The sequence below is a fragment of the Diabrotica virgifera genome, chromosome 9 (assembly GCF_917563875.1).
Source record: "Diabrotica virgifera virgifera chromosome 9, PGI_DIABVI_V3a".
NCBI classification, from domain to species: domain Eukaryota; kingdom Metazoa; phylum Arthropoda; class Insecta; order Coleoptera; family Chrysomelidae; genus Diabrotica; species Diabrotica virgifera.
This window is the reverse complement of record NC_065451.1, coordinates 92,655,589-92,762,212: the sequence shown is the minus strand read 5'-3', so window position 1 is coordinate 92,762,212 and position 106,624 is coordinate 92,655,589. Positions and strand designations below refer to the sequence as shown.

The window sequence follows — 106,624 nt, the reverse complement described above, 5'->3', positions numbered from 1 at the left end:
AATATAAAATAAATTAGCAATATCAATTATTATTTATGAAAATTTTGACAATAAGTAAAAAAATATAGCATCAATAACCCATTGCCGTTGTGCTTATTTTTATTTATACAGTGAGTAGAACTTGCTACGATTTTCATTTAAAATTGGTTATAACTTTGTAAATACCATTTATAACATAACAAACCTTTATATTTTTGTAATGGAGAAGTTAAGAAGATTTTGAATATAAAATAAAATACAGAGTGTTGCATATAAAAAAACATAAGTTTGGTCTGCCACTATGTTATCGAATACCCTGTAACATTCTAATTAATTTTTTAAATGTGAAGCTCAAAGTTGGCTAAAATTTTTGTTATTAACTTTTATTGCTATCTATTACTATAACGGATCAACGGAGCATTACCCCACTAATCAATCACCCTGTATAAGTTTTCAAGGACTTTTGACACTCGGTAATAATGCAATATTTCATTCTGCGTTCAAATTTCAAAAACACTTATTAGTTTTCTCAGGATTCGAAGAAAATTAGTGTATTTAAATAAAACACATTGACGCGAAATTTTGCGCTTTAAGCGCAAAATCGAGATGATCGATTTCTGGAGGTGGATCACGAAACTCGATTATCGACTTTAGTCGATCGAGTTAACTCGATAATCGGGAACTTTGTTTCACGACATTCGATAAATCGACTCGACTCTACCAAAATCTCTCGACAATCCTAAAGGTGTCGAGTTAACTAGTTTTGAAGGTTATGCTAGTATTATTAGTGTGTTTTGGACGAAATTAAATTTCTTTTTTATATAAAAACTCTATATTTGTAATTATTTTCTATAAAAACTTAATCTTATATATAATCACAAGTGCTTTGGACCAAATTTGTTAATTTCTTAATAAAAATCACAAGTATGCTGCCAATTGTTCGAGAACATTTACTGCAAATTCAAAGAAGGCAAGAAAATCTTGCATTGGTTCGTATACGTGGACAACTCAGACGAAATCAGGAACCATTTGAAATGCCTGAAAAAAGATTTATAGAGTTATTCAGACTCTTTAAGGACTTAGCATCAATACTCATCCAATTTGTAAGCCATCATGTAGCAGAGAGAAAAGTAGCTAGAGGAATAACTGTAGAAAGTATAGTTCTGTGTAGTTTACGTTTTTACGCAACAGGGTCATGTCAAAGGTGTTTGGGAGACGAGTTTAATTTTGGTATAGCCCAGAGCAAATGAATCTAATAAAATTCCCCACTGTTTTGGGGTTGGTCTAGTTGACATTGTTATTGCAATTTAAATCAACCGTAACAACAATAACGACAATTTTAACCCTAAATAACGAAAATAAACGTTTTGAACGAGTCTTCGGTTGCCTACATAAACTGAACAGAAGTTAGGTACAATCGAGAAACTCGATTTTCTACTCGTTCGAGGTTCGTGAACAACTCAATAGACTCGATAATGAGTTAAGTCGATTTAGTCGAGTCGACTTTCGTCTTTCGTGATCCGCCTGCTGGTCTCATCGTGTTTTAGAAATCGGCATCTAACTTCAGTTGAACTGGCACATCGTCTAAGCGAAGTAAGAAATGCGGATGTAAGCAGGTGAACAGTTCAGTCAAACCAGTTAGAAACTATCAGAGAATAGTTGACCAGCGCGAGTAGAGGAGACAGCACTGATGACTGTAGTATGTTCTTGCACTGACCAACTGTTTGCTGACGATTTCTGACTAGTTTGACTGTTGGTTGGAACAGACCTTTCATCGACGAGTTGTAGAGGGTAATTTATTATCAAGGCCAGCCTTATCTCCACCACTATCCACAGAACATCGCAGAGCTCGCCTTGCTTTTGCAAGAGAACAACATGAAAACTGGAGTGATGCAGATTGGAATAATGTATTGTTCTCAGATGAGTTCAGATTTTGTCTGGACTCACTAGATAGCCGAAAAATGATTTGGAGAAGACAAGGAAAGCGATATTTTTAATGCAATATGGCGAACAGAATAACTTATAGGGGGCTCTGTTGATCATACTAATTTAGTTGTGGATAAAGGTTCTATGACGGCTGCAAGATACATAACAAGTATTTTAGATAAGCATGTGTTACCTTTTGCTCCTTTCATTGGACCTAATTATATTTCTGTGGGCGACAACGCGCATCCTCAGCGTGCAGAAATCGTTAATCAATATTTAGAAGAGGTGGAAATTGTCCGTATGAAGTGGGTCAGCTGGCAGTCCCGATCTCAATCACATAGAACATCTATGGGATATGATGGGAAGACATCTTCGAGCACGAGTACCTTGTCCAAACAACTTGACTGAACTTGGAGCGGTTCTTCAGGAAATATGGGACTAACTGGATCAATTTGATATCCAGAGGTTAATTACCTCAATTCCGACACGTCTACAAACTATTACAAGGGTCCGAGAGGCAAGCAGTGGATATTAATTTATTATCAATATTTTTTTTAATTTCAGAAAGTTTTGAATATTTTTCTATTTTCGAATTTTGGCGTATGTCTCTCTAAATAAATGATTTTTTTGGATAAACTGTAAAAATTATTTTAACATATACTTTTACATCTATAACTACAGTTGAGTTCCTGAATCTTTACCCGCGCGTCATCATTTAAAGCATACGAAATAAGTCGATGATAAGTCGGAAATTGAAATTTACTAAACGCAACAGCAAGTGACAGTAAGTGACTTGCTGTTGCGTTTAGTAAATTTCAATTTCCGACTCATCATCGACTTATTTCGTATGCTTTCGTATGCAAACGTTTTCATTCTTCATAAAAAAATACCCGTGGATCGATTTTTTGCACCTGAGTGTATATGCGCCCTGAGCTTCGCTGGTGGCGCTCTTAGCGGATTACTAATTCAACTTTCACCGGTAATTTTTAAATTTATTATTTAATTGTTATCGCTTAATATTTACAACGCAAAAAAGTAATTAAATTGTAATCGATTTTTTTAAGATTTTGCTAATCATTTTGACGTTCTATAGGGCTTTTCATCGATTGTCCTTTGTTTCGAGCTTCTGTCATGTGTCACATAATTTTAATATATCTACGTCATACGTCTTTGGTTTGTATCATTGGTATTACCAATAACGTACGACGTAGATGTATTAATATTATGTGACACATGACAGAAGCTCGAAACAAATGACTGTGAATGGAAAGCCCTATTGATAAAATATGAATTTCTTACTTCGGATACCTTCACAATTATCGTGTAGATGGCGCCAAGTATTACATATTACGGAACCTTAAAAAAACTTAAATTCAGTATTTAAAACGTAAGTATATTTAAGGTAAAAATATATACCACAGCTTTGACCAACTAACATTTTTTATAATTAATGTTTTTAATTTTAATTTTAAATTAATCACTTTGACATTTATGTCAAATTTCCAGTAAACGTTTACAGACTTGCCACTATTGGCGCTCGCGAATTTGTAAATATCCCCTCTACGTACGAGCTCACAGCGTATAGGTATACAGTGATGAGCGCGCTAATAACCGGCAAAATAGCTCAAAAGATGGAAAACATAATACACGAAACAAAAAGAGATGAAACTAGTGGAGGTGAAAATTATCGTTATAAACGTCTAAAATAACATTACATTACATAGTTTCCCAATTTTAGACGTATCAGAGGACTATCTGTCAGAACTGTCACTGTGACAGTAGAATTTTATAAAATACTCCTGTCACAGACGTCTAAAGGTGGGAAACTATGTAATGCAATGTTAATTAATACGTTTATAACGATAATTTCCACCTCCACTAGTTGTATCTCTTTTTTTTTCGCAATGTATTATGTTTTCCATCTTTTGAGCTATTTTGCCGGTTATTAGCGCGCTCATCACTGTACATATACATACATTTTTTATACTTACCTCAATGTTTTCGGAGTGTGCGTTTATGTATGTATATACAAATGCAAGTGTGAATATAAATAATAAAATATACCTAAAATAGCTTTATCAATATGCAACTAAGTCATATTAAAAAAATGATTTTTTATTTATTTCCTTAGATTTTCGCAAACTTTTTGTCCGACATAAAACTTTTTGCGTTACAAAATACAATAATTTGTAAATAAAAAAATCAAAATTACGTTGCTAGTTTTATCACCAGCATTTTTGTCTATATCTTACAGGTTTTGAACGTCTGACTACAAAAACGTCCCATGAATTTTGTCGGACAGAACTTCAAATCTATTTTTTTTAAATTTAACCAACATAATTCCTGTCATTTGGCATGTTCTACGTTTCGGACCCAACATTTTTGTCGGATAAACATTTTTTCATATATTATATTATAACGTTGGCTATTGAATAAACCTAAAACCAACATACTAGTTTTCACAATCATAAACTTGTCAGGATGACACGTTTATCATGTTCCAAAATTAAAACTTCCCCTGTTCCTGTGTTCCCATACCTCAAAGTTTGTCCGACTTGACACCGTTAAACTATGAACTTTCTAGCTTTCTTAATAAACTTTTCTTTGGTACGCGGGATCAATGACTAAAAGTGTTTATTTGCTGTTCAGATATTTTATTAGAAAAATTTCTATAAAATAATAATTGCCACTTTGTAATTAGTTTAAAACTATATAGGGTGAGGCAGATAACTGGCCTATTAGAAATATCTTGAGAAGTAAAGACAACAGAATCATGAAAATTGGAATGAAGGGGTTTTGAAGGATGATCTATTAAATGAAAATATTTTCATCTCTTTGCAACTTCCGGTTATACCGGAAGTTGCTTATAACTTCGTTTTTTTAAATGGGACACCCTGTATATCTTTACATTTTTGGATTCTCTTCGATGTCTTCTTTCTTAAAATATAAGGTTTTGTAATATTATATAGGGTATTTTAAAAGATAATTACGTTTTTTTATTAATTTCGTAGCAATATTCACACCCTGTAGAATTGTAGTAGTTTGACATCTAAAACTCTACTTACATTCAAATGATTTTTAATATACTCTACTATTGTCAAGAATCATTATTATAGCTAAATTTTTAATTTTAGTATACAGGGTTGGTCGAAACTCGGAATGAGTATTTTCTGAGTTTTCTTAAATGGAACACCCTGTATTTTTGTATTGTAGTGAAATGATATTTTATAGTACTTTTTTATTTCTTAAGCATTCCCTATACCTAACTGCTTTAATTTGTGAGTTATTGATGATTCAAGCTAAACATTAATTGCAACAAAAAATACGTAAAATTTTATTAGGTTGGCCGTGAAAATACTCAATCCTAAATAATTTTTCAGAAATAAATACATATTAATCCAGACAGGTCCTTAAAATTACCAATAATGGTTTAGCTATCGAAATACCTACTTAGTTAAGATTGTTGGTGCGATTAACAATTAAGCACAAATTAAAGCAGTTAGGTATAGGGAATGCTTAAGAAATAAAAAAGTATCATAAAATATCATTTCATTACAATACTAAAATACAGGGTGTTCCATTTAAGAAAACTCAGGAAATACTCATTCCGAGTTTCGACCAACCCTGTATACTAAAATTAAAAATTTAGCTATACTAATGATTCTTAACAATATTAGAGTATATTAAAAATCATTTGAACGTAAGTATAGTTTTAGATGTCGAACTACTACAATTCTACAGGGTGTTAATTTTGCTACGAAATTAATAAAAAAACGTAATTATCTTTTAAGATACTCTGTATAATATTACAAAACCTCATATTTTAAGAAAGAAGACATCGAAGGGAATCCAAAAATGTAAAAATATACAGGGTGTCCCATTTAAAAAAACGAAGTTATAAGCAACTTCCGGTATAACCGGAAGTTGCAAAGAGATGAAAATATTTTCATTTAATAGGTCATCCTTCAAAACCCCTTTATTCCAATTTTCATGATTCTGTTGGCTTTAGTTCTCGAGATATTTCTAATAGGCCCTTTATTTGCCTCACCCTGTATATTACTACTTGCCTAATAGTTATCAAACCATTAATTTTTTAAGAAAACGATAAAATTCCTTTTTATTTTAGTAATCTTATCTTATTATTTTACGTACTTTTAAATGAAATTACATTTAGATATCGATAATTTTTGTATTATTGATAACTTTAATAGACATAATGACTTTGATTTTGCTACAAAATGGATAAAGTTTTGGTTATTGCAGTCTTTTCATTTTTTACAACATGGTAAGTTTATAATTTTATTGCATATTTATATATAGGGTGTTTCATTGAAAAAGGGAAATACTTGAATGGAGAATAGAAGTCACTAAGGCCGTTCTAGATATACAACATTAATTTATTCCCCACCGATTTTTATAACCGAGTTACAGGGTGTTATATCGATTTTGCCCATAGCTTTCTGGATCAATAACGTTGGAACCACCTTATATATTTTTTTAATATTTTGTTACAAATAATATGTCTCACTTAGAACCTGAACTACCCAACTGCTAATCACAAACAGAAAATCCAGGTGAGGATTAACAAAAAATATAAATTCATTATGACTTTCAAACAATACCCTGTACATCGAAATTTTCAAAATCCGTTTGCATATTTAAAAAGAGCACAAAAACCCGAGTTTAACGGTTCACTTAAATTTTTTGGCTATACAATTAATGACTCAAGTTTGAAATTAAATTGAAATTTTTAAGAACGAACTCCTAGATTAAAAATGTGGTATAATTAACTTTTAATAATTAATTATTAAAGTTAATAAATAAATACTGATTTTAAAAACAATCAATGCTTATTTTTATTACATCGAAACGACTCACTTAGTAACAACGAGAAAAATTCAGGTCTCGATTAACAAAAAAATATAAAGTAATTGTGACCTTGAAACAACACCCTGTATTGTGAAATTTTTAAAATCCGTTTATAGGTTCTCTTTAATATTTGACGCAGAAGATTTAATAACTTTAATTTTTAAATTAAATATATTGAAAAAAAGACTAAGCTTTCACTCTAATGGCATATAAAACAACATAATGCCATTCTACACCCCACCAGAATAAAAACAATGGGAACCTTCTCTGGTTACACCTCCGAGGCTTCTACAATTTGCAAGCCATACGGATGCTGAGACTAAGGAAGATGACGGAATTCTACAATTTACAATTCACGTCCCATCTGCTCAGCGCGGTAAAGTTCCAACGAAAATGGTTCCCTTCATACTCCACACAGAGTAAATGTAAATCAAAAATGAATAACCATTTTCAATTTCGTTGCAAAACGAAAACACAGCCGAACCATATTCTAGTCCAATCAGAGAGTACTGCAAGCACCCCTACCGGTTTCGAAACTTATTAGTCTCTCATCAGGAGGCACATATGCTGCTCTCCCCGATCCAACCAAAACAAACCCCAGCGTGCAGTCCCGGATTGCAACGAACGAAATGGCATAGATGCCCTAGCGGCAACTGCTAGCAAAAAGACTAATCTTTCACTCTAATGGCATATAAAACAACATAATGCCATTCTACACCCCACCAGAATGAAAACAATGGAAACCTTCTCTGGTTACAACTCCGAGGCTTCTACAATTTGCAAGCCATACGGATGCTGAGACTAAGGAAGATGAGGGAATTCTACAATTTACAATTCACGTCCCATCTGCTCAGCGCGGTAAAGTTCCAACGAAAATGGTTCCCTTCATACTCCACACAGAGTAAATGTAAATCAAAAATGAATAGCCATTTTCAATTTCGTTGCAAAACGAAAACACAGCCGAACCATATTCTAGTCCAATCAGAGAGTGCTGCAAGCACCCCTACCGGTTTCGAAACTGATTAGTCTCTCATCAGGAGGCACATATGCTGCTCTCCCCGATCCAACCAAAACAAACCCCAGCGTGCAGTCCCGGATTGCAACGAACGAAATGGCATAGATGCCCTAGCGGCAACTGCTAGCAAAAAGACTAAGCTTTCACTCTAATGGCATATAAAACAACATAATGCCATTCTACACCCCACCAGAATGAAAACAATAGGAACCTTCTCTGGTTACACCTCCGAGGCTTCTACAATTTGCAAGCCATACGGATGCTGAGACTAAGGAAGATGAGGGAATTCTACAATTTACAATTCACGTCCCATCTGCTCAGCGCGGTAAAGTTCCAACGAAAATGGTTCCCTTCATACTCCACACAGAGATCGGGGAGAGCAGCATATGTGCCTCCTGATGAGAGACTAATAAGTTTCGAAACCGGTAGGGGTGCTTGCAGCACTCTCTGATTGGACTAGAATATGGTTCGGCTGTGTTTTCGTTTTGCAACGAAATTGAAAATGGTTATTAATTTTTAAATATATTGACATTTTTAAGAACTCTGATATTAAAAACCACGTAAAATTAACTTTTAAAAATAAATTAATACAGTTCATGAATAAATACACATTTTAAAAATAATCGATACTTATTTACTAGATTGGACTTACCCACTTAGTAATAACAAAAAAATCCAGGCCCAGATTAACAAAAAATATGAAGTAACTGTTAATTAGAAACAACACCCTGTATATTGAAATTTTCAAAATTTATAAGTAGAATTGCTTATAAATAGAAAAGAGAAGAAGACGTCTATGAAGTGATGATCCTCGATATTGTTGTAATTTAGCATACATTCTCTGTTTGAGAGTTTTTCGTGACTTGTAATATAAACAGCTTCTTTAAAAAGAAAAAACACAGAAGATGGACCTGGGAAAGTCCAGATGGAAAAACAAGGAACGAAATCGACTATTTCTTAACAAATAAAAAAGAATTATTTAAAGACGTAAATGTGTTAAACCAGTTCAGCACAAGCAGTGATCACAGGTTAGTAAGAGCTAAAATAACGATATCGATCGAAAAGGAAAGACTCAAAATGATAAATAAGAAACACCCAAAGAAATGGGTAAAACCAACTAATATTCAGGAGTTCGAAAAATATATTAATGATACATTGAAAGATACAACAACAACAGACATTAATATACTGAACAAGCAAATAATCACCACAATACAACAGGCTCAAACTAAATACTGTCCAACAAACCAAAAAGATGAAAAACTAAGTCAACCTACTAAAACCCTTATAGAACTAAGACGACAGATGAAAGGAGATACAAGTTCCAGCAAAGAAGCGCTAAATCAAATAAATAAGACTATCACAAAGTCAATAAGAAAAGACATAAGAAACTACAATGTAGAAAAAACAAAACAAGCAATAGAGCAAAATAAGAACATGAAAGTTTTGAAGAACGTAAGCGTACAAAAAGGAAAAATAGAAATCAACAAACTAAGAAACAGAACTGGAAAAGAAACTATAAACAGAGATGAAATATTAACAATAGTCGAAGAGTTCTACACAGAGTTATACAAATCAAGAAAAAAAGATGACAATGCGCAACCTCCAATTACAGTAAAAACTGGAGTATTAAATCAAGGATCGGATTTAATGCCCGATATAACAAAATCAGAAATCAAAGCGGCTCTGAAAAAAATGAAAAATAATCGAACCCCAGGTGAAGATGGAATAGTATCAGAAGCACTAAAAATTGGAGGAAATATACTACTTGAAAAAATTAAACAACTTTTCAATATCTGCCTTCACAACGCCAATATTCCAACAGACTGGAACAACGCTACTATGATTCTATTACACAAAGCAGGAGACAAAGCCAATTTAGAGAATTACAGACCGATTAGCCTCCTCAGCCATTTATATAAGTTATTTACGCGAATAATAGTTAAGAGAATGGAAAGAAAGTTAGACACTTATCAACCAAGAGAACAGGCAGGATTCCGAAAAAATTACGGAACAAATGACCATCTACAAAGTATAAAAACCCTGATAGAGAAAGTAGTGGAATACAATAAACCCCTAGTTCTAGTTTTTATCGATTTTCATAAAGCCTTTGATACAGTTGAACTTAGCAAAATATTACAGGCGCTTAAAGAATGCAGGCTAGATTATAGGTATACAAAATTATTACACAAAATATACTTACAGGCAACAACCACTGTCAAATTACATACTAACAGTAATCGCATAAAAATAGAACGGGGGGTTAGACAAGGAGACCCAATGTCACCTAAACTTTTTAATACGGTCATAGAACATGCTTTCAAGAGTTTGGATTGGATGACAAAGGGAATAAAAATAGATGGAGAATACCTAAACAACTTACGTTTCGCCGATGATATAGTCATAGTAGCTGAGGATCTAGGTATGGCAAGAGAGATGGTACAAGAACTCGTTGTAGCTACAGAAAATGTTGGTTTAAATATAAACATCTCAAAAACAAAAATAATGACAAATTTGGTACCCAACCAGAACATCAGTATTGGTGGGTAGGAAATAGAACTCGTAGATAGATATAAATACCTGGGACATGAAATTACGATTGGCAGGGATAACCAGACTCATGAGCTGAAGAGAAGAATCGGTCTTGGGTGGGCAGCATTTGGAAAACTGAGAGAAACTTTTAAAAGTGAGTTACCCACATGTCTAAAGAGAAAGGTATTCGATCAGTGCGTCCTCCCAGTCTTGACGTACGGATCAGAAACACTTACCTTAACTAAAGCCTCGGCTACCAAACTAAGAGTCACGCAGAGAAGAATGGAGCGGTCAATGTTAGGAATAACTCTGCGAGACAAAATCAGAAACGAAGAAATCAGGAGAAGAACAAAGGTGACTGACGTCATCGAGAGGATAGCCAGGTTGAAGTGGAGATGGGCAGGACACGTAGCCAGAATGACAGATGGGCGATGGACGAAGAGGTTATTGGAATGGAGGCCAAGAGAAGACAAGAGAAGCGTCGGTCGACCGCCTACAAGATGGACTGACGACTTAAGAAAGGTAAATAAAAACTGGATGAGGGCGGCGCAGGATAGATGGGGTTGGAAACGAGGGGAGGAGGCCTATGTTCAGCAGTGGACTTTTGAGGCTGGATGATGAATATAAACTTCGTGAATATACTGTGACGGGTAGTGCTTTCAAGACGACAGACTCAGTAAAACACAGGGTAAAACAAAATATGTACATCAATGTAATTATGTACAGGTCAGAAAGAAATAAATATAAAATACAATTTATTTGTCGCCACGTTGCAGCGAAGTCCTCCCCCGAATAGATGTCTGTAAAAGAAAAGCAAAATTAATAATAATCCGAAATATTCTTACACCTCAGTGCAGTGTAAGTTGCAAAACAGTCACGCGATTAAAATATATAAATCTATCGGTAGGTCGCTCACTTCTAGAGTTGCACAAGTTTGACTTGAATGTTTGAACTTGACTTGAGTTTGACTTAATTTCAAGTCAAACTCAAGTCAATCCTTCTGACAAATAATTCAAGTCAAGTCAAACTGGTCAATCGTATAAGTTTGAAAATTCAAACTGTTTGTCAAACTAGTTTGAGAGAGTTTGAAAAATAATTTATTTAGTAGATATACTTTTTTGTCGAGATAGATATGTTAGTTGCCAATTAAGATAAGAAAATTAATAATACAATGAGTGCCACATAAAAGTAACTTGATATAAGAAGCGATTATAGTTTATCGAATTATCTAAAACTAGTTCTGTAATGTAGCCCTTTATAGGGAGTTTAACAAATATACTTTTTATAAAGGATTTTAGTCGTTTTTTGTAATATAGGTATGGTATACAGCCAACTAAAGAAAACTTTTTCCTCGTGGATATGGTATATACTCGACTTAACAAGTTTATTTGAGCAGTTATACAGGGTGTAACGAAAATACAGGTCATAAATTAAATCACATATTCTGAGACCCAAAATAGTTCGAATGAACCTAATTTACCTTAGCACAAATATGCACATAAAAAAAGTTACAGCCCTTTGAAGTTACAAAATGGAAATCGATTTTTTCGAATATATCGAAAACTATTAGAGATTTTTTATTGAAAATGGACATGTGGCATTCTTATGGCAGGAACATTTTAAAAAATAATTATAGTGAAATTGGTGCACCCCATAAAAATTTGATGGGGGTTTTGTTCCCTTAAACCCCCCAAACTTTTGTGTACGTTCCAATTAAATTATTATTGTGGTACCATTAGTTAAATTTAATATTTTTAAAACTTTTTTGCCTCTTAGTATTTTTTCGATAAGGCAGTTTTTATCGAGTTGCGGCTTCTTTTTTAATATGTTTACATAAAAATTTTATAGGGGTTTTGTTCCTTTAAACCCCCCAAATGTTTGTGTATGTTCCAATTAAACTTTTACTGCGGTACCATTAGTTAAACACAGTGTTTTTAAAACTTTTTTGCCTCTTTGTATTTTTTCGAGAAGGCATTTTTTATCGAGATATTACTTCTTTTTTAAAATGGTTCAAAATATACCTAAAAATGTAAATCATAAATAAATTTTCATATTATTACCAAGTCTCCATAATCCTACTTAGCCATATACAAATATGTGGTGGATTTGACAAGTATTCAAAATATCTCGATAAAAACTGACTTTTCGAAAAAGTACTAAGAGGCAAAAAAGTTTTTAAAATATTGTGTTTAACTAATGATACTACAATAATAATTAAATTGGAACGTACACAAAAGTTTGGGGGGGTTTAAAGGAACAAAACCCCCATAAAATTTTTATGAGGTGTCCAAATTTCACTATAATTTTTTTTTAAGATACTACTACCATTAGAATGCCACATGTCTATTTTCAATAAAATATCTCTAATAGTTTTCGATATATTGGAAAAAATCGATTTTCATTTTGTAACTTCAAAGGGCTATAACTTTTTTTATGTGCATATTTGTACTAAGGTAAGTTAGGTTCAATCGAACTATTTTTGGTCCCAGAATATGTGATTAAATTTATGACCTGTATTTTTGTTACACCCTGTATAATTATTACATACATATTATATAGTATCATTATGGTTATGGTTATAAAATGCCTGGTACTCGTGTGTATTTCGCAGACGTTCATCTGCGACAGGAAGAGAAATAAGTTTATTTAGACTTCCTAAGAATAATAACAGGTAATTGTTATTGCTTTGTAATTGTTGCATATTAGCTATTAGGTATATAATAGTCTTGATTTGACTTAATTATTGGCTTTAATTATTTGAATTAATATTATTGATAATAAATAGATAAAGATAAAGAGATATCTATCCTATTTTTACGAAATAAAAGAAAAGTATGTAGGTAAAGAGTTCTATTTATACACGAGAATTTCTGATTTAAACGACACAAACAAAATAATATTCAAACTAAAAATTGTTGGAGGTTACTTAGGGTGACCAAACGTCCCGAAAAAACGGGATTGTCCCGTTTTTTAACGATTTGTCCCGGGGTCCCGAAAAAGTCTCTCGGGACGCAATGTCCCATATTTGCATTGGGTTGATTTTATGTATCTGATTTATTTTCTCTCTTTAATTCTTCTTCAATCTCGCCATCTGTTTCATTCTTATTTCTGTTTCTCTTGTTACATTGTGGCCCAGTATTGTTCTCATTATTTTTCTTTCAAATTTCAGAAGGCACTCTTCCTCTTTCTTGTTAATCGTCGTTGTTTCCATCCCATATGTAACAACAGGTCTTATTAAAATCTTACATTATAAGTTCACATGATACTTAGAGCCTTGTTTCTCAGCAGATTTCTATTCAATCTATATGTTTTTCTGCCTTTCAGAATTCTTTCCTCTGTTCTCTCTCTCCCGGCTTTTCCTATTGTTACTCCCAAGTAGCTAAAGGTGGATAGAGTTTCAAGTTTATTGTTCTGTGTTATTAGATATTTCTTAGTTGTGTCGTCCTTCCCTATCGTCATGTATTTTGTTTTGTGCTGGTTTATCTATAGTCCTATTCTCTTCGCTTCTTTATCTAATTTTCCAAATGCTTCTATAAGTGTCATCTTCGTCTTCGCTATGATGACTAGATCATCTGCATATGCTACTAGTTGAAGTTGTATAATCCGTAATAATGTTTTTGTTTGCACAGTTTGTCCTCCGTATGATTACTTTCAATATAAGAATAAATCGTGTCGGGGAGATAGAATCACCTTGTTTCACGCCTTTGTTTACATTGATTTCCTTAGGAGTTGTTCCGTTGAAACTGATCCTTGGTATGGTGTTCTTTAGGCTCACTGTCAGCATGTGTCTAATCTTTCTGGGATTCCAACATTCTCTAGCTCCTCCATCATTTTCGTCCGAATGATTGTATCAAAAGCGCTTTTGAAATCTATGAATATTAGGTGCCCTTCTCTGTCGTATTCTCTCGATTTTTGAATTATTTGCTCCACTGTATGTATGGAATTAATCGTCGTTTTCCCAGTCTGAACCCGTTTTGATATTCTTTTAATATTCGTTCAGCGCATGATTTAAGTCTCATGTTTAGTATGTTTGCTAAAATGTTATAATATGGTGTTTAATAAAGTCATTGGTCTGTAATTCCCGCATTCCTCCCGATCTCCTTTTTTTATACAGTGATGAGCGCGTTAATAACCGGCAAAATAACGCAAAAGATGGAAAACACATTAAGTTGTGAGATAAAAATAAATGAAACTAGTGGAGGTGGGAGATTTAGCGATAAAAACCTATAAATTTATATTCTACTTATTATTTACCACCTTTAAACGCATCGGACGAGTTTGGCAACTGCCACTGGGAGAGTGGCAGTTTTAGTTGGCATACCCCTCTGATACGTCTAAAGGTGGAAAACAATAAATATAATGTAAGTTTATAGGTTTTTGTCGCTAAATCTCCCACCTTCACTAGTTTCATTTCTTGTTATCTCGCAACTTAATATGTTTTCCATCTTTTGCGTTCTTTTGCCTGTGTTCCAATCGTCTGGTAGTCTGATTTGTCCATATTTGTTGTATTAGCTGATTTATTTGTTTATGGAATTCTGCTCCTCCTGTATTTTATTAATTTCACAACTATTTTATCTTCTCCTGATAATTTTCCGTTTCCTAGGATTTTAATATTTGTTTTTGTACTTCTGTAAAAATTTCTACTTCGTCGTTATCTTTTACGGCCTTACTTTTTCATCGCAGTGTGTTTCCTTCATACTAAATAGCATTTTTTTGTAATACCTATTATTCCCCTATTCTGCTGATCTGTTTGTCTTCAAATAGGGTTTCTCCTTTTTGGTTTTTTTAGTCCTCTTGTGTTAATGCTTAAAATTATTTTCTGCCGGTCATTCTTCTTCTTTTTATTTATTGAGTTGGCTTTGTTTCTTGCTATTTTGTATTTTTCTGACGGGTTGTTGATCCTTGTCATTATGGCGGAGTTTTTTAGTGTTCTGTCTGTTTCGCAGTCGTGATCGTACGTAAATTACAGTCAAAGGTAAATTGAAAAGGATATATAGGTCACAAATTAGCTAAAATATGCTTCTATTTTAAAAGATGTTATGTTTTATTTCCCATGTTTCAATCGTCCCTACCTGTTTCGGTATCGTCCCAAACCCTCCTTGGCAGTGGCGCACCCAGGAGGTGGGGGGTTTGGGGGTTAAACCCCCTTTACCCCAGGGCATATAAAAAATATAGTTATGAAGAATCGTAGGAAAATGTAACTTGTCTTTCACAAATAACACAAAAAAGTCGGTGCCCAAGTTTTCAAGTTTATGATTTGGTCACCCTAAGGTTACTAGATTAACAAAGAAATCGTTGGATGGTTTTTTTTATCATACAAATCTACTTTAACGAAAATTTATGAAGGAAGAACAAAATATTATATTTTTAATAGAGTAGGTTTAATAAATTGTTTGCGACTTTGCAATGTCGTTTTAAAGAATTAGTTCACATTAGTTCAAATAAATCAGTATATTTATTAATTAATTCTGCCTCGACTACAGATATTTTTCTCTTACAGAGTACAGATTAGTAGAGTACAGATTCAGACCTATCCAAATAAGTCAAAACAAAAGTCGGTAATTGGAAATAAACACGTTGCGCAATATGATATTCAAACTTCAAACTGTTTGAAAAAGTTTGATTTCAAGTCAAACCTAAAGATATCAAAATCAAGTCAAGTCAAACTTTTTTACAAAAAAAGTTTGGTTTTCAAGTCAAGTCAAGTTTGTTGAATAAAATCAAACTAGTTTGACTTGATGCATCTCTACTCACTTCGCTTGCTACCGTTTAATTATGAGCGGCAAATTACTTCAACACGGTACACCTTGCTGCTCAAGTTGGCTTGCCTTAGCTTGCGAGATCACGTCACTACGGTGACTCGCTACTCAAGTATCCCTCTGCCTGTGCTGTTTCGGAGAAGTAGAAATGAGTGGGGCATCTGCGGGGACTGTGGAACTCGTACGGTTCTAGTGTTGGTGCGTGTTCTCGGCGTATCATTACAATACCTTGCTCTCCATGTATGGAAGGAATAATTGGTTTTTATCGTTTCTGAGAATGTTGTGCACTTTCCAGATTCTGGTCTCTTTGTAGTTGGTAGGTATAATTTTCCCATGAATGATTTCAGGTTTATATAATCTTTTATCTATCCTAACGGTTTAATCCGTTTCACCTGATTTTACTGATGAGTTGAAAGTTCTGTTAGCTGTTTGTCTTATTCTGTTTTTCCCTTATGAGCTGATTTAGATTCTTACTAATGTCTTTAAAATACCTCCAGTATATGCCTGTACCTCAGGAAGAGATTCAGTTGTCTCTATTTAATCTTCTTTCTGTATATAGTATTCTTTCAAAAAATTTAAGTTTTGTCTTCTTTCGCCTTCCTTGTTCCTACCATCAAACAGAGAAATGTGGGGTTTGATTTGTCACCAATATTGGTCATGTAACTATTATTGTCAATGTTGTTTATTCTTCTCTGACAGTCTAGAGCAGTGATACTCAACCTGCGGCCCGAGGGCCGCATGCGGCCCTCTAGAATTTTTTATGCGGCCCGAAGGCTAACTAAAGGGCCCTGTTATCAAACTATTTGTCATATTTCACGTGTTTTCCAAATTATTTGATAGTATGCCGATGTTTGAGGCATGTTTGGGCGTGAGGCAGACAATTTAATGACTTTAATTTTAAATTATATTGAAATTTTTAAAAACTCTGATTAAAAAGGAAGGTATTATTAACTTTTAATAATATATTAATAATCATTACAGTAAAACCTGCCATATCCGGATCAATGTGGCGACAGATATGAAAAAATCCGGATATCAAGCAAGACCACTTATTTTATAGTCTCTGAAAGGTTTTCTCCTTCATACATTCCAGTAATCAACGCCGTCAATAACTTTCGTTGATAGACACCTTTTATAGATTCTATAATACATTATTTCACCATCTTTTAGTTCTTTTGGGTCGGGATGAGAGGGTGCATTGTCCAACAGCAGGACTGCCTTTCTCGGTAGATTTCGGTAGATCCGGACGGCAGAACCGTCCGGATATGGGGAGGTCCGGATATGGCAGGTCCGGATATGGCAGGTTGTACTGTACTTATTTACTACATATATTACTACATTGCAACGACCCATTTAATAATCACAAGAAAAATTCAGGTCCGGATTAACAAAAAAAATTGAAATAATTGTGACCTTTGTATTATCTGTATATTAAAATTTTCAAAATTCGTCTGCACATTTGAAAAGAGCACAAAAAGCTAAGTTTAATTGCTCGCTTCAATTTTTTGCGCAGATAATTTAATGACATTAATTTTGAAATTATATCGAAATTTTTCTTTTGGAAGTTCGAGTTCTTAAAAATTTCGACATAATTTCAAAATTAAAATCATTGAATTGTCAATTGCGCAAAAAATGGAAGCTGCATTAAAGCTCTTTTCAAATAATGTGCAAACTGGTTTTGAAAATTTCAATATATGTTGAGTCAAGGACACAATGGATTTATAATTTTGTTTACTCCGGACCTGGATTTTTCTTGTGATTAGTAGTTGGGTGATTTGGGTTCTAAATGTGACATATGTGTACCAAATATCGAAAAATATACAAGCTGGTTCTAAAGTTATGGGCAAAATCTATGACACCCTGTTACTCGGTTGTAAAGTTGGTGGAGCAATTAATTTAGTATGTCTAGAACCGCCTCATTTACCTCTATTAACCATTCAAGTATTTCCGTTTCTCAATGAAACACCCTGTATACTACTTCATCTTGATTGCGGCCCGCAAGCTGTGTCAATAGCTACTATGTGGCCCAGGAAAGAAAAAGGTTGAGTATCGCTGGTCTAGAGACATGTATTGTGCGTTTGTTTTTTTTTTTGCAAGGAATATAAAGATACCAAGGTAAAATTCTGTATTAAGAAGAATCACCTTACCAACATTATACGTGAACTGCCATAGCTCAGCAGCAAGATATTGACTTCACAAGCTAAAGCGCCGGAATTCGAATCTCGGCACCAACAACGACATTTTTGAGTTTTGTAATAACAAAATCGTAGAATCTGACACTCGCAAGATGTCACTCTAGCGCGGTAGATTTGTTATTACAAAACTCTCAATTTTAAATTTAAAGTACTTATATGTAATTAATAAAGATTGTTGATATCTTGTCCGACAAATTTACAGGACCTCGATTTTTGATTCTTCGCCCAGATAGCACAAGTACGTTTTATGGACATCCAATGGACGTACATCTGTGTACATTGGAACTTCCAATGGACGTCCCGCTAAGGTACAATGGACATCCGATGGACGTCCAACGAGCGTGCAGATTTCACAAAATTGGACGTCCATAGAACGTCCGCTACAAACGTACAGTGTACGTTGTTGAAGCTTTCAGTGTACATCTTATGTACATTCAATGTACATCTGATGTACATTCAATGTACGTCTTATGGACATTTTTGTAGGGCACTTTTCAGAAAGCAATCTATTGTTCATAATTTTTTGAATACATACATAGCAAAAAGCTTTTAGGTATAGAAAATAGTTCCTATAATACTAAACTTATACTTTAAAATATTACACAAAATACCTGTTTTATTTCTCTTTATTATAACTTTATTATGTATACTTTATTATAGGAACTTCATTAATGCACGACTGCACTTGCACGATAAACAGCAAACACAAAGATATCACAGGGTGTATTATATTGTATGTAATAACTTAATAAAGACAAAATTCAGATAATGGCGCCCTATGAAGCATGCACATTAAAAGAGGTTTATTTCTGTTTTGTTCTGATTGTTCTGTTTCCTTCCAAACATTATTTCTTAGAACTTAGAGTCAGTACGGTTGTATATTGCAAGCGGGTTTGCCATTCTGTGAATTATCTTAAATAAATCCTCCTTCAGTATTCCACAACAATTAATAGCGATAATCCCCTAAAAGTACCTGCCTAATACTACCTTTTACGACCGATAGCGTGAAGAGCGACAACGTTGTCAAGAGTATTCTCATTTAGTTTGGCGGGAAATTTAACAGTTACAAAATGCACATTTAAGATTTAAATTGGTAGTGTTTAATTATTGTTAGTTCTATAATTACCGATGCGCGATGTAGCTCCGTTATTCTGAAAAAGTTTACCATCGTTTTATCATCATCTAATATTATATAGGTTTAATTAAAATAATTTTAGTGGTTCAGTGTTTTAATTCGATGATGAAAAAATATGTGACTATATTTATTAGAAGCTTCTTGTATTCTACTAATAATATTGCTTTGATTAAAACAAGAAGCTATATATAATTACTGATAAATAATAGTCGCGTTTTGTGTAAAATCTCCATGGACCACAAATGGATGTCCAATGTACGTTGAAATCAAACGTCCAATGGACGTCGCGTAATGGACGTACATAGTACGTCCAGTTTTGGTCCATGGACGTTTGGACTTTAAATGTACGTTATATGGACGTCCATCGGACGTTGTGTGCTATATGGGCGCTTCGTTATCGAACGTATTCGCTTCATATCTGTTCAGTGTACAGATAGCGAATGATTGATAACGAAGCGAAGGGTCACAAATCGAGGTCCTGCCGCGTTTCGTTAGTCCGACAACGTAATTAATGTCCGACAGGTATATAATTTGACAAATAATGACATGATTTCGAAGTCAGTTAAATGATATAACACCCTAGGGCGTTATTTTAAAAAATAACGCCAAAGGGCATTAAATTTAAATAACTAGTTAAATACTGTCAAGTAGATAAATAATAACCTAAGTAAAACGATGGTTATCACAGTTACGTTACGACTATTGCTAGTAAATGTACTTATTTAAAAATTAATTAATTCAAAATTCATTCAAAGTTTTTGCATACAAATAATAATTTAGTCGGACATTAAACGTTGAGGGCACCACGGGTATTATAGATAATAACGCTTTCGGTAAACGTATATACGTCGGGCCATAGGCCCTCGGTATATAGACCATTGACCTCAAGCGTAATTATCCTTATAATACCCTTGGTAGATTAATAACTATAATGACGCGGGACGCGGAAACGCGTCCAACCTGTGCTCTACTTTTTTTCAGAAACTGATAGACTCACTCAAACAAAGCAGTTAAGATCATTTTTAAGACTTTTGGAATCCTCTACCAAAATGGACGATGTACTGTGGACTAAGTATTTTCAACGAAGATTAAAATAATGTTTTTTTTACATTCTAGCTTTGCTGACAATGACAGAACTTTTCCTGAAACATTTTCATTTGGAGCAGCAACAGCTGCATTCCAAATAGAAGGAGCGTGGAACGAAAATGGGAAAGGAGAAAGCATCTGGGATCGTTTCATTCATACAAATCAATCAAGAGTCGTAGATGGTAGTAACGCAGATATTGCATGTGACTCGTATCATAAATATACAGAAGATGTGGCTTTGGCTGCGAAAATGGGTTTGACACATTACAGATTTTCCATTTCTTGGTCAAGGTAAGTCTACTTACCCAGAAAGATAAATAAAAGTAAGTCTTTTCCAAAGCTAGAAACTCCGTGGTTCTGTACAGAGGTGAAAGAAAAGTGGAAGGAAAAGAAAAAAGCTTAATTGAAGTACATGCCAAATGAGACAAAATAAGCGTACGAAGATTACAAGAGAATAAAAAATGAAAGACATGTTACACCTGCGACCATTGAAATGTTTACACTTTACACCCTTACATATCTAGTAGCCGATTTTTTCCTCGTTTAAACTCACTTTTGACGTCAAAGCCACGTTAATTGCCAGTGGTGGACCTAGAATGGATTTATTAAAATTAAAAAATCAAAATAAAAGGTAAACAAGTAATTGGAGTTCGTAAGTCCTAGGTTTTCACCCAAAGTGATCGAAAGTAGAACCGGAAGTCGATATTTGAACTCTTTTACTAAACTTTCGGTCATGATTGTTTAAAAGGAAGTGACTTCAAAACCGGAACTAAATTCAATTTTTCAGTACGTTTTGATTGATATATTTCATGTACTATTTCTGCGGCTATAATATGGCACTTCCAGTTAAAATCTTTTAACCGGAAATTATATAAAAACCAAAAGTATACATTTGTTGTCGTCTTGCTAAGAAACGTCGAATAATATATCGCTTATACTATTTCGGTGACTTTAAAACGGTACTTCCAAGTGCAACTCTAAAACCGGAAGTCCGCGGTCAAATTTGTCATCTTTATTAATATCCTTGGGTTATAAGCTTTCATTCGACACCTCATTTGTCATTATATCTGTATTAATAATAGAGGAGTTATATTCGCGGACGGGCGGACAGACGGTCAGGTAGTCATGAAACCGGAAGTATACATTTGCTATTGTCTTTTTGAGGCGCGTCGAATAATATATCGCTTGTAATATTCCGGCGACTTTAAAACAGTACTTCCGGTTGTATTTCTAAAACCGGAAGTCTTAGGTCAAATTTCTCACCTCTAGTACCATTCTTAGGTTATGAGCTTTCATTCGACACTTCAATATATTGTCATTATACCTGGTATAGTGACGGAGGAGTTGTGTTCACGGACGGACAGATGGACGTGGATAATTCAACGTTTTCACATTTTTTCAAAATTGGGTGAAAACAATAAATAACAAAAAATAAATCAAAATAAATGTAAAAGTTCTCTCTTTTATATTATTTGGGACCGGCTCTGGAACATTCGATTGCGGCGACATCTAGTCTGCTAATGCTTCCACTCTATTCAGTGGAACCTTATCGAACATCGAGAACCGCCCTGATGTGTGTGGAAGCTATACCGTTCGGTAGGTGGCACCAATAGTTGTTGACTAGGTGGCTGGCAGACAGGTAACTACGTCAGGCTGGCTCCAGGGGTGGGCAAACTGGGCAGCTGCCCAAGGCGGAAAATTTTAGTAGGCAGCCAATCTTTGTCTACCAAGGTTCTATGAAGTGAGGAGGGGGCGCGCGGTCGCAGATCTTGCCCAGGGCGGCAAAATCCCTAAGGCCGAACCTGAACTACGTACCTAACAATAAGTAGACAAAACCTATCATCATCAACTCGTACTCGTCCACTGCTGGACATAGGTCTCCCTCAGCTCTTTCCATCTTTCTCTGTTTTGTGCGGCTTGCATCCAGTTGCCGACAATACGCTTCAGTTCGTCAGCCCATCTGGTTGGTGGTCGTCCTCTGTTCCGTAGTGCTTCTTCTCGTGGTCTCCACTCGAAAATACGTTTTGTTCATCGATTTTCTGACAATCTGGCGACGTGTCCTGCCCAATTCCACTTGAACGACGCGATTTTTTCGACGGCGTCCGTTGTTTTTGTTCTACGACGTATTTCTTCGTTTGGGATTCGGTCCCTCAGGGAGACACCCAACATCTGGCGCTCCATAGCCCTCTGAGTTATGCGAATCTTGTTCACTACCTTTTTTGTGAGTGTTAATGTTTCCGCTCCATAAGTGAGTACAGGCAATACACACTGGTCAAAGATTTCCTTTTCAGGCATATGGGTAAGTCCGATTTAAATACATAGCTCAGTTTACCAAACGCTGCTCAGGCTAATCCTATGCGACGTGGGAGCTCGCACGTCTGGTTATCTCTTCCGAACCGAATTTCATGTCCCAAGTACTTATAAGATACAGTCTGCTCAATATCCATTCCATCAACAACAATATTACGAGTTAGCACCAGATTAGTCATTATTTGCGTCTTGTTGATATTAATCTTTAGTCCGACCTCTAAGGAAGCCTGATATAACTTGTTCAACATTATTATTGCATCATCCATACGATCGGCTATAAGGACGATGTCATCTGCGAATCTCAAATGACTGAGCTTCTCTCTATTTATATTGATACCATATTCGTTCAGATTTGCCTTCTTAAAAGTGTGTTCTAAAAGGGTTGTGAACAGCTTTGGTGAGATGGTGTCCTTGCCGTACTCCTCGCTGCATACAGAATTTATTAGTTTGTTGATCAGAGAGTCTTATGCTACCCGTTGCATTGTGGTAGATATATTTTATCATGTTAGTGTAGCGATGGTCTATTCGGCATTCTGTCAATGCTTTTAACATTTTCTGCTGGTTTATGGTATCGAACGCTTTCTCGTTGTCCACGAATATTAGTGCCAATGGTTTGTTGTATTCCGCCGACTTCTCTATCAAGTTTTGTATTACCAGTAAGTGGTCGTTAGTGCTATATCCGGATCTAAACCCAGCTTGTTCTCTAGGCTGATATAAGTCAGACAAAACCTATAGATACAGACAATTAAATAAGATAGGGAGATTCACTAAGCTCTATGGTATTTGACCTAATCATGGACAAAGTCATGTCGAGCTTCAGTAAAGGAAATGGATACATAATGCGGAACAAGAAAATTAAAATTCTGTTTTGTATCAATTTTATTGTTTACAAAAGTTATTGTACGCTATATCAATCTATCCATGTACCTTTAACAGTATGGCCTCCACCAAATGTCAAAGTTTGGAAGTCCAAATAGTTGAAAATGGCAAGTGTGAACTTGCCGAAACGTCGTCAAAAAAATGGTTTTTCTAAAAACCAAAATTATTCAACGCGGAGTCAAACCCGGCAAACCACAGAACTCTTATACCTACCTATAGCTCCCGTGGAAATTTCAAATATAACAGAATTAATCTCTATACGGGGAGGAAATTCTACCAGACATCAGAAGGTACGAAAAACTACGATCGAAACGAAGTACGTTGTAATGCAACCTAACGTTTTTCTTTTTTCTTTAAATGTTTTCTTGTTTAGAAAGTAATCGATTATTAAGTAAAACAAACATTCAACAATATTTTGCTTATACTGAAACTCATTTTTAGATTATTGCCAACTGGTTTCATATCTCCAGTAAATCTCATAGCCATATCTTACTACCAAGATTTGATCCGTGAGCTCGAAAAGTATAAAATAGAACCTGTAGTGACGATTTACCACTGGGATTTGCCTCAAATGCTACAGGAACTAGGTGGTTGGGAAAATTCAAAAATCGTCGATTACTTCGTTGATTATGCAGATTTGGTATTTGCAAGTTTTCCATCTGTTAAACATTGGATTACATTTAATGAACCTAAACAGGTAAAGATCAATTTTTTAACAAAATACTGAAACTAATTAGTAGTTAAAATGAGTGTGGATAACGATTCAGGTAAACTGTTTACCCAGGTATGAAAATGCCAAATGGGCGAAGTTTAGGAAAATATTCCACCAACGCACCTCAGTTTACCCACCTGAATCGTCATCTTTGTGTACGTACTCTAATACATGGTGTAAAACAAAATAAAAATATACGGTTTCGTTTTGATTCAAATCGAGTCTCTTTCCATCCCCTGACACGTGTTTCTAGGTTTACCCGTTATCAAAAAGGCTTTGCAAACAGGTTGATTTGAACCAAAACGCACCGACTGGTCGGTAACTATATTTATATATTATGCCGGAGTATGATTAGTACTTATACCAATAACATGATATGGCAGTGAAGCCTGGGTCCTGAAAGAAACATCCAAAAACAAACTCGACACATTCGAAAAGAAAGAACTGAGGAGAATACTAGGACCTGTGAGAGAAAACGGAATCTTCAGAAGTCGATACAACAACGAGCTTTATCAACTCTATAAGGAAACACCCCTGTCAGACTTCATTAGAATACAAAGATTGCAATGGGCCGGACATGTGATAAGAATGGGAGAGGATAGGCTACCAAAAAAGCACTGAATGATAGAATGCAGAGAAAGAGACTGGTTGGAAAGCCAAGAAACCGCTGGGAAGACACAGTAAACAGCAACTCACAAGCCCTTTTAGGAGTCCGTGTATGGAGAAGAGCAGACACAGACAAGCAAGGGTGGAGGCAAAAAATAAAGGGGGATAAGGTTCAATTTGAGCTGTAGTGCCGTAGAAGAAGAAGATGATGATGATGATTAGAACGTTAAGAGCGTTAAATATGAGGTTGATCAACTGCTTAATATTCCCAATACTGACCTACGAATGTGAACCTTGGACCCTGAGAAATTCGGAAAGAAGAAAGATAGACGCCACTGAAATGCTCTGTTGGAGACGAATGCTAGGAATTCCTTGGACCGACCATAGGACAAATAATTCAATTTTAACACGTTGGCGGACAGAACGTCTATAGACGTCTAATTTTCATTGACGAAATGTGACAGAACGTCTGACAAAATTTGTAAAATAATGAGTTGTGACAAAAAATCGGTGTCAAAAAATGTCACGTTATATAATATACAGATGCATATTAAATATGACAATATGTCTATTGTCGTCGTCCACATGTTTACAAAAAATATTAGAAAACTCATTGTTTCCATAAACTTTAAGCGCTACTACAACAATTTCCCTATTCTACTTTGCAAAATACATTAGTGTCACATTTGCTTACATATTTGACGCACTGTCCGTCAACGTGTTAAGAGAGCTAAAAGTTAGCCAACGACTCTCTAGTAAAGTCCATCTCCAACAATTAAAATACTTTGGACTGGACATGTTATGAGAGCACACAGAAAACATGGAAAGACTCATTATACAAGGAAAGATGGAAGGCCGAAGATCTCGAGTAAGATCCCCAACAAGATGGATCGATTAAATTACAGGAATATGCAAAAGACCTATGCATGAGTTAAAAGAACTGACCAGAGACAGAGATCTTTGGAGACTGGCAATACACGACATCATGTCGACCACTACACACCTTCGGGAGGGTCAGGATTGAAGAGAGGGATGAGTAGAACGAGCTCGAACGGGGACAGATGAAATGAGTGTCGATAACGATTCAAGTAAACTGTTTACCCAGGTATAAAAATACCAATCGGGCGATGCTTAGGAAAATATATTACACCAACGCATCTGAGTATACCTATACTCGGTATTAGAGTACAAAATGATGTCGATTCAGACGGGTAAACTGAGATGCGTTGGTCGAATATTATCCTAAGCATCGCCCGATTGGCATTTTTATACCTGGGTAAACAGTTTACTTGAATTGTTATCGATGCTCATTTCATCTGTCTCCGTTAAAGGTCGTTCTAACCATACTCCGGTATAATATTTAAATATTTACCGACCAGTCGGTGCGTTTTGGTTTCGAATCAGTCTTCTTCCAAAGCCTCTTTGGTAACGGGTAAACCTAGAAACACGTGTCAGAGGATGGTAACAGACTTGAATTGAATCAAAACGAAACCGACTATTTTTATTTAATTTATAGTTAACCTTTTACGTCAAGTTTTTCTCCAGTTAGTCTAAGTTGTAGCTTCGCATTTGTTCGGATTGAATTTTTTTTCAGCATCTTGCTTGAAACGGTCCCCTTTTAACAAAATTGCATGCTGTCAAGATCAAAAAGTGGTCAAACATATTTTAAACGTTTTTTTTTTATTTTATTTTCCTAAAATAATTTTTTTGCAACGAACAAAGTTTTTTTATATTGTTTGGATCATTCCAAACAGAAAAGATCTTTAGCATTTTTTACCCTCAAAAACTACAATATGTGAAAAACTGAAAATGTCAAAGTTGCCAAGGTAGGTAGATATTATGTAAACATTTATTGATGAAATCCCAAAGAGTTTTTTGCAATACAATATCGGAAATCCCTTTGTTTTTTAATTTGCTAATCAAGCGGGCGCCACACTATTTTCAACCGTTGCATGTATATGTAATATGCGTAAATACATTAAAATAAATTACTGTCAAATAGTCAATGGGCAACATTGTGAGCATGTGCTTAATTGAATTAATTAAATTCAATTATTATTTGATTACTTGTTTTTTATAACTTTGTTATTTTTTATTATCGTGTAAATGGTAGGGAATAAAAATTTGAAATTTTGCAGTTATGTATAACTTTATCAAAATAGCTATCAAAATGACAGTGTTGTCATTTAAGAAAACCAACGATAACGTCATATCTCTAAATTGGGACACCCTGTATACATTATTATTGTATGCCAAAAATGACAATTTGAAATACTAATCGACGGCTATACGCTCTGAGCTTCGCTGGTGTCGCTCCTGGCGGATTACTAATTCAAGTTTCACCGATAATTTTTAAATTTATTATTTAATTGTTATCGCTTAATATTTACAACGCTAAAAAGTAATTCAATTGTAACAGATTTTTTTAAGATTTTGCTAATCATTTTGACGTTCTATTGATGAAATATTAATTTCTTACTTCGGATACTTTCACAATTATCGTGTAGATGTCGCTAAGATTAATAGATTAATTTATAATTACATATTACGGAACATTAAAAAAACGTAAATTCAGTATTTAAAACGTAAGTATATTTAAGGTAAAAATATATACCACAGCTTTGACCAACTAATATTTTTTATAATTAATGTTTTTAATTTTAATTTTAAATTAATCACTTTGACATTTATGTCAAATTTCCGGTAAACGTTTACAGACTTGCCACTACCGGCGCTCGCGAATTTATAAATATCCCCTCTACGTACGAGCTCACAGCGTATAAGAATTTTTCAAAAAAACAATTAGTATTTGAATTATTGAATTTATTCCAAATTACAGGCATAACTTTGTTATTTTTTATTATCTTGTAAATGGTAGAAAATAAAAATTTGATATTTTGCAGTTATGTATAACTTTACACACCCTGTCAAAATAGCTATCAAAATGATAGTGTTGCCATTTAAGAAAATCAACGATGACGTAATATCTCTAAATTGGGAAAACCTGTATACATTATTATTGTATGTCAAAAAGGACAATTTAAAATACTAATCGAAGAGTCTGAGTATTTTTCAAAAAAAACGATTAGTATTTGAGATACTGAATTTATTCCAAATTACAGACTCGCTCTGTATATGTGCGGAAAAATATTCTGATTCATTTTTTTTTCGCCATCTTGCTTGAAAAGGTTCCCTATTAACAAATTTGCATGTTGCCAGGGTCAAAAATGGGTCAAACATTTTTTAAACATTTTTTTAAACGTTAAATGTTTTCCGCATGTATATGTACGGATATTATGTATTCTTTGCGTCACGATATAAGAAATTTGACCTGACGCTGGTGGGATGTCCCTACCGATTTAGTATCATAATAAATAGTTGACGTTACTAATCCCTCAATTATCTTTGCGACGGGTGGCAATAGTTTTGGAATGGCTACTAGGGCCGTACTTTATATTATTTACAGAACTGACTCGTTACCTACCAATGCAAATAAATTATTAAAATTAAAATTTCTAGATGTATTAAAAATTTTATTTGCTGTAGACGAATTCGTTTACTCATCTGAAATTAACTTGCTTGGAATCAATTACAAACGATCACAAACAATTTTTATGTCCAATGCGCTCATTACGTGAATTTTATGGAGTTAGATTATAATGTGTTTTATATCGTTTTCACTTTAAACAAAATGGACTTCCGATAAATGCAGCTTTCTATCTTTAAATAAAAAAATTAACGAATCATTAGAAAGAGCATTAGTTAAAGATAAGATATACCTCTAATTATTATTCTATAGCTTTACACATAATTCTCGTGCTTATAGGTATTTAGGTAAAATTAAGTATCATTTATTTATCCAGAAAACATACATTATGGAACATTATGAAAGGGGGGCAAACATATTTAAGTTTGACATTTGCACATTCAGGCAGTTATTTTCTTGCATTTAGATAGAGGGTTAGATCGCGACTATTCAAGTAAAATGTCTGAAATCGGTAAAGCTAGTGCTAAGTGTAAAACACGTGTACATTTATCTGATAATGCCAAAGAAATTATTAGGAATGTTTATCAAACTGTGAAAGAAGATAATCCAAATCCAGAAGACGGTAAATTCCTCATCAAGACAACATCTCGACTGACAAGGATGCCATATACAACAGTGTGGAAAATCGTAACGAATAGAATTCAACCTCGTAAAAAGCGGAGTGACGTTTCTACATAAAAAGCAGTAAATGAAAAATACGCTGAGGTAATTAGAAGAGCAATTTACAATTTCTATTCAAAGAACCTAGTTCCAATGCTTAGTATGATCTACGATCAACTTGTTAAAGACTATTCCATTAAAGACTATTCAACTTTATCAAGATTTTTGAATCAGATTGGTTTTCGATACAAGAAAATTAATAAGCGATCATCAATAATGGATTCCCCTCGTCTAATTAAATGGAGAAATGAATATTTGGATGCTATATCTAAATTTAGATATGAAGGAAGACCGATATTTTATCTAGATGAAACATAGTTCGATACCCACGATACTGATCAAAAAGGTTGGACAGACGATTCTATTAAATGTGCACCCAATTATCCAATTAATAGAGGTCAGCAAATAATTATTCTGAACATTGGATCCAAAAATGGCTGGCTTGGAGGGGAAAGTTTTTTACTATCGGCAAAAAAACATTAAAGATTCAAAGCTGGACTACCATGAAAATATGACGAGTAGCTTGGTTAAGGAATGGTTTGAAAAGAAGGTGTTGACAAATTTGCCTCCAAAAAGTGTAATTGTAATGGATAACGCAACGTATCACAGCGAACAAATTAGAAAAATCCCCGGTGTAGGTTCGACAAAAAAACATATCTGATTCTTTGTATGACAATGATTTGTACTTTGAAGAAACATATACAAAAAAAGAAATGTTGGAAGTTCTTCACACAAAATAGTATAGTATAGTTGATCCAAAAGATGGCATAACCCAGACATCCAAAGTGAAAGTTATCCTTCAACACCAAATTGTTCTATATGGTCCACACAATGTCCAGAAAAAAGTCACACCATTTTGAGCGTCGGGTTTGGGGGGGAGAGGGGGGAGAAATCGGTAAATTCGTAGTTTTTAAGTTTTTCGCCAATATTTCTAAAACTATGCGGTTTAGCATGAACAACCTTCTATACAAAATTGTTCTACATTAAATTCTAAATAAAAAAGGCCCTATGCATAATCTTTCTAAAATGAATGGTTCCAAAGTTACGGAGGTAGTATAGTATAACTGGTCCAAAAAAAGACCTAACCCAAACATCCAAAGTAAAAGTTTTCCTCCAACACCAAAATGTTCTATATGGTCCACATATTGTTCAGTAAAAAGTTACACCATTTTGAGCGTCCGGTTTGGGAGAGATATGGGAGAGAAGCCGGTAAATTAGTAGTTTTTTTAGCTTTTTAATTGTTCTACATGAAATTTAAAACAAAAAATGTTCTATACATAATTGTTATAAAATCAACGGTTCCAGAGTTACGGAGGGTGAATAGTCGAGGTTTCCGATAATTTTTATATTTTTTGGGCAATATTTATGATATAACTATACCAAAAACCCAGACATCCAAAGTGAAAGTTATCCTCCAACACCAAATTGTTCGATATGGTCCACATAATGTTCAGAAAAAAGTCACACCATTTTGAGCGTCGGGTTTGGGGGGGAGAGGGGGGAGAAGTCGGTAAATATAAAAAGTATTGAAAACCTCCAATCTTCACCCTCCGTAACTCTGGAACCGTTAATTTTATAACAATTATGTATAGAACCTTTTCTGTTTTAAATTTTATGTAGACCATTTTTCTATAGAACATTCCTTACGCTAAAGCATAGTTTTAGAAATATTGACGAAAAACTTAAAAAAAAATTACTAATTTACCGACTTCTCCCCCATCTCCCCCCCCTCCCAAACCGGACGCTCAAAATGGTGTAACTTTTTACTGACCAATACGTGGACCATATAGAACAATTTGGTGTTGAAGGAAAACTTTTACTTTGGATGTCTAGGTTAGGCCTTTTTTGGACCAATTATACTATACTACCTCCGTAACTTTGGAACCGTTCATTTTAGAAGGGTTATGCATGGGCCTTTTTTATTTCAAATTTAATGTAGAACAATTTTGTGTAGAGGGTTGTTCATGCTAAACCGCTTAGTTTTAGAAATATTGACGAAAAACGTAAAAAACTACGAATTTGCAGATTTCTCCCCCCCCCCCCCCCCCCCCAAACCGGACGCTCAAAATGGTGTGACTTTTTTCTGAACATTATGTGGACCATATAGAACAATTTGGTGTTGGAGGATAACTTCACTTTGGATGTCTGGGTTTGGGTCTAACTATACCATACTGAAAGTGTTTGAGAAACAATTTGTTATAGACGAATTAGCCAAACGTGATGGTCATAATGTATTGCGATTACTTCCTTACTACTGTGTCTTCAACCCCATTGAATTAATCTGGAGCCAACTTAAGGAAAGTTTACGGCGAAACAACTGCTCTCCCAAATTTAGTAGCGAATCGGTGTCACATGTTGTAGAAGAAATAAAAAAGATTTTCCCAACACTGTGGCAAAATTGTGTTTCACATGTTATAAAAACGGAAGATCATTACAGAGCATTAACCTCACATATTAAACCAATAATTATAACATTAGATAACAATTCTAGTGAAGATGACAGCGATAGTGACATAGAGTTGTAATTTGTATTTATTTTTTTCCGTCTAAACTTCAAATTTTATTTTTCTATGTTATTTTTTATTATGTTATCTTTTTTAATTCTGATTTTTGCTACCACTCTTTTAATCTTTTATTGTTATTATCATTAATTCCCTTAATTTCTTTAATTTGTTCATTTCTCTTATTTCATTGTACATAATAATATACCTATAACTACATAGATATAAATACGTAATAAATATAATGATATGATACTTAAATTTATATTTATTATTCCAACCCCATTAAAACATTATATCTACTTGAAGACTTGAATTTTTTTTGTTAAGGGGATGGGTACGAACTTTCGGCTTTAAGCCGTTACGTTATTACCGAGGGCCGAAAGTCCCTGAAAACTTCTATATTGTTTATTTTAATTAGTTACAGGGGTGAAAAACTAAGAGAAAATTTAGTGTGATTTTTAATTTCAAATATCTCATTCAAAAGAAACTTTTAATTCATTCCAAGGGACTTTCGGCCCTCGGTAATAAAGTAATTTTTCATTCTGCGTTTAAATTTTTCAAAAATACTTACATATTAGTTTTCTCAGGATTCGAAAAAAATGATTACATTTAAAACACATTGAAAATTTTGACAGGAGTCAAAATTTTGCATTTTGTCCCTTTCCCCTTAATTTTAGCGAATCCGCTCCTGGAGGGTTTGTTGTTTGTTATTATGATACTAAATCGGTAAGGACATCCCACCAGCAGCGCCAGGCCAAATTTCTTATATCTTGACGCAAAGAATATGTACTTTGTACTTACATGCAACAGTTGAAAATAGTGTCGCGACCGCTTGATTAGCAATTAAAAAATAAAGGGGTTTTCGATATTGTATTGCAAAAAGCTCTTCGGGAGTTCATCAACCGATGTTCATAGAATATATACGCACCTTAGTAACATTGAAATTTTCAGGTTTTCACATAGTTTTTGAGAGTTAAAAATGGCCGATTTTTCGAACCCGCTTATTAGAGTACCGGTTATAAAAATATTCCGGTTTATGGAATATAAATTCCAGGTTCCGAAACTTTTCCATTTACTTCTTAATAAATTTATCCGTTTATTGGAATACGTATTAATAAAACAATACCTCTTATTAGAATATTTTTCAGGTCAACGAATAAATTTTTACCTACAATTTCGAATTTCCTAAAAATTTAAATTATGTCTTGTATTATGGTTTCTCGCCAAGTGCTTTGAAGGCCTGTAGTGCTGTTTTATTTATACTATTTTGGTTTGTCAGATAGGCAATACTTTATTGCGTTGTTATGAGTACCAATTCAATCGTTTACCAATAAATTCAGTCGTACAATAATTTTCTTTGTGTACAAACTATACATATTGCCACCCACTTATCTGTTTTAAAATTTTTAAGAAACAGTTCGCCCATCCTAATTGCTTGTAAAGTTATAAAACGTTTTCGGGATGGCCAAACGAGAAACTACGGACGTGTTGGTATAAATTTGTCTTCTGCAGAGCCTCCTTGACAACGTGTAGACCTAGAAATAGTACTATCGGGAGATGGCAAGAGACAAATTTGATTCAAAACGAAACAGTAGATTTTCTATTTTTACTAATGCCATACTCTGTATTAGAGTACAAAGACTCGATTCATACTGGTTCTCTGAACCGGAAATTGGAATATTTTCCTAGCGGTGCCTTTTAGTATTGTCATACCTGGGTTGAACAAAGAACTTGAATCCAGTTGACATTAATTTCATTTTAATATTTCTAGCTTTTAGCCAATCTCTAATAAGGCGCATTTTCTATGTTAGGAGGTAGATTACTTAACAATTCTAACCACTTTTTGTAGTTGACAAAATTTGTAGTTGGTCTGTTTGGTTGTACGGGTTTTTATAGCCCACTTTTCGTTCCATTAGTCCAATCATTATTGAGACTATAGCTTGAAAGTATATACGTTTCATCAGTAAAGGCAAAAAAATGTTTCGTTCCTAATTTGTTTAATCTTTCTTAAATACTGTAATCGTAAGTGTCTTATGTCATGTTTTGCCATCAAAAGTTTTCGATTATTTCCTGTTTTTTTAAGGAACCTGATATTACTACTTTCCAAACCCATACTTTCTTTGTCTAATTTATAATCAAACTCTTCAACAAACTATTATCAATTTTATTTATGTGGGTACTTGTTTTTCAGTTATATAAAAATTAATAATTTGCCGACGTAACAGACCTTGTTCAACTGTTTGTAATTTTATTTTTGAAGAATTTTTCCGGCTCTTTGCATGGTTTTCGATGCTACACATAGAAACTTCTGAAAATGAAGCCCACAAATCACAGACTTACTATTCTTTTTATTAGATTATTTATCACATTACCTGTTATACTAGCCACACGCTCTTATACTTTTTTAAAATCAATAATAGGTTTATCAGCAGCTGCTTCTCGAAGAAAATTTTAGCACAGAGTGCATTATTTCACGAGCTCGAGCATTCAAAAATTTTCACTTCACATTACACTATTTGATCCATTTTTCGATTAAATCAACAATTACAAGTAGACAAGGCGGAAACGGCGGGTTCGTTGGGAAAAATATTCCCATGAGATATGTTTGCATGATTACATTCGTGAGACATCCCAGAATAAGGTTCAAGAAGTCGCCCACGAGAAAAGTGGGCCAATTTTTTTTTAACAATTTTTTTTTAATCAAATTGCAAAAATCATAATTTTTGGCCCGGACTAATTTTTTTTAGGTTTTTTGGACCATTCTGGACAAAAAAGGTCTCTTATAATTTTCTCTAAAGTGGATCTTTTTCGAGTTATAAGCTAGTTAAAATTTGAAAAACGCGAAAATAGCCATTTTTAAGACTTAGTAACTCAGTCAAAAATTATTATTTTGAAAGTCAGAAAGTGACTAAATCAAAGTTTAAAGTCGCCGTTACATGATCCTGAATAAATCTGTGTCATTAATTTACTACTAAGCTGCTATTTTTAATTAATAACAATGAGTGGTTAGATCGTATTGACGCTGCTGTAAATGTGAGTGCGAGTAAGATGCACAATTGGACTGCTGGAATGGCTTCTCTCTCGCACTCAGCATTTACAGCCCCGCACACGTGCATGGCGCTTATTATTATTACTTAAAAATTACAGCTTAGTAATAAAATAATGACAAAAATTTCTTCAGGATCTTGTAGGGGAGGCTTTAAATTTGATTTAGTCATATATTGACTTTCATAATAATAACTTTTAACCGAGTTATTAAGCCTTGAAAATCGCCATTTTTCGTTTTTTTCAATTTTAAATTGCTTATAAGTCAAAAACGATCAACTTTAGAGAAAAATTATAAGAGACCTTTTTTGTCCAGAATGGTCCAAAAAATTAAAGAAAAAATTGTTCGGGCCAAAAATATTGATTCTTTCAATTTGATTAAAAAAAAATTGTTAAAAAAAAATTGGCCCACTTTTCACGTGGGCGACTTCTTGAACCTTATTCTGGGATGTCTCACGAATGTGATTATGCAAAAAATCTCATGGGAATATTTTTCCCTTCAAACCCGCCGTTTTCGCCTTGTCTAAAGATTTAAAATCACTGTTATTAAAAATTGAGATTTTACGCAAAACTTGTCAACGTCGCCAAAATCAATCACAGTGAAACCAAAGAATATACAGGGTGTTTCATTAATAATTGTCCATATAGTAACTGGAGAAACATTAGCACAAAATACGAAGATTTAACCTAAAACACTTAAATAAAATGTGGTTCCTTACTGAGTTACAAGGTGTTTTATGGTGTTACTATTCGACATATCCTTTTCATACTTGGCAGAAAGTATGTGTACTGTACAAGATACTAAATTAAGTTAGACAAATGTTTATGGCTATTACCAGAGGCGTACGACGGGGGAAAGTGAATGGATGACCCTTTCCAAATTCTACGGCACTGGCGAAATTGCTATTTTAGTTCAATTTTTGGATTCTCCAATACTTTCCATGAAAATAATATACTCTTAATTCGTAACGATAAAGTCATTAGTTTTCGAGATATTTGAAGTTAAAAATGAAACGACACAGTTATTTTGATCAGTGTATTGTGTCGCTTCATTTTTAATTTCAAATATCTCGAAAACTAATAATTTTATCGTTACGAATGAAGAGTATGTTATTTACATAAAAAGTATTGCAAAATCAAAAAATTACACTAAAATAACAATTTCTTCAGTGGCGTAGAATTTGGGAAGGGTCAACCAGCCACTATCCCCTGTCGTACGCCTCTGGTAGTAGCTAGAAACGTTTATTTATCTTAATTTAGTAGGGTGTACAGTACCTACACTTTTTGCCAAGTATGATACGGATACGCCAAATAGTTTTAAAGTACTGGGTACAAATAATTTTTAAATTTTAATCATATGAATCATATCATAAATTAATCAAAATAACTGTGCCGTTTCATATTTAACTTCAAATATCTCGAAAACTAATGACTTTATCGTTACCAATGAAGAGTATATTATTTACGTAGAAAGTATTGTAGAATCGAAAAATGGCACTAAAATAGTAATTCCTCCAGTGGCGCAGAATTTGAGAAGGGTCAACCATTCACCATCCCCTGTCGTACGCCTCTGGTAGTAGCTAGAAACGTTTTTTATCATAATTTAGTAGAGTGTCTAGTAGTCGCACTTTCTGTCAAGTATGAAAAGGATACGTCGAATAGTTTTAAAATGTTGAGCAAAAATAATTTTTAAATTTTTAGATAAAACACCCTGTAACTTAGTAAGGAACTACATTTTATTAAGTGTTATAGGTTAAATCTTCATATTTTGTGCTAAGGTTTCTCCAGTTACTATATGGACAATTATGAATGAAACACCCTGTATAGACGTTAATAGAAGGGTACTGCCCTGTAACGTTTCAGCATAGGATTTTGTGTTCCTACTGAGTAGGTGCATGTGGCCTGACAACGACTACGGTATTTTCAAAGGACGAATAGGTAGGAGAAGTATATTTATATTCTTTGGTGAAACTATCCACATAAACAACTAAGCAGTTCTCGATCAACTGAGCGCTCTGTGCCGTAATTTAAAATTTGCTAGTGCGCACACTATGTTCACTTGTTCACATCTGTTCCTATTCTGCTTCACCTGCATCAGTTGAGGTGGACGTGGTAGACAGCATTACTTTTTTATATAGCTGCAGCAACCATATTATAAATTGGCAACAAAATATAGCACAAACCTGGAGTCAGAAATATACCTTTCTTTACTTTTTCAAGTCTGGATCTGACTACACTTTTTCTGCCTAGTACCGTACTACGCCTACACCCTTTGAATTTGGTAGTCATAAATCATAAAGGGTGCACTGTGATGGTCAAAGTCTGCATACTCTCAGCTGCTCCACATTCAGTAGTTCCCCACATTCACAAAATGCGTTGTTATCGGTGTTTATACTTTATTTCATGAGGTTCTATACGGTTGAGTATGTGAGGTGCTTATGTGGTTTAGTGTCCATTAGGTTCTCCAGTCCAGGTTCATTTCATTAGATAGTTCTAGATGTAGGGAGAATAGTTCGGGTGGTTCGACGCTGACGTTTCTCATAAATATTTTCTTTGATTTATGCTGGCTGGTTCCTAGTGGTTCGTCAAATCCGTATAACTGGTGCCTCTCATCTAAAGTTTGCCTGAACTGCTCCATATATTGCAAGGCACATCTACGGTCTTCTGGTGATGCGAATCCTGCTGTCCGGTATAGTAGGGATATAGGGGTAGATTTCTTACAGCCGGTAGTTATTCTAGATGTTTCATTTAATGCAGTGGGGACTTGTCGGGCGTGTCTAGATCTACCCTACACATGATAAGCATATATACGGTATAAGCATGTTCTCCTGCTGAGAAACATAAGACCTCAGCTGTTGACTTTTTGTGAACTAGTAGTAACCTTTTGTGTTGTACTCTGACAGTGAAGATTTAATTTTTAGGTGTGTCGAAGTGGATATGGTAAAGGTAACATGGCTCCTGGTATAGCACGAAGTGGAACAGCTGACTACATGTGCAGCTATCACGTCATTAAAGCACATGCCGCTGCATATCACAAATATCAAGACCGCTATAAATCTCTTGGAGGTAGGTCTCATTACTACAATTGTTGCTTTCTTTTCTTTTTCTTGGCTAGCTTTAGAGCTCGGAGGGAGTCTTCGCCGCATCTACTATAGCCCTCCATATTCTACGATCTTGCGCCTCCATTTCCAATTGTTGTACCCTAATCCTAGATAAATCAGATTCATCATCATCCTTTCATCTTTTCTACTATGGCCTAATGATCTACCATTTGGTCTCTTAAAAAATAGTGTTTTTAACACTCTGTCTTCCTCTGATCTTATCACATGACCTGCCCATTTTATCCTGTTAGCATTTATATATCTGACGATGTCTTCAGAACCATACAGAGTCACAAATTCAGAATTACGGCGCTTTCTTCACTCTGCTGTCAATTCATTTCTTTGAGGGCCAAATATCATTCTAAGAACCTTTCTTTCAAATACCGGCAGTTTATATATTTCCTGTTGATATACTTCCATAATGTGACAACTGGGCGAATAATTGACATGTCATATATCCATAGATATAATCTTAATTGAGGTTGTGTTTTTAGCAGCTTAGATAGATCTTAATAATAATGGTATGGTATGGTATGGTATGGGGTAAAATGCATCTATTCACCGCAGCTATTCTGGCTGAGACCTCCTTTTCTATGTGATTGTCAACTGTAATTACCGTACCCAGATATTTAACCTCTTTTACTACTAATCGTTGCTTTGCTGTATGTATTATCTTATTTTGTAGGAAAAATTACTATGGCTCTAGATGGCGTTTGGAGTATACCGTATTGGGATAATGAAGAAGATCGACAAGCCGCAGAGCGCCAGCTAAATTTTGAGGTATTTTGATATGAATTATTGCAGTTTCTCACAACACTTATTTATAGTAGTAATATTCCTAGACAGGCATATATGCTGTGTAGTATAAGCTGATGTGGTTGAAGCAGAAGATGGTTTTCTTCCAGTTTTCTTTTAACACAAGTTATTTTATCAATAGCTGCTTGCAAAAAATAAAAACGGATTGCGAAGAGAGCACAAAGGAGGGCTACAGAAAATAAGTACAATGATTATTTTAGCCCTCCTTTGTATAAATATCCGGGACTCGAAGGAAGGACCATGAATAAAAACTGGAACATTGCTATTAAATGGACTGTATATTAGGGTGGATCTCTTTTCATGATTTCAATGGTTAAAATGACTTTAAGTAAAGTACTAATTTATATGTAATAAATAAACATACATTGTAAAATGCAAATAAATCAGTACCTTAAGTTATTTTAACCAGTGGAAATACGAACAAAAGAATACCAGTTTTTTTATTCATGGTCCTTCCAGCCGGACAAGCAAAAAGGATATATATTTTTCATTAAATGAGTTTTGTTAACTTTTAGTTTGGATTATATGCTCATCCAATCTTCTTTGGCGACTGGCCGCAAGTGGTAAAGGACAGAGTTAATTATCGTAGCAAAATGGAGAACTATCCTGAATCTCGTTTACCAGAGTTTACAGCCGAAGAAATGAAGTACATTAATAGAACTGCTGACTATGTTGCTTTTAATTTTTACAATACAAAGTTAATTAAAGATATAGATGAAGCTTCTTTTGATATTACCTCTTTTGATAACGACTTAAGAGTAAAAGATGATGTGGATCCTCGTTGGACTATTGCGATGGACGGTAATACAGTAAGTATCTACCCCAAGTTGAAGCGAAAGTTTTTTATAATACTGCATTATTATTAACCATTTAGAATACTCTGGAAATAACATACATTCGTAGATGTAGTTATAATAAACTGGATGTAGAAATAAATGACAATAAGTGAAGCTTATTTTTTAAAGTTTAATGCGCGTGTTGTCCGCTAGGTGAATATAAATAAGGGGGCAAAACATGTAAGCAATATTTGAAATTTTACTTGCTTCCCGTGATATTTACATGAAATTTTGTGAGAGCGATTTTATAGAGTTTAAAGTATACCTAATAATATACCATATAAGCTCCAGGTCGAATAATAACCTGTTTTACTTAATCGAGTGTATTTTTAAATCATCGTTGGGTAACAAATAGCTTTTGTAGAAGGGAAAACTTTTTTATTAAATCTAAACTGTGTTTTTAATTTCAGATATATCCCCAAGGGTTAAGATCATACCTGAAATGGATCTCAGAAAATTACAACAGTCCCGAAATTATAATTACTGAAAATGGCATAGCTGATAATGGTACTAGCCTAGAAGATAGTGAAAGAATATCATATTTATCGGTAAGTAGCGATATCATGTATTACTGTATGAATGTGAAACCTGGATCATGAAGGTTAACATGATGAACAAATTAGAAGCCTTCGAGATGTGGCCATGTCGTAGAATACTCAGAATATCTTGGGTTCAACGCATTTCAAACAGAGAAGTCTTAAACAGAGTAGGTCAAGGCGAAGGACTTAATTAATCAAGATGATAAAAAAGAGAAAACATGAATATCTCGGGCATATAATGAGAGGTAACAGACACAGGATGCTGTAGTTAATACTCAATGGAAAAATCGACGGAAAAAGAGGAATTGGAAGGAAGAAATATTCATGGCTCCGAAACCTTCGTCAACGGACTGGCTTATCAGCAGATCAACTATTACATATGCCGCACAAGATCGAGAACGATATCGGCAAATTGTCATGGAAGCTACCCACGGCTAAAATTTGGGCACGGTACTTAAAGAAGAAGAAGCGATATCATTTCCCGAAACTCATTTAGACAGAGCAGTTCAGACAAAAAATTTTGTCAACAGAGACTGTATGACAGTTGGCGGATGACGTATGACATGACAGTTAACCTGTGACGTTTTACCGTTGGTGTTTGATAGATGAAGTCTGAATGTTTTAACGAAACAAATGAAAAAAGACAAATTGACAAATGCGACCTATCACACTTGCCCGCCTGTCACCTCTTCACATGCCCGTGACATCCGTGGGGATCGAGGCTTGTAACATCAGAATGGAAATTCTGATGGTGTCTTTAGTAATCTATACTCTTCTCAGAAAAAGGTATATCATTGTAATTTCAAATTCCGTCAATGATTATCATTGCTTGAAAATTTCCGGAAAGTCAATATTGATTAATCGATTTTCACAGACCACAGTGATCGTCTTGTATTATAGTTGTCTGTATTGTAGTTTTGTTTGTATTGTAATGAGAATTAAACTCACTATTTAGTTTAGTTATACTATTCATTTATTATTTGTACAAAATTAGTCTTAAAACTAACTCTACATACATAACGGAAACCAGCCTTCCTCCACTTTAATAATAAAATTAGGGACAATTCAGGTAAACAGTCGAAGAGCCAAAGGTAGATCATTCCTCCGGATCTCGAGCTTATCTTTTGAATTAACGAGTAGTATATAATTAAGTTTTCCTATAGATAGTAATTTTTCCCTTTCACGTATATTATACGTATAACGAATTATATCTTAACAAAATAGATATGCCTGGGAAGGTGGTTATATTTTTATCTGAAAGTCTGATATTCGTAAAGTCAGATCCGCTGAAGAAATATGACATGTCTTCGACATATCGACGTATATTTTTAATAAAAATTTTCTAGGACTACCTAAATGCTGTTTTGGATTCTATTTATGAAGATAAAGTTAATGTTACTGGTTACACAATGTGGAGTTTACTGGATAATTTTGAATGGACTTCAGGATACAGGTAACTTTTGAATCATTTATTTGATTGGTTTTATTCCTAATTGAGTCTCGACACCAAGTTTTCTCTGTAAATAAAACTTCGAATTCATTTGTTTTATCTTCACATTTATTTGTGTATAAATTTTTTAATAAATAACTATTCTACCATATTCATTTAGGTACTTATATTTAGCTTTGTTAATTTCTTGCAGCATGCGTTTTGGATTTTACTCTGTAGATTTTGAAGACAGCAACCGCACAAGAGCAGCGAAAACATCTGTAGATTATTACAGTCAAATAATTAAAAATAGGAAAATTCCCGAATAGAAAAAATCAAATTTGAATCAGAGCTATTAATAGCTCTGTTAAGAGTACATGGCTTTTATTGTATGGTATTCTACAGTTCGTACAATATAGATACCGTTCCACGTCATCCGCGTAATGGCACGTGACGTCACATGATGCCAACACGAAATATTTAAGTCGTAGGTGTGTTCCTTTTTGGAATCGTTTAGGTGAGTACACTGGAATTACAGCCACAAGACATATTTCATTATATACGCATAGAAATAATATTGGAAGATTTCTATTAATGTAACTTGTAATTAGTTGTAATTTGTTTCATTTAATTTGTATAAGTGGAATACAAAGCGTTTTATAAAGCACACTTGTTCGGATTACACTCTAACTGCGATCGAACAGAGGTGACATGTTGGCACAAATTGGTAACATGTATTTTACAGTGGCGATATTGACACTTCAGATGTGTTTTTATTCTAGGCTATAAGTATTTGTTTTATTATATTTATTGTTTTTATTATTAACTTTAACGTAAGATTATAATTTAATTCTTGTTTTCTATTTTCAATGTTTTTATTTATTTACATTGAATATTAATTTGTTATGTTGTATAATCCACTTCGCAACAATTAGGAATGTGATATATTTTATTTAAAATGAATTCAAGAATTTTTTGTAATTGGGCAACAATGTTAATTTAGATCTCTGACCTAGATAATGACGTGCAACGGTATGTATATTGTACGGACTGTATTGATGTAAGTATTAATCTATTAGAAAACATTGTAACTTTTGTATTCTTTAATTAAAATTTATAGAGCACACACTATTACACCAATTGTTGATTTTATATGTATTTTTTATTTCCTTGTTAGAAGGTCTTACATGTTTAACATTCTTACTACTTTCTGGCAGATCTTCTTTTACCAGAAGCTCATCTATTGCTTGTGCAATTGAATTTGCATCCAAAGCTTTCAGCTCAGCACATCCGAGGAATACTTCGTCGACTCCGTTAGATTTATTATCAAATTATCGCAACCCAACGGATAGTTGTTCAGTACAAACGATATATAGACCTGGATCCCGCGTATGAAAAAAAAGTTGATTAATAGCAAGCTGATAATTTGTTAATAACTAAAAGATATCTAGTCGGACAAACTTTGATGTACGGGAACACTGGAACAGGGAAAGATTTAATTGTGGAACAGAATAAAAATTTGGAACGTCAGATTACGAAAACGTCCCATGTATTTGACGTCCCCAAAATCAGACTGCTATTACTAACCAACATGATTCCAGTCATTTGACATGTTTTTCGTGTTCCACTCATTAAAATGGCCATTTGGTGATAAACTTCAGTCTGATTTTTGCATGAGAGTTTAATGAAATGGTAACAAATCAAATCTTAAATGGGTAATAAATCAATTGGAAGTTCTGTCCGACAAAATACATGGAACGTTTTCGTAGGCTGACGTGCCAAATTTTTAACCTGTTCCACAAATAAAACTTCCCCTGTTCCAGCGTTCCCATACATCAAAGTTTGTCCGACTAGACACCGTTAAGCTTTAACAAATTTTCAGCTTGCTACTAATCAACTTTTTTTTGGTACGCGGAATCCAGCACTAATATTGGACTTTACTAATTGTCTACCCTTATACATATTACAGCAACATTCACAAAAATATTGAAATAAGTTACAACCACTTACCGGAAAAATTTTCTAATATCCATGTATGTAGGCTAAAGAATCCTGGCTCTTTCCTTAATCAAGTCGTTCCTGATCCTGTCCCTTCTAATCTTACCCAGCATCCACCGTAACATTTTCGTTTCAACTACATCCATCTTCTTTTCCTGAATCTTCTTTATAGACCGCACTTCACCGTCGTTCTCCAACGCAGGTCTCACTACACCCTTGTATATTTTTCCTTTCAGTTCTTTATCGATTTTTCGATAACAGGGTACCCGGCTTATTAGTTTTCTTCTTCTTCTTCTTCTTTCTCTTTATAAGCAATTCTGCTTGTTCATTGGCGGATTGATACATCTATGGAAGTTTGTCCACTTCATATTTTGCGCGGTCGGTCGATACTTCTTCTACCGATTGGTGATTTATCTCTTGCTATTTTAACCACACGTGTTTTCCCCATTCTGGTTATGTGGTTATTCCATTCTTTTTCTGTTTAGTCTCCATTCGTTTATACACTGTACGTTACATTGTCTTCTAATGTCTTCACTACTCTTTCGATATCTCAGCGTATTTCCTGTAATTCTTCTCAGTACTCTCATATCTGCCGTCTCTATTAGTGTTTGTGTTGTGGCTGTATCGGGTCTTGTTTCTGATGCATATGTCATTATTGGTCTTACACTGGCTTTATAAATTCTTGACTTCATCTCAGTGTTAATATGTCGGTTTCGCCATATAGTGTTATTAAGGCATCCTGCCGGTCTATTTGCTTTTTGTACTTGATTTATCACTTCTTTGTCCAGGTCTCCGTAACGACCGTAACTTGACAACGTAATTCCAAGGTATTTTACTTCCATTACTTGTTCAATACTGATACCATCAATTTATATTTTACATCTGATTAGTTCTTTACTTTACTATTGTTTTAGTTTTCTGGGATGAAATTGTCACACTGAATTCTTTTGCTCTTATGTTAAATCTGTGGACTAATCTTTGTAGAATATCTTCATCTTGGGCTATGAATATTGCGTCGTCTGCGTGGGGTATTCCCATCTCGGCTCACTATAATCCTTTAGTCCTTTATGATAGACCAGGTACATTTTAAAAACCCCCAGGTCGGCTCGAAGATTAACAGGTAGGTATTATACCCCATTAGTAAGTATAATAATAATTTTATCTTGGAATTATAGATTAGGGAAAATTTCTTATTAACATAGAAAAACATCCTACCCTCAATATCCCTTCCTTCAATATTGTACAGAAATTTTGGGTTCTTTACGAATTTAAGAAACAAGTTTTGGGTTCTTTACGAATTTAAGAAACAGTTTCTCTTGGTTGGAAATGTTGGCCGTGGAATCGGTTTCGCTACTGATACATAGGATAAAGCTTGGGTAGATGTTTGAAACATATTGATTGTTTGGGTATCTGCAACGCCACTGCCCATGTAGTCAAAAGGAATTACGTTTTTATCTTGAAATTATACCTAATTTAGCTTCTATGTATTAATACATAGAAGCATTACATACATAGAAGCATAATTACAATGCATTGCAATGAATACAACAATAATATATTATGGCAACTTGAATATGTTAAAATATTATCACATTATAATTTTTAATATTAGTTTTTATTTTTATTGGGCTTTGTATAATTATATATCTATTTAATAAAGTTATTCTACAAATGTATTTTTTTCCATTGAAATGTAAAATTATTTGATAGTAACAATTAATATCCCATGAGCCGAGCTGGTATATTTTAGATCGGGCAGATTTAATATTTGCGCCGACTTGGGACATATTTAAAAGACCTACCTGTTTCTTGGGCCGAGATAGGCACTGCCCGTCTGCGTAGCAGAGTATTTTTACTTCTTTGTTTCCCATTCTATATCCTCTTCCTTTGTTCACGTTTTTGGTGATTTCATCCATGATTAAGTTAAAGAGCATAGGACTCAATGAGTCTCCCTATCTTATTCCGCTGCCTATATTTATAGATTCTGTAAGTTGTCCATCTATTCTGACTTCCATTTTGTTGTTTTGGTAGACGTTTTCAATAGTTTTTATGATATCTATGGGGACTTATCTATTATTATACAGAAGATGGATTACATATTTGAGTCTTACTCTGTCAAATGATTTGTTCAGGTCAATCAGATATAGAAATGCTGGTCTATTATACTGTAGTGATTTCTCAGTAATTTGCTTTATAATCAATATTGCATCTGTAGACGATCTTTCAGTATGAAAACTCCGTTGTTCATCTGCTAAACTATCCTCTGACTCATTGGGCATTGTAAAATTTTAGTTGTAAGTATTTGGGGTAGTATTTAACAAGTTGATACCTCTGTAGTTTTCTGGCTGCTTTTTATCTCCTTTTTTGAATAGTAGACTTTGTTCGCTCGTTCTCCATTCTTCCGGTATTTTATTGTGTTTTATGATTTTGTTAATTAATGTTGTTAATTGTTCTGTCATTGCTGCTCCACAATATTTCAGTATTTTGTTTGCGATTCCATCCTTACCTGAAGCTTTTCTGTTCTTCAGCTTTTCAAGTGTTTTTCGAACTTTCTGTGTACTTATATTAACATCTTCATTTGTGGTAATTTCTGGTGTTTCCGATTCTAGCACCATTTGTTATTCCTCTGCAAAGAGCTTTCTTAGATAGTCAATCCATGTATCCTTTTCTATGTGCTTTGGTTCTATTAGTTCCTTTACCTCCGTGCTTTGACCTCTCATAAAGCGCCATATTTTTTTTTGGAGACCATAAAAATCATGTTCAATTTCTTTAGAAAAACGTTCCCAGTGATCGTTTTTAATTCTTCTTACGACTGAATGTGTTTCGTTTCTTATTGTCTTATAATTATTGTATGCCTCTTGTGTCGTAGGTGTCATGTATTTAGGTAAGCTTTTTTCTTCTCTTTACATTTTTCTCTCACTGCTGTACAAAACCATGGAGTTCTTCGCTTTGGAAGCTATTTATTTTTTTGTGAGGGAAAAATGTATTGTTAATACGTATTTTATTTATGCTGCAGAGATCCATCAGGTATCCGTTTTTATTTCTGATATTTTCATTATATCGCTGTTTTATTCCCGGAACTGTGTCATTGCCAACACGGACATTAAAATCACCCATAATGATTATATATTCATAATTTGGGATCTCGTTTATTACAATCTGAAAATGTTCATAGAATTTTCCAGTTAAACAAACTAACCTGTATCCTGGGAGCAATTTCTCGATCCAGTGTCACATTTTCCGTTATGTAGGAGCCAAGATATCTAACTTCTCCTACTCCTTCTAGTTTTTATCCAAGCAATTCTATGTCCCCAACCGTTCCTGCTTCTCCCAACGTCGCATACTCCGTTTTCGGCCTGCTAAGTTAAGTTCTCTCTCTTCAATAGACCTCCAACATTTCTTTGCCCTCCTCTAAGAGGAGAGATCAGCAAAGAGCATTGACCTTTAAGCCCCTTTCTCTTATCTTCTCTGTCAGTACATCCATAACAAGGATATACAGGTAGGTTTTCAGTGAAGAACTTTGATGCAAACTGGAAAACTTTCAGTCAATGCAAAACAAGTTCTTACTTTGATGTACGCTCCGTCAAACAAATCCTTTACGAGCCTTCTCATGCCTTCATATTCATCTCCCTCTTCCTCTCAGACTAATTGGTCTATCAAGAAGATCTCAAATCTATAGCCTAAACATTCTCCTCGAAAATAAATTCTCCGATATTTCTTTTGATCTTTTTTTATTTTTATATTTGCATTGGCTGAAGAAAAAAATGCCAGTTATATGCAATTAAGTAAAACAATTCCCAATTATGTTCCCCTCAAACGCTGTGGTTGAATTAAACGAAACGTTCAGCAATAAACAATTACGGAGCCCTACTTCAGATCTCGATAATAATGTATATTAAATAAATTATATCGTTAACACACTATCAAGACAAGAACAAAACAAAGTTATTTCGTAGTTTATCCTTGAGATTAGAGTGAGTGAGACAATATATTTAGTAGGAATGAAACAAAATTTCCGATTTGGGGAAAGCCGGCTCTGTAGTGCTCTGTGTGTGTTACAAACGGTAAGCATTAAAATTTGTCTTTTAGATTTTTCTTATTTCTACAAAATCTGCAATTTATTTTGATCATAAAATTAACTTATGAAGACCATCACTTAATAATTTTAATTTAATTTCTCTCTTTATAAACCAAATTGTATTAGGTAATATAATTTTTATCCATACTCAAACCAAACATCATTTTGGTATGAGGAGAGTATTGACAGTTTTTCTGTCAACTATATAGGCAACCAACCTAACAATCCAGGGCGGTGTTTCACCCTTTGCGTCATGTTAAAAAAACTGATGACAATTTCAAAGACGTTAGACCAGGGCGCATCTGTAAAAATATTAGTAGGTACATTTAGAAGTTGAGAGGTGACTCATATTTTTTTGCAGAAATTGCTTGAAAATAACTCATTAATATTTGAGTTATCCTCCCCCTCAAAAAGGTCCAGAACAGTGTTTAAATAATTAAAATGTCAAAAAATGAAGGAAAAATTCGATTTTTTTCTTGGTTTTTTTGATTATAACTTTAAAGTTATTCATTTTCGAGAAAAGTTGTACTGACATAAAAGTTGCGTAATTCAATTTACTACAATATAGAATTAGTTAAAAATTTAAAAAATAGTCACCCTAGTTGCAAAATAGCAATAATTGCGAAAAAACCATACAAAAACAAGTATTCGCATTTTACGTTTTTCAACCATTTATGCTACACTTAGGACCTTCATATTTCACCCAGAAAAACTTTATGATATATGATAAAACAATACTGTAAATTTCATTAAGAGCGGTTTAATAGATTTTGCAATCCAGCTTTCGCAAAAAAATTCATTTTTGCAAAATGTTGCAGCACTGAAAATTACCAGAGAACGGAAGTTCTCGCCAGTGGCGCACACCAACACCCCCCTACACGCGACACTATATATAAAAGAAATTTTAGATTTTCTAAATCTGACTGATTTGAAATATGGAGGCTCTAAGATCCCATCTTAAAGTTCAGGAAAAGACTCATCCATTCATATGTCAACTATCCATTTTGGTCCAAGGGTGTGGATTTTACGGCCCTTTCTATTTATTTATATAGTTTTTCGTTCTCGTCCCCAAAACTCCCAAAAACCTTAAAAATTTAAGTCCGACCTTTGCGGCTTCTAATAGTACTGATCATTACCTTTCCAACGCATGTCTAATTTTAAAAATCAGTTATACCATTCAAAAGTTACCGAGCTCAGAAATATGACTCAATTTTTATTTAAAAAAGGGAAAATGTTTGTGGATATGTATGTGTGTTTGAACGTTAAACCGATTTGAATTTTTTTTTCTGTGTTTGAAGAGGGGGTCAGGGCCGATTCAGAACCGGTGTAGTTTGTGACTTTTGACCACCCATAAGCCAGCTAGAGGACTTGGTAGGTACAAAACGGCATATTTTTTGGGGGTATATATCTTCGGAAAAAGAAGAGACAGGAGAACCGCATATGCAAAAAATCAATAGTGTTGAGTTAAGCTTTCAAATGATGTTTAAGCCGTCAGGATCAGACATACATACGGCTCAGTATAGCCGAAAAACTGAAAAACTATACTTTGAAAATTTTGGTTTTTCGACAATTACGCAAAATTTCAACCTACGAATTGCGCCAATAACTGAGCGTTTATAGAAGGACTCTAGACAAATCTAACGGTGTATACGTCATATCCGGGAAAATTCTAATTTTTAAGTTATAGGCTTTATAAGTATGATCAAATTAGTTTCCTACGGGAAAAACGGTTTCTCAAGCTCAATAATTCCTGTAATAGCTTCAGTTATCATACTTGACCTTAAATCCATCAGATACTGTTTTTTAAATACGTTTCAAACTCATGTTTACTGATCAAAATCGGTTAAGCCTTTTAGAAGTTATTAAGCTACAAAAGTATAATCCAATTAACGATTATTCCCGAAATGGTTTATGTAGTTGTAGTGATTACGACGCTAAATCTCATCTGGCAACGGTCAATCCGACTTCATTTACCGGTCATCTCAATATTTTTTTTCAATCTATTTCGAATAGAAAAAAATCTAGTGTACATTCGATGGACACTAGATCATTTGGGAGATAATGCAACAAAGGTGACCATTTATAAAGCTTAACGAGTAATAGAGGAACATTGCATTCAACTTCATACATTTAATTTATAAATAACTTTGAAAAACTCCTGATACAAGAATAAAAAACCGCTAAACGCCTTAAAAATGAGTGGCGCATACAATATTCCAGCTACAAAATATCTGATATGAATATTACGTGGAGCGAAAATGTATTTTCATTTTGATGTAAAACAAAATTCTAGTTTTATTTTAAAATATTTTTCCATAATATTTGCTACTTTGAAGTAAACGCGCCACAAAAGAGTTTCAAAATTCAAACTGTATCAAAGTTACTCTTTTGTGACGCGTTTACTTCAAATTTAGCAAATATTATGGAAAAATCGTTTAAAATAAAACTAGAATTTTGTTTTGCATCAAAATGAAAATACATTTTCGCGCCACGTAATATTCATATCAGATCTTTTGTAGCTGGAATATTGTATGCGCCACTCATTTTTAAGGCGTTTAGCGGTTTTTTATTCTTGTAAAGCAGACAGTAAGTTCATTTTTTTACATATAAAAAAATACTGTACCTTTCATTTGCAATTTGCGCATTGATGCACAAAATTAAATAAGTCCACCACTAAAGCCCTATTGGAACAAAAATTTCCCCATCTAAGATTCTTTTGTACGGTATGTGACTCGCCTAGCTTAAGATATTTAAACGAAAAAATAACCAACTTATCAAAAAATCAAATACCACTAGAGAACTTTGAAGCTTTAACTCAAGTTACTAAGAAACTTACTGATAATTTGCCTGTTTTCATTGAGACTTACGATTTGTTGACCAAAAATGACGACAAACTGGACTATCTTACGAAAAAAATTGATGAGATCCATAAACTAAATAACCTGCTGAATCCTGAAAAGGTTTTAAAATCTGTTAGGCAGATGGAACTTGATATTTTTAATATATCGTCAGTTTTTTTCGGGGGTTTAGATGAGACTATTAAGGTTCAAATCCAAGAATCAAATTCAACTGATATTAAGTTGGGATTAGATAGGCTCTCTTCAAACATCAATGAAATATCGAATCAAATGAGCAATCTTACCAAAAGTCTATCTACCATACCAACGAAAAAAGAGGTATTGAAGAAAAATACATGTTATGCCACCTCAAGTACCCAGACTGAAGAGCCTCAACATTTCGAAGCAAATGCAGAGCAAAAGTCAAAAATTACAGAAGATAAGTGTCACTTTGTGGTTATTAGTAACTTGAGCCCAATATACACCCCTATACAAGTGGTTCACTATATTAAAGAGAAGCTAGGTATCAAGGAATATATAAGATGTTATGCCCTCCTTAAAGATGCCGACACAACAACTGGTTCTTCATTCAAAATAGGTATAAAATCTAGAACATCTATTAACCTATTATTTAATAAGGGCATTTGGCCACCTGGTGTAAACATTAAATGGTCTATCGAATCTTCATATTCCGAACCAACGCTTTCATCTGAGTCACATAAGAATCCGAAGAATATCAGAAGTCCTATTAGCCTGGAAAATTCAAATAGCAGTTTATGCAACAACAAAGATGAAGTTCAGAGCACAAACATACAAACAGACAAACAGGCCATCGAAATTTGCAAAACTAAGAATCCGTTCCATACCCATATTAATTTCATTAAGAAAGATACTATAGAACCATCGACTAATCTCGATCCATTAACCCCACCAAGAGTTAGATTAACCAATAACTCTAATAGTCGATATCTTTTAGCCAGATTAAGGGAACCGGATATCTTAAAGGCCATTAAACTTCATCTTGCTTATTTACACGACCAACCTGCATCAGTATTTTATGATGGGTATACCAACACAAGGGTTAAATTGTTTCTGGCTTCCGAAGGACTTCCTACAAAGAGTGAAGATCTACGAAAAATTCTTCTAGATTTTAATGATGCTTATGGAATTGGTGCAGATGAGGTAGACGCTGACCTTGCTGCCTTTAGGTCTTTTCTAACTTCGGAAAGAATTATTCACCTGCAAAAATCAAGGGAATACCACCGAAACTACTATTCCGCTGCCTCTCCAAGACGAAATTTTTAAACATCACGACGTGTTCTGAGGGACTAGAATCCTCAAATTATTTTAGCGATAACAACTTTAGCATGGTTCTGATTAATATTCGTTCTATAAGATATAAAACTGATGAATTATTTCTGTTTCTAGAGGAATTAGGGTTTCCAACGATAGTTGCGGTTACTGAGCACTGGCTTGAAGTCAACGAGCCTTTTTTTGTAGAAAAATATTCCACTATTGCTAGGTATGACCGTCCAAGTTCAGCTCATGGAGGCACCCTAATTCTTTCTACAAATAATGATTTTTCTCTGGTAACAAAATATGACTTTCTATTAAGTGAAGCATTCTTTGAGTTTTCCTTAGTTTACAGTAAGAACCTTAATCTTTATATTATTTGCATTTATAGATCACCTGACTCTTCCGTGGAACTATTTTTTCAGAACCTGCTTAATTTGTTAGATGACCTGCCCCATAAAAGCAGAAAAATTTTATGCGGGGACTTCAAAATTAATTATGCTGCTGCTTGTGCTACACAAATATCCCTGGTCAACATATTTGAATCATATGGTCTATCAATGCACATTGATTCTCCTACAAGGAATACAAAAACTTCATCTACCATAATTGATTATATTGTCTCAGATTTCTCACCCCTTGATGTCTGCGCTACAACTGTTAATGCGGGACTATCTGATCATGAAGCGGTTTATACGAAGTTTAACATCTTTAGCAAGTCCTCCTCGAAAACTCGACGTTTAGGCAGGATTTTTTCCGGTCGGAACTTTCGTAAATTCCAAAATTTATGCTTAACCTCTGAGTGGCACTTTCCTTCCATGGACGTCGATTATAATTTCAGTGATTTTTTGAATAAGCTGGTCTGTATCTTCAATAAAGCATTTCCTTTAATCACAATTAAGCAAAAACATCGCAAACCCTGGACTACCAGAGGTGTCCGCATATCAGCCAAAAACATGCGTTCACTACTGTATATCAAGAAATTTACTACCAACGTCTCTGTTACTGAATATATCACCAAGTACAGGGCAATCTATTTAAAACTTATAAAATCGGCTAAAAAATTGTATTATCAAAATCGTCTCAGAAGCTCCAAAAGTGTTGCAAAAGAAACTTGGTCCATAATAAACGATCTTCGAAATAAAACTCACACAGCTCAAACATTTTCCCTTCCAGACCCAGAAAATCTAAATGAATATTTTGTTAATGTGAGTAAAAATATAACATCAACTATTGTGTCACAACAAGATCCCATTTCCTATCTCCCTAATTCAGGAAAGGTTTCGAATTCATTATTTATAAGACCGGTTGGTAAATCTGAACTGATCCAAACAATCAATAGTATCAAAAGCAAATCTTCCTGTAGTACCGATGGACTATCCATAAAAATTTTCTCAAATCTCCCAGACAATGTGTTGGGAGTCCTCATCTCTCTAATAAATGATTCTTTTGAGAAAGGTAAATTTCCAGAGTGCTTAAAGACGGCCATCATTATTCCTCTTCATAAGGGTGGTGAAAAATCTATTGCCTGCAATTATAGATCTATTGCATTACTACCGGTACTCTCCAAAATTATTGAAAGACTCCTAAAAGCCCGACTTATGTCCTTTCTCGTTGATAACAAGATTTTATCACAAAATCAGTTTGGATTTTTAAATAATAAATGTACCACCGATGCCATGTTTTCTGTACTACATGAGGTTTATCAAGCATTAAACAATAATCTTCACACTGCCACTGTTTTTTGTGATTATGCCAAAACTTTTGATTGTGTAAATCACGACATTTTGATAAAAAAACTAGATTTCTATGGAATTCGAGGTATTTCTTTGAACTGGTTTCAATCTTACTTGGAAAATAGGAAACAACTGGTTAGAGCAAATGATACAGACTCTAGTCTCAAAAATGTTGTATGTGGGGTACCGCAAGGTTCAGTATTGGGTCCTCTACTTTTCCTTATCTTTATTAATGACATCACTAGTTTAAAAATCGATGGAAAAGTTTTTCTTTTTGCTGACGATACCAGTATCACTTGGAGCAACTCAAATATCGCAACTCTTCATGCTACTATAACTTCTGATCTACTCACAATAAAATCCTGGTCAGATTCTAATTTACTCTCTTTTAACGTAGATAAAACAGTAGCATTACCCTATAAAGGAACGCTTCAACCCTTACCCTTCATAACAGCCAGATCAGTATCGTTGATTCTGTAAAGTTTCTTGGTATTTTTTTAGATAGCAACCTTAAATGGTCCCTTCATATCGATGTGTTAAGCAAGAAACTCTCCTCAGCTTGCTTTGCAATAAGATCTGTCTCTAAGGAAATGGATTTAGCCTCCTCCAAAATAACATACTTTTCATTGTTCGAGTCCCATCTTCGATATGGTCTGCCTTTTTGGGGTTTTGGTACAGCTGCCCAATCCGATGTTATTTTTAAATTGCAAAAAAGAGCAATCAGATATCTGTTTGGCCTCAGAAGAACAACACATTGCAGAAGCTACTTCAAAGATCACAGAATTCTAACATTACCTTCTTTATATATTTTAGAAACTGTTTGCTTAATTCGTAAACATCTACATGTTTTTCCAGAAAGACCTAGACATGACTATTCCACCAGAAATTCTACTTTTGACATCTATTTACCGATCCCGTCCAGTGAGTTAGTAAAGAAATCTATATTATATTCTGCATAAAAACTATACAACCATCTCCCTCTACAACTTAAATCTGAAACATCTTTCCCCAAGTTCCGTAAAATGACTAAAGCCTATTTATCTGAAAGACCATATTATTCAATAGCAGAGTTTCTTAACCAATAACTAAGAAATTACAGTATTGTTATGTATAAGTAGAATCTTAATCTATATTTGAGTGTCATATGCAGCAGCATAACTTATTAAATTACTTATTAAATTTCTTAAGGTAGATTACGCAATTTGCAATTTTTTTTTAATTTTGCAATAGATTGTTACTGATGTTTATTTGATTTTATTATGTTTTATTTATATTGACGATTTGTATAATTTTAGTAAATTGTATTTGTTATTGTTTTTATTTATGATTCTTGTAAGCTTTGTCTATAAAATTGTTAAATTTTTCATGACAATAAAGCATATTTCTATTCTATTCTAATTTGCATAATTAAAATCGGTTAACTATCACGGCGTCAGGAATTTTTTAAATAAACATTAATTGTTGGTGCTACGCGCAGGACAACGGATACGTTCGGTCTGATTGGGCATTCCAATGACCTTTGATAATGATTGATAAATTTTAATTTTTAGTACATTTCGAAATAAATAAATAAATTTGTTTATTGCAAAATAAAAACACATACTCTGTCCTTTGAATTAACACATTTTTAGCAAAAACTTTCTTTGTTCATATATTTTAAGTTAGAAAATCAAAGTGTATTATTTTAAAACATATGCAATTGTTAAAACAATTTTTCACAGACAATAATCAAATTAAAATAAAAGTGTATACCATTTTTATTCAGTTGCAATGCGAAGCCAAAAATGTCTTAATCTTTACTTAGATTAGAGAGCGCAACCAGCACTCTTATCGACGATTTCACCTCTTGTTAGAGGCTCTTCAGAGAATGCATAGGTTGCTTTCTCTAATCCAGTAAATTTTTCGACAAATATTAGTCCCACACTGCAACTGACGTGAATGGATTAGGTGACTAGCGTCATCTGGCAATTGAAAGATAAAGTTTTTCAATCCTAATAGCAACATTAATAATATTGAAAAATAATAAAAATATTACTAAAAGATTTTTAAATTGAAAACTTGAAAAATGTACCAATAAGTTTTTAATTTAAAAATCTTTTAGTAATATTTTTAATATTATTTTTCAATATTATTAATGTTGCTATTAGGATTGAAAAACTTTATCTTTATCTCTTAATAATTAAATTAGTTTGATTTTTGTGGAATTAAAATATAAACATACAACAAAATATAGAGTAAGAAAATAATATATTAGATAAAGATTGGAAGAAATTTTGGTGGAAATCACCTTGTGTGAATCGAACACCGCTGTCCTGCGCATAGCACCAAAAATTAATGTTTATTTAAAAAAATTCCTGACCCCGTGGTAGTTAACCGATTTTAATTTTGCAAATTGCAAATGAAAGGTACAGTATTCTTCTATTTGTAAAAAAAATTTTAATTTGCTATCTGCTTTATTTTCAGTCCTGCAATATTTTGAAAAATTGAATTTTTTTGCGAAAGCTGGATTGTTAAATTTATTTTGCAAAATCTATTGAACCGATCTTTACTAAATTTAAAGTATTGTTTTATCATATCATAAAGTTTTTCTGGGTGAAATACTGGGTGAGTTAGGACCTTTTCCTAAGTGTAGCAGAAATGGCTGAAAAACGTAAAATGCGAATACTTGTTTTTTTTTGTTTTTTTCGCAATTATTGCTATTTTGCAACAAGGGTAACAATTTAAAAAACTTTTAACCAATCTTATATTATAGGAAATTTAATTACGCAACTTTTATTTTAGTGCAACTTTTCTCGGAAGTGAATACTTTTAAAGCTATAATCAAAAAACTAAGAACAAATCGAATTTTTCCTTCAGTTTTTGACATTTTGATTATTTAAACAATGTTCCGGACTTTTTTGAGTGGGAGAATAACTCAATTATTATTATATGGGATAATTCCAAGCAATTTCTGCAAAAAAATTAAAGTCACCTTTCGACGTCCATCTCAGAACAGATCCGCCCTGGACTACGTATTCCTTACCATTTTATAATATATAATCTGTCTTGTCGCCTTTTTTATGGATCGGTGTAATAAAAGAATAAACAGAATAAATTTGAACAAAAAGAAAAAAGAGTTAACATCGATTAACAAGATAACAACTTACCACACCATGCTTAACACGGATGGCAAACTGCTAGAATCGACCGAAGATAAACTGAAAGAATGGGAAAGCTACATACCAAAAATATTTTTAACGGCATACTAGAAGAACCAAGAAAATTGGACAACTACGAAGGACCAGCAATTCTGAAAACTGAAATAATTATAAATGCCATTATTATAAATACCAAGAGTGGTTAGAATAAATATTCATCCCACTACTAAAAAAGTCAAACCCACAACACTGCAACTAGATCCGTCTGAAAAGCTCTATGTCACCCCCGCTATTTAATCTTTACTCTGAGTTTCTATTTAAAGAGGCACTGGAAGATTCAAAGGATGAAGTCAAGATGAATGGCGTAAATATCAACAGCATCAGATACGCCGATGATACGGTTTTCATTGCGGATTCCAACTTGTTTCTACAACGACTCATTGACAGGACCAACTCGGGCTGTGATCAGTTTCGTATGAAAATAGATATTAAGAAAACCAAAGTGATGTGAATCCGAAAAAACCTGGGATGAGGGATCGATAGAAGCTTAAATACTGATCTAGAAATAAAATCGAGAATAGAACGCATCAGAATATCTTTCGAAAAAATCAAAAGACTACTACGTGATTCTCGAATAAAACTCAAAATTCGACTACGTTTATCAAAATGCTACGTCTGGTCAACTCTTCTCTGTGTAGTTGAGACGTGGACCCTTAAAACATCGGCCGTAAATAAATTGGAGGCCTTTGATTTGAAACGTGGATCTTTGAAATGTGGATCTACCGAAAAAGTGCTGCATAGAATTTCAAATAACTTAAACGTTTCAACACAGTAAAAGTGAAAGTTAGAAAAATATCATACCTAGGTCTCATACTGAAAAATAATAATTAACAATCTGCTCAACTAATAGTGAAAGGAAAGATCGAGGGAAAGCGAGGGCTACCAAGGAAAATATTATCGTGGCTAACAAACATCCAACAATGGACAGAGTTAAATTTTGAACAGCTAATAAGAACAGCTAAAGAGAGACAAGAGTTTGGAAGTGTATTAGCCAACCTCCATTGAGGAGAGGGCACTTTATAAAGAAGAATCTTTATAAAAGTCCCTATCCTTATCCTTATTAAGTCCTAATCATCCTTGTTTCCAGCTTTCAGGTATATCTCCGTGTAGGTATCTATTAAAAAGTTTTGTCAGCATATTAACAAGGGTTGGTGTTGCATTTTTCAAAATTTTACCAAGGATTTTTGCTGGTCCATAGGTTCTTTTATTTTTCATAGTTTTCATAAGTTTGGCAGTTAAATACAGGGTGAGTCATGAGGAACTGTACATACTCCTACCTCGTATAGAGGCTCCTATGGCGAATAACAAATGACCATTAAAAAGTGTCTGCTCCCATTGTTTAATAATATACAGGGTGAGTTTCGCATTTTGACAGAAATTTGTATTCGTCATAATTTTTGAACGGTCCGATCTATGTGTCTCTTATTTTGGTCAATCGTTACATTATTACCACCTAATCAACTGATTTATTCAAACTAGAAAAAAATCAGGTCCGGCTTTAAAAAATTAGTTCGTTTGCTTCTTAGAAAAAATTTCACCCTGTATACTCTTTTGGAAATCTTTAATATGAATTTTACAAATTAGACAAATAGGCAATTAAAATTGCATATTTATTTTTTTCCCCACACGATTACTTATTTTTTTATAAAAAAATCAAATTTGAGTATGAATTAAAAGTTTGGTAAAGTGAACCATAGATTTAAAAAAATTAACTTTTATTACAAACTTTAATTTTTTTAAACAAATATTTAATTTATGTTACCACCAAATCAACTGATTTATTCAAACTAGAAAAGAATCAGGTCCGGCTTTAAAAAATTTGTTCATTTGGGTCTTAGAGAAAATTTCACCCTGTATACGCTTTTTGAAAACTCTAATATGAATTTTACAAATTAGACAAATAGGCAATTAAAATGGCATATTTATTTTTTTCCCCACACGATTACTTAATTTTTTATAAAAAAAATCAATTTTGACTATGAGTAATTAAAAGTTTGGTAAAGTGAACCATAGATTTAAAAAACTTAACCTTTATTACAAAAATTATTTTTTTTTTGAACAAATATTTAATTTATGTTACCACCCAATCAACTGATTTATTAAAACTAGAAAAAAATCAGGCCCGGATTTATCAAATTAGTTCGTTTTGGTCTTAGACAAAATTTCACCCTGTATACGCTTTTTGAAAACTCTAATATGAATTTTACCAATTAGACAAATAGGCAATTAAAATGGCATATTTATTTTTTTTTCCCCCACACGATTACTTAATTTTTTATTAAAAAATCAAGTTTGTCAAAATGGAAATTTAACCTAAAAATAAAAAAAATTAAATCGCGGTTTAACTCGCTACAGCTCTGTTCCATTTTAATATTTTTTTTCTGAAATTTTTACAGCACATATCTCTTACCATTGTGAAGACTATGAAAATTGTTGTAGACTTTCAGTCTTCTTCTCGTAAAAGTTATGAATTTTAAAAAATAAAATGTGCAGATTCGTGAATGGCATAGTTAAATCGCAAAAATTAAGTGAAAAAATTTAAAATTTATCTATTTGATCACGTCTATGTTAAACTATAGAGTCCAAAGAGAAGTGTTATGGGGAGTTTTAGATCTAGACGTGTTATAGAAAAAAAAATGGTGAAACTTTTAATTTTAAGAAAAACGTTGTTTAATTTTTTTATTTTTATGGTAAAATTGCGATTTTGACAAATTTGATTTTTTAATAAAAAATTTAGTAATCGTGTGGGGAAAAAAATAAACATGCCATTTTAATTGCTTGTTTGTCTAATTTGTAAAATTCATATTAGAGTTTTCAAAAAGCGTATACAGGGTGAAATTTTTCTAAGACCCAAACGAACTAATTTTTTAAAGCCGGACCTGATTTTTTTTAGTTTGAATAAATCAGTTGATTAGGTGATAATAATGTGACGATTGACCAAAATAAGAGACACATCGATCTGACCGTTCAAAAATTATGACGAATAGAAATTTCTGTCAAAATGCGAAACTCGCCCTGTATATTATTAAACAATGGGAGCAAACACTTTTTAATGGTCATTTGTTATTCCCCATAGGGGCCTCTATACGAGGTAGGAGTATGTACAGTTCCTCATGACTCACCCTGTATTCTCTAAATTTACATTAAATTTCTCTAGGTACTCATATCTGTTACGTACGCGATGTCTACCAATACAGATATTAAGACGTTCTTTCCACAAATAAATGGAAATTTTAGTCTTGTAACTTGGGCACATGCAGTTAATGATAAGGAATACCTTAAAAAGGTGCTTAACAATGGTAGGTATGTATAATTATCTTTTTAGGCGTGATTTTGAGTGAAAATTGCGTGAAAGAAAAAAATTATAACATTTATATATTAATAAATACTATAAACATCTACATTATCATTATCATCATCATTCAACCCGGATCTATCCACTGCTGGATATAGGTCTCCCTCAATATTTTCCATGTATTTCTGTTTTGTGCTGTTTGCATGCAATTTTTGCCGATCCGTTTTATGTCATCAAACCATCTTGTTGGCGGACGACCTCCACTTTGATATGCTTCTTGTCTTGGTCTCCAGTATTCGCTGTGTCCATCTGTTATCCCACATTCTAGCTATGTGCCCGTCCAGTTCTACTTAAGGGTCATAATTCTTTCTATGGCAACTGTCACTTCCGTTCTCCATCTTATTTCCTTGTTCGTAATCCGATCCCTACGAGAAATGCCTAACATCGAGCGTTCCATGGCTCTTTCGCTAACAAAAATTGTATTTCTTATTTTCTTGGTTACTGTTAAAGTTTCTGCACCATAATTATGTAAGTACTGACAATACGCACTGATCAAAGACTTTTCTTTTGAGACACATAAGCAGTTCTGACTAAAAGGACATATCTCAGCTTACCGAATGCCACCCAAGTGAGTCCTATGCGGCGGCTTAGTTCGCACGTTTGATTATCTCTTGCTCTGCTTATCTCGTGCAACTTGTACTCATTAAGAGGTGGGTTCTTCAATATGCATGCCATTTACTGAAATATTTTCGCTTAAAACAAGATTTGTCATGATTTGTATTTTTGTGTGGTTGATTTTTACAAACATTATCTCCTTGATTTTATTAACATATTTTGTAAATTTGCATTGAAAATTACTTGTTTGGAGATTATGCATACAGTGCTTTTCAGATAAAACTATCCACCTTAAATAACTTTTGAACCACTGATTTTTAGAAAAAACGCAAAAACACATCAAAGAATATTTGAAGGGGGAGACATTATGCCATATTTAAGCTTGCCGGGAAAGGCACCCTCTCACCCCCCGTAACATCCGTTATTTTTTTAAAATTATTTCCACCTTTTTTTATTTTATATTTGGTTTCTCCGCTTTGTACTGATTTTAAAAATGTATAACTCATAACGCTTAAAGTGATTAGTTGATGATACAAATAAATACAAAAGCAAGAAAACTGGATTGAAAATAGTTATTTTTCTACGGCCGTGCTAAAAGAGCCACTTACCCGCACGCATTTCGTTTCCGAAAGTTGCACTTTCCCGCACGGCGTGCGTGAAAGTAAATTTTCCAGCGTGGCGTGCGGGAAAATAAAATACCTTGTAATATGGCATTATAATATAATATATGCAATAAACTAATATTTAGATATTTTTACTAATTTATTTCAAATTTATCTTGTGTTCATGTTTTAATGAAATAAGCGCAATAATTCGATGAAATAAAATTATTTTGACATCATATTTAAAAGTCAGCTCAGTAGACAATTTTGAATCGTCGTCATGGAAACCAATATGGTCGTCGTGGTAACCCATTATATTGAAAGTTTGGTTTTGACAACCTTGTCAAAGAATTAAATTGTGTATTTTCACTCCTAAATAAACATTGATCTAACTTTATTTTTTGTGGCTTTTTTCCAAACGTACGGCCCTAGAAAAAATATTGTTCCTAACTCATGCGGAAAGTGTCTTCCCCGCACTCGACTGCTTGCCTGAACTCCGGTATTGAAGCAGTCGAGTGCGGGAAGACACTTTCCGCATGAGTTAGAAACAATATTTTGTCTAAGGCCGTACGTTTGGAAAAAAGCCACAAAAAATAATAGAGTTATATCAATTTTTATTTAGAAGTGAAAATACACAAATTAATTCTTTGACAAGGTTGTGAAAACCAAACTTTCAATAATACGACGGTTGGTTTCCATGACGACGATTTAAAACCATTGTAATTGTCTACTGATCTGACTTTTAAATATTATGTCAAAATAATTTTATTTCATCGAATTATGGCGCTAATTTCATTAAAAGATGAACGCAATAAGATAAATTTGAAATAAATTAGTAAAAAATAATATCTAAATATTAGTTTATTGCATGTATTATAATTAGTCCAGAAAGCCACTGCGCATCCGCTAGTTCTAATTCGGATTTTTTGCGCAATCTTACTCAAAAAGGACTCCTTTTAACAAATTTGCATGTTGCCAGGACCAAAAGGTGGTCAAAAATTTTTTAAACGTTTTTTTTTTGTTTCTTTCCTAAAATTATTTTTTTGCATGGAAAAAAGTTTTTTTAGGTTTTTTGGATAATTCCAAACAGAAAAGGTCTTTAGTGACTTTTCTCTAAAAATGATAGTTTTTGACATATAAGCGATTAAAAATTGAAAAATTGCGAAATCGGCCATTTTTAACCCTCAAAAACTATGTGAAAAACTGAAAATTTTAATGTTTTCAAGGTAGGTAGATATTCTTTAAACATCGATTGATGAAATTCCGAACAGTTTTTTGCAATAGAATATTCAAAACTCCTTTGTTTATTAATTGCTAATCAAGCGTGCGCGACACTATTTTCCACCGACAATATGGTGCAAATGAAAGGAATAAATTCGGTATTTCGTAAACCGGCGACTTTAAGGAAAAATCCCGAAACAGTTCGATTTTTATTTTTAAGTTATGATATTGTGGCATATATGGTATACTAGTGACGTCATCCGTCTGGGCGTGATGACGCAATCGATGGTTTTTTTTAATGAGAATAGGGGTCGTGTGGTAGCTCATTTGAAAGGTTCTTCAATTCTCTATTCAGTAATGTAAACATTTACATAAATATTTATACAGGGTGTCCTTCTACTTCTTTTTTTGTCAAATAATTTAATTTAATAAAATAATTTTTTTGGACACCCTGTGTAAATAATTATGTAAATGTTTTTATTACTAAATAGAGAATTGAAGAACCTTTCAAATGAGCTAGCACACGAGCCCTATTCTCGTTTAAAAAAATTATCGATTACGTCCAGATGGATGACGTCACTAGTATACCATATATGCCACAATATTATAACTTAAAAATAAAAATCGACTTGTGTCGGGATTTTTCCTTAAAGGCGCCGGTTTACGAAATAACGAATTTATTCCTTTCATTTGCACCATACTGTCGGTGGAAAATAGTGTCGCGCACGCTTGATTAGCAATTAAAAAACAAAGGAGTTTTGAATATTGTATTGCAAAAAACTCTTCGGGATTTCATCAATCGATGTTTAAAGAATATCTGCCTACCTTGGGAACATTCAAATTTTCAATTTTTCACATAGTTTTTGAGAGTTAAAAACGGCCGATTTCGCAATTTTTCAATTTTTAATCGCTTATATGTCAAAAACTATCATTTTTAGAGAAAAGTCACTAAAAACCTTTTCTGTTTGGAATGATCCAAAAAACCTAAAAAAAAACTTTTTTCCATGCAAAAAAATAATTTTAGGAAAAAAACAAAAAAAAACGTTTAAAAAATTTTTGACCACCTTTTGGTCCTGGCAACATGCAAATTTGTTAAAAGGAGTTCTTTTTGAGTAAGATTGTGCAAAAATTCCGAATTAGAATATTTTTCCTAGCGGATGCGCAGTGGCTTTCTGGACTAAATGCCATATTGCAAGGTATTTTACTTTCCCGTATGCCATGCAGGAAAATTTACTTTCACGCACGCCGTGCGGGAAAGTACAACTTTCGGAAACGAAATGCGTGCGTGAAAGTGGCTCTTTTAGCACGGCCGTAGAAAATATTTATTTTCCTAACTAGTGCGGAAAGTGATACTTTCGCGCACGAGACTGCCGTTGACCCGAACGACGCGATAGCGGAGTTCGGGCATGCAGTCGAGTGCGGGGAAGACACTTTCCGCATGAGTTAAGAACAATATTTTTTCTAGGGCCGTACGTTTGGAAAAAAAGCCACAAAATATATTGAGTTATATCAATTTTTATTTAGAAGTGAAAATACACAAATTAATTCTTTGACAAGGTTGTCAAAACCAAACTTTCAATATAATGGGTTACCACGACGACGATTCAAAACGATTGTAATTGTCTATTGATCTGACTTTTAAACATTATGTCAAAATAATTTTATTTCATCGAATTATCGCGCTAATTTCATTAAAACATGAACACAATAAGATAAATTTGAAATAAATTAGTAAATAATCTCTAGATATTAGTTTATTGCATGTATTATAATATACGCTGTACTTAAACTGCCGTCAAACGGTCGTGACTGTAATGCCGTTAACAGCCATGACGTCATTCTTATGATGCGTTCTTATTTTCTTCGGCTGCCGTTCGCTTGGAGGCTGGCCATCTTAGTATCATTTTCTGATAAAGAATTTATTAATATTAGAAGATTTTCTTATAAACGAAAAAGAAAACAAAGTGAAGTATTAAAACGTATTTTAATTATGGGTAATGAATGATAAATACATAATTAAATTAGTCTTTATTTATTGTAAAACCTGTTGTAAACTAAGAAAAAAAATTAATTATAGAAATTTAATCCTTTCTTTGGAATGGAACCCTGGATTTATTTGGAAATGTTTTGGGGTTCCTTTTCTTTTTCTTTGGTAGTCCTATTGCTGTCAGCCCTTGTCCTTTTGGGCGTCTTCGTTTCTTTACTGCCACTGGCATTTTACTTGGCGACAAAGCTTTCTATGGGCCTCTTAATTTTACTGCTTGCAATAGTACGTGCATCTCGTATCTAAAACGTGGTAAATGTACTTTATCTAAGTTCCGAGATGGCTTTTTTTGCATCGGCAAATGAGGAAAATGTATCGCCAACTTTTAACATCATTGACATACCAATACTTAACCTAACTAAAAGTACCAATATTTAAAAAACGAACGGACGCTCAATAATGACACTTACCTAAGTCATTCAAGTTTTCCAAATTCAAACTTATTATTCCCACAATAATTAACAATCAGGAAGAAATATAACGCTTGTAACTATATGTATACTGAGACGGGCACTACAGGGTGTCCCGAAAAGATTGGTCATAAATTATACCACAGATTCTAGGGTTAAAAATAAATTGATTGAACCTCACTTACCTAAATACAGTAGTGCACACAAAAAAAGTTACAGCCATTTGAAGTTACAAAATCAAAATCGATTTTTTTTTTCATATCATAAACTCTTAAAGATTTTTTATTGAAAATGGGCACATGACATTCTTATGGCAGAAACATCTTAAGAAAAAAACAGCAGTGAAATTTGTACACCCCATAAAAATTTCATGGGGTTTTGTTCCCTTAAACCCTCCCAAACTTTTGTGTACGTTCCAATTAAATTATTATTGTGGTAAACAATAATAAACACAATATTTTTAAAAATGTTTGCCTCTTAGTATTTTTTCGATAAGCCAGTTTTTAGTGAGGTGCGGTTTCTTTTTTAATATGTTTACATAAAAATTTTATGGGGGTTTCGTTCCTTTAAACACCCCAAATTTTTAAGTACGTTCCAATTAAACTGTTATTGCGGTACCATTAGTTAAACATATTGTTTTTAAAACTTTTTTGCCGCTTGGTATTTTTTCGTAAATATGGCTTCTTGTTTAATATGGTTCAAAATATACCTACAAATGTAAATTTTCATATTATTACCAGGTCCCTATAATCGTACTTCATATTACAAAAATATGTGGTGGATTTGAAAAATATTCAAAATATCTAGATAAAAACTAGCTTGTCGAGAAAGTAGTGAGAGGCAAACAAGTTTCAAAAACACTGTGTTTAATCAATGGTACCAGAATAATAATTTAACTGGAACGTACACAAAAATTTGGGGGGTTTAAGGGAACAGAACCCCCATAAAATTTTTATGGGGTGCACAAATTTTACTATAATTTTTTTTAAGATGTTCCTGCCATAATAATGCCACATGTCCATTTTCGATAAAAAATCTCTAATAGTTTTCGATATATTGGAAAAAATTGATTTTCATTTTATAACTTCAAAAGGCTGTAACTTTTTTTGTGTGCATATTTTGTACTAAGGTAAGTTAGGTTCAATCAACCTATTTTTGACCCCAGAATCTGTGGTATAATTTATGACCAATCTTTTCGGAACACCCTATAATAAAATAAGATAAGCGAATCGTCATCTCGTGCATTAACTCACCACGTGTATATGTATATGCTGAATTGCAAGTGAACGCGAACGGCAGCCGAAGAAAATGCCGTCAAACGCATCATACGAATGACGTTATAGCTGTTAGGCTACGGCTCCACGGGCGGGAAATTGACGCTAGCAGTAGCAGTAAAATGAACTTAAGGTTCCGCGGAACGGAATAGGGATAGCGGAACTGTACCGACTACAGGACTTGTGCGTAGTCGGTTCAGTTCGGCTATTCCCATTCCGTTCCGCGGAACCTTAAGTTCATTTTACTGCTACTGCTAGCGTCAATTTCCCGCCCGTGGAGCCGTAGCCTTAACGGCATTATAGTGCAAGACCGTTTGACGGCAGTTTAAGTACAGCGTATAATATATTATAATGCCATATTACAAGGTATTTTACTTTCCGGGAAAATTTACTTTCACGCACGCCGTGAGGGAAAGTGCAACTTTCGGAAACGAAATGCGTGCGTGAAAGTGGCTCTTTTAGTACGGCCATAGAAAAAAATTATTTTTTAACAATTTTATTACATACAAACATTTAGATTGAACATTTCACTACCAAAAATTTTAACAATAATTATTCAAAATAACTTTGGAGATTTTGGATAATTATTGTTAAAATTTTGAATAATTATTGTTAAAATTTTTGGTAGTGAAATGTTCAGAATGTTATAAAATTGTTAAAAAAAGTTATTTATGAAACAGTTCGTGAAGTAGGCTTTTTGCGAACGCACGCGATGTTTAGAGCACGAGCGACAGCGGCGCGAGTGCTATACATCGCGTAAGTTCGCAAAAAGTACTTCACGCACAGTTTCATACAATATTTTATCTACGATAAACAAATAAAAAAACTGTAACTCTTCGTCACTGGAATTCATTTCTATTCTACAATTTTTAGAACTTTGACATTTAAAAATTATAACTTCTTTCAAACCACAAAACTGTCAAAACTTTTGTTGTAATTTATTGCTCCCATGTCATCACCATGACAACGCGAAAGTTAAGGATATTTGATTATATGAAAGTGTGCGGAAAACAGCGCGAAAAAGTAAATCCCATTTACAATACATTGTTACTTCACGCACACTTTAAATCCTTCACGCACTGCTATCTATAATGACAGTTTTCACAAACTAAAAAGTACGTGAAGTAACAATGTATTTTTAATGGGATTTACTTTTTCGCGCTGTTTTTTGGCACACTTTCTTATAATCAAATATCCTTAACTTTCGCGTTGTCATATAGCGATGACATGTGAGCAATAAATTACAACACAAGTTTTGACAGTTTTGTGGTTTGAAAGAAGTTAGAATTTTTAAATGTCAAAGTTCTAAAAATTGTAGAATAGAAATGAATTCAAGTGACGAAGAGTTACAGTTTTTTTATTTGCTTTTCGTAGATAAAATATTGTATGAAACTGTGCGTGACGTAGTTTTTGCAAACTTAAGCGATGTATAGCACTCGGTCCGCTGTCACTCGTGCTCTAAACATCGCGAGCGTTTGCAAAAAGCATACTTCACGAACTGTTTCAAAAATAACTATTATCTACTCTATGTCATATTATGTATAAGTTTTTAGTTTGTGAAAACTGTCATTATAGATAGCAGTGCGTGAAGGATTTAAAGTGTGCGTGAAGTAACAATGTATTTTAAATGGGACTTACTGTTTCGCACTGTTTTTACTTTCGCGTTGTCACGGTGAAAATCCTTAACTTTCGCGTTGTCATGGTGATGACAATATGAGCAATGAATTACAACAAAAGTTTTGACAGTTTTGTGGTTTGAAAGTAGTTAGAATTTTTAAATGTCAAAGTCCTAAAAATTGTAAAATAGAAATGAATTCCAGTGACGAAGAGTTACAGCTTTTTTTATTTGTTTATCGTGGATAAAATATTGTATGAAACTGTGCGTGAAGTACTTTTTGCGAAATTACGCGATTTATAGCACTCGCTCCGTTGTCGCTCGTGCTCTAAAAATCGCGTGCGTTCGCAAAAAGCATACTTCACGAACTGTTTCATAAATAACTATTTTATTCAATTCAGTTTTCTTGCTTTTGTATTTATTTTTCTCATAAACTAATCACTTTAAGCATCAAGTGTTATACATTTTTGAAATCAGTACAAAGAGGAGAATCTAAATATCAAATAAAAAAGGTGGGTGTAATTTAAAAAAATTAAGGGATGATACGGGGGGTGAGAGGGTGCCTTTCCCGGCAAGCTTAAATATGGCATAATGGCTCCCCCTTCAAGTATTATTTGACGTGTTTTTGCGTTTTTTCTAAAAATCAGTGGTTCAAAAGTTATTTAAGGTGGATAGTTTTATCTGAAAAGCGCTGTATATAAATTTTAATAAAAAATCCCTACGTTCCAGATAAAATAATGATGATAGAAGCAGATATCGTTATTGGAAAACTCAGTAACCAAGAAGACAATATTCCAATTATGGCTCATCCACCCAACAAAACATCTGACTTAAGTTTGCAAGATTTTTTAGACCAAATAAGCGACTTCAATGAACAAGCAGGCATTAACAACAGGCAAGGAAAAGGGGTAAAACTGGATTTCAAGGAAACTGTGGCATTTACTAGTAGTATTGAAATTCTTAAAAGACTAAAAAAAGTTAGTAATTACTTATATAAGAGTATATAAAATCATTTAATGTTATGTCTTTATCATTACATTGTCACACACCCAGGTTGATATAAATTCACACACGGAAAGGCCAACGAATGCCTGCTGCCGTTTCCCACTTCAAGTGGTTAGCTTCAAAAGTGCCATCTACTTTCCTGGTCTTAAACGAAAACGATTTGCTAAAGTACACAGCAAGTAGACACAGCAGATACAAGTGTTAAGTGCTAGAGCAGCTTCCTTGTTTGTTATTTTGTTCTCCATTACTGTTACTGTGACATAGCTCAATTGGTTTTCTGTCAAATCCTTCATCTAATAAACTGTCAAAGTTCTTTTTCCATCTCTTGTTGACGTGAACTTGTTATGTTTATTATACGATTTATTTTTACAATAAGAGCTCTTGATATATACCTACATAAATTTAACTATTTTTAGAGACACCATCCATTATGGCATTATCCATAAATTTAACTATTTTTAGAGACACTATCCATTATGGCTCAACGCTGATATTCTAGCTGGCTATTTTGGAACAGCAAACAAAACTGAACCAGTAGATGCTAAAACGTTTTTGGCATATGCAAATAATGTTGAACAAGTAACATTGTCTTTGGGTTGGACCACTTGTAAATGTGTTCCAGATCAAACGTATGGAAATATACAAATTCAAGAAATGATAGACACTATTCATAGTAATAATGTAAGTAGCAAAAGATTTAAATCAAAATTTTAACTTTTCCTCCCATAGTTCTGTTTTTTTTTTGACCGTTTTTATGATTTTCTCGATGATTAAATTAAATATTAACGAGCCCATTAATATTCTTCTCGAATATCCGTTTTAGACCAGGGCGGATCTGTGAAAAAACGTCTATTTTTGGATGTGCGAGGTGGCATTCGGATTTTTGCAGATAAAGTTAGGTGACACCTTCATCAATAATAATTGACTTATGCTCGTTTTCAAATATCCCCGGTACATTAATAAAAAAATTTAAATATTTAAAAATTTCGAAAAACATCGATTTTTTTCTACTTTCTTTGCTTATAACTTTAAAACTATTCATTTTGGAACAAAGTCGTAGGGAAATAAAATAAATATAATTGAATTTTATATGGTAAACGACTGGTTAAAAATGTCTTAAATTATTACCCTTTCTGCAAAATAGTAATAATTACAAAATAAGGGGGCAAAATAAGCCTGTTTTTATTCAATGTTTTTCAACCACTTTGGTTGAACTTAGAACTTTCGTAATTCGCTTAGAAAATTCTAACAACATACCTAAACCGTTCACAAATTTCATTAAAATCGACCTGATAGATTTGGCAGAATAATTTTGCAATCTAAATTTTTTTAAAAAAGTTCAAATTTTTTAAAAACTTTCTGAAGAAAAAGTAGACCATTTAGAAGTTTGCTAATTTTTTACATATAAATAGGTTCTCTACTTATATAATACACTTTACAGAATTAAAATCGGATTATTTAACCGGTCTCAGTACTGTTTTAAAGTTATAAAAAAATTTTTGGCTTATAAACAAATACAGTGAGGACGTTTAAGTTGGCATAAATTCGTTTTCTCGAGAATAGGCGTCTCTGGAGGTAAATCCCGAAACAGGTCGATTTTTATTTTTAAATTCTAACTTTTTGGTATATATACAGCGTGTCTACTTGAGTTGGAAACATATGGGAAACTTTTTTATTATTAATTTTACGAAAAAAAGTTATTCTTTATAAAAAGTTCTGCATGCCCCAAAACCTAAGATTCAATTATCAGATATCAAATTTTCTCAATATTATACGAGGTATGTCAAAAAATATGAATTTCGGCTAAGGGTAAAGTACCTTTATTTCTCTCAATATCGAAAATTCTTATGATAAAAAGTTGTTTGGAATTAAAAACTAAGATGAAATATGCAATTACATGCTTCTTATTGAAAAAAAAAATATTTTTCTCAAATTTATGGATACCCAACATCGTTTTTAATTATTACAAATATGATAATTCGTTTATTATTCATTTTACGAAAAAAAGTTATTCTTCATAAAAAACTTTGCATGGTCTAAAATCTAAGACACAACCATGATATATCAACTTTTATTAATTTTATACGAGGTGTGTCAAAAAATATGAAATTCGCTCAATATTATAGCACCTTTATATTTCACAGTATTTCAATTAGAAGGATGTAATTGCATATTGACACATAGTTTTTAATTCTAAACAACTTTTTTAATAACCCTTTTCAATATTGTGAAAAATAAAGGTACTTTACTCTTGAGTGAAATTCATATTTTTTGACATAACTCGTATAAAATTAATAAAATGTCATATCTGTTGGTTGAATCTTCGGTCTTAGGACATACGGAGATTTTTATAAAGAATACCTTTTTTTCGTAAAAGTAATAATAAAAGAGTTATCGTATGTGTAATGAATAAAAACGAAGTTATCAATAAATTTGAGAAAAATTTGGAAAATATTTTTTTCCAATTAGAAGCATGTAATTACATATTTGAGCTTGGTTTTTATTTCCAAACAACTTTTCATAATAAGAATTTTCGATATTGAGAGAAATAAAGGTACTTTACCCTTAGCCGAAATTCATATTTTTTGACATACCTCGTATAATATTGAGAAAATTTGATATCTTATAATTGAATCTTAGGTTTTGGGGCATGCAGAACTTTTTATAAAGAATAACTTTTTTTCGTAAAATTAATAATAAAAAAGTTTCCCATATGTTTCCAACTCAAGTAGACACGCTGTATATATCATACTAGTGACGTCAGACATCTGAGCGTGATGACGTAATCGATGATTTTTTAAACGAGAATAGGTGCCGTGTGATAGCTCAATCAAAAATCTATTCAATTTTGTATTAACTAATATAAACATTAACATAATTATTTATACAGAGTTTGAATTAAAAAAAAAATTTGAATTGGATTAATTTCAATATTTACATTACATCATCACACACAGATGGATGACGTCAATAGCATGATATTTATTCCAAAAAATTATAATTTAAAAATAAAAATCAATCTGTTTCAGGATTTATCTCCAGAGTCGCCCATTCTCAAGAAAATGAATTTATTCCAACTCAAACGTCCTCACTGTATATGTTTATAAGCCAAAACATTGTTTATAACTTTAAAACAGTGTTGAGGCCGCTGAAATAATCCGATTTTAATTCTGTAAAGTGTATTAGACAGGCAGAAAACCTCTTTATATGTAAAAAAAAATAGCAAACTTCTAAATGGTCTACTTTTTGTTCAGAAATTTTTAAAAATTTGAACTTTTAAAAAAAAAATTAGATTGCAAAATTGTTATGCCAAATCTATTAGGTCGATTTTAATGAAATTTGGTGGACGGTTTAAGTATGTTATAAGAATCTTCTAAAAGAATTATGAAGGTTCTATGTGCAACCAAAGTGGTTGAAAACCATTGAATATAACAGTCTTTTTGCCCCCTTATTTTCTATTTATTACTATTTTGCAGAAAGGGTAATAATTTAAGACATTTTAAACCAGTCGTTTACCATACAAAATTCAATTATCTTTATTTTATTTCCCTATGACTTTGTTCCAAAATGAATAGTTTTAAAGTTATAAGCAAAGAAAGTAGAAAAAAATCGATGTTTTTCGAAATTTTTAAATATTTAAATTTTTTTATTAATGTTCCGGGCATATTTGAAAACGAGCATAAGTCAATTATTGTTGATGAAGTTGTCACGTAACCATAAGAAGAAGACATTATTCTCATATACCTATATTCTCTATTGTCTATACTGAATCTAGTAGTACTCCTCTTTCATACCATAAACCTTATCTATCTCTATCTTATTGTATACCAATTCGTATATTTATACACTCACCGGCAAAAAATTCCGCCACCCAAATTTTTTGATTGAGTTTGACAATCTACAGTTGAGTCCAGGAATCTTTACCCGTGCGTCATCATTTAAAGCATACGAAATAAGTCGATGATATGTCGGAAATTGAAATTTACTAAACGCAACAGCAAGTGACAGTAAGTAGCTACTGCTCCTATCACGGGTTAAAATTTGAGTTATCAAATATGTGTTTTATCTCGCCAGGTATTAATGACGCCCGGGTAAAGATTCCTGGACACAACTGTATACCTTTCTTATTTGTACTCCGATTTTCAAGATTCTTGCATCAGTCTGTATAGGTACATATATTGATGTTATTTGTTATTATTCCGGTAACAAAAATTTTTTGCTTAGTAGGCATTATACGGGGGTGAATGGAAGTGGTGTATTTTCTTCTAACTTTAAAAAATTCTGTGGAAAAATTGGAGGGCTGATTTTGACAAAATAAAAGATGGCGGCGCGTGATACAACCACGTTAACGACTGAGTTAAATAAATTAAAGAAAAATGAACTAATCGACATAATTGTGACGTTAAAAGTACCAGTGAATGTTGCAAATCCACAAGTGATTACCTATATAAATAAAATTGGTGAATTTATAAACAGCAAGAGCGACAATAAATCTTGTGATTTGGTAGATACCATAACCTGTTCTCACTGTGACACGTTATCAGACAGGACCATTACCATTAAAAAGGAACTTGACGCTGTAAGTAAACTTACATATCATCTAGAAAAAAGGTGCCAAGAACAAGAAGACCTAATTTTTCTATTAATACAATTAAAAGAGAATTCAGATTCACCAAAGATACATACAACGCCATCTACTAGTACTATTGCGAACTCCAAAACACATTATAAGACCAATTTAAATATTGCCGAAAAAAAGAAAGAAGAACACAAACAAAACTTTATGGGCAGAGCAGCAAAAAGTGAACTGGTAATTACTCAGAAAAAACCTGACGTAAATAAACAAGGGAATTCCCAAACAATAACAAAAACAGATATTTCGAAAGGACTGCTTTTTGAACAAAGCAGATTAAAAATGGATCAGTTCATTAATTTAGTAGAGGACGAAAAACCTACTAACGATGAAATACCTATAAATGAAGCAGAAAATGATCAAGAATGGAAAACTATTAGGCGTAGGCGACATCAGTTTAACGGACGAAGAAAAATTATAGTAGGTAGCAATAGAAATAGCGATGAGGTTAAGGGTGTTCCAAAAATTTCAACTCTACATGTTACAAGAATTAATAAAGAAACTACAACTGACTCTCTAACCGAGTTAATTAAAGTGAATTTTCCTGAAGCAACATGTGAAATGATTCAATCGAAACATCCAACAATTTACTCATCGTTCAAAGTAAATATATGTTCAGGGAACTTCAACAAGGCCATGAATCCCGAAGTTTGGCCTCACGGAGCTGTTGTAAGCCGTTTTTTTTACCACAAGAAGAAACAGACAGAAGAAGCTTAGTTTTTGATCCAGATATTACATTATTAAATATCCCAAGTGTTAGTTAGAAGACTGGTTTTAAATTGGATAAGTTAGAAGTATTCAATTCTCCTAATTTTGACACAGTTGGTAAAAATGCTTCAACTATCAATCAAAAAAGTTTTGGCTTACTTCATCAAAATATACAATGTGTATCAACAAGCATTGAAAAACTAGAGTTCTTCCTGCAGTGCGAAGGTCTACATAATGTATGTGTCTGTTTAACTGAGCACTGGAAATCTAAAGAACAACTAGAACTACACCATATAAATGGATTTTCTCTGGCTTCATCTTTCTGCCGTGACCAAGGGAAACATGGAGGGTCTTCAATCTATGTGAAAGAGGGTGTGGTTTGGAAGGAACGTTCTAATATATGTTCTCAATCTGAGAAATATAATTTTGAAGTGAGTGCTGTTGAAATAGACTATTGCCTTTTTAATTGTGTTGTGTTGTGTATTTATCTGCCTGGACGTGGCTTTATTGATGTTTTTATGTCAAAACTGGATCTAATAGTTGATGTGCTGGTCTCCGAAGGTAAGGCTATAATATTAACAGGTGATTTTAATATAGATTTCAAATCAAATTCACTAAGTAAGCAGAACTTGGTAAATGTTTTAGATTCTTATGGCTTAACCGTAACTGTAAATGATTATACAAGAGTAACTGCAACTAGTAAAACTCAAATTGATTATATTGCTACAAACATAAATCACCAACAAAAGACAATGGTTGTGGAAGGTTTTATCTCTGATCATCGTGCGCAATTGTTCCAATGTAGCATTAACACAGACAATGATGCCTATATATTCATCCGTTCATATAGTGAAAGGAACATAAATCGTTTTGTTCAAACCCTTAAGTCAACAAATTGGTCAGAGGTATTTAATACAATTTCTGCTGAGGATAAATCATTAGCTTTTTTAAACACTATCCAAAATTACTTTCGGTCCCATTTTCCACTACTTAAATGTAAACCTAAAAAATGTACACGTTCGAATTGGTTTACGCAGGAACTGTACAATTTAAGGGATCAGCTAAAACTTTTAGAAACGATCTGTCAGCAAAATAGTAATCTTAGGCCAGTCCTTCATTTGGCAAAGACAGAATATTCGATTAAATTAAAAGCAGCTAAAAGTAGTCACTTCATGACACAGTTAAACGAATCATCAATTAAAATAAAATGTATTTGGCATTTAGTAAACTTAACAGTCGGGAAACAAAACAACTCAAAAGTACCTAGTGATAATAATAATAATTTAGCAGACAAATTTAACCACCATTTTGTTGAAATGGCTCCAAAGTTACTTGCTGCTTTGGATCCTATTAAAATAGGTGGGTTTACATCAGCATCAAAAAACCGTAATAGTTGTTCTATGTTTTTATACCCAACTAACCCACAGGAAATAACTAGTGTAGTCGGAAGTTTTAAATCCAAACACAGTTGTGGTTTTGATCAGATTTCCCCTAAGTTATTAAAACAATGCATTCACGCTTTCGCAGATCCACTGACGGATATTTGTAATGCCTCTTTTCAACAAGGAATATTTCCTAGTATGTTTAAACTATCTATTGTAATCCCTTTATTCAAAAGTGGTGATAAAGATGACCTTAACAACTACCGTCCCATAAGTCTCTTATCTGTGTTTTCAAAGATAATTGAAACTCTGGTTTATACTAGAATAAACGCATTCCTAAAAAAGCATAGTGTCTTGCATAATTTTCAACATGGTTTTACATCTTTAAAGTCTACAACTACAGCTCTTGCAAATTTCGTCAGCTTAGTGTTGGATGCTTTGGACAGACGAGAGAAGGCATGTGGTTTATTTCTCGATTTGTTTAAGGCTTTTGATACTTTGGATCATAATTTGTTGCTAATAAAACTTGAGGGGATTGGTATTCGTGGTGTAGTTCTAAAATGGTTTACTTCCTACCTAGAAAATAGAAGACAAAAAGTAAAGATAACATCTAATGGACTTAAATACGAATCAAACACGTTGGATATCCATTATGGTGTCCCTCAGGGTAGTGTATTGGGTCCTCTACTTTTTATAGTATATATTAATGATATAGCTTTGATAACTAATTCACTTAGTGGAGTTAACATCATCAGTTATGCGGATGATACCAACATTCTAGTCACAGCAACATCCAATCAAAATTTGCAAAATAAAACTACACAGATACTATCCACCATCAACAGTTATTTTTTATCCAACAAACTAGTTTTAAATGAAGAGAAATCAAAGTATATGATTTTCACGTCAAATAATTTATTAAACCATCAAGCCACTATACAAGCGGCAATAGATAAAACAGACTGCACGAAGTTGCTGGGGGTCCTGTTAGACAGTAATTTTAAATGGTCAAACCACATTTCTAATTTGAAATCCAGATTAAGTAGCGCATGGTATGCATTGAGAATTCTTTCACGTCTCTTTAATACATCAATATTAAAAACAGTATACTTTGCCCATTTTTACTCAATAGCCAAATATGGCATTGAAGTCTGGGGTTGTACCTCTGAATTAGAGCAGATATTCGTACTTCAGAAAAGAGCTATTAGGATAATATATAAAATGAAATTTAGAGATTCTTGTAGAGGTATCTTTAGACAAAATAATATTCTTACAATTCCTGGTCTGTATATATTTTCGTGTATAATGTATTTATATTGCAAAATTTATGAATTCAATAAATTTCAATTTAACCATATTTATTCAACAAGATTCAGAGACAATTACTTTATGCTTTCACAGCATCGTTCTGTTTTGTTGTAAGGTAGCACACATTATGCAGCCATAAGTTTCTTTAACAAATTGCCAATAGATATACGAATGAATTTACATCAGCCAAACTTTCGGAGGTGTGTACATCAATACATTTGTGAGCTAGAGCCATATTCTACAAATAACTTTTAAGTATGTTTTGTCGTATTTGTTAATTTATATACTTTTAATATGTACATTATATATGTCTGTAACTTTGACTTGTCTCATACATGTACAACTTTGTATAATGTCGCATGTGATGAATAAATTTGACTTGACTTGACTTGACTTGATTAATACTCCTTTTGTATTATCCTGGAGGTACCACTAAGGTTTTGGTTTTTGAATTATCCGAATATCTCTTTTATTGTAAGAGCTGTAAATAAAAGCACTGCTTTGTAGGCTTTTTAATTCAAAATATCAAACGCACTAGAATTAACAAAAAAAAATAAAATTAAAAACAAAACAATTCAATAGCTGTTATGTTCACCTCTTGCAGCAACGACTGCTCGCAATCTGTTTGTCATCGAATAAAGATGTGTTTTCCTTGCCTGGGGAATAGAATAACCCGATATTCCTCTACCAAGGCCATAACTGTACTAAATTTTCTGGAGGCCTAGGATGACGGCGAATAGCTTTTTTTAAGTCATCCCATAAATTCTCAATAGGATTGAGATCTGGGCTGCATGCGGGCCATTCTAATCTTATTAATCCAACCTCTATTTTATCCAGTGTCCATCAGTGTTTTTATTTACAAGAAATGGCACAGCTCTTAAAAGAAAAGAGATATTTGGATAATTCAAAAAACAAAAATTTTAGTGATGCCTCCGGGATAATATGACAGGACTATGAAACAAAATCAGCTCTTCCATTTTTCCACAGAACTTTTTAAAGTTAGAAGAAAATACAACGCTTTCATTCACCCATGCAAGCAAAATTGTTGTGTTACCGGAATAATACCAAAACGATATCAATACATGTACCTACAAACTGGTGCAAGAATCTTGAAAATCTGAGCACAAATAATAAAGTTATAAATTGTCAAACTTAATCAAAAATTTTGTGTGGCGGAATTTTGTGCCGGTGAGTGTATATTGATGCCAACACAAATTCTTGATAATACGGAGATCTTGGTCATTAATTCCCACGTGTTGCAAGACACCTGTCAGATTCTCGTGGGTGACCAGTTCAAAGGCCTTCTTGAAGTCGATAAAATACATATACAGTAAGGACGTTTAGGTTGGAATAAATTCATTTTCTCGAGAATGGGGGATTTTAGAGAGAAATCCTCAAACAGGTCGATTTTTATTTTTAAATTATGATTTTTCCCATATACAGTGATGAGCGCGCTAATAACCGGCAAAATAGCACAAAAGATGGAAAACGTATTAAGTAGTGAGATAAAAAGAAATGAAACTAGTCGAGCTGGGAAATTTAGCGATATTAGCTTATACATTTAGATTATATTGATTGTGTCCCACCTTCAGACGTATCAGACGAGTTTAGAAACTACCACTGTCAGAGTGACAGTTTTAGTTGACATACTCCTCTGATATGTGTAAAGGTGGAAAACAATCAATATAATGTAAATTTAAAGGTTAATTTCGCTAAATTTTCCAGCTCGACTAGTTTCATTTCTTTTTATCACACAACTTATACGGTTTCCATCTATTGCGCTATTTTATCGGTTATTAGGGCGCTCATCACTGTATATCATACTGGTGACGTCATCCATCTGGGCGTGATGTCGTTATCGATGATGTTTTTAAAATGAAAGTCGGAGTCGTGTGATAGCTCATTTATTTGAAAGGTTATTTACTTTTATATTCAGTAATATAAACATTAATATGACTGTTTATACAGAGTGTCCAGAAAGTATATTTTTTTAATTAAAATAATTGTGACAAAAAGAAGAATGTATGTAACTTATTTAATTCAAAATACATTCTACTGCTGTAAGAAAACAGAAAAAATGTTTATTTAACAATTAAACATTGCTTTTCGCTTAAATTAAATGTTCAAACTGCTAAGAGGTAGATGGGTGACAGATTTAACATTGAATTTAAGCGAAAAACAATATGTATTTGTCAAATAAACATTTTTTCTGTTTTCTGACAGCTAGTCCTGTCGCCAGGGGGGGTACAACGGCCTCGTTAATTCAGATGGACTTACCCAAATTTTTTTTATGTATTTTGACCCGTAGAACACGAATTTTTTGGGTAACAGTTGATCCGGATGTCGATAAGATTGTTATAGACCAAGAACTTGAGGAATCAAATAACAGCGATTTTTGGCAAAACAAAACAATATTTTGTATTTTTTGGGTCATTTTAAGCAAAAAATATTTCTACAAGTTTTTTAGTAGGATGCACAGTTTTCGAGATAAACGCGGTTGAACTTTCAAAAAATCGAAAAACTGCAATTTTTAAACCCGAATAACTTTTGATTAAAAAATAAAATAGCAATTCTGCTTAGCGCCTTTGAAAGTTCAAGTCAAATTATGTCGGTTTTGATTATTTGCATTGCTAAAAATTTATTGTGTTATTGCTAAACAAAGCTACAAACAACTAGTGCGTGAGTGATGTTTCTATGATTTCTCATTTAAAATCGAACGAGTAGGTAGAATAGGTACTAGTGCAATCAAGACTATTTCTACGTTACATGCGTTAAAACGCATGTAAAAGCACGGGAAACCCTACGTGTTTATAGCTTTGTTAAACAATAAAAAAATAAATTTTTACCAATGCAAATAATCAAAACCGATATAATTTGACTTAAACTTTCAAATGCGGTAAGCAGACTTGCTATTTTATTTTTTAATCAAAAGTTATTCGGGTTCAAAAATTGCAATTTTTCGATTTTTTTAAAGTTCAACCGCGTTTATCTCGAAAACTGTGCATCCTACGAAAAAACTTGTAGAAATATTTTTTACTTAAAATGGCCCAAAAAATACAAAATATTGTTTTGTTTTGCCAAAAATCGCTGTTATTTGATTCCTCAAGTTCTTGGTCTATAACAATCTTATCGACATCCGGATCAACTGTTACCCAAAAAATTCGTGTTCTACGGGTCAAAATACATAAAAAAAACTTGAGTAAGTCCATCTGAATTAACGAGGCCGTTGTACCCCCCCTGGCGACAGGACTAAGCAGAAGAATGTATTTTGAAATAAATAAATGACATACATTCTTCTTTTTGTCTCAATTAATTTAATTCAAATATTAATTTTTGGACAACCTGTTTAAATAATTATGTGAATGTTTATATTATTGAATTACTCTGGGCTAATTAGCAAAATTCATGGAAAAGTTATTTACCAGCAATTTTATTGCTGGAATCGAATTATAAGATCCTATATATTAATAATAGGGTCCCGGTGAATTCGTAACTATTTTAATCCCCCATCCTAATTACAGGCCAATTGGTAACTTTGACCCTCAGATAATTTTTCGGTAACCGATAAACTACTGGTGAATTCGTAACTAAATAAAGGTATAATCTTTTAGACTTGAAATAAACATATGGAAAATGTCTTTGCTTTTAAATTATCAGATGGATTTAAATAATTTATCATTGCTAAACATCTAAATATTAAATTTACAATTACTTGATAAAAACCAAGCTCGTGTAGAGCTATACTTGATGGAAATAATATTTTTAACACGTGTTAATAAAACACTATATTATTGTTTCAATTATTTTATTAAGATATTTCAATTTTTGCCAATTTTTATAGGTACATAAAATACAAATATAATGTTTTTAAGCAAACCAAGAAACATTCGGTTTAGATTTAAGGTATTAGATTTAATCAATGGTTTCGAATTCACCTGAAGAAAGTTTCAAGTTGGCAGGTCAGGTAAGAAAAGTTACGAATTGGCCGGTGTACATTTTGATTTGAAAATGTTTGTCATTAAAAGTTACGAGTTGGCGCGTGTCCTAATAATATAGGTATGCAAAGTCCGCAGATAGTGTGCTACTTTTTTTATAAACAAAATGGCGCCGACAAATCGTATTTTTTTTCAATTATTGCTCTCTAACTCCGAAGGAAGATTTTAACTTTACATCAAAAACACCCAAATAATAATTCACCGTAATTAAATTCTGCATAGAGATAGGTTTTTCCCGATTTGCTCCGACGAAAATTTTCCTCGGAAAATGCGGGTTTTCCCAACAAAATCTCTAATTTTCAAATAAAGTTTTAGGTAAGTAATTATTAATCAATAATTAAATAACTTAGTGACATCAAAGCTTTCTTGGTATAGATTGTAATTCGAGAAGCCGGTGAAAATTAAACGAATATTTTAGTAACAATTCAATTGCTAATTAACAATTTACAGTCGCAATAACAACCAAAATAATCATGAGACATTGATCAAACTTAGAAAGATTATAAAGATGTGATGCCTATTTAATATTTTGTCGACAAAATATAATTTTTTCATTTTTTTGCATAATCTTTAAATGTTTAAAAAATAGTTATAGACAAATTAAAATTTCTCAGAAATTGTTTATTATATTATAATTTTAAAAAATACTCAAAATGCGTATTGCAAAGGTCTTGAAAATGAATGCTTTAAAAAAATTGTCCAACCATTTGCAAAAAAGTTATAAAACAGCCAAGTTAACATACGATTACTCCGTTGTTTAGAATTTGTTTTAATTGTTTCAAAGCTTAAAAGTGAGTTTATGGTACAAACTAATTACTCTCAAAAAATATCAAACATTAGTTCAATGGTTATATTTTAATGAAATATTAAAAATGTTTTTTTAGTAGGCTTGATACAGAGGCGGAGCTAAAATGTTCACTTGAAGCGATTGACACGCAGCATACAAATACTACTATACGTCGCGCGGCGGTCGTCGCTTCGAGTGAAAATTTAGCTACGGTACTGTATTAGTCTACTTTCGCGCGTGTAAATTACAAAAAAAAATATTTATAAGCTTTAATTAAATTATAACCATTAAACTAATAATCGATATTTTTTGTAAGTAATTAGCTTGTACTTTAAACTCACTTTTACGCTTTGAAAGAAAAAAAAATTATAAACAACGTAGTAATCGTATGTTTACCTTGCTGTTTCATAACTTTTTTGCAAATGGTTGCAAAAAAGTTTTAAAGCATTCATTTTCAAGATATTTGAAATACGCATTTTACCTATTTTTTTAAAATTAGAATATAATAAAAACTTTCTGAGAAACGTTAATTTGTTTATAACTATATTTTTTTAAGCATTTAAACATTATTCAAAAAAATTAAAAATTTATATTTTGTCGACAAAATATTAAATAGGCATCTCATCTTTATAAGATTTCAAAGTTTGATCAGTGTATCATAATTATTTTGGTTATTATTGCGACCGTAAATTATTAATTAACAATTGAATTGTTGCTAAAATATTCGTTTAATTTTCACCGGCTTTTGGAACTATAATCCAAACCAAGAAAGCTTTTATGTCAGCGAGTTATTTAATTATTAGTGGTAGATAATTACTTATCTAAAATTTAAAGATTTTGTTGGGAAAACCAGCATTTTCCGAGGAAAATTTTCGTCGGAGCAGATCGGGAAAAACATTTCTTTATACAGAATTTAATTTCGGTGAATTTTTATTAAAGTGTTTTTGGTGTAAAGTTAAAATGTTCGAAGTTATGAAGCAAAAATTGAAAAAAACACGTTTTGTAGGTGCCATTTTGTTAATAAAAAAAGTAGCACACTATCTGCGGACTTTGCATACCTATATTATTAATATATATAATCATAAGCTTCGATTCCAGCAATAAAATTGCTGGTAAATAACTTTTCCCAAAAATGGCCTATTCTCCGATAATCAGCCCAGACTAAATAGAGAAATAAATAATCTGTCAAATGAGCTATCACACGACGCCTACTCCCTACTTAAAAAAATCATCGCTTACGTCAACACTCCCAGATGGATGATGTCACTTGTATGACTTATATGCCAAAAAATCATAATTCAAAAGTAAAAATCGACCTGTTTCGGGATTTCTCTCTAAAATCGCCCATTCTCGAGAAAATGAATTTATTCCAGCCTAAACGTCCTCACTGTATAGGTACATACCAGTTGTACAATATCCCTACATCTATGAACCGTGACTTTCAAACTGAATAATTCTTTTCTGGTTCCAAGATTGTTTCTGCAACCAAACTGTGTTTCGCTTAGTTGCACTAGTTGGCTTAATTCTATTTTGTTGTAAATTCTCGAGTGCAGTATTCTTTAGAAAATTTTCAGTGCATGTACAAAATCGCTACATTTTGCGTTTATTTTGCGTTTTATCCCTCTATATGGATGTGTTCCATTCAACCGTACAGGAGGATTCTGGTCTAAAGCCTGCTTGATTATCTCGAAATTCAACTTTGTTAATCTTTTCAGTATGATGGTCGTGAAAATTTGGTTTACGGTGCACAGTAGCACAGTGTGGTGTAAAGTTGCCCTTTGTTGTAAGTTTAATAGTGTTACCTTTTTCCAGTCATTAAATGCGGAGCAAAAGTTCAGCAGTTAGATGCGGATCAGTTTTTAGTATTTCGGCAGCAATGTTGTCGATTTCCGAGGACTTGTTGTTTCTCAAAAGATTTGATAGCTATTATTATCTCCGTTTTGGAAGGGGCCCCGTAAGATATACATGGGGCCTCTTTGATTAATATACTAATATACTTAAAGAAATTGAATTTAATTAAAGAATAATATGTCCCACTAACTTTACTAACTTACTTATTACATTTTTAGGTAATCAATACTATTACCTTTGCCGTCAGAGCTTGTTTAATAGCCAACACAAATAGAGACAAGATGAAAGAGCTGTTAGATTCAACTAAAAATAATAATTCTAGTTTTACTATTTGGTCACATCACCAGGACGAAGTTAACATTGACAGTTTGAAGAAAGTTATTGCTCAATTTGGAGTTGAATCAATGTTCTTTGACGTACCTCAAGAATTGCGAGAACAGTTAGATTTGAATACATAAAATAAATTGTTAATACTGATTTAATGATGTTAATATAACAATTTGTACACCCTGACATAAAAGTACTTGTTTATGTTAATTTTTTTAAATTAATGTTAAGTGTATTAATAGTAAATTAAAATTGATGACAGATTTATAAGTCATCTAAGATTTGCTGATGACCTAGCAAATAAGCAGCAATACAGAGGAACTAACCTACATGCTAAAGGAGCTTGAACAATGATCTGAGAAAATCGTCTTAAAAATGAATTTAAATCAAACAAAAGTGATGACAAATAAAAATATCACAATCGACTTAAATGTAAGTGAGCTCGAAAGTGTCGAAGAGTATATATAGGTACCTAGGTCACATGATCAAACTAGTCAATATTCAAACGGCTGAGATACTAGAAGAATCCTATTGACTTGGGCAGCAGTAGGAAGACTCAGTGATGTGTTGAAAAACAAAAAGATACCAATAAATCTAAAGAAACGGGTATTCAACGGTTACATTCTACCAATTATGACCTACGGAATGGAGACCATGACACTTACAGACTTATCAGCCAATAGATTGAGAGCGACACAGAGGGCGATCCAACGAGCTGTGTTAGGAGTATCTCTAAGGGAACGTATATGACGTGAGAACGTGCGAAGCAAAAAACTAAGGTGGAAGATGTAATTGGAAGAATTTCGCAAATAAAATGGAACTGGGTAGGACACGTGGCACGGCAAAGCAACGAAAGGTGGACGAGAAACATTGTACATTGGAGACCACGCAAGCACAGGCGTAGTAGAGCAAACCACAAAAACGATGGCTAGACAACATTAAAGCAAAAAATGGGGAGAAACTGGCACCAAATAGCACAAAACAGAGAAGAATAGAGAACCGTTGGGGAGACCTTTGTCCAGGAGTGGATGCAAACAGGCTAAAGAAGAAAAAGATATTAGTATATTTGAATTTATTTCGAAAAGTATTTTATTGGAGGTGATTTGAATGGATAGATTGGTAGAGAAAAATGGGGAATAGAAAGAGTTCATGGAGATTTTGGGATGGGAATAAAAAATGATGAAAGAAATCATGTGATCGACTTCGTAGTGGCATGGGATTTGTTTGTGGTTAATATGTTCTTTTTGAAGACTGAAGACCAGTATATTACCAGTGGTGGGAGAAGAAAAAGTCAGATAGTGTTACGTTGGGGTTTCCACGAGTTACGCCAAGGTACTGACCACGGTGAGGTGAATGGCTAATTTTAGTGATACTTTATGTTAATGTTTGCGCTGAATACAAAAATGAGGTTTATTTCGCCCATGGCCCCAAACAACCTAAAACAACTAGAAGATATAACTATTCAAGAACTACATAGAACTAACGTTAAGAGAAATGAAAAACAATAAAGCTCCTGGTCCCGGAGGTATTCCAATTGAACTCATTAAGCACAGCACGACAGAGGCAAAAGAAATTTTAGTTGAAATATTCAACGGATGCCTTTCAGGAAATAGTGGCGTGCCCTCTGAGTGGAAAAACTCCATAACTACCCCTATATACAAAAAGGGTGGTAGAAAAAATTGTGATAATTACAGAGGCATTAGTGTGACCAGCTCAGTTGGAAGACTGTACTGACGAATAATAAAGAAACGGATAGAAAAGGAGTGGCAAGATTCCGAAGAACAAAGTGGATTTAGGGCAGGTAGATCATGCACAGATAACATTTTCTGCATAAGGCAATTACTAGAAAAACGTTCCGCTAGAAATCTAGAAACTCACATGGTATTTGTAGACTTAAAAAAGCATACGATACCGTTCCCAGAGAAAAAATGTTTGAGGTATTACAACAAACCACTTTAAATAGAAAATACATCCAAACAATAAAAGATCTCTATGCTAATGCAACAACAGCAATTAAAATTGGAACGAAACTTTCAAATACCTTTGAAACTTTGAAATGCCTTTTGCAGGGATGCTGTCTGTCGCCCACTTTATTTAAAATTTACCTTACACATGTGTTAAAATATTGGACTAGGAAATGCCAAACAATGGAAATACCAGTAGGAGATTCTTATTTGTATACGTTGCTATTTGCTGACGACCAAGTTGTGATTGCTGCTGATAAAGATGACGCCAGTTACATAATTAGAAAGTTGAAAGAGGAGTACCGAAAATGGGGCTTGGAAATGAGCATGGAGAAAACTGAATACATTGTAGTCGAAGGTGATACTGAAGACTTAGAATTAGAAGGGGAATACATAAAAGGATGTGATGAATTTAAATATCTAGGTTCTATTTTTGACAAAAACTCCACATGCGATCAAGATATAGAATATCGAATAAGTCAAGGAAGAAAAGCTATAAAACAGCTGAATGGCATTTGGTGGAGTACAGGATTGCAAAATCAGACAAAGAAAAAAATCTACCAAACTATCGTGGAAGGAATTGTCCTGTAGAACTCGGAAGTGTGGGAAGTAAAAGACCGACAAAATAAACGACTACAAGCTTTAGAAATGGACGCGCTTAGAAGAAGCTGCAGAATATCTAAACTGCAGCATATCCCAAACGAAGAAATAAAAGAAAGAATGGAAGTAGAAAATGATATTATAGACAGAATAGAACAAAAAAGATTGATACGGTACGGGCACGTCCAGAGAATGGGACCAACAAGATGGCCCAAGAAAATGATCCAGTATGCACCACCCGAGAGAATAAAAAGAGGCAGACCGAAGAGAACATGGTTACAAGATGTAGAGAAAGCAATGAACAGTAGACAACTCAACGAGGAAGATATTCGTGACCGAAAAGCATGGCGAATAGGATGCGGGAAACGGCGAATGCTGTAGAACACCCGATAGATATAGGTTTATTTTAAATTTTTTGAGTGGGAACATTGTCAAAATGGCAATTTTACCCTAAAAATATGGAAAAATTAAATCACTTTTTTGCGTTTACCTCGCTACAACTCAGTTCTATTTTAATATTTTTTTCTAAAATTTTTAAAGTGTATAGTTCTGAGCTTTCTAAAGACAATGGTATCTGTTTTAAGCTTTCATTCTTCTTCTAATAAAAGTTAGGAATTTTTTAAAGTGAAAAGTGCAGATTCCTGAATTGCAATGTTTAATCGCAAAATTTAGGTGACGAGATTTAAAATTTACCCTTTTTATCACATTTATGTTAAAGTATAGAATACAAAGAAGTTTTCTGGAAAAATTTAGATCAAAATATTTTATAGAAAAAAAAATGGTGCCACTTTTAATATAGACCTTATAAATCCTCAAGATAACGCTTATTTTTCGAGATACTGAATGCCATGGGTGGTAAATGGCTAATTTTGGTCTTACTTTATGTTTTGGATGGTGCTAAAAACGAAAAGGAAATTTATTTTCAATTTTCGGTGGGGGAATATTGTCAAAATCACAATTTTACCCTAAAAAAAATGAAATCTCGTTTTTTTGCGTTTAACTCGCTACAACTCTGATCTATTTTAATATTTTTTCTAAAGTTTCTTAAGTATATATTACTCACTTTTCTTAAGATAACGGTACATGTTCCGAGTTTTTATCTAATTATAATAAAAGTTATGAATTTTTTAATGTAAAAGATGCAGATTCGTGAATTGCAAAATAAAATCTCAGAAGTCGAGGCTGCTGCCATACAGAAAGCACTAACTTGGTGTGCTTCTAATTATTGCGAGAACGTTGTAGTAGACTCTCAGGCAGTACTACAAGCTATTTGTAGCCATCCATTAGATAATTTCCAAAACTCCAGTATTCTTGATATCAAAAAAACATTACATAATCTAAAATCCACTAAAAAAACAGTTACTTTACTGTGGGTTAAAGGACATAGCGGAGTGGTTGGAAACGAAATAGTGGACGGAATGGCAAAAAATACATCCGAGATACCAGAAATCACAAACATTTTCAACTTCAAAGACCTATTTTCTGTTATCAGAAGTGTTGGCAGGGAAAGATGGAGGTCCAAATACGAAGATGTTCAGCAGAAATCAAGAAATCATTACTTTTCTATTCACCCATTATTACCCAAATGTATACCTCATTTTAACTACAATTATAACAAAGTACATTCCTCATTAATAACCCGGCTAAAACTTAACCATGGCCTTTTTCCAGAGCATCTACATAGGATTGGAATCTATGAAACTACCTTCTGTCCGTGTAACTATGAGTCCATCGGGGATCTGAACCATGTATTCTTGGATTGTCTTAATCATAGGGATCAGACTCAAAACTTATATTTAGGTTTAATTAACCTTAACATTAGCCTTCCAGTTAGCATCAGCAATCTTTTATCTTATTCTGACAAATCTATATTTAATATCTTAATCAAGTTTATAAATGATTCTAAGATAAAAATTTAAACATATCTATAACAAAATTCTGTGGCAAAAAGACGCTTTGTCTAATGCCATCTCTTTCTCTCCACACACACAAGTTGAGTAACGAAATTTAAAATTTAACTTTTTAATCACATTTATTTTAAACCATAAAGTACAAAGAAGTTTTCTGGAAAGATTTAGATCAAACTGTTTTATGGAAAAAAAATGGTGCAAGTTTTAATATCGACGTTATACATCCCCAAAATAACGCTTATTTTTCGATATACTGACCTTGGGCGGTGAATGGCTAATTTTGGTCTTACTTTATGTTTTGGATGATGCTGAAAACTAAAATAACGCTTATTTTAAATTCTATGTGGGGGAAAATTGTCAAAATCGCAATTTTAAAATAAAAATAAAAAAAAAAGAAATCCTGTTTAAGTTTCACTCGCTACAACTCTGTTCCATTTTAATATTTTTTTTTTGAAATTTTTATAGCATATATTTTTCGCCTTTGTGAAGAATACGAGACCTATTATAGGCTTTCAGTCGTATTCTTATAAAATTTATAATTATTTTAAAATAAAAGGTGCAGATTCGTGAGTTGCAAAGTTAAATCGCAAAAGTTAAGTGACAAAATTTGAAGTTTATCTGTTTGATCACATGTGTGTTAAAACATATAGTCCAAAGAAGTTTTGTGGGAAGTTTTAAATCTAAATATGTGTTATAGAAAGAAAAAGGTGCAACTTTTACTTTTAAGAAAAACGTGATTTTATTTTTTTTATTTTTAGGGTAAAGTTGCGATTTTGACAATGTTCCCCCACATATAATTCAAGTATTTGAATTTATTTTCGTTTTCAGCACCATCAAAAACATAAATTAAGACCAAAATTAACCATTCACCACCCATGGTCAGTATCTCGATATTAAAAGTGGCACCATTTTTTTTCTATAAAATATTTTGGTCTAAAACTTTTCAGAAAACTTCTTTGTACCCTATACTTTAACATAAATGTGATAAAAATTGTAAATTTTAAATTTCGTCACTCAACTTTTGCGATTAAACATTGCAATTCACTAATCTGCACCTTTCACTTTAAAAAATTCATAACTTTTATTAGAAAAAGAATGAAAGCTTAAAACAAGTACCATTGTCTTTAGAAAGGTCAGACTATACACTTTAAAAATTTTAGAAAAAAATATTAAAATGGAACAGAGTAGCGAAGTAAACGCAAAAAAAGTGATTTTGTTTTGTTTTATTTTTAGGGTAAAATTGCGATTTTGACAATGTTCCCCGACATGAAATTCAAAATAAACCTCATTTTCGTGTCCAGCACCATCAAAAAAAAATAAAATATCATTAAAATTAGCCATACACCTCTCCGTGGTGTATGGCGTGGTGTCTGTATCTCGAGAAATAAGCGTTTGTTGGGGTGTGCCGCTCGTCTATAGGTTCGTAAATAAAGTATAGAAAATAACTTTTAATTACAGAAAATTACCCCTAAACACCCAAGTGTCGCTTAAACAAGTTATTATTGCGATCTTATTCGATGGACGTTACAAAACCGACATTTGGGTATTTTTAACAGGGGTAATTTTCTGTAATTGAAAGTTATTTTCTATACTTTATTTACGAACCTAGGGATCTCTTTGCGTAAAGTAACTCGTGGACATCCCAAACGATTTTGTGCTGTGTAGACGAAGTCAGCTAAAAGAGGTAACCAAATGTAAAGTGATAAAGGGTGAGTGTGTGGTGTGTAGCTAGTCGACAGTCACCGGTGATAGTATATATAGAAATAACGGTGAGGCGAAAAGGAAAGCAAGTAGGACACTGGAAAGTAAAGTGGTGGAAGTTAAAGAATAAGGATTTGGCAAGTGTTTTTAAGAATAGAATGCTGGAAAAGCTTGAGGAAAAAGATACGGTCAATGACTGGTAAGAAGCCAATAGAAAAGTTGTGGTACGAGTGGGAGAGGAAGTGGGAAGGAAAAACATCTGGTAAAGGGCCTCCTAGGATAAAGTGCAAAAGAAGGTTAGAGAGAAGAGACAGGCCAGAAAATCTATAACAGTTCTAAAATAAAGGAATATAAGGATATATACAAGGTAGCAAAGAGAGAAGCAAAACGGGCTGTAGCTACCCTAATAACACAAAACATTCCAGGAATGTTCCTAGAAGGTACACACAGGACATTTAAAACATTCCTGGAATGTCCCCAAAAGCACACGAACGTCCCTGGAAAGTCCCAGGAAAGTGCTGTGTCAGGATTTTAAACATTCCTTGAATGTCTTGTTGGAACATTCCATGAATGTCTACGAATGTTCTTTGAACATTCACAGTATATTGTTTAGACTGAATGTCTTGTTGAAACATTCCATGAATGTTCTTAGAACATTCAAAGTATATTTTTTAGACATTCTCTGAAATATATCGTCAGTGATGTGACAATACCTCCTATATGTTTTTTCATGAGTTTTGCAGGAGACGAAAAACATTTTTTACGGTCACCTCCTGTTTTCATACGTAAGTTTTGACTTGTATTGTAATAAATAGATAGTTGAATTTACTACAAACCAAATCAAAAAATATATGAAAACACGAGGTGGCCCAAACAAGTTTTTCATCTCCTACAAAATTCATGAAAAAGCAGATAGGAGGTATTGTCACATCACCGACGATATACCAGAAGTACAGTAGGAAAAATGAAAGAATACCCATGAACGAACATATAAAACACGCTGTATTTTCCTGTCACCGTGTCACACAAAAAACTGGTCAGCACAAGTACATGTAATAATTATTGTTACTTGCACTGGACAATTTTCTTTGTGACACGGTGACAGGAAAATACAGCGTGTTTTATATGTTCATTCATGGGTATTCTTTCATTTTTCCGACTGTATATGTAGCCATACCAAATAATACATCCTTCATAAATATAAACATTTTTATTGCACAAAATCTTATAACCTCTGTAACCTGTATGCCATGCCAACCAGAACCAGAAGTCACGTGGTTTGGATTGCCTAAATACATATACACGCGCAGCAAATTTGAAAATTAATGCAAATTGAATAGTAAATGGCCTCTCTTAAAATATAGGACATTGGTAGTATGTTCATAGAATGTTTTGTGGTAACATTCCACGAATAACTTAATCAGATATTCACCGAATGTTCCTTGAATGTCCAGTACATTCAAACATTAATAGAACTTTGATAGTACATTCCTGGAATGTTTTGTGTTGTTAGGGTACTGCTAAGGAAAGATTGTCTGCACAGCTGTATGAACAGTCGGAAACACCCGAAGGGATGAAAAGATTATAGAGCATTACTAAAGCAAGGGATAAGTCATCAAAGGACCTGACCCATATTAGTTCCGTATCTGCAGGCTCACTCATTACTATAGAGAGCGATATGATATAATATACATAATATATTACAGTATAGCTCCCCGTTCATAACAAGCTTAAGGATGTAACCTGTAGCCTAGGCTATAATATTATAAAAAAAAATCACTGAGATGGGACAACAGGTTTAGGAAATTCGAGACATCAAAAATGCCCCATTTTTAAGGTGGTGCGTTAATTCCTTGGAGAAGTGTAATTGTAATTTAATGTAAATAATGTAATATCCAATAATTGTAATTTAATATAAGATGTAATAAAGTTCCTTAAAAAATATATTTTTTATTTCCCACAATACATTCTATACAGGTCTAAATATCGTCGCTAGACGTCCACAGAACGTCCTCTCAGGACGTTAGATGGAAGTTCGGCAGCACGACATTGGACCAAACTGGGACGTCCTATGAAGATCTAATTGACGTCCACCGAACGTCCCCTCGGACTTTAGGTGGACGGCCATTGGACGTTTTCCAACGTGGTATTTTGACCAAACTAAGATGTCCTGTTAAGGTCCAATTTACGTCCCCTAGGACGTCCGTTTAAGGTCCAATTTACGTCCAATTAAGGTCCAATTTACGTCCGATTAAGGTCCAATTTACGTCCGATTAAGGTCCAATTTAGGTCCCCTCGGACGTTAGGTGGACGTCCATTGGACGTTTGGCAATGTGGCTTTGGACCAAACTAGGACGTCCTGTTAAGGTCCAACTTACGTCCCCTAGGACGTCCAATTAAGGTCCAATTTACGTCCGATTAAGGTCCAATTTACGTCCCCTCGGACCTTAAATGGACGTCCAATGGACGTTCGGTAGCGCGACATTTGGACCAAAATAGGACGTTCCTCGGACGAAAACGGACGTCCAAGGGACGTCCTTAAAGTCCGTGAAGGACGTCCTATGGACGTCCTTGTGCTATTAGGGATACGGCAGATTAAGAGGGGGTTGATTTTGTGGTCAATGACAAGTAGGATATATTAGGAAGAAAGGGAGCTCAATGTATAGAGAGAGTATGTGACGGTATCATTGTATAAAGAGAGAGGGGACATTCAGGATTATATGACATATAGATAATGGAAAATAAAACACTATAACTAGAAATTGCACACAGGATACAGGCTGACTGATTTAATTGGAGGCGAATGAGCAGGGTACTCTGTGATCTGTGATCGAGGAACAGTTGAAGAGAAAGATAATATATAAGAGTGTGGTGAGACTTTGGTGTACGGCGGTGAAGTGTGGCCTATAAAGAAGATTCAGCAAAAGAAAATGGAGGTAGCTGAAATAGAATTGTTACGGTGGATGCTGGGAAGACTAGAAGGTACATATTCAGGAACGACTTGATTAAGGAAAGAGCCGGGGTGATTAAAGTCTCAAAAAAAATCAAGAACAAAGACTGCAATGGTTTGGTCACGTTACACGTAGGAATAAAAACTATGTAGGACGAAGGATAGAGCTGTTAGAAGTTGATGAAAGGAGAGGTAGAGAAAAACCGAGGAGAAGATGGAAGGACCGTGTGGCAGGGGACTTTAGAGAGAAAGGTTTAGGTCAAGAAGACACGATGGACAAAATTAAGTGTCGAAGAACAGTAAGGAACAGCGACCTCTGAAAGGGGGAAAACTGAGGAGGAAGAAGAAAAGGGTGGATAGTAAATAGAAATATAATGGAATAATCATATCAGTAGAATTGAAGAAGAGGAATTAAAATAGCAAGCGACAAATCACCAAGTGGAAGAAGGAGTATCAGTCCTCCGCGCAAGATATGGAGTGGCAATCTCCATAGAGGCAACAGCCCACCAATGAACAAGCAAAATTGCATATATGATAAAAGAAGAAGAAGAAGAAGAAGAAGAAGAAGAAGAAGAAGAAGAAGAAGAAGAAGAAGAAGAAGAAGAAGAAAGTTGAAAATTATATAAAAAAATAAACTCGCCTTATTCAGCTTAATAAATAATAATAAATCATTTATTAACAATAATAATAATAATATAATCAATTTACACAGTGACGGTTTAAGGCATCATGGGGCCCTAGGCGGCCATAAGAATTAGGCCCCTTTATAGCGACCATTTACTTAAAACAAATTTACAGATTTTTATGTTGTTTTAGGAAGTAGGTAGTTATTCCAAAAATAAATTACGACAATGTAAAAAAGATCATTTTTCTTTTTTTTTTACATTTTGCAACAACTTCTCATTAATAGTCCATAGCTATTCACGTATAGCTGTTCACGTGAACTCACAATGGTTTGACGCAGCCATGTTGTAATTTTAAAACTAAAAGAGAATTTAGATGTGAAATTTTTTAATTTTAAGAATTTTATACCCGATATATGTGTCTTTTGCATAGTATATATGATTTTTTATGTGATTTTTAACAATTGCTCTTCTATGAAGGATTTATAATAGGACGAAGCTTTGATGATGGCACGTAATGTGTTGAAAGTACTTAGCTGATTATTAAAAAAAATTTTTACACACTTTCAATTTCTTTGAGAACATACACCTGTTTGCCGGTTTGACCGTAGCTAATATGCCAAAGAAAAAAGGGATATTGTGTCGATATGTATGTGATTTTGCCCTGGGTATGAGTGCCACCCCTTCGTGGGGTGAAAAAACATACATTCAACGTAAGTGCGGAAATGGACAAACTGATTAATTCTAAGTAACTTTTGTTCTATCGAGTTTTTGCACTATGTAAATCAATATTTTTTGAGTTGTTTGCGAGTGAATTTGTTCATTTTTCAACAAACAAAAAAAACACGTTTTTAGACGGTTTTTCGCAAATAACTCCGAAATTAATTCTTTATCGAAAAATTAGCGTATACAAAATTAAAAAAAAAATGATGAATGTATGACGTATGTAGACATAGTATAAGCGGAACTGGAACTAATGAAAAGTAGACTCTTATTCGACAAATTCCAAATCAAATATTTCAACATAAAGAACCAAAGAATAAAGCAATTTTTGGTGAAAAATCATCACAACTTTTTTAAAGTGTTAAAAAAGTTTTATCTTTGTATTTTTTTAAACAAGTTTCAAGTATCAAAATTAAGCAAGTAAAGCTTAAAATAATGTTGATTCTTTTTTTTTGGCAAAAAAAGTCTTGAAAATTTATGAAAATCTTGAAATAGCTTATAAGTATATTATTTATATGATCTGTAAGTTTCACCGGTTAACAGTACTTATATTTCAAAACATTGGGATTTAAAGTAAAACAATTTTTTTTTAATTTAAAAAAAATGTCCTTTTTTTCAAAGTAACTTCTAAATCTGAAAGAGTAAAACAATGTAGGTTTTGCTTTTCTGAATATTTCAGATTTTTGCTTTTTTGGAAGATAAAAATTGGTTAAGATATGACTGTTCAAAATTTGCATACCCTGGGTAGAGAATTTTTCATTTATTAAAAATTAATAAATGAAAATAGTTTCTATCCTTGTGGGATTGGTACTCACCGGAGGGACCGCAGACGTTCGGATGCAATTAGCCTCTCTTTGCAAAAACAATGACGACTTTGCTAAGTAACAAGACATTTACTCAACACACACTACCCATTACACTAGGTGCCTGATTGAAAAAATCCACTGTACCATGCCAGTGGCCATTAGTTGTCGAGGCATTAGACAAAATAAAAAAAATTGCATACACTCGTGATTAGTGACTTGTTCAAGCCCTTTCTACTACAGCTCTTTTATAAATAAGCACATTATACCGATAAAACTTACAGAGCATATAAACAATGCATAAGTAAAATAGCTTGTGAAGCGGTAAGCATTAATTTCATTTGGGATGCTAATTAAGGGGTTACTTTCACCAGTTTTTTTTTTACCCAAAAAATGGGATCAACTTTATTCTGGGCGTATCTTGCTTACTTTTTTTTGCTAGAAGTTTTAAAAAAACGAGAATAATGCTTTTTTAAACATTTAAACAACTTGTGATGAGTTTTCCATGAAAAGTGCTTCATTTCTTAATATTTCACGTTTAAATATTAGATTTGGAATTTGACGAATAAGAACCTACTTTTCATTAGCTACAACTCTGCTTTTCCTGGGTCTACAGACTGCACACATATACCATTTTTTAAATTTTTTAAAAGCTATATATTTGCTAAGAATATTTTTTCGATAAAATACTTACTTTTTGAGTTATTTGCGAAAAACCGACTAAAAACGTGTTATTTTTTGTTGAAAAATGAAAATATTCACTTGCAAATAACTCAAAATGTATTGACTTGATGAAAAAACTCTATTGAACAAAAGTTGCTTAGAATTAGGCAGTTTATTTACTTCCGGACGTATTTTGACGGTATATTTTTTCACCCCCGAGAAGGGATGGACTCAACCGTAGAGCAAAAACACACATGGGCACAATATCACTTTTTTCTTTGACATGTTAGCTATGCTTATACCAAATTTCATGTCAATCCAAGCTCTTCTTTCAAAGGTTCTTTAAAATCCGGAGGTTTTGCAATATTTTACCGTGGGCGAATGGACTATAAGGCCCATCGGTGGGCAAAATTTGCTTGCAAAATTGACTACCAAATTGAGGGAATGATATGGAATATAAAAATGCCTTTGAAGATAACTGCTTAATTTATCTTGAAGTCGGTTGCATTTTCCTGATATTTGACAGAAGACAAAGCAAAAAATTGAGTTTGATTAGAAATCATAAATTAACCATTCTCTTTTTTTTGTCTCAGTTGGCCCTATTTGATTTTTTTAACATTTTAATTTTTTTTAAAAACTACTGCTTAAATAATTCAATATTAATTAATGCCTTTGTGTGGTATGCGGGCCCCATCAATTGCCCGGGCCCTAGGCGGCCGCCTAGCCCGCCTAATGGTTAATCCGGCACTGTATTTACAAAGTTAACACTATGTTCTTTCTATTAAGATACCTAAAATATGTACAATATTCATATCTTAAAATACACTACAAAACAAAGAATTGCCAGACACGTACTTAGAACACTAGTGCTTACTGATGATTTGTCAGAATTAACATTAAATGTATCAAAAACGATATCTCCTTCATCAATCCCTAAACCATACACTTTCTTGTCACATATTAAACAACTGCCTTGTATTAGCTGGGTCAAATTCAGTTCAACTTTTATCTCAGAATCCCTGTATCGAGCTACATTTACTTTTGTACTAATTACTGTACCGTTGTTGACTGTTGCAAAAAGGCAGTTGGTGAGATCTTTCTTCGTTGTTGCTATTTGAGCATGTTCTGTAAAATTATGGTTTTGTACTTTGAACGTAACTAAATCTGTAAACTCACTTTTCTCTAGAACTAACGATACACTGTTATTATTATAAATAGACTGAGCGTATAATTTTGCCATTTTCAGTTTGTCTTTTTTATCTTCATACACAGAAAACTTGATCGTTTTTTATCGTTGATCCCTACGTGTGTGTGTTACTAGTACAAATAAGTGATATCCTTTAAGCCAGGCCTGTCCAACATACGGCCCCCGGGCCACAATGCGGCCCGCGTAGGCCCTTCATCCGGCCCGCGAGTCCCTTCTCACCGAACCCACACCCACGCTGAGCCACAGAGCTCACGCACATCCAGTGATGCCACAGCTACCGATTTTTCGGTAGATCTACCTGAAATGTCCGAAAACCTGTAAAATCTACCGTTCTACCGAAATCTCCTTTTTTCTACCGCAAAAACAAAATTATTACAAAATTTCTTTAGCGGATAGATTTGGCTTCAGAGTTTGGTTAATTTTCAAGAATTTTTGAATCACTTTACTTAAATAGCTTGTAACTTGTAACACGTAGGAGCCAGGCAGCAGATATCAGATACGGATTTACTAATACTTTTATGACCACTGACCAGTCCTTTGTGCTTTTATAAATACGATTTTGGGGGTAAAATGTATCTACCTGAATGAGTGAATAGTGAAGGATTGTGGCTTATTTTGATATAGAAGATAATTCCAAACTAAAAATAGTATTTACTATTAAAACCTTAAACAGGAGAAACTTCTGTACCTGTACCTTTTAACTTTATTATTTATACTCGCGTATAAATACGGCTAACGGTAAACGTGCAGATACAGTTCCAGTTCGGAAACAAAGCGAGGATCAGCGAATACTTAAGGGCGATACAAGCAATTATAACGGACTTAGTGAAGATTCTTTTGGCGATTTGGTTCATTTGTGTTGCAGTGTTGATTTGTGTTTGTTGCAGAACATGATGTCATCAGAAAAAAAACGTAAAGTTGACAAAGAATGTCGAATATTTAAAAACAGTTGGACTGACACCTTTTTGTCATAGAACAAAATGGTAACATACTGTGCCTCATATGTCATGAAAAAATATCAGTTTGCAAGGAGTACAATATAAAGCGGCATTATTTCACAAAACACGCTTCTAAATACGATGAATACCAAGGTCAAATTAGAATCGATCGAGTAAATTCGTTGAAAAAAAATATGATCGGTCAACAGGCGATGTTCAGAATACCAACAGAAAACGGTGCCACTTCGGTATGCGGTCTACCGTCTAATATGTGGTCTACGGCAATTTAGCTGATTCGGCATGCGGTCTACGTACAAAAACAAATTAGAGAAACTATTACAAACATTACTATTTTATTATTACTAACAGCTTCACTGTTCAATTGGTAATTATACAAAGAGTCTACATTCTACCACATCCAATACTATTTTAATATTAAATATCATGCAACCGCAGTAAATATCGGTTTTTGCCTGAAAGGAGGAAGACCTAACCCTTCGGTCCAAACCCAACTTACGGGCATTAGAGTGAGAGAACCGCAGGGCAGGAGGTATTTGACCGCTGCGCGCAATCACAACCCACCCTTTTTATTATCACTAAACGGTCTTTTCAGCGTTTTAAATTAACACTCAAGGCCCATTTCGTTGATTCAAGTTTATATAGGCAACCCAAATTACACGCCGCTAATCCTCGGTTCGGGATTTAGACAGAATAACACGTGAAGTGTGAAGTAAAGCACAGGTATGACAAGTAAAGTAAAGTATAAATATAAATAATAAATAAAAAGTTTGTAATAGTTTCTCTAATTTGTTTTTGTACGTAGACCGCATGCCGAATCAGCTAAACTGCCGTAGATCGCATATCAGACGGTAGACCGCATACCAAACTAGAAACTCTGCCGTAGACCGCATACCGAAGTAGCACCCAGAAAACTCCGAGACAGCCACAAAAATTAGCTTCATGATAGCAGAAGCCATTGCCAAGCGAAGCAAACCCCTATCAGACGGAGAATTTGTCAAGGAATGCTTGGAGATGTTTGCATCGGTAGCGTGTCCGGAGCAAGAAGCATTAGTTAAAAATATAAGCTTGTCACATCAAACCATAGCAAGAAGAATTGATGACATGTCCAAAGATATTGAATCGTCTTTAAAAACGCAATTGAAGAAATGTGTTTTTTACAGTTTCGCACTCGACGAAAGTACTGATGTATCAGATACCGCACAGTTGGCAGTTTTTGTAAGAGGGGTAACAGAAGACTATACCGTGATCGAGGAATTGCTTGATTTGCGTTCAATGAAAGATACAACCACCGGAAAAGATATCTACGAAGAAGTAAAGAGTTGCATAGAAAAATATGAACTACGAATCGAAAATCTTTGCGGATTGACTACAGACGGTGCGCCAGCAATGACAGGAAGAACAAGTGGTTTTGCAGCTTTAATGTGCAAGAACGTCACACATACAATCATACAGCATCATTGTATTATTCATCAAGAACAGCTGTGTGCAAAAGTACTTGAATTGAAACACGTGATGGATAAAGTAGTGCTAACAGTTAATTTTATACGTGCAAAAGGACTGAATCACAGACAGTTCCAGGCTTTTCTGTCTGATGTCGGTTCAGATCACGAAGACATCGTGTACTTCAGTAGCGTTCGCTGGCTCAGTAGAGCATCCACACTTAAACGATTCTATTCGTTGCTCGACGAAGTAAAGATTTTTCTTGAAAACAAAGGTCAAGAAATTGATTTCCTAACTGATGAGCAGTGGTTGGCTGATCTGGCCTTCCTGGTTGACATTACTAAGTACCTCTCTGATCTTAACTTAAAACTGCAAGGAAAAGATCAATTATGCACGCAGTTATATGAACACATTCAAGCTTTCACAAAGATGCTCATATTGTTAGAAAAACAACTGGAACAAAAACAGTTGGTTCATTGGGAGACTCTATCTGCCAGAAATCAAGAAATGTTGGACTTAGCCAAGTACGTGTCATTGTTGCAAAGATTGAGGAATGAGTTTGAAGAGAGATTCGTAGACTTCAAATTACAAATTCCTAACATGAAAGTGTTCCAAAATCCGTTTGAAATTGAAATTGATGGTGCTGTGCTGAACTTACAGATGGAATTGATTGAACTGCAAAGTGACTCTCTTCTAAAAACGGCATATCAAAGTTGCCTTCCGAACGGATTAATTGAGTTTTATAAAAAATATATTAATCGGAACCAATACCCAAACCTTACCAAATTAGCTCTTCAACAAATATCTTTATTTGGTAGTACATATATTTGCGAGCAGCTTTTTTCTCGCATGAAATATAATAAATCGAAAACGAGATCATCTTTATCAGACAATCATCTGACAGGCATTCTGCGCATAGCTACTTCTAAAATACCAGCTGACATAGATACACTGTGCAAACAGAAAAAATGTCAAACATCTCATTAGTAATAAGGTTTTTAGAGTGATAAGTAAAACTAAGGTTTTCTTCCTTAATAACGTAGGGACGTAGACAATATTCTTGTATATTTTTATTAACTGTTGTTTTTTTGTTAAATATTTCATTGATTTCAATTTGTTATTGATTTATTTTCTTTTGTTTGTATATAAAAAATACCTAGGTATTTGAAATAAAGATATTCAACTTATTTACTTTTTTTTTCTAGGTACTTATATTATAAGTACCTACTTCCTATTTAACCTACTTATCTACTTAAGTTACTGTTTTTTACTAAAAAAAGGTAGTTTATCTTTCAATACTTGCTGCCCATACTTAAAGTATCACTTTTTTGCAATGTAATAGCAAAAAAAGCAAAAAATAAAGACTACCGAAATTTAACGATTTCTACCTAAAAAAATCTACAATTTGATGGATTCTACCTGAAAATTAGCAGCAGCCTACCGAAATTTTGTCCAAGACCTGTGGCAACACTGCGCACATCCATCCATCCAATAGTCAGTCGGCCCGCTACAGTTACAAAATTACAAATCCGGCCCTCCACAAAATTATGTTGGACAGGCCTGCTGTCTTCAAGACTCGTCAGTAGATCGGCAAATACTGGCAGACAGATAGATACAACTACAAGAAAGGGAAGTGGAGTCGAAAGGAAAAACGAGATGATGTAAATACTAAAACAATTGGCCTTAGAAGTGAAGGATATTAAGAGCGAGCAAAGAATTTATACGGAAGAGCTAAAAGAGTAAAAGCTGAAAATCAGAAGCTAAAGGAAGAAAATGAGGAGGAAGGAAAGTGAGCAGCAAAAAAGGAAGTGCGAGAATTGAGCACTAGACTAGATTACCTAAAGAAAGAGAAGAAAAATGATAACGTGATTGTAACAGGTTTTGATATAGACGATGAGTAGCCAGATATACTGAAATTGGCTATGGGAAAAAAATAGAGGAAACTTTACAATATACAAGTAGGGATTAAATCAGCTCTTAAGATAGGAGAGAGAACATGCCTGCTGCAGCTAGAAAATCAAGAAGAAAGGGAGAAGCTAATGCGAAATAAAAGAAAATTAAAAGACCACAAATAAGAAAGAATTTTCATAAACGATAAAAAAATTATAAAAAACACAAGAGGTCAGAAGAGAAGGTAAAACAGTAAAAATGGTTAAACGAGCGGATTGCTGAATACCAGGGAGGATGGACTCAAAAAGGGCTGTATCGAGCTACATCTACTTTTGTACTAATTACTGTACCGTTGTTGACTGTTGCAAAAAGGCAGTTGGTAAACCCACTTTTCTCTGGAACTAACGATACACTGTTATTATTATTATAAATAGATTGAGCGTATAATTTTGTCATTTTCAGTTTGTCTTTGTTATCTTCATACACAGCTTCGTTGATCCCTACGTGTGTGTGTTACTAGTACAAATAAGTGGTATCCTTTAAGCTGTCTTCAATACTCGTCAGTATATCGGCAAATACTGGCAGACAGATAGATACAACTACAAGAAAGGGAAGTGGAGTCGAAAAGAAAAACGAGATTATGTAAGTACTAAATCAATTGGCCTTAGAGGTAAAGGATATTAAGAGCGAGCAAAGAATTTATGCGGAAGCGCTAAAAGAGTTAAAAGCTGAAAATCAGAAGCTAAAGGAAGAAAATGAGACTATTAGGAAGGCAAGTGAGCAGCTAAAAAGGAAGTGCGAGAATTGAGCACTAGACAAGATTACCTAAAGAAAGAGAAGAAAAAGGATAACGTGATTGTAACAGGTTTTGATATAGACGCTAAGTAGCCAGAGATACTGAAATTGGCTATGGGAAAAAGATAGAGGAAACTTTACAATATACAAGTAGGGATTAAATCAGTTCTTAAGATAGGAGAGAGAACATGCCTGCTGCAGCTAGAAAATCAAGAAGAAAGGGAGAAGCTAATGAGAAATAAAAGAAAATTAAAAGACCACAAATAAGAAAGAGTTTTCATAAACGATGATAAAAAACGCAAGAGGTCAGAAGAGAAGGTAAAACAGTAAAAAGGGTTAAACGAGCAGATTGGTGAATACCAGGGAGGATGGATTCAAAAAGGGCAGATCCACCATAGATCAAATATTCGTGTTGAAAATGATTCACAGCAGTACGTACGAGCACTAGTTAAAGCTAAACCTCCGCCTTATAGAATTAAAACAAGCTTAAGGTTCTGTGATAAGAAGGCGTCTGTACCAGGCTCTAAGAGTACTCGGAATTCCATAAAAGATAATGAGACTAGTAAAAATGACCTTAATGAAGACCGATAATATGATAAGGATACAAGGAAGCTTAACAGGAAAATTTGGAGTTAAAAGGGGATTAAAGCAGGGAGATCCGCTGCCCACAGTACTCTTCAATTTCTTGTTGGAGACAATATTTAGAGAGAGTGGAATACGAACAAAAGGTACAATCTATGACAACAAAAGAAAGGTTCTGCCCTTTGCAGACGATGTAGTCCTAATGGCAAGAACTAAAAGGGAATTGTTGAGGATGTTCAAACTCTTTGAAGTAAATGCTAAACACCATGGACTGAGGATTAACGAACAAAAAACAAAGTATATGGAAATGGGATAGACCGCAAATGAAGAAACAACAGTAAAGATTACCACAGACAACGGGAGTAAACAGTATTGCTTTAAAAAGATGACGGAGTTTGAGTATCTAGGAGTAACTCTAACAAGTAAAGGGGGAGAAAGCCAAGAAATTAAGAAGAGAATTTCGCGGAGACGGAAGATTTTCGGAGCACTACACAAACTACTAAGAGCAAAAAGTATTTCCATAGAGGCAAAATTGAGATTATACCGAACAGTCATCCAGCCCACAGCCCTTTACGGAAGAGAAATGAACAAAAATCATAAAAAGATGCTGAAAATATGGGAGCGGAGTGTCCTAAGGAAGATATTCATGGGAGTAAAAGACGATGAAGACGTTTGGAGGAGACGAATAAATAGAAATATAAAAATAATGGAACAATCATATCAGTAGAATGGCGAACATAAAAGGAATTAAAATAGCAAGCGACAAATCACCAAGTGGAAGAAGTATCAGCCGTACGCGCAAGATATGGAGTGGCAATCTTCCAATCTCCCCGCCAATAAACAAGCAAAGTTGCTTATATGATAAAAGAAAAAGGGGAAGAAGAAGAAGAAGTAGAAAGTTGAAAATTATATAAAAAAAATAAACTCGCCTTATCAAGCTTAATAAATAATAATAAATCATTTATTAACAATAGTAATAATAATAATCTATTTACAAAGTTAACACTATATTCTTTCTATAAAGATACCTATATGTACAATGTTCATATCTTAAAGTACACTACAAAACAAAGAATTGCCAGACACGTACTTAGAACATTAGTGCTTACTGATGATTTGTCAGAATTAAAAATGTATCAAAAACGGTATCTCCTTCATCAATCTCTTTAGCTAAACCATTCACTTTCTTGTCACATATTAAAGGACTGCCTTGTATTAGCTGGGTCAAATTGAGTTCAACTTTTATCTCAGAATCCCTGTATCGACCTACATCTACTTTTGTACCAATTACTGTACCGTTGTTGACTGTTACAAAAAGGCAGTTCAGTTGGTGAGATCTTTCTTCGTTGTTGCTATCTGAGCACGTTCTCTAAAATTATGATTTTGTACTTTGAACGTAACTACATCTGTAAACCCACTTTTCTCTGGAACTAACGATACACTGTTATTATTATTAGAAATAGATTGAGCGTATAATTTTGTCATTTTCAGTTCGTCTTTGTTATCTTCATACACAGCTTTGTTGATCCCTACGTGTGTGTGTTACTAGTACAAATAAGTGGTATCCTTTAAGCTGTCTTCAAGACTCGTCAGTATATCGGCAAATACTGGCAGACAGATAGATACAACTACAAGAAAGGGAAGTGGAGTCGAAAGAAAAAACGAGATGATGTAAATACTAAAACAATTGGCCTTAGAGGTGAAGGATATTAAGAGCGAGCAAAGAATTTATGCGGAAGAGCTAAAAGAGTTAAAAGCTGAAAATCAGAAGCTAAAGGAAGAAAATGAGACTATAGGAAGGAAAGTGAGCAGCTAAAAAGGAAGTGCGAGAATTGAGCACTAGACTAGATTACCTACAGAAAGAGAAGAAAAAGGATAACGTGATTGTAACAGGTTTTGATATAGACGCTGAGTAGCCAGAGATGCTGAAATTGGCTATGGGAAAAAGATAGACTAACTTTACAATATACAAGTAGGGATTAAATCAGTTCTTAAGATAGGAGAGAGCACGCGCCTGCTGCTGCTAGAAAATCAAGAAGAAAGGGAGAAGCTAATGAGAAATAAAAGAAAATTAAAAGACCACAAATAAGAAAGAATTTTCATAAACGATGATAAAAATGATAAAAAACGCAAGAGGTCAGAAGAGACGGTAAAACAGTAAAAAGGGTTAAACGAGCAGATTGGTGAATACCAGGGAGGATGGATTCAAAAAGGGCAGATCCACCATAGTTCAAATATTCGTGTTGAAAATGATTCAGAGCAGTACGTACGAGCACTAGTTAAAGCTAAACCTCCGCCTTATAGATTTAAAACAAGCTTAAGGTTCTGTGATAAGAAGGCGTCTGTACCAGGCTCTAAGAGTACTCGGAATTCTAGAAAAGATAATGAGGCTAGTAAAAATGACCTTAATGAAGACCACTAATATGATAGGGATACAAGGAAGCTTAACAGGAAAATTTGGAGTTAAAAGGGGATTAAAGCAGGGAGATCCGCTGCCCACAGTACTCTTCAATTTCTTGTGGAGACAATATTAAGAGAGAGTGGAATACGAACAAAAGGTACAATCTATGACAACAAAAGAAAGGTTCTGCCCTTTGCAGACGATGTAGTCCTAATGGCAAGAACTAAAAGGGAACTGTTGAGTATGTTCAAACTCTTTGAAGTAAAGGCTAAACAGCATGGACTGAGGATTAACTAGCAAAAACCAAAGTATATGGAAATAAGATAGACCGCATATGAAGAAACAACACTAAAGATTACCACAGACAACGAGAGTAAAGAGTATTGCTTTAAAAAGATAACGGAGGTTGAGTATCTAGGATTAACTCTAACAAGTTAAGGGGAAGAAAACCAAGAAGAGAATTTCGCGGAGACGGAAGATTGTCGGAGCACTACACAAACTACTAAGAGCAAAAAGTATTTCCAGACAGGCAGAATTGAGATCATACCGAACAGTCATCCAGCTCACAGTCCTTTACGGAAGAGAAACATGGGTAATGAACAAAAATCATAAAAAGATGCTGAATATATGGGAGCTGAGTGTCCTAAGGAAGATATTCGTGGGAGTTAAAGACGAGGAAGACGTTTGGAGGAGCCGAATAAATAGAAATATAAAAATAATGGAACAATCAGATCAGTAGAATGGCGAACACAAAAGGAATTAAAATAGCAAGCGACAAATCACCAAGTGGAAGAAGAAGTATCAGCCGTACGCGCAAGATATAGAGTGGCAATCTTCCAATCTTCCAGCCAATGAACAAGCAAAGTTGGGTATATGATAAAAGAAAAAGGGGAAGAAAAAGAAAAAGTAGAAAGTTGAAAATTATATAAAAAAAATAAACTCGCCTTATTCAGCTTAATAAATAATAATAAATCATTTATTAACAATAGTAATAATAATAATAATCTATTTACAAAGTTAACCCTATATTCTCCCTATAAAGATACCTATAATTATGTACAATGTTCATATCTTAGTACACTACAAAACAAATAATTGCCAGACACGTACTTAGAACATTAGTGCTTACTGATGATTTGTCAGATTTAACATTAAAAGTATCAAAAACGATATCTCCTTCATTAATTTCTTTAGCTAAACCATACACTTTCTTGTCACATATTAAAGGACTGAGTTGTATTAGCTGGGTCAAATTGAGTTCAACTTTTATCTCAGAATTCCTTAATCGAGCTACATCTACTTTTGTACTAATTACTGTACCGTTGTTGACTGTTGCAAAAAGGCAGTTGGTGAGATCTTTCTTCGTTGTTGCTATATGAGCATGTTCTGTAAAATTATGGTTTTGTACTTTGAACGTAACTAAATCTATAAACTCACTTTTCTCTGGAACTAACGCTACATTGTTATTATTATTATAAATATACTGAGCGTATAATTTTGCCATTTTCAGTTTGTCTTTGTTATGTTCATACACAGCTTCGTTGATTCCTACGTGTGTGTGTGTGTTACTAGTACAAATAAGTGGTATACTTTAAGCTGTCTTCAAGACTCGTCAGTAGATCGGCAATTACTGGCAGACAGATAGATACAACTACAAGAAAGGGAAGGGGAGTCGAAAGAAAAAACGAGATGATGGAAATACTAAAACAATCGGCCTTAGAG

At 33.6% G+C, this 106,624-nt stretch overlaps 3 protein-coding genes across 4 annotated transcripts; all 3 read left to right on the top strand.

Moving 5' to 3' along the window:
• Positions 1–6,061: 6,061 nt before the first annotated feature.
• LOC114332840 (myrosinase 1) lies at positions 6,062–42,632 on the top strand. Of its 2 annotated transcripts, XM_028282618.2 has the most exons (9): positions 6,062–6,190; positions 20,527–20,787; positions 24,127–24,382; positions 37,681–37,825; positions 38,546–38,640; positions 39,192–39,485; positions 39,923–40,060; positions 41,398–41,504; positions 41,695–42,632. In XM_028282618.2, exons 1-9 carry the CDS (start codon positions 6,144–6,146, stop codon positions 41,807–41,809), a joined length of 1,458 nt encoding a protein of 485 aa, XP_028138419.2. In that variant the 5' UTR covers positions 6,062–6,143; the 3' UTR covers positions 41,810–42,632. The 2 variants fall into 2 exon arrangements, with proteins under 2 accessions (XP_028138419.2, XP_050517007.1); XM_050661050.1 differs by lacking the exons at positions 37,681–37,825; positions 38,546–38,640 and having other exon boundaries at positions 6,121–6,190.
• A 4,739-nt stretch (positions 42,633–47,371) lies between these two features.
• Positions 47,372–83,884, top strand: LOC114332839 (protein FAM151B). Its single transcript, XM_028282617.2, has 5 exons — positions 47,372–47,542; positions 59,777–59,918; positions 68,425–68,672; positions 69,163–69,381; positions 83,583–83,884. The coding sequence occupies exons 1-5, from the start codon at positions 47,480–47,482 to the stop codon at positions 83,820–83,822; spliced, it is 912 nt and encodes a 303-aa protein (XP_028138418.2). The 5' UTR covers positions 47,372–47,479; the 3' UTR covers positions 83,823–83,884.
• Positions 83,885–98,733: 14,849 nt separating this feature from the next.
• Positions 98,734–100,221, top strand: LOC126891117 (general transcription factor II-I repeat domain-containing protein 2B-like). The gene has a single exon (XM_050660297.1). It carries the CDS (start codon positions 98,734–98,736, stop codon positions 100,219–100,221), a length of 1,488 nt encoding a protein of 495 aa, XP_050516254.1.
• Positions 100,222–106,624: the final 6,403 nt, after the last annotated feature.

Excerpts from the sequence above, each read along its gene's own strand:
- LOC114332840 (XM_028282618.2), top strand. The coding sequence starts at position 6,144 with ATGGATAAAGTTTTGGTTATTGCAGTCTTTTCATTTTTTACAACATG. Across the intron at positions 24,383-37,680 it reads CATTTAATGAACCTAAACAG|GTGTGTCGAAGTGGATATGG; the intron begins GTAAAGATCAAT and ends TTTAATTTTTAG. Across the intron at positions 40,061-41,397 it reads AAAGAATATCATATTTATCG|GACTACCTAAATGCTGTTTT; the intron begins GTAAGTAGCGAT and ends AAAATTTTCTAG.
- LOC114332839 (XM_028282617.2), top strand. The coding sequence starts at position 47,480 with ATGAAACAAAATTTCCGATTTGGGGAAAGCCGGCTCTGTAGTGCTCTG. Across the intron at positions 68,673-69,162 it reads TTCTTAAAAGACTAAAAAAA|AGACACTATCCATTATGGCT; the intron begins GTTAGTAATTAC and ends AACTATTTTTAG. Across the intron at positions 69,382-83,582 it reads ACACTATTCATAGTAATAAT|GTAATCAATACTATTACCTT; the intron begins GTAAGTAGCAAA and ends TTACATTTTTAG.
- LOC126891117 (XM_050660297.1), top strand. The coding sequence starts at position 98,734 with ATGATAGCAGAAGCCATTGCCAAGCGAAGCAAACCCCTATCAGACGGA.